We start from the raw sequence: 131,524 nt of genomic DNA, 5'->3' as shown, positions 1-131,524 counted from the left end.
GTGGCAATGAATTCCACAAATCCACCACCTTCTGACTAAAGAAATTTCTCCTCATCTCTTTCCTAAAGGGACGTCCTTTTATTCTGAGGCTATGACCTCTTTGAACTGAATGTCTCCTGCTGGCATTAACCTGGCCAGATGATGAGGCATGATCATTCCTCAAACCATTCGTGATTCATTAGCCTTCATTGGTAGTGGATTCTGCTAATCTTGCATCCAAGGGAACCCTTCATAATCCTCCTGGTGATCTCTTAGAAAAAATTGTATCAAATTAGTGAAAAATGATTTCCTCTGCTTAAAGCGGTGCTGACTATTCCTGACCAACCTCAGAGCTTTTCATATCCAATTTCACACTTCACTCTTATCCATTCTTTCTTGTCTCCTGAAGGATATTGCTCAATGATCTGACTACAGTTGCTTCCTGCTTCTGATCCACTAACCCTATCAGATGAACATCATACGATGGTGGTGTGACACAATGCTATCAATGCAATATCTTTTATCATTTGAACAGGAGAGTCTAGTTCCAGGATTTTTTAAGTGATTCCTGAGGTAATCAGAAAGATATTTTATTTATTTGTTTATTTATTGACAGAGGTTATTTCTACTCTGATAGCCATAGCTCCATTTGAAAACAGGACTATCGAATTAGGATGGGAATTCATTGGATTATATAAATTGCTGGGAATTTGCTTTGAAAAATTCAGTGAGAGTAACAGAGCTCAATTTAATGGAATATATCTGCCAACAGCTTCTCAGGTGTCGGAAGAAACTGCAGATGCTGGTTTACACCGAAGATAGACACAAAATACAGGAGTAACTCAGCTGGACAGGCAGCTTCTCTGGATAGAAGGAATGGGTGATGTTTTGGGTTGAGATCCTTCTTCAGATGTGTGCATGTGTACAGCCAAGCAAAGAAGAATATGGAAGTTGTCACCCGGTTTCTTGGTTCTTCATTTTACTTCAGCATAACAGTAAATGAAAATGCTGGAAATCTGAAATAAAAGCATGAAATGCAAAAAAAGCTGATTAAAATTGCTGGTTTGAATAAGGGATTTTGACCCAAAATTGAAATCTTTTCACGTTTATTGCCTGACCTGCTAAGAGATTCCAGAATTGTATTTATTTATTTCCCCAAGACAGTACTGCACTAAAAGATTCAGCATGTAAATACACTTTGTAGCATGAAGTTGAAATACTTGTCCACTCAACACGTCTGGGATATGTGGGGCACAGTGGTGCAGCTGTTGGAGCTACTGAGACCTGGGTTCAATCCTGACCTTGGGTACTATCCGTATGGAGTTTGCACATTTTCCCTGTAACCGCATGGTTTCCTGCGTGTGTTTGAGTTTCCTCCCACATTCCAAAGACGTGCGCATTTGTAAGTCAATTGGCTCTTAATGTGCAGAGAATGGATGAGAAAGTGGAATAACATAGAGTTAGTATGAACAGGTTCTACAGGACTTCGTGGGCCTTAAGGCCTGTTTACCGGTTGTATCTCTAAACTAAACTAAAGGCTGATGTGCCAAGGTGTGTGCACAATAAAACTCCAGTAGTCCACTATCCAACTATTTGGAAACACCAATGGTTTAGCACCTGGGTCAGCAGGTAATGTTGGTTGTGTCCCCCTGTTCACTCAGTAGCATCCTGGTTCTATTAGCTTCTGCCACAGTTCCCACATTGCCTGTCCATTCACTGTGATACATACTCTCACTCTTCATGGTTCTGGTCTCCACACTCCCCTGCACTTGGGGCCCCAGTTCCTACAATCCTTTAACCTAGTTTTGTTGGCCATATTCCCTTGTACTTTATCTGGTTCTCAAACTCTTTAGTTTAACCGAGATATTACTGTATAATCATCTTTCTAAAAAATACGTTAAAGTGTGTTGAAGTACTAATAAAATAACGTTCGGTTATCCAGAAAATTCGGTACCAGTAAAGTCTCAAGAATGCTAGATTGACAGTTTTTTTACGGCAATTTTCTTCAGGTGTGATAAATGATTATAAATGCTAAACAAGCTCCCAGACTAGGCAGCTTAATTTTATGTATAAAGTTCAGAGGTTAATTGATATTAAAAGTTTTCAAACGTTTAAAAAAATACTTTGTTTGTTTAAACTCCCTCATTTTTCTTCCCTAATCTTAATCTCTGCACATTTTAAATCAAATTTAAAATTCATAATACTCCTCCATGCTTTAGACTCCACATATTTCAGTGATGGCTCTTTGAATTGAACGGTTGAAAAGTCTCACTGCTTTCTGTTCACACAAATAATACCGACTCTCCATAGGGGTGAATCAGGCACCTAATACCTGGGGCTGTCACAGTGGCGCAGTGGTAGAGTTGCTGCCTTACAGCGAATGCAGCGCCAGAGACCTGGGTTCGATCCCGACTACGGGTATGGAGTATGTACGTTCTCCCCGTGACCGCGTGGGTTTTCTCCGAGATCTTCGGTTTCCTCACACACTCCAAAGACGTACAGGTTTATAGGTTAATTGGCTTGGTGTAAATGTTTTAATTAATTAATTAATTAAATTAAATTGTCCCTAGTGGGTGTAGGATGGTGTTAATGTGCAGGGATCGCTGGTCGGCGCGGACCCGGTGGGCCAAAGGGCCTGTTTCCGCGCTATATCACTAAACTATACTAATGATAGTCAATAATCCAACATAACAATATACATAATGATTGTACATAATTAAGAATTACAACTCCAGATTCTCGTCTATCCCCATTACCTTTCACACTTTGCTTAATACGAATCCAGGTCTGCCTTAAAACTGTTAAAAGACCCCGCTTTCACCCCACTTTGACAAAGGGAGTTTTAAATTCTCGCAACTACTATGAGAAAAGAAATTCACCTTAAAAATGGGCAACCCCTTTTTTTTTTTACAGCAATCCTAGCTCTAGATTCTCTGACATGAGAAAACAATAAGACTATAAGACATAGGAGCAGAATTAGGCTATTCAGCCCATCGAGTCTGCTCTGCCATACGATCATGGCTGATCTACTTTTCCTATCAACCCATTCTCCTGCCTTCTCCCTGTAACCTTTGACACCCTTACTAATCAAGAATCTATCAACCTGTGCTTTAAAAATAGCCAATGACGGCCTCCACAGCCATCTGTGGCAATGAATGCCACAGATTCACCAGCCTCTGGCTCAAGAAATGCCTCCTCATCGCCACTCTAAAGGCATGTCTTTTTACTCTCCTCATCTATGTTGAATTGGCCTTCGAGATTGTACATGTTCAATCAAGTCACCTCGCATTCTTCTAAACTTCAGCATCAAGACAGGCTCTCCAGAGAAACACTAACAGTATTTCTCCAACTTTTCCTCACAAGATAATCTGTCCCTTCCAGATATAGGTCCAGTAAACCTTCTCTGAATTGCTGTCAACACACTTGCATCCTTCTTTAAATAAAAAGTGTACACACTTCTGCATGTTTTTTTCTCTAGCAATGCCCTTATTAATTGAAGCATAATCCCATTACTGATGTTTTCCTTTAGTTCCCTTGGCAGTAAACAAATAGTCTATTGTTAATTAATAACAGCATGCTAGGCTTTTATGAATCATGCACTAGAACACCCAGGTCTTTCAATATCCCAGACCTTTAGATAACATAGGTTTTCATTTTATTTTCTGTCAAAATGGATAATTTCACATTTTCCCACATTATACTCTATTTGCCAGATCTTTGCCCTTCCACTAAACCTATCAATATTTCTATCTAGCCTCCAACATCCTTCTCAAACTTACTATCCTACCTATCTTGTTTGGTCAGTATTCATATCGTTGGGTCACAATCTCAGTTGAGCTTAGATTATTGTCACATGTACCGAGAGGTACAGTGAAAAGCTTTGACAATAAGTCATCCAGTTCAATAATGTAAATTAATAAAAGTTGAAGCTCGAACATTGATCCATCCCTCTGGCATCCGACTTGTTTCATCTTGTCAACCAGAAAAATACCCAATTATGGTTTTTGTTTTTGTTTCCCATTAGCCAACTAATCTTCCACAGCTTGAACTTTTATTTTCTGAATAAACCTTTGTGGTGGCACCTTACCAATGCTTTCCTGATATCTATATTTAGTACATTCAGAGGTTCTCTTCTCTCCATAGCATATGTTATCAACAACTCCAATAAACTGGCCAAACATTTTTGTTCCATTTATAAGATCACGCTGGCTGTATTTTATAGCCCTGCTAATAATAGCTTCAAACATATTTTCCAATGCAGATGCTTTGCCAACCGACCTGTCTTTTCCTGCTCTCTGTCTCCCTCTCTTTTTGAACAAGTATTACATTTGCTATTTTTCTGATCTTTTGGAACTTCCCTGAATCTAGAGGAATTCTGGAAAAATAAAACCAGTCCATAACCTACCTCTTAATAGTCTAGGACACAATCTATTTGGACACAATTTGTCGGCTTGCAGCTGCAAGAATTTGCTCGGTGTCAGTTCCCAGGAGGTTGTAGTTTTCCTGAGATCTTTCCCTCCCTTCCATTTCCTGATTTACAGCTATTTAAGAAATGGTGCTCATCTCCACTGTTGCAAATTACCTGCTTCACACATATGCTGTGTCCTTGCTTTTCATTATGAATCCCCCATACTCTCTTTCTATAAGAACCATGCTCATATTGACAACATTTTTTAAAATACTTGTAGAAATTGTCACTGCTTTTATATTTTAGTTCAGTTCAGTTTATTGTCACATGTACTGAGGTACAGGGGAAAGCATTTAGTTGCGTACTATCCAGACAGCAGAAAGAAATACATAATTACAATCAAGCCATTTACAGTGTATAGAAACACGAAAAGGGAATAATGTGTAGTGCAAGGTAAAGCCAGCAAAGTCCAAACAAGGATATTCTGAGGGTCACCATTGAGGTAGTTGGTAGATTAGCGTTACTCTCTGGTTGAGGTAGAATGTATGAATGTTATGCATTCAGTTACCTGATAGCAGCTGGGAAGAAACTGTCCTTGAATCTGGAGGTGAGAGTTTTCATACTTCTCTACCTTTTGCCTGATGGGAGAGGGGAGAAGAGGGAGTGGTCATGGTGAGACATTGTTGATTTTGCTACTGGCCTTGCCGAGGTCCAATTGGAGTCAATGAAAGGGAGGTTGGTTTGTGTGATGGTCTGGGCTGCGTCCATAATTCACTGCAATTTCTTGGCTGCACCAAGCTGTGATGCATTCTGATAAAATGCTTTCTGTTCTGGTCAGCTTTGGTTATTCTGGGCATTGTTGCCTTTTTGGCAGGTGTCAGTCAGTATAGTAAACATTGGCACCTCTATCTTCAGTGATGGCTCTCAACATCCAGGATTGTACTTGCTGGGTATTTATTTACAGGCAGAATCATGTGAAAACCATTGACATGCAGTGAACAAGGTTATTCTTTTAACCACAGTTTATTTACCCTGGGAGAAAGGATGTAATTCATCCCAGTCAAGAGGTAAGAAGAAATAACATCACCTAAATTGGTCCTCCCTCGACACTAACAGCGCCACATCCACATCTCTGCCCTATTAACTACATGTATTTTACCTTCTCATTAAAAACAGCCAAGTTAGTAATGCAGTAAGTAGCCAGTTGTATTTGAAAATATTGAGGGAACAAGAATTTGCAGAATAAAAGGACATACCTTTAGAATGGAGATGAAGGGGGATTTCTTTAGCCAGAGGGTGGCGAATCTGTGGAATTCATTGCCACAGATGGCTGTGGAAGCCTTGTTATTTTTAAAGCGGAGATTAATAGCTTCTTGATTAGTAAGGGCATCAAAGGTTAAGGTGAATGGGGTTGAGAGGGAAAAAAAGATCGACCATGATTCCTTGATGGAGCAGGCGATAGGCCAAATGGCCTAATTCTGCCCCAGTGCCTGGAATGCATTGCCAGAGGTGGTGAAGGCAGGTATGATAGTGGGGTTTAAGAGGTTTTTAAATAGGCACATGGAAGTGCAGGGAGGGGAGGAATATGGACCGTTTTATCGTTATCACAAATAATATATTAGATATTATTTAATATTTATTCAATAGTATTCTCTTGGTTTTACTAAAAAACATTATCTATTACATCTGACAGGTTGAATCATAAGATTATAAGTGATTGGAGCAGAATTAGGCCATTCGGACCATCATGTCTACTCTGCCTATCAATCATGGCTGATCTATCTCTCCCTCCTAACCCCATTCTCCTGCCTTCTCCCCATAACCTCTGACACCCATACTTGTCAAGAATCTATCTATCTCTGCCTTAAATACATCCACTGACTTGGCCTCCACAGCCTTCTGTGGAAAAGAATGCCACAGATTCACCACCCTTTAGTAATGATTCAACAAGATAAGTTATAAGACAATAACTGCAGATGCTGGTACAAATCGAAGGTATTTATTCAGAAAATGCTGGAGTAACTCAGCAGGTCAGGCAGCATCTCGGGAGAGAAGGAATGGGTGACGTTTCGGGTCGAGACCCTTCTACAGTCTGAAGAAGGGTCTCGACCCGAAACGTCACCCATTCCTTCTCTCCCGAGATGCTGCCTGACCTGCTGAGTTAATCCAGCATTTTCTGAATAAATACCTTCAACAAGATAAGTTCCTCACCATAAATAAAGTTAGATTCTAGATCAATGATATTTTCCACTGTCAAGCTTTAAAATGTACTCATTGTGCCTACACATTAATTAATCAAATGTAGCTAACAGATAAGAAAGAGGTTGTAGGTATTTGACAGTATTAAACAACATTAACACAGAAAATGCTGAAAACATTCAGCAGGTCAGACTGTTCTGTGGAAATATGAACAGAGTTAATGTATCAGGTCAAAGACTTGATCAGAGCACATTTGTGAGACATCTAATATCAATGAAATGCAGTTTGTGACCTAGAACTTTTTAAGTCTGCCAACATTTATATGCATGTAAATTATACGAACTTGGTTTAAAAGTCATTCATTGAATATGGAGTTCACATTGCATTTGCCGTAAGTGCTCTGTGTATAATTAGACACCAGAGGGCACTCTCTAATAACTTTTTATTTTAATAAATTCATGCAGAATAAGTTGTGCACATTAAGTAAATTTTGGTAAAAATGGGAATATCTATATCTTTTGCATAATGTAATCCAATTACCTACAACATTTGGCACATATTCAGAATAAATTAATTATTTAGATTCAGATTTATACATTCATGTCATTTCTTTTTGTATGAATTTCAGCCTGTGACCTAGAGAGGGAGAAATGTAATCTAAAAACATGGATAAGCAAGCCTGATGTGTTTTACATGATCTCTGCTGGTTGCCTTGGTAATCAAAGATGCCGGTAAATTATATACGGATGTAAAAACAAGCTGATAAAGGCCAATGTGGCAGATCAATATGAGAAAGGCTGACTATATGTGCAATACAACCATAACTATATTAGTAAGAAATGTACATGCCCACGCCAGTAAGAAATTCATCTCTGCACAGTGATATGGTCGTTAGAGTCAATGTCCCAACGGTTTAGATGAAGGCTTTTGTAAAATTGAACCAAAAAACCAAGAAGCACTCCCGCCATCTCTGGCAATAAACCAATGTGTAATTGTTACAATAATCTGGTTGCCAATTTCCAGGTTTCAGTGAAAGATGGATTCAGGAAAAAAGATGTGCAATGCAGTCACATGGCTCACTCTTCCCCAATTCAGTAAGGATTTAACTGTCAGAGCTTTGGGAAGGGGATTCATATTAGTCTGAGTAAAGCCTGTTTCTCAATCTTAAATTTCCTGTCTGAACATTCAATGGGAGTCTGCAGAAGGACTTGGACAGGTTTGGGAGGGTGAGCAAAAAAAAAGGCAAATGGAATACAGTGCAGCAAAGTGTGCAGTCATGCACTTTCATGAAAGCATAGACTATTTTCTAAATGGGAAATTCAGAAATCATAGTTATAAAGGGACTTGGGAGTGCTGGTGCAGGATTCCCAAAAGGTTAATTTGCAGGTTGAGATGGCAGTAGAAAGGGCAAATGCAATGTTAGCATTCATTTTGAGAGTACTAGAATACAAAAGCAAGGATGTAAGGCGGAGGCTTTATAAGATGCTGGTCACGTCACATTTGGAGTATTGTGAGCAGTTTTGGGCCCCATATCTGAGGAACAATGTGCTGGCATTGGAGAGAGTCCAGAGGCGATTTGTGGGAATGATCCCAGGAAAGATTGGGTTAACATATGAGGAGCGTCTGTACTCACCGGAGTTTAGAAGGATGTGAGGGGGGATCTCATTGAAACCTCCGAATAAAGGCCTGGATATAGTGGATGCAGAAAGGGTGTTTCCACTAGTGGGAGGGTCTGGAAGCAGAGGGCATAGCTTCGGAATAAAAGGATATACCTTTAGAATGGAGAAGAGGAAGAGTTTGAATTTCATTAGCCAGACGATGGTGAATCAGTGGAATTCATTGCCACAGACGGCTATGGAGGCCAAGACATTGGATATTTTTTAAGCGGAGATTGATAGGTTCTTGATTAGTGTGTCAAAGGTTATGGGGAGAAGACCGGAGAATGGGGTTGAGAGGAAGAAACCGATCAGCCATGATTGAATGGTGGAGCAGACTCGATGAGCCGAATGGCCTAATTCTATGTCTTATAATATCCACCACCTTGTCGTGAAAAAAGTCCATGATGCAATCTGTCTTAGCAAAGTGTCTAACATACCACCATTCTTGGAGAAGTACTTGGGGTTAAGAGAATAGTTGTTTCACATAAAGCTGGGAGTGTTTCTTATCCATGTTCAGGCTTCACACTCCACCCATTCTTCCTCTGTTTTCTTTGCTTTATGATGCTGGAAAAAACGTTACAAAACCCATCTAGTCCGGACAAAAGAATTCTGCACAACCTCGTCAAATCACCCTCTCCTCCCATCCCAGTTATTTCCAAACATCTCAAAAGACGTTAACGCTTTACACAGGTCATCGTTAACTGTTCGCAAGATAGACACAAAATGCTGGAGTAACTTAGCGGGACAGGCAGCCGCTCTGGAGAGAAGGAATGGGTGACATTTCATGACGAGACCGTTCTTCTTCAGAGATGCTGCCTGTCCCGTTGAGTTACCTCCAGCTTTTCGCGTCTATCTTCGGTTTAAAGCAGCATCTGCAGTTCCTTCCTACACAAGACAAGACAAGGCAAGTGAACCGGTGGCAGCGGTTGCTTCTCTCCTGAGTCTTATTTAGTTTTATCATTTATCGGGACTATTTTTTAACCTTTTATCGTGCAAGGAAATCTTCGTGCTATCAGCCGAGACCAATTTTGTGATTTTCGTCGGAAATTTACTGCTCTTTAGCTGTTTTTTACAATTAAAGCATGGAATAGTCTTCACCCTACTATAGTTACTCATCCAGAAGCAACTAAATTTAAGGTAGCTCTTCTTCTCCAAGAAGCCCTTCTTGCTTAATTCGATACTCCACCACCTCCAGTTTAAATTCCATTTGGTATATTTTGGAGCACCAAGAACCAAGAACTGTTCGCAAGAGGTCGATGGCAAAACAATACAATACATCTTTATTTTCATTATACAGGGGTACAACAAGATTGGGAATGCACCTTCCATACGATGCAATAAATCAATTAGCTAATCAGTATTAATTTAAACAACCCAACAAAACAAATTAGAACAGTTTTAAAACAGAATAAAGTGCAAGTAGATCTGTGCCGGTTCACTGTGCGATGTGACCATCCGGCTCAGCAGGACCGGTTCATAGCAGCTATGGCCCTGGGAATGAAGCTGTTCCTGAGTCTGGAGGTGCGGGCGTAGAAGGCCTTGTAGCGTCTGCCCGATGGTAGAAGTTCGAACAGACTGTTGCAGGGGTGTGAAGAGTCTTTGTGGATGCTGGTGGCTTTTCTGAGGCATCGTGTGTTGTAGATGCCCTTAAACGTAAGCAAACAAGATGCTTGGTAAATCTGAAATCCTTTTGAACAAGTGGTGATCGTCTCCTCGAAAACCTCGTGTCAACGAGATAATTTTGAACAACCCCGCGAGGAAGAAGGGGAGTGCGGCGAGCTTTGGACAGAGAGTGGCTTCCCAGACCCGTAGGCTGGCGACACTAGGAGGCGCCAGTCACCACAAAGTGGTGGGAAGCTCCACTCCACTGATGGCGAGACGGTGGCCTGTGGAGTAGAGTGACATTTCCACCTGTTGCAAAAGTTGCCAAGCCCCACCTTATAACAGGATTGTTCAGTTAAAACCAGTCCACGACGCATTCATTTTTCTCTATTAAATGAAATGCTTTTCTGAAAAAAAAGATTATAATGCAGCCTGAGCAATTCATCAGTAAGAGAGACTGTACAGTAATAAATTGGCACTGGAGACAGACACAAAGTGCTGGAGTAACTCAGCGGGTCAGGCAGCATCTCTGGAGAGAAGGCATAGGTTACATTTCGAGTCAAGTCCCTTCTTCAGACTGTCCCGCTGAGTTACTCCAGCATCTTGTGTCTACCTTCGGTGTAAACCAGCATCTGTAGTTCCTTCCGACACAATATATTGGCACTGTTTGGGGGGAATAGGGATTATATTTTGCAGGCAGGTAACATCTCTGGAGGGAAGAAATGGGTGACGTTTTGGGTCGAGACTCTTCTTCAGACTGAGAGTCAGGGGAGAGGGGAGTTTAGACTAGACTCGTCTCCCTCTCCACTGACTCTCAGTCTGAAGAAGGATCTCGACCCAAAACATCACCCTTTCCTTCTCTCCAGAGATGCTGCCTGCCCCGCTGAGTTACTCCAGCATTGCGTGTCTATCTTTGGTGTAAACCAGCATCTGCAGTTCCTTCCTACACATTATATTTTGCTGGACTGAATCAGATTTCTCTGAATAGCTCCCTATGGCACCGGGAAAGGCCCGCTGTGGTTTAAAAATTGCGGCAGACGGTGCGTTTGTGGCTGGTGTGTCCTTAAACAAGAGCAGACCGTGTTGAGAGAGTGGCGTGGTCTTCAGGGCGGCGTCTGTGGAAAAAGAAAGCCCTTCCTTAAAGCCAGTTTATCAATCAGTGCGGAAAGTCGGCACAGCAGGAGGGTGGGATGGGAAGGAGGGGGGCAGGGGGTGGGGAGGCGAGCAGTTTCCGAATCTGCTTCATCCTTTACAGGCAGGAAATCTTCCAGCACGTCGAACTGTTTCTGAGACTGAAATCAAAGCAGAAATGGTGACATTTGCAAACAGATCAGATGAACCGCTCAAACCTCTGTCAAACATTTAACTGTGGGATAGGAAACGCTTAGCATCTGATAGTTGCTCTAATGTTGTGCTGCTGTGGCTTTGTGAGCCCTCCCCCACCTGTTCTCAATGCTGGGGCGTGTTGCTGAGCGCTCGGACGGGTCAGTCTTCACGGTGCTTTGCCACATTGCACACGTTCGCACAAGGTCACAAGTTACAGGAGTAGAATTAGGCCATTCAGCCCCTCGAGTCTACTCCATCATTCAACCATGGCTGATCTCTGCCACCTCATCCCATTTTCATGCCTTCTCCCCGTAACCCTTGACACCCGTTCTAATCAAGAATTTGTCTACCTCTGCCTCAACAATATCAACTGACTTGGCCTCCACACCCCTCTGTGGCAATGAGTTCCACAGATTAACTGCCTTCCTGACTAAAGAAGTTCCTCCTCACCTCCTTTCTAAAAGAATGCCCTTTAATTCTGAGGCTATGACCTCTGGTCCTCGACTCTCCCACCAGTGGAAACATCCTCTCCAGATCCACTCTGTCCATGCCTTTCATTGTGCCTTTCACACCTGAGGCATCGCCCATGTACTTGGGCTGCTGACTGAGTTAAAGAAATCCAAGCACGACCGATTCTGGGTCCCTATTCTCCCGACCATATAAATGATTTTGGAAAAAAACACTTTAAACGTTCAGAAAAGTACACCTGCATTTCAACTTGTGGTAAAGATTAACCTGTCATCAAGAGGAAGTCAAGAATCAAGTGTTTAATTGTCACATGTACAGAAATGGAACAATTAAAGATCTTGCAGCAACACAATATGTTTGTAAACACCATACTCAATAGAAAACATAATGAATAAAAAATGATTCAATTAAATATATATAGCGCAAAACAAAGCCCTAAGTCCCTAGTGCACCCAAGACAGTTTGTAGTTCAGAGTTTAGTTAGAGTTGATAGTGTTCAATAGGCTGATGTTTATTGGGAAGAAGCTGCCATGAACCTGGAGGTCATAATGGAAAGTGAGACACAAGAGGCTACAGCTGGTGGAATTTAGAGTCATGGTGTGATGTCTCATCCCAAAACATTGAGCACCCTCTGCCTCCACAGATGCATAAATCCTGACCCACTGAGTTGGGGGTTTTTTTCAGCAGTTTGGTTTTCTTTTTGCAGGGAGAGAGAGAGACCAGCAGAGATGGAGTCCAGCAGGGTTGGATACCAGCAGATGGGAACACTTGCAGAGATGGACAATAGCAGAGATGGAGTCCAGTCGAGATAGCAGCGAGCCGAGGTGGACACTAGCAGAGATCTACATCAACAGAAATAGACACCAGAAGTGAATATAGCAAGGGTGCACACTAGGGGACGTGGGCACCAATGGAGGGGGCACCAGCAGAGATGGACATCAGATGATGTGGACACCAGCACATATGGGCACCAGCTGAGATGGACAATAGCAGAGAAGGACACCAGCAGAGTTCAACACTAAAAGAGAACACCATCGGAGTTGGGCACCATCAGAGTTGGGCACCGTCAGAGTTGGGCACCGTCAGAGTTGGGCACCGTCAGAGTTGGGCACCGTCAGAGTTGGGCACCGTCAGAGTTGGGCAACGTCAGAGTTGGGCAACGTCAGAGTTGGGCAACGTCAGAGTTGGGCAACGTCAGAGTTGGGCACCGTCAGAGTTGGGCACCGTCAGAGTTGGACACCGTCAGAGTTGGGCACCGTCAGAGTTGGGCACCGTCAGAGTTGGGCACCGTCAGAGTTGGGCACCGTCAGAGTTGGGCACCGTCAGAGTTGGACACCTTCAGAGTTGGACACCTTCAGAGTTGGACACCGTCAGAGTTGGGCAATGTCAGAGTTGGGCAATGTCAGAGTTGGGCAACATCAGAGTTGGGCACCAAAGCACTAAGCTCTCTTTTGTCATGTTTAGAGATTACAGAATGACCCAGACCACGTGTGCAATCAGATTACTTTGACACTGTGAGATGGTGGAGACTCGTTGTATTGACCCTGAAACATGAATTGGTTCGTGTGTGCTGTTAGCTTTCTGTCCTTCCAGTGCTTATACCGTGGATGTTCCTTTACTTCAGCACATTGCACGGTGCCAGAACCAATGGTACATATATTAGGGGTCAGTATAAGATTCTAAACTTCCCCCCCTGGGGGCCCTTGTCAGAGAAACTGCCCCCATAGACTCAGTATCCTAATGGCACTGCTCCCTGTCAGCCAGCAGTGATGATGCCGTCTACACTGTACTACAGTAAGGCGTCACAACTGACCACTGGTTTGGAAGCCTGGTGCCACCTTTATCAAACAGTGAAGTGATACATGTGGGAATTATGGTTTTTATAGTACTGAGCCAAATGAGAGGGAAATCGGGAATGCAAAAGAAGAGTGTCGCAGATAAGGTAAAGGGGAATCGAAAGGTATTCTCCATGTATATTAAAAGCAAAAGACAAACAAAGGAGAGAATAGCTCCGCTTAAGGATCAACAGGGTTGTCTATGTGTGGAGCCACAGGAGATGTGTGAGATCTTAAATATTTCTTGCCAATACTTACGGTGGAGAATGTTATGGAAGCTGGGGAAGTCGGGAGTTAAAATATTCAAGGATACCTTGAAATACAACCATATTATGAAAGTAGAGTGGTGGTGTCCTTAAAACCCATAACAGTGGATAAATCCCCAGGGCAATACCATGTGTGTCCAAGGACATTATGGGAGGCTCACGAAGAAATTGCTGAGAACCTTGCAGAAATATTTGTATCATCTTTAGCCTTGAGTGAGGAACCAGAAGACAGGAGGTTTGCTAACGCTGTGCCTTTATTTAAGAAGGGCTGCACAGCCAAGCTGGTAAGTGGTGGGAAAGTTACTGGAGGGGGTTTTGAACAACAAGATCTACTTTCATTTGGAAAGGCATAGCCTTTGCAGGTGGGAAATTATATCTTGTGAGTTTTATTTAGTTATTTGAAGATGTGATCAAGTGGACTGACAAGGATAGGACAGTAGATGTCTACATGAACTGTAGTAAGGCCTTTGATCAGGTCCTGTGTGGTAGGCTAGTCTGGAAGGTGAGATATCATGGGATCCAGGGTGAGCTGGCCACTTGGCTTGGTGGAAGTAGTCAGAGGGTGGTATTGGAGGGTTATCCTTCATGTTGGAGGCCTGGGGCCAGCAGTGTGCCACGGAGGTCCACTGTTGTTTGTCATCTATATTAATGATTTGGATGTGAATGTAGGTGGCATGGGTAGTAAGTTTATTGGATGGCTTCAATATTGGTGTTTTAGTGGACAGTGTCGGTTGCTTAAGATTACAACAGGATTTTGGAAAAGCTGAGAAAGCGAGTCAGGAAGTGGCAGATGAAATTTAACTAAAAATGCGAGGTGTTGCATTTTGGCAAGTTAAACCAGGATTGACCTACAAAGTATGTGGCAGGATCCTGGGAGAGTGCCGTTGAAGAGAGAGCTACCTAGAGGTACATAACATTGTTCCCTAAAAGTGGGCACACAGGTAGATAGGTTGGTGACGTTACAGTTGCATGACTGTCTTCATCAGTCAGTACAGGACGGGATTTATTCACAAAATGCTGGAGTAACTCAGCAGGTCAGGCAGCATCTCGGGAGAGAAGGAATGGGTGACGTTTCGGGTCGAGACCCTTCTTCAGACTGATGTCGGGGGTGGGACAAAGGAAGGATATAGGTGGAGACAGGAAGATAGAGGGAGATCTGGGACGGGAGTTGGTTACAGCTGGTGAAATCATATCGGAGTTTGTGTGCAGCTCTCATCACCAACCTCTAGGGAAGATGTCATTTAGTTCAGATTAGAGATACACCGCGGAAACAGGCCCTTCGGCCCATCCTCGCACATTAGCACTATCCTACACAACAGGGACAATTTTACATTTACCAAGCCAATTAGCCTACATACCTGCACGTCTTTGGTCTTTGGGAGGAACCCGAAGATCCCGGAGAAAACCCACGCAGGTCACGGGGAGAACGTACAAACCCCGTACAGACAGCACCCGTTGTCGGGATTGAACCCGGGTCTCCGGCGCTGCAGTCGCTGTCAGGCAGCAACACTACCGCTGCGCCCGCATGACCGCCCTTAAGCTGGACAAAGTGCAGAAACGATCCATAAGGATGTTGCCAGGATTGGAGGGCTTAAGTCATAAGGAGAGACTGGATGGGTTGTGACAATGGGTTGTTTCCCCTTCTTCAGACTGATAGATGCTGTAGTCTAAACTAAATCATAAACTAAACTCAACGAAATCTTGATCAAAAACACTCTTCATGAGTTTGAAGAAGGGTCCTGACCCGAAACGTCCTCCCATCCGTTATCTCCAGAGATGCTGCCTGACCCGCTGAGTTACTCCAGCACTTTGTGTCTATCTTTGGTATGAAACAGCACCTGCAGTTCTTTGTGTCTACATTTGTTCCCCTTATTGCAATCAGGAACCTCGGTTAACATAACCCTTGAAACAACGCAAGGAGGTGATCTGGAGACTCAAGATGCTGCGATCTTGATGAAATGAGTCTGAAGGAGGATCCTCGCCCTAAATGTCCTCTGTTCATTCCCCTCCACTGATGCTGCCCGACCCACTGGGACCCTCCAGCACTTTGTGTTTTGTTGCCCTAACTAGTTGCACCCTCTCCCTACTTGCAACGTCTCATTTCTGGTTATTCTCCTTGACTCTGGAATTAATATTTCCTGCCGGTGAGAGCGACACAGCGATTCCAAGTCGTGTCTGGGCAGTTTAATCCCTGCCCGGCTGTGTTCAGCCTTTCATTAGCCAGGGCTAATTGTGTTGGGTGAAGTGTATCGGCGGGGGGAGCCGCAGTTGAGGCGGATCATGCTGCCTGGTTTAGCCGGGAGCCGAGTGGGGCAAGCTGCACTTTGGATGCAGAGGGGCTCCCGAGCAAAAGATCGAGTTTCAGCTCCCTGGAGACTGATGGCGAGCTGAAGGCGGGGTGAGAGTGATGTAACAGGAAGCCGGAGGCTTGGCTGTTAACGATGATGCCCTTGCCCCGATCACTCACTCGCCCTACACTAAACTTAAAGCAGGCAGCCCGGCAAGAGCTGCCCCACTGCGAGAGTGCACAACACAGCGCGCTGGCTGGCTGGCTGGCAGCCTCTGTTCTGGATTACCCCCCCCCCCCCCTTGGTATCCCCTAAACAGATCACCTTCCACGTCCGAGGCAGAGGGACCAACTTGGAAAGAAGCACAGAAATTCTCCGCCCTCTCCCCAACCCAACCCAGTGCTGCTCCAGTTGGTAAGTGCAACACAAACGCACATACACACAAACACACATACACACAAACACACATACACACACACACACACTTGTTTGTTCTGTCACCTAAAACCAGATTTGTCCTGAGATCCAGGATCTCCCACGACAGCCATGTCCTGATATATTATATATACACACACACACACAGTATGTTAACTGATCTTCCGCAGCGGAATTAGCATCTGTAAAAATAACCGCAGTGGCCAGTGTTAGCAAAGTGAGTCGCGGTTCATAACTCGTCCCCCCCGACTTGCTAGCACGCTGTTTCCTCGCGTTTGGCGTTTGACTTTGTAGCGGACTTGATTGTACCATTTGTCTGTTTTCTGCAGAATGTGAAGCAAACGGGTTTCTGTGCGTCTGTGCATTTCTTTCTTTTGCGTTTGTGAAAGGAAACAAGGGTTGACTGTCGAAAGCGGTCGGGATTGTAACATACCTTTCTATTTTAGACCCCAGACCGTATTCTCCTGGCGGAATAGGGACTTGAGCGACCTAGATAGAGCAAACAGTAACGGATTCCCACCCCGTCCGTCCTCTGTTCAACAAAACAGCACGCTGCAGGAACGCTAAACACATCCCTTCCCCAAAACAAATAGGCTCTTCCTGCATAGAACAATTTAATCTGATCTGAGGATGCACCCAAAATTACAATATCTGTACACATCCATGCAAGTATTTGTTTATTTTAGGGGATACTGCACGAGTAATAGCAATAATGTGCCACTTTCACTTTTATGTAAATATTGGCGCAGATATAATGCCATTGGCTTTGCAATCTGTCCAAGTTTGAAGTATTAACAGGCATGAACGAAGTGTTTAACTAATTTGTACGCTGCCAACGGTGTATCATTTAAAAAAAACACAGCGTGAAACACCCACTATACATCTCTTGGGTCGGAACTTAGACGTTCCTCATCGCCGTGCATACAGAATAGGAGATGCCTAGAAAGAGACCGGGGCAGGATTCATTGCTTAAGAATAACATTCAGAAAATGCCGGAGTAATTTCACAATTATTCAATACTTTTGTTTGGCAATCAGACTGGAACTCGTGTTTACTTTAATTTATTGTGCTTGTAATCATCCTCATCCTAATAGTAACGCTTGGAGTAATGCTTACATGGGAGCTTACTTTTCTTGTTGCATGACTGGAGTAAACGGAATATTAATGCAATTATATATTTTTTTAAAACAACACTGGTTGAATATAATGGCAATTCTCACAATTAGAGCCGGTGGTTTTTACAGAGAGAATTGGGGGTGACTGCAGAACGCACTCTACAAAGCATTGGTGAAGAACTTGAAATGGTTTAGCAATAGAAACAAATGTTGACTTGTTTCAGTTGCGATAAATCTGCACCAGCTTTGGTCCGGATAACTATTTAACTCTTCACCGTCATTTAAGCGTTCCCAGTTGCGTTGCAGTACAAGCTGCGTCCTCGAGGGGGAAGCCACGAGGTTTGTTTCATGAAAACACCCCAGATAATGTTTGCTGCCCTTCGTTAACATGTGAAGAAGTAGCTCTCGGCAGGAAAATAATATACCTGTTTATTGTTGTAATATTCGCTTTGTAGCTTTGAATTGGCGACACACCATCTCTGTGAGTGATGATTTTAATCTATTTTTTGAATTACTTGAACTTTTCAAGTAAATATATAACTTTATTATGGTATCTTCTGAGTACTGTTTACATTCCTATTGTACCGCCGCAAGTAAGAATCTAATTGTTCCGTTTCGGGACCGATGATAATAAAAGACTTCAATACAGCAGGTCTTAGTGAGAGTTCACAACTAATACACTGATTGCAAAATGCTGTTATAATATAAGGATAAATGTAAATAAATCAATTTCTATTAAGAAGAAAGGGTAAGAAGTATATATCGCGTGATATGTCTTTCAGTCATGGCTCGTGTAATGGCATTAATTATAATTAGGTTTTACAATCTGCAAAACTCGATGCACAAACTTGTTGAGCAAGGCTCAGGAGTGTTAGTGTAAAAGATATTACCAAGCACAAAAATAGCTTTCATTTGCATAATGCCATTGCTGAAACAGAATATTTCCAGGAACTTCATGGAAATATAATTTGAAAGCAAATGATTGCCAAGCCTAAAACCAAGATTGCTGGGGTTGTTTAGCGTGAGGAAGACTATCAAAGTATTCAGCGGGCTAGAAAACCAGCTACAGAAATGGGCAGAGAAATGACAGATAAAGTTTAATCCAAACAAGTGTGAGGAGTTGCAATTTGGGAGGTCAAATGAAAGGGGGAAAATATATATAATTAATGGCGTGACCCTTAACAGTGTTGATGTATAGAAAGATCTTGGGGTCTAAGTCCATAACTCCATGAATGTGGCAACACAAGTAGATAGAGTGATAAAGAAGTCGTATGATATGCTTGCTTTTGGGCATTGATTGTAAGAGTCAGGAAATCGCGATGCAGCTTTGTAGGACTTTGGTTGGGCTGCATTTGGAATATTGCTGCAGTTCTGTTCACCCCATTACAGGAAGGATGTGGAGGAATTGGAAAAGTTGCAGAGGAGGTTAACTAGGATGGTACATGGATTAGAGGGGCATTAACTACAGGGAGAAGTTGGGCAGACATAGATTATTTTCTCTGGAATGGGAAGGGTACTGCTGACAAAATATATAATTGGGAGGCACAGTTAAGGTCGACTGTCAGAACCTTTTGTCCCAGGATGGAAAAATCAAATATTATCACAAATAATGATATGACTTTAAGTTGAGAGGAGGAAAGTTTCAAGGAGATGCGCAGGGTGTGTTTGATTACACAGAGGAGGCAATAGTCTGGAACATGCTGCTTGGAGTGGTGGCTGAGGTAGATACAAATAATGGCATTGAAGAGATCTTTACAAAGGGATATAGATATGAAGGGAAAGGATGGCTATGGATTATGTGCAGGCAAACAAGAGTTGGTCTTGGTATCATTTATTCACAAAATGCTGGAGTAACTCAGCAGGTCAGGCAGCATCTCGGGAGAGAAGGAATGGGTGACGTTTCGGGTCGAGACCCTTCTTCATTACTCCAGCATTTTGTGAACCCATTCCTTCTCTCCCGAGATGCTGCCTGACCTGCTGAGTTACTCCAGCATTTTGTGAATAAATTGATTTGTACCAGCATCTGCAGTTATTTTCTTATACTATGGTCTTGGTATCATGTTCGGCACAGACATTGTGGGCAGAAGTGCCAGTTCTTGTGCTGCGATATTCTATTTTCTATAAAATTAGACAAGATAACAAGGCAATTTATTTGAAGAGCTGGACTTTAATCTCTCAAAAGATGAGTCATTTGAGGGAGTTAATAGCAGAACATTATGCTTCAACATGGTGGGATAGAGGGGATGAAGATATGAGTGGGGAAGAGGGAAATTAGAGGGAGGGTAGGTTGTATTGCCTGGGGAAAGGGTGTTAGAGGAGATGAGGAAGTCAAGTGTTTTAACTATGGTGATCACATTTTAAATTGTTTGTCTAGGTCAGTAGGAGTGGCGGGGGGGGGGGGGGTGGGGGGGGGGGGGGGGGGTTGTGGAGAGGCACTTGCTGAGGGACCTGGATCCTGTATATGTTAGGATGCGGGGTTAATGAGTGTGGAGGATGGGTGCAAGAAGGCACGTGCATAGAGCCATTTACATGACAGATTAGATAATCAGAATTTTTTCCCCCAGGGTCGAAATGTCAGAGAATTGAGGGCATAGCCTGAAGACGGCAGGGAAGAGAAAAGACATTCTGGCCTTCCATCACAGTGAGGGACTGGAGGAGACTCACTGTGATGGATGTTTCTTTTGTTTGGTGTTGGTTATGATTGTATGTGTTATTGCATTTTTATTGATTATTCTTATTGGTCTTATTGTTGAACTGCAGGTAATGTTTCATTTCACTACACATTTATGTGTATGTGACAAATAAACGACTATTGACTATTGACTAGGTAGGGCAGGCATGGGCAAAGTTTAAAGGTGATGTGTGGAGAAAGTGATTTTTTACACAGAGAGTGGTGGGTGCTTTGAACACGATGCCGGGAGTGGTGTTGGAGGCAGTTGTGATAGTGGCATTTAAGAGACGTTTGGATAGACGCATGGATATGGAGGGATATGGACCGTGAGCAGGCAAGAGATTGGTTTATCTTGGCATCATGTTTGGGATGGACATTATGGGCACTGTTCTGTGTAGGAAGGAACTGCAGATGCTGGCTTAAACCAAAGATAGACACAGAAATCTGGAGTAACTCAGCGGGACAGGCAGCATTTCTGGGGAGAAAGAATGGGTGATGTTTCGGGTCGGGACCCTTCTTCAGATTGTTCTATGTTCTATAGCTCAGTTCTATGTTCTACACTGTTTTATGTTCTATAAGTCAGAGGATAAGATTTTCCGAAAAGTGTGTGAGAAGAGAAACACAGAGGAACCACCATTTATCCTTTTGATTGCTTATTCAGCCCAGTAGTTGTAAGGGTAACAGAGCATGAGGAGGTTAAGTGAAGTTGCTGTCTTGTTCAAGAACGCGAGGAAGAACGTAGTAGAGGCAGTAATTGGCACAAAATGAAATCTCACAACTGAAGGTCACTGTTGAATGCAGGCTGAGACTTGCTGTGAATTTGGCTCCCGGCAATGGGTGTGCATCAAGCTTCCTGCAAGTCAGGCATGAACCAGGAGCGGAGGTGAATGGGGTTGGGACTGGGTTAGCATTGTCCCGTGGCACTGAGGTGGAGCTGCGCTGGTTCATTATTATCAGGTAGGGTAAAACAAATGTGACCATTGATTATACTGCTCGCTTTCACAGTCCCTTGTGAACCACAAGCCAGAAACAAAATAATAAGTGTAACATCGCACTACATGTTCCACCCAGCCTCGGCTGAACTTGATAGCAGAATCCTGCTATTGCTTGTTGGGTCCTGATTGTAATAGCTGGGCGTATTGGGTTCTTGGGAATTTATGCCTATTAGTGCGTAGGTGTTCTCCACCTGCTCTGAGTTCCTCCCACACGCTTAAGACGTACAGGTTTGTGGATTAATTGGCTTCGGTAAAATGATAAATTGTACCCAGAGTGTGTGTAGGATAGAGTTAGTGTGCGGGGATCATTAGTTGGCACGAACTCAGTTGGGCCGAAGGGCCCGTTTCCGCACTGTATCTCTAAACCACAATTTCTCACCCGTATGAATTTGATCTGATGAAGGAAGAATTTTTGCTGCCATTAAATAAATATTCAAAATATCAAAACAAACAATTGATAATCATTTGGAAGATGAAGTCAGATTGATTCTTTGAGGTTTAATTATTCACCAGAAGCTGATTTCCTGGTTTTATGTTAGACTAGACCAAGTGGACCGTTGGGCCCCCTCCTCCACCTAACCCCCCTCCACCTAACCCCCCTCCACCTAACCCCCCTCCACCTACCCCCCCTCCACCTACCCCCCCTCCACCTACCCCCCCCTCCACCTACCCCCCCTCCACCTACCCCCCCTCCACCTACCCCCCCTCCACCTACCCCCCCCTCCACCTACCCCCCCCTCCACCTACCCCCCCCTCCACCTACCCCCTTCCACCTACCCCCCTCCACCTACCCCCCTCCACCTACCCCCCTCCACCTACCCCCCTCCACCTACCCCCCCTCCACCTACCCCCCCTCCACCTCCCCCCCGCCACCTCCCCCCCTCCACCTCCCCCCCTCCACCCCCCCTCCACCTCCCCCTTCCCCACTCCCCTCCCCTCTTCCCCTCCCCCTTCCTCTCCCCATTCCCCTCCCTCCTTCCTCTTCCCCCTCCAGCCCCTCAACCCCCCTTATCCCCCCTCCCCCACTCCCCTCTCTCCCTCCCCCTCCCTCCCTAGGAGATAAATTTAAACTTTAAAATGTGAATAACTTTAAAAATATAACACCGATTTCAATGAAACTTCTTCCATTCGCACCAAATGGACGAAGGTGAGTAAGGTGGGCCTAAAATTGTTGCAATATTCTGTACCGTTTAGGCTGTAGTTCAGGAACAAACAAACAAACAAGAGGTTTAGTATATAGATGTGCGAGTTTAAACCTCTGGTTTTGAACTTTTGCTACGTTTTATTCTAAAGCCTCAGTCTGCTGTGAATCACAACATTCTTGTGGCTGTTGTAAGCCTTGGGTCATGCCTTAGACATTCCTTTGTGTTCAGTAGAATCACTTGTCTATGTAAGTGATGGAATAGACTCCCTTTGCCAAATATCTAATTATAGCTAAGCACAAGGGTGAAACAATACTATGGTCACATGATATGAAGCGGATATGTGTGCTATCTGCACCTGTAAAGAACGTCTTCTAATCTTTTCAGTACTGGATTTAGGCAAAAAATATCCCGTGAGAAGGCACAAATTGTTAAAATTATTTATATTTTAGAAACTGCTTGCAATAGCTAATCGAATAATTGGACTAATTTCAACTGTAAATAAGAGATGTGCACCTTGAGGCTGCTCTGACATTTAATAAGGTTGTGGCTGATCCAAATTTCTTCAAGTGCACTCCCCCAAAACCTCTCTCCCCAAAACCCTTGATTTTCTTACTGAATTAAAGTCTACATCACCTTAAAATATTATCAGGGACACAGCTTGCAAATATATCTAGGGCAATGAATTCAAAAGACTCGGATCTTTCGAGATTATTTATTTATTTTTTATTTTTTCAATTTGAAATAGTTTCCCCTTATTCTGAGACTCTGCCCACTGGTCCTAGTGTGTCCCATGAGAATGAACATCGTCCCAGCATTTAATCGGCACGGTGGCGCAGCGGTAGAGTTGCTGCCTTTCAATGCCGGAGACCCGGGTTCAATCCTGACTGTAGGCGCTTGTCTGTACGGAGTTTGTACGTTCTCCCCGTGACCTGCGTGGGTTTTCTCCGAGATCTTCGGTTTCCTCCCACACTCCAAAGGCGTACAGGTTTGCAGATTAATTGGCTTGGTATAAGTGCAAATGTTCCCTACTGTGCATAGGATAGAGCTAATGTGCGGAGATCACTGGTCGGTGTGGACTCAGTGTGCCGAAGGGCCTGTTGCTGCACTGTATCTCTAAAAGAAACCTGTAACACTCCTATATGTTTCATTAAGATCACATCTCATTTTAATAATCTTCAATGTGTATATATCCAATCAATTAACCTGCCCTCATTACACCCAGATACATCCACGTTAACCTTTTCCAAACTGACTCCAATCGTGATAGATCTCTCCTGAAATAAGGGAATTAAAACTGTTTGAGTACTATGCATGTACGGTTGTAGTAAGACTTCCCTATTTTTATGGTGCAGCCCCCGTACAATAAAACCATAATTGAAACCGTCTTCACATTTGCTTGCTGCATCTGTACTCACATTTCATGCTTCGTATGTGAGGACTTAAATCTCATTAAGCTGCAGCTTTCTGAGGTCTCTTACCATTTCAATAATGATCGTCTTTTATCATTCTTGCTTCCAAAGTCAACAACTTCACAATTTCCCAAATTATACTCCAGCCTTTTACGTGCTCACTTAGCCAATCAATACCTCTCTCTAAATCATTCATGCTCATGTCCATAAGTTATAGGAGCAGAATTAGGACATTCGGCCCATCTAATCTACTCCGCCATTCAGTCATGCTTCCCGCTCAACCCCATTCACTGAGGAACCTTCTCCCCATAACCCCAGAATCTGTCAACCTGCACCTTAAAAATACCCAATGACTTTGCCTCCAAAGCCGTCTGTGACAATGACTTCCACAGATTCACCACCCTCTGACTAAACAAATTCCTCCACATCTCCTTTCTAAAGGTATGTCCTTTTATTGAGTCTATGGCCCCTGGTCATAGACTCTCCCACTGGTGATAACATCCTCTTCACATCCACTCTATCCAAGCCTTACACTATTTGGTAAGTTTCAATGAGGTCCCCCCTGGGATAGACCACCAGGGGCGCTGTACAATGGCTGCCTCGCCAACGGTCTGCCTTCGTTTTTTGTGTTTTTAGTTTGTTGTAATAGGTATGTTTTAGTTTATCTTTAGTTTTGTATTTGTGGGCGGTGGGGGAAACTTTTCTCATCTCTTTCCTCGACGGAGATGCGATTTTTTTCCGTGTCATATTTCCGTCTGCACTGCGGCCTAACATCGTGGAGTTGGCGGCCTCTTGTTTGGGACTTTAGAGCTCCAAAACCGCGGAGCCTGTGGATTTTAACATCTTGGAGCGGGCGATCCCTGTGCCAGGTGTCGGCCGCTGATGCTCCAACCTGCGGGAGCTGCGGACTTTAAAATCGCGGAGCTTACGGTCCGTGGTTAGGGACCGACCGGGGACTCCAGGCCACAGGAGTTTCGACCTCGGGAGCTTAGACCGCCCCAATGTGGGAGCTCGTTCGCCGGCTGTGGATGGTTCGACTCACCCGACCGCGGGAGGAAAGAAGATAAGACTTTATTGCCTTCCATCACAGGGGGGAATGTGAAGGAGCTACTGTGATGGATATTTATGTCCATTTTTTATGTAGTCGTGTGTCTTGTTGCTTTTTTGGTATGACTATGGCAAACCAAATTCCTCATATGTTGCAAAACATACTTGGCTAATAAATTACGATCGTGATTATGATCCTTCTAAACTCCAGCGAGAAATTGTTTGTACTCACAGACTCTTCTTTCGTGTCCATCGTCTATCTATGTTTCAAATGTCCGGCCAGGCTCCTGCACACTGGACAGCCTTCTCGTTTGCCACTGTTAGATCTTCCAGGCAGCATTGTTCACCATAGCAGAAGCGTCCATGTCGCGGGGCTGGCAACTGGAAGTGCCCTGAGCTAATTCTGCTTCCACCATCATCTATTGTATCTATCCGCAGACTGTCGTCTCACTTATTTTGGGTTTCTTTCTTTAAATTATGAATCTAGGTTGCAAACGGCCACTGTCCAAGCTCAGAATACCCTGTATACTGCATTTCCTTGCAGTATTAAAGAAAGTAATTTGATTCATCAAGTCTACTTTGACTTTCAGAGAATTCCCATCAATCCCTTCCCTTCACTTATTTTCCTGTAACCTATTCCTTCTAACATGGCCATTTCGATTCAACTAGAACCAGGTCGGACTAACTCATTTTATTTGACAGCAGAGCAAATGAGTGAGAAAGATTGCTGGGTTAACAAGAGTGATTGTAACACAACTAAATTCCCCACATGTCAGATAAATCATGTGAAACAAGAGAATGTGACCAGATATTTGTTCGCTCGGTATCTGGTATATCTGAAATTCCAACCATTTATCTGCCCTTCGGCACTCCAGAATGAAATAAGGTTTTCTTGCAGGTGAGGAATGTTGAATACTTCTCTACTAGTTAACACCATTTAGATGGACTCCCAGTGAAGTGGAAAATGCCACTAAAGACCCAAATTCACAGTTGGAATCAAGTTTGAGATGTTTTTCATACAAGAAGGTGGTGGAATAAGGAGGTCGGTGAGGCAGAAACTATAACAACATTTAAAGGATAGGTACATGGAAAGGAAAGGTTTAGAGGGATGTAGGCCAAATGCGGGCAGGTGGGACTCGTGTAGATGTGGCACATTGGTCAGCATGGGCAAGCTGGGCCGAAGGGCCTGTTTCCATGATGTATGAGTCTACGAATCTATTGGAATACGTAGGATGAATACTTGGCTTTCCAGCCAAATTTGAGGGCTCCCACAAGTAAAGCCTGATGTTGTCTTGTGAATTGATATGACGTAATGTGGTTACTCAACTAATGTGGTTACCGTAGTTGGTTACTCAACAGAAACACTTAAACAGGGATGCTTGAAATGTAAACAGATTTACAACTGCGGCCCTTGGGACTGAAGAAGTTGGACATTGAGAGGCCACAGGAATGTCACGACAGCTGCTGGGAATGAGCTCCAAGCCAAACCAATTCGGGAGGTCTTGAGGAATGTCTGATCCAATTCACGTTCCTAAACATCTGCAATAACTAGCAACGTCCACACAATTTAAGTCAATGGCCTTTCAATGTTGACGGTTCAAGTCTCCTGAGCAATCCCGTGCCTACAAACATGTTAATTTGAACACCCCTTAGTTTCCGCACAACACTTATGAATATCTCAACAATATTTTTCTCACTGCAGCAACGGTGTTACAGTTCTGAAACCTGATAATGTTGCAAATTTTACTTTGTTCCCATTTGGTTTAAATGATGCTCAAAAGTTTGCATTCGGGGATCTGGGCAGCTGCTCCAAGCCTCTGACTTGCTTGGGATGGAGATGCTTGTCATCTTTTGTGTGAAGTGATGAAACCACAACAGATTTCTCCACAGCTTAAAACTTTGTCTTTATCCCATCTGCGCAGAATTATATCAGAGCAGAAAACCTTTTAGTGCTTTTAGAAAGTAAATCTTGGAAAGCACTATCTTACTTATTTACTGCATCATATAGAAAGCACAGCATGGAAAGAAGATAATTTTGTTCACGCACATCTGCCCTGTTTAGTTAATCCAATTAATAATCTTTGTTCCTTTCATATGTTTGTATTCATCCATTTCTCCTTAATCGCAAGTTATTGGAATTGAAAAAATGTACAAAATGTATATACACGTATAAAACCTATGAGAAAGTGCATGCTGATATCTTAAATATTTGGAAAAGGACACAGTGGAAATCTGATGGATATTGTAGGTAACAGCATAATAATTTACATGCAGGCATTTTTATTTTGTGTGCTGAGAGCAGAGATCCTGCAGCTGCCACTTGCAACATTGCCCACTCTGTGTTGTTAAGAAGCCTTCTTTGTGACACGGATGTTGGATACAGCCATCAACCCAGCCACATGTTCTTCAATGTAATTTTAAATCCATTTCCACCTCCCCCCTTTTTGCTTTACTCTGGTTTGATATGCATCACCCAATATTTGCTAACATGCGATGAGTCAGCTCTCCAAGGTGAATTTTGGTGAAAATGCCAACATGATAGGGGACTGTGCCAAAAGACAAAATTTGGGTTTTTAGCTCTGGTTTATAAATTACATGCACGGCATTTTAAAAAAAAAAAGAGCATGGTATGCATTTTATCCTGCAATACGCTTCATGAATTATTCATTAAGCATATAACAGTACTGTACAGAAGATGCCTTTCAGCCTACTATGACTGTGCCGAACTTGATGCCAAGATGAACTAATCTCATCTGCCGGCACATGATCCATTCCCTCCTAATCAAAAAGCCGTGTAAACGGCACTATCATATCTGCCTCCAACCCCACCCTAGGCAGCGAGTTCCAGGAACCCACCACCCTCTGTGTTTAAAGCAAAAACCTTTTGCCCGCACATCACCTTTAAACTAAATCCCTCTCACCTCAAAGCTATGCCCTCTATTCTTTGGCATTACCGCCCTGGGAAAAATATAGTATTTCCGACACTACCTGTGCCTCTTATAATTGTATATCCTTCTAGCCTGAAGCCTTTGTAAATTGACAAGGATTATCATAGGTTAACTTCCAAACATACTTTAAAGCTAAAGCCTCCACATCCTGTACAGCGGCATCGAGAACTGCACACTATTCTCTAAATGTGGCCCGACAAAGGTTTTACTCAACTGCAACTTGTGTTGCCAAACTTTTGTCCTCGCGCCTTGATCAATACGTATACTTTCTTTAAAATACACTCTAATTGTGTTGCCACTTTCAGGGAGCTGTGGACTTTCACCCTGAGAACCCTCCGTACATCAATGCTTGTTAGGATCTCGCCAAGTACAGTATTCTTTCCTCTTGCATTTGACCTTCCAAAGTATAACACGTCACACATGCTCTGATTAAATTTGACATTTCTCTGCCCGTATTTTCATTTAGAAACATAGAAAATAGGTGCAGGAGGAGGCCATTCGGATCTTCGAGCCAGCACCGCCATTCAATGTGATCATGGCTGATCATCCACAATCAGTAACCCGTGTCTGCCTTCTCCCCATACCCCTTGATTCGCTAGCCCTAAGAGCTCTATCTAACTCTCTTTTAAATTCATCCAGTGAATTGTCCTCCACTGCCTTCTGTGGCAGACAATTCCACAAATTCACAACTCTCTGGGTGAAAAAGTTTTTTCTCATCTCAGTTTTAAATGGCCTCCCCTTTTTTCTAAGACTGTGGCCCCTGGTTCTGGAACATTGGGAACATTTTTCCTGCATCTAGCTTGTCCAGTCCTTTTATAATTTTATATGTTTCTATAAGATCCCCTCTCATCCTTTTACATTCCAGTGAATGCAAGACAAGTCTTTCCAATCTTTCCTCACATGACAGTCCTGCCATCCTGTGGATTAACCTCGTGAACCTACGCTGCACTCCCTCAATAGCAAGGATGTCCTTCCTCAAATTAGGAGACCAAAACTGCACACAATACTCCAGATGTGGTCTCACCAGGGCCCTGTACAATTGCAGAAGGACCTCTACTCCTTTTCTCCAATCCTCTCGTTATGAAGGCCTACATCCAGCTTTCTTCACTGCCTGCTGGACTTGCAAGCTTACTTTGATCTGTATCCTGCTGTATCTTTTGTATCAGTATCCTACTGTATCCTTTGACAGCCTTCATCACTAAACGCATCTGCAACAGTTTAAGTTGTCTGCAAACTTACGAATCAGCCCACTCCAGTTTCATCACATATATATATATATATAAGGCCCCAGCATTAATCCTTGCATAACACCAATGGTCACAAATCTCCATTCAGAGAAACACACTTCCACCATTGCCCGTTGCCTTCAATGGCAGACAATGAATAACATGGATAAATGTGAAGATATCCACTTTGGTAGCAAATTCAGAGAGACAGCCGATTTTTAAATGGTGGTAGATGTACAAGAAGATGTGGTGACCTGCTGCACCAGTCTCTGAGGACAAACATGCATCGACAGTGAGGAGTTAAGTAGGCAACTGGTATGTTGACCTTTAATGCAATCAGATTTGAGTACAGGAGCAAGGATGTTTGATTACAAGCATACAGGGAGATCATACATGCTGAGAACATACTTGAAAAAATGTCTGAAGAATGTGCCAGTCTCGGGGCACTCTGGAATCAAAGAAGATTGGGTCATGGCCCTGACTCAGTTCAGTTTCAGTTCAGTTCAGTTTAGTGTCCCATGTACCAAGGTACAGTGAAAAGCTTTAGTTGCTTGTTAACCAGTCAGCAGAAAGACAAAACATGATTACAATCAAGCCATTAACTCTATAGATACATGATAAAGGAATAACGTTTAGTGCAAGGTAAAGCCAGCCAAGTCCAATCAAGGATAGTCCGAGGGTCACCAAGGAATCTTTTGTTCAACCTTTCTTGCTACAATACAGCATGTGACACAAGCAGCTGCAGGAGGCCAAATCTACAGGATCTTGCATGAGGCTCTTCAGTCTATCTGTCTCCTAGGTCATCCATCCTCAGTAACCAAGACGCAGTGTGAAGACCATGCCTGCAATTCCACACATTCAGAGGACGATCTCACTGGGTCATGGGAGGCACAGGATCATGAACAAAGATTTTAGTTGTTGAATTATTTCTTCATGCCGTAGTGTACATTTTTGGAACATTCCTAAACTCGATTTAAGCCGTGAAAAGTCTCCCTAAAGAAACTACAGCTGCTGCAGCCACAGCTGTGATATTAAAGCACAGATACACACAACATGCTGGAGTAACTCAGCGGGTCAGGCAGCATCTCTGGAGAAAATGGATAGGTGACGTTTCGGATCGGGACCATTCTTCAGTCTGTCTGTCCCACTGAGTTACTCCATCATTTTGTGTTTACCTTTGGTATCGACACCAGCAGTTCCTTTTTGTTATATGTTCAATCAGAGATGTCAGCACAGTGGCGCAGCAGTAGAGTTGCTGCCTTACGGCGCCAGAGACCCGGGTTTGATCCTGACTAGCGGGGTGCTGTCTGCACGGAGTTTGTACGTTCTCCCTCTGACAGCGTGGGTTTTCTCTGGGTGCTCTGGTTTCATCCCACATTCCAAAGTCTCACAGGTTTGTAGGTTAATTGGCCTTGGTAAAATTGTAAAATTGTCCCTAGTGTGTAGGATACTGCTCGTGTGCGGAATGATCGCTGGTCGGCATAGACTCGGTGGGTCAAAGGGCTTGTTTCCACGCTGTATCTCTAAAGTCTAAAGTCAGAGCATTGCCTGATTCTGCAATACGATGCAAGTGGCTCTTTCCAGACGGCTGCTGGATATGGGAATAACATCTTGCTGCAGATTAAGCTGGCGCAGAGGAGGTCACTGAAAGTACTTCTTTGATCGCATGCCCCTTTGCCAGTGATGAACAAGTATAGTGTGCGCTCGATACCCCAATAATGCAGGTTGCCATTTACTGCACAGGTATTGCCTTGTGTGAGTGCCTCATGTGAACTCTGTGCAATTAGTCTGCTCTCAGCCAGCGACTTCCAGTCATTTGGCAGCAATCACAGTTCCTGTGTTTGGCGACCATTCTCCATGGCAACTGCTTTGGGCGCACCAAGGCAAGTCGAGGGGTGCCATCTGGCGATCCACTCATAACATTGCTCTTGCCTCAAGTTGAGAACCCTCTGTAGTTGGTAAAATTGGAAACTAAATGAAAAGGAGGAAGAAAGAAAAGGGGAAAGAAAGAATGAAAAGAGGAAGAAACAGTGAAAAAGGGAAGAAAGAGTGAAAAAAAAGGAAGGATGAAAGAGCTTTGATTTATACAGTCCTTTCCATAACATTAGGATAACCCGTGGCGGGGCTATAATGAGAGCAGTGCAGCCATAAGGAACGTTATGACTTTGGTTCCTCAAGCAAAGCTGCTGCTATCTTGACTGCTGTGGAGGATGCGTTAGTTTTTCAGCTGAATGGGTCTCTGGATTCCTAGGAGCATATTGCTGCAGAATTACGTATGAGGGTGTAGTACCAAACATTATCTGTCAGATAGAAAGCTGAGGAGAAGCAGTACGAGAAAGAGGAAAAGACGGAAACAGTATTCACTACTTCGAAAATGAATAGGGAAGTACAGCTACAAGGGGAGAAACAGGAAAAGGATGGACTGTTTACACCAAGTCAAGTTTACTGCCATAAGTACAAGTATGGGGAGGTACATGTGCAGTGAAAAATCTTGTTTACAGCAGCATTGCAGAAACAGAGACACAAACAAACACACAAAATCATACATAAATTATACGTGACATTTCGCCAAGTAAGAAGGCTGTGCAAACAAAAGACATTAGTGCAAAAACATTCATTAAAAATATCCATGGTAGAGCAGGAGGTGGACTGTAGTGTTTCATTGTTGAAGTACAATTAGGGTTGTGCCGTTTGATTTAAGAACCTGATATTTGTCGGAAAGTTTACGTTTCTGAAGCTGATGCTGTGGGACTTCAGGCTTCTGTCGCTCCTGCCCAAAGGTAGCAGTGGAAAATGGGTGTGGCCTGGATGGTGCAGATCCTTGATGATACATGCCTTCTTCTTGAGGCAGCACCTCATGTAGATGCTTTCGATAGAAGGGGGTGGCTATGCCTGTGATGCATGTAAAGTTGAACTAGTTCCCTTGATTCCTGTTTTTGGTGAGGCATTTCCTATCTGAATTTTCCATAAATGTTTCCCAGAAACTGGATGGTGGAAAGTTAACAACCTACAATTGAGGAGACCGCACGCAGATAGGCTTGGAAAGCAACCTGGGCTGCTCGGAGTAGAGAGACCCTGGCTTCAGAAATGTAAAACCAATGACAAAGATTACTTGGAACAATCCTAGATTGACAAATAATTTTGGGTATCACAAACTTAAATACTATGTTGACTTGCTTTGGCAAGCATTGTCTTTAGATGTGGCTATGTGAATTATCCCTTGTTTCACAAACATAAATACTATGTTGACTTGCTTTGGCAAGCATTGTCTTTAGATGTGGCAATGTGAATTATCCCTTGTTTTATATACATTTGACTTTGTTACTTTTACTGTTGTCTTTGGTTGCTTGATATCAAATTGGATTTAGGTGATATTTTACTAATGGCAATCTATTAGCTGCAATCAACAAGCAATTAGAAATTTATAATGAAATTTTACGTTGTATTTCCTTGGACTAAATGGTTTCGGTCATTACACAGATACTTACATTTTCATATCATGCTTTATTTTGTTGAAGTGTCTCATGCAATGTATCTCCAAAAACTGTGACCAATTTTTGAGGAAGGAAAAGTGGAAAATTTAATTACTACAAGATAGCAATTGTTATAGATAATTAATTTGTGTTAATTTATAATGTTAATTTATATTGCGGAAGTCTACTATTGCGTCCTAAATGACGTTTAGGCATTATTCTTTTTGTGACTGATTTTTCATACAATTCTGGATTTTTTTTTTCTATCAATATCGTTGTTCCTGTGGGAATGCGATCCAACATTTAGGCAGCAGAAGTGATCCATATAACTGATCGCACTCATTTAAAATGTCTCCGGTGTCATTTGTGAAATGGATCTAAAATTGGTCCATCTGCTTTCTCCAAAGATTCTCCATGAACTTTCTTATTTTACAGATCCACTGGCTAAGTTTTAAGTTTAAAGTTGATTGCATTCTTTAAGGCTGCATGTGGTTTATATTTTGTAGATAAAGTAAACAAAAGAGAGAACTGCAGATTTTAGCTATAAACCTTTGCTCTATATAAGAACACTTTATTATCGCACTCTGAACGATCACGATAGAATACATAGAACTATGCACATTGCTGAAAGTCACTTCATTTTTTAAGTTTTCAGTGATAATCTGCATTTTTTTTACAGAGTTAATATGAAAGATATCACAAAAGGCTGGAGTAACTCAGCGGGTCAGGCAGCATCTTAGGAGAGAAGGAATAGGTGACGTTTCGGATCGAGACCCTTCTTCAGACTGATGTCAGGGGAGGGGGTGGAACAAAGAAAGGATGTAGTTGGAGACAGGAAGACAGTGGGAGAGCTGGGAAGGGGGAGGAGAAGAGAGGGACAGAGGAGCTATCAATGTTCATACCGCTGGGGTGTAAGCTAACACCTGCGGTGGGACTCACTATGACAATGGAGGAGGCCCATGACAGAAAGGTCAGACTGGGAGTGGGAGGGGGAGTTGAAGTGCTGAGCCACCGGGGGATCAGGTTGGTTAAGGCGGACTGAGCAAAGGTGTTGAGGAAAACGATCGGCGAGCCTGCGTTTGGTCTTGCTGATGTAGAGAAGTTGACATCTGGAACAGCGGATACAATAGATGAGGTTGGAAAAGGTGCAGGTGAACCTCTGCCTCACCTGGAAAGACTGTTTGGGTCCTTGGATGGAGTTGAGGGGGGAGGTAAAGGGACAGGTGTTGCATCTCCAGTGGTTGCAGGGGAAAGTGCCTCGGGAGGGGATGGTTTGGGTGGTAAGGGACGAGTGGACCAGGGAGTTACGGAGGGAATGGTCTCTGCGGAAAGCAGAAAGGGGAGGAGATGGGAAGATGTGACCAGTAGTGGGATCCCGTTGGAGGTGACAGAAATGTTGGAGGATGATTTGTTGGATACGCTGGCTGGTGGGGTGGAAGGTGAGGACAAGGGGGACACTATCCTTGTTACGAAGGGGGGGAGGGTGAGCAAGAGCGGAGCTGCGAGATATAGAGGAGGCCCTAGTGAGAGCCTCATCTATAATGGATGAGGGGAAGCCCCGTTTCCTAAAGAATGAGGACATCTCTGATACCCTAGTGTGAAACACCTCATCCTGGGCGCAGATGCGGCGTAGACGGAGGAATTGGGAGTAGGGGATAGACTTTTTGCAGGAGACAGGATGGGAAGAAGTGCAGTCAAGATAGGTGTGGGAGTCAATGGGTTTGTAGTAGATGTCGGTCACTAGTCTGTCTCCTGTGATGGAGATGGTGAGATCCAGAAACGGTAGGGAGATGTTGGAGATGTTCCAAGTATATTTAAGAGCAGGATGTAAATTAGTGGTGAAAATGTATGAAGTCAGTGAGTTCTGCATGGGTACAAGAGGTAGCACCAATGCAGTCGTCAATGTGAAAGATATACTGATTAAAAACACAAAATGAGGTGCTGAGATAGAGGAGGAGAGAAAGAAGGGAGGAGTGAAAAAGATGGATTTTCAAGTGGCTTTTAGGATTTTATTATGTCCCAAAGCACACTGCAAACGATGAAGACCTTTTGAAGTGGGTTCATTTTGTAATGTAAGAAATGCAACAGACAAATTGTAGACAGTACGGTCTCACAAATATTAATGATAGCCAAATAATCTTTTAAAGTGTAGGAAGGAACCGCAGATGCTGGTTTACACTGAAGATAGACACAAAATGCTGGAGTAACTCAGTAGGTCAGACAGTATCTCGGGAGAGAAGGAATGGGTGATGTTTTGCTGTCGAGACCCTTCTTCAGAATCTTTTAAAGTGATGTTGTTGGAGAGTGAAGTACAAGTCAAGATATCGGAGAAAACTCTCTTGGTGTGGAATTATTTAAGTCTACACCAGCGGACATCCAGACCTTCGTTTATCCTTATCCAAGATGACAGCCTTGCGACAGTTTGGAATCAATGCTCACCAGGTTATACGCTGAAGTGTCAGGCTAGATTATGTATTTTCTCTCAGTGAAACTCCAATTGTTGTTGGCGAGGTTGGGCCACAAAATGTCAGAGTTTATACGTACAAGATTTGATTCTGCGTTCTTTTGTTGAGAATGTGCATCAATAATTGACTTAATTCTTCCAATTTACCAATGTTCTAGTTTCTAGGTTTTGTTCGTAACAGGTTAAGAGGGAAGGTCTTTTACAGCAGTGAAGCTTGCCAGCACCAGCTGCTTTCACCACCCATGCACTAATGCAAACCGTCTGCCCTAACTGAGACAATTTGACATATTGGACTGTTTTACATTACAATCGGCATCTGATTTACAAATGTTACTGTGCATGGGAAATTAATTAGGTCACTTTTACATTACATCAGACTTGTAGAAGCACACCCAGTCTAACAAATCAAATTATCATGTTTATTAACTCCAATCTCTTTCATAAATATTAAATCATTAATTAACATAGATTATCAGAATATTGGTACTTTACAGCATCATTGACCTGCAATGAAATACATGTGTGTTAACTTAAGGAGTGAAATCCATGTTCTAGATTTTCAAACATATAGTCCTGGGCTGTTTGCAAGCAGAGAGGTGCACAGAGACCGATACTAGTTGCATTTTGTGGCACAAGAATGTATCTTGTATGTTTATAAAAATGGTTTCATATTGAAATCATCTGCAGCCAAGCAGCTCAGCAATTCGTTTCATTTGCCATCCAACTTTAAAACACATGTGACCTCGTGGTCATTCTCCAATTGTTGACTCTGACTTTGGAAAATTCAAAGTGCATCACAGATGTGTTTTCTGTGAAGGAATAATCACGTTTAAATGCAGCTTCCTGTAGAGTTGAACAGATTTATTTATTGATTTATTTTTGCATGTGATGATCAAGGTAAGGGGAAAGGACTACTTTTCCGTTTAGCAATTAGGGTCAAGTTGCATTAATCAAAGGCAATTATTGAAAGTGTTCCTAGTGTTTGTCATACAAAGACGTCTGGCCTTTCATCTTGCAAATTCTGGGAGATATTCAATATACAGGCATTACATCCATTGAAATAATGGAAATTTGCCCCTACAGAATGCATCAATCAACACACAAAAAATTGAGATGTGCACTATAACTTGCTAATTTATGCAAACGAAAAATGAAGACAAAATGTAAATCTTGATTTCAATTTTTTGTTCATTTATCGATTTTCCCCACAAGTTCCACAAGTCCTAGTTTTACCACGAAATAAAAGTAAATAAATTAACACAAAATATATTTCGTTCCAACTCACTTTGTGACCCCCACTTTATGGGACTTGGTCCTGCTCCTGTGCAGCAGGGAGACTCCTTTACTGTATAAGCATTCATGTATTCTGTAACTCTGACGGGACTGCAAGGCTCAGATTGCCACAGGTAACGTGCATCCAAGTGAGACCATGCCCTCATTTACACAATTTCAGATAGCTCCAACCAGATTACACCACCAGATACAGATTCCCTCCCTTCCCCTTTCGGCTTTCTGAAGTGAGTGTGACTTTTGTAATTCCCTGGCATACTCTAACCAAGCACTGCCCTTCTCATGGCACTTTTTGAAGGAGATGCAACACCTGTCCTTTCACCTCTTCCCTTCCATCAGCCAGGGAGCCGTACAATCATGCAGGGTAATAATGATTCACATGCACTTTTTTCAACCTTGTGTACTGTGTTCATTATCCACAATGTGATCTCCTCTTCATTGGAATGAACAAAGACCGATTTGAGGATAGGTTGGCGTTCGATTAATCGGGACATCGTTAGGATAAGGGGGAAGTCTTTTAGGACCGAGATGAGAAAGTTTTTTTTCACACAGAGAGTGGTGAATCTGTGGAATTCTCTGCCACAGAAGGTAGTTGAGGCCAGTTCATTGCAATATTTAAGAGGGGGTTAGATGTGGCCCTTGTGGCTAAAGGGATCAGGGGGTATGGAGAGAAGGCAGGTACAGGATACTGAGTTGGATGATCAGCCATGATCATATTGAATGGCGGTGCAGGCTCGAAGGGCCGAATGGCCTACTCCTGCACCTATTTTCTATGTTTCTATGTTTCTAGGATACTGGTTTCCTTCCATTTTAATTCATCATCCCATTGTCACTCTGGCCTATCTATTGCCTCCTATACTATTACAACGAGGCACAAAGCAAGCCTGAGGAACAGTGCGTCATCTAATGGGCATATTGCAGCCTTCCGGACACAACACCAAATTCTTCAACTTTGAGTTCATTGGTCTATGTTTTTGGCTTGGTTTTTCTCCATTAGCACAGTCGGACCTGCCATGCATTTCTTCCATCCTGCTGTAGGCAACAATAACACAGACATAGAAACATATTCACTCTCCATCTACCTCATCTAGTTTAGTTTAGAGATACATCGCAGATACAGGCCCTTCGGCCCACCGAGTCTGCACCGACCAGCGATCCCCGCACATTAACACAAGCCTACACACACAAGAGATCATTTACACTTATATCAAGTATACAAACCCAAGCCAATTAACCTATAAACCTGTACGTCCTTGGAGTGTGGGAGGAAACACTCCAAAGTGTGGGAGAAACCCCACGTGGTCACAGGGAGAAACTACAAACTCCGTACAAGCAGCGCCCGTAGTCGGAATCGAACCCGCATCTCTGGCACTATAAGGCAGCAACTCTACCACTGCGCCACCATGCTGCCCACTTATTGATCCATTTAACTTCGCTACAACATACCATTTATTTTTCCTCTTTCTTTTTCAGTTCTTAAAACTGGTCACTGACCTGAAGCATTAATTGTTTCACGTTCCATAGATGCTGCCTAACCTGCCATGTATTTCTGTTTTAATTGTAATCATTTTTACACAAAGTGCTGGAGTAACTCAGCGGGTCAGGCAGCATCTCTACAGGGAGCACCGAGGGAGAGCAAAAAGAGAAGGTCTCCTAGAACCCCCGATGGAGAGAGGTAGAGAACGTAAATTTCCAAGAAGGCATACTTTGAAGAGATTTCACAGTAGAGCAGTAAAATGGGAGGCACAAGGATTTGCAGATGCTAATCAGGGATCTCACGGACCCATCCACATCCTCCTGAGATGCTGCCTGACCTGCTAAGCTACTCCAGCACGTTGTTCTCTTAGTATAACTGCAGGTGGGTTTGTCAAAACCATCCATGATGAGCATAGCTCTTCCAAATCCACAAAGAACTCTGCAAGCGCACTAAAGTACAAGCAGAAGTGTGCCTTGCAACCCTTTAACCCGCTCTGTTATTGAATAAGATTGTGTCTGACCCCGATTGTAACCTCAACTCTGTATTCTTGTTTACTTGGTTCCTTGGTTCATAATTATATCGCTATCTCTGCCTTAAAATAAATTTTAAAATTCTGCTTCCACCTCTACTTGGGGAAAAGAGATCCAAAGATTCCTAACCCTATGAGATAAAATTGTCTTCCTCTCTGCCTTAATTCAACAACCCCTCATTTTCAAGCAGTGATCAATTTTTATTGAGTCATAGAATCAAACAGCATAGAAACCAACCCTTCAGCTTGCAATGGTTCAATGTTCAATGACACAATGGTTCTGTATGGTCACAGGTACCAAGGTTCGGCAAAATTCCTTTTCAATAGACAATAGACAATAGGTGCAGGAGGAGGCCATTCGGCCCTTCGAGCCAGCCGCGCCATTCAATGTGATCATGGCTGATTTTCATTCATTTCAGCTCAGTAAAAGTATTACTGTACATAAGCACAATCGTAGTTAAGCACAGGTGTATAGGAATATTATACCGAGACAGCATACAAGAGTCGCCATGTTTTGGTGCCATTTTTCAAGGTTGAAATCTGAACGTTGTTTTAAAAGTCGAGTTCTTAATCTGGCCATAAAGGCCCATTGCCCTAGTGGTGTTGCAGGGTCAGCCTGGCCAAGCAAAGTTGTTGGTGTCCTATGTTGAGTACCAATTACGTATCTATACTAATCCTATTTACCAGCACTTCGTCGATACTCTTCTATGCCTTGGTGATTCAAATTCTAGTTCAGATGCTCCTTAGATATGGCACGTGATCTTGCCCTCATCACCTTCTCAGGCAGGGCGTTCCGGATTTCATCCAGCCTCCTGGTGAAAAAAAACTTCCTCAGATCTCCTCTAAACATCTCGCAGCTCACTTTAAACCTGTGCCCTCTGATCGGAGATGCCTCTGCCAGGGGAAAGATTTCTCATCGTTTTGTATGAGCACATGGTATTGGGGGTAGGTAGGGTACTGACATGGATAGAAAATTGGTTGACAGACAGAAAGCAAAGAGTGGGGATAAATGGGTCCCTTTCGGAATGGCAGGCAGTGACCAGTGGGGTACCGCAAGGTTCGGTGCTGGGACCCCAGCTATTTACGATATACATTAATGACTTAGATGAAGGGATTAAAAGCACCATTAGCAAATTTGCAGATGATACTAAGCTGGGGGGGTAGTGTGAATTGTGTGGAAGATGCAATAAGGCTGCAGGGTGACTTGGACAGGTTGTGTGAGTGGGCGGATACATGGCAGATGCAGTTTAATGTAGATAAGTGTGAGGTTATTCACTTTGGAAGTAAGAATAGAAAGGCAGATTATTATTTGAATGGTGTCAAGTTAGGAAGAGGGGATGTTCAACGAGATCTGGGTGTCCTAGTGCATCAGTCACTGAAAGGAAGCATGCAGGTACAGCAGGCAGTGAATAAAGCCAATGGAATGTTGGCCTTCATAACAAGAGGAGTTGAGTATAGGAGCAAAGAGGTCCTTCTACAGTTGTACCGGGCCCTGGTGAGACCGCACCTGGAGTACTGTGTGCAGTTTTGGTCTCCAAATTTGAGGAAGGATATTCTTGCTATTGAGGGCGTGCAGCGTAGGTTCACTAGGTTAATTCCCGGAATGGTGGGACTGTCGTATGTTGAAAGGCTGGAGCAATTAGGCTTGTATACACTGGAATTTAGAAGGATGAGGTGGGATCTTATTGAAACATATAAGATAATTAGGGGATTGGACACATTTGAGGCAGGAAACATGTTCCCAATGTTGGGGGAGTCCAGAACAAGGGGCCACAGTTTAAGAATAAGGGGTAGGCCATTTAGAACGGAGATGAGGAAGAACTTTTTCAGTCAGAGAGTGGTGAAGGTGTGAAATTCTCTGCCTCAGAAGGCAGTGGAGGCCAGTTCGTTGGATGCTTTCAAGAGAGAGCTGGATAGAGCTCTTAAGGATAGCGGAGTCAGGGGGTATGGGGAGAAGGCAGGAACGGGGTACTGATTGAGAGTGATCAGCCATGATCGCATTGAATGGCGGTGCTGGCTCGAAGGGCTGAATGGCCTACTCCTGCACCTATTGTCTATTGTCTATTGTATATCCTTATCAGAAATCCCCTGCACCCCTTTCTTAGCCTCCCCTGCTCAGACTTAGATTATTCAGACTCTCCTCAGAGCTCCAATGATCCATCCCAGGCAACACCTAGGTGAATCTCCTCAACACCCTCTCCAATTAAATCTTGTCTTTCCTACAGTGCGATGACCAGAACTGCACACAATATTCCAACTGTGGCCTAACTAACATTTTTGAAAGTCAACCAAGTTCACAAGTTATAGGAGTAGAATTAGGCCATTCAGCCCATCAAGTCTACTCTGCCATTCAATCATGACTGATCTCTGCCTCCTAATCACATTCTCCTGCCTACTCCCTGTAACCCTTGACACCCGTTCTAATCAACAATATGTCTATCTCTGCCTTAAAAATATCCACTAACGGCCTCCACAGCCCTCTGTGGCAATGAGTTCCACAGATTAACTACCCTCTGACTAAAGAAGTTCCTCCTTACCTCCTTTCTAAAAGAGTGCCCTTTAATTCTGAGGCTCTGACCTCTGGTCTTAGACTCTCCCGCTTGTGGAAACATCCTTTCCACATCCACTCTAAGTAATACCACGATCTCCCTGCTCTTGTTTTCTGTGCCCAGCTGCTGAAGGCAAATATCCTTCATGCCTTCTTCACCATACTGTCTAATTGTGCTTCCAATTTAAGGGATCTTTGACTGTAAAACCATAAGACATAGGAGCAGATTAGGCTATTCAGTCCATCAAGTCTACTCTGCCATTGAATCATGGCTGATCGATATTTTCCCTCTCAGCCCCATTCTCCTACCTTCTCCCCACAACCTTTGACACCCTTCCTAATCAAGAACCTATCAATCTCTGCTTTAAAAATATCCAATGTCTTGGCCTTCATAGCCATCTGTGGCAATGAATTCCACAAATTCACCACCCTCTGGCTAAAGAAATTCCTCCTCATCTCCATTTTGAAGTTACGTCCATTTATTCTGAGGCTGCCCCCTGGGTTCAAGTCTCTCCCATTATTGTAAAAATCCTTTCCATGTCCACTCTATCGAGGTATTTCAGTATCTGGTAGGTTTCAATGAGTATATTAACTTGTATACTATCTTCTCTATCTTCCACACCATTCCCTCTGGCCTTTGCATCCCTGTTATACGTCCTGATTGACTCTCCAAAATGCATCATTTCATGATGCTTGTCAGACTTAAATTCTATTTGTCATTGCTCTGCTCAATGTCTTATCCTCCACAGCTGATCAATATCATTCTGTAATCTAAAAATGCCCTCCTCATTAACAACTAAGCCAATTTTCATGTTGACAGCAGACTTACTAATTATATCTGCTGCATTCATATCTAAGTCATTCACGTGTATAACAAACAGCAAGATTCCCGGTAATGAACCATGTACACCACAGTTACACCACAGCCCTCTCTGTCACCTGCTGTCCCCTCTTACCAGGACAATTTCCAGATGCTCTTTCGAGAGAAAATGTCCACTCAACATCCTCCCTGTCAAGATTACTTACCCTTCGAATCTTTCATCATGAAGCATTACCTCCTGCAACCCCATTCTAGTTTCCAGCTTAATAAATGCTCACTGGACTGCCTCCAATGCACTGACTTACTTCTTTAAATAAGGAGATCAATACCTTAATCTGAATATGGTTCGACCAATGCTCTATCTAATTGAAGCCTCTATTACCTGCCTTGGCTTTGTCCTGCCCCTCCTCTCTTCCAGCTTTCTTCCCCCTTCCCCCCTCCCTCCCCTTCCCCACCTCCCCCTTCCGCCCGTTCCCCACAATCAATCTGAAGAAGTGTCCGGACCCAAAATGTCACCTATCCATGTTCTCCAGCCTGACCAGCTGAGTTACTCCAACACTTTGTGTCTTCTTTTGCAAACCAGCATCTGCAGTTCCTTGTGTCTATGTAACTCTCCTATTTTGCAACGAGAAAAGAACTGCAGTAAAAAAAATGTTTATTTTCATTACAAACTTCATTTTTTCTTGGAAATTGAAGATTTTTTTTGTGATTTTAACTAATATATCCTACTATGATCATGACAGACAGTATATTGGATCCAACTGCTAATGATATACGAGTGAAGTCTCATCCACAAATTGTAGAGTATATCTTTTGCGGTTGCAGCTCCTAGACTGTGGAACAGCATCCCTCTCCCCATCAGAACTGCCCCCTCCATCGACTCCTTTAAGTCCAGGCTCAAAACCTATTTCTACTCCCTAGCATTTGAGGCCCTCTGAGGGGGCGCTGTGAACTGTTTATGTATGTGCTGTTATGTTTGTGTGCCATTGTATGTTCGTTCTTAGTACCTGAACTGATGTACAGCACTTTGGTCAACGTGGGTTGTTTTTAAATGTGCTATACAAATAAAATTGACTTGACTTGACTTGTAGTGAAATAGAGTTTGATATCACGACAAACTGTGTGTAGTAACTTGATGGTGAGGCACATACAATCAAGGAGCCAAGTGGCATGAAATAATGCAAAGGTAGTTTTGCACCATGGAGAAGACTCCTAAGGACCATCAGGGGAATGCTTAAACTTCACTTGTCTATTTGCAGCTATTAAATATTCACTGGCTTGCAGATGTCAGTGGGACCTGTTTCTTTCCCAGCAGCCGTCTGATGTGAAGTGATATTTGCACATATTGCACAATACGAGCTATCCCAGCAATAATTAGATCCCTAGATTATTACAGTGGCCAATGTTGAAAGACTAGAGCGACTAGGTTTGTATACACTGGAATTTAGAAGGATGAGAGGAGATCTTATCGAAACGTATAAGATTATTAAGGGGTTGGACACGTTAGAGGCAGGAAACATGTTCCCAATGTTGGGGGAGTCCAGAACCAGGGGCCACAGTTTAAGAATAAGGGGTAGGCCATTTAGAACAGAGATGAGGAAAAACCTTTTTAGTCAGAGAGTTGTGAATCTGTGGAATTCTCTGCCTCAGAGGGCAGTGGAGGCCAATTCTCTGAATACATTCAAGAGAGAGCTAGATAGAGCTCTTAAGGATAGCGGAGTCAGGGGGTATGGGGAGAAAGCAGGAACGGGGTACTGAGTGAGAATGATCAGCCATGATCACATTGAATGGCGGTGCTGGCTCGAAGGGCCGAATGGCCTACTCCTGCACCTATTATCTATTGTCTATTGTCTTTATATTTTAGTTTTAGTTTTAGAGATACAGTGCAGAAACAGGCCCTTCAGCCCACCGAGTCCGCACCAACCAGCAATCCCTGCACATTAACACTATCCTATACACATTTACACTTATACCAAGACAATTAACCTAAAAACCTGTACGTTTTCGGAGTGTGGGAGGAAACCGAAGATCTTCGAGAAAACTCACGCGGTCATGGGGAGAACGTACAAACTCCGTACCGACAGTACCCTTAGTTGGGATTGAACCCGGGATTGAACCCTTAGTTGGGATTGAAGCACTGTAAGGTAGCAACTCTACTGCTGCGCCACCTTGCCACTCTCAAATATAGGATGCAATATGATGAATGAATAGCCTTTATTGTCATCCAAAAAAAACAAGTCTTTGGGACCAAATTCCATTACCCACAGTCCAACAATAAGAGCAATAAAAATAAGCAATAACACACACAATATTGTATGGACATTTAGGATTCTAATTCTATGGAACATGTACCTTGTGAAACATATGTAGTCTCACAATGTTTGACTCACATTTAGCAAAATTGTGGGTGGAATATCTCATTTGTTTCTGTTGTATTCAACAGTTCAGATGAAAGTTCAGAGGCAAAAGATACAATGAGCTGATACATTGAAGAAAACTAATTAATGTGAATAAGATCTTTTTTACTCAATGGATACAATTACTTTATCAAAATTGGCAAGTAACACATTAATGAATTGGAGTTTCATGAACACTTAATTTGCTTAATAACTAATTAACTGGTGGTTTGAGAATGATCTACATGCTATCAATTCACATAATTGCTCAGACCCTGTTGCAGGTTTGCTGGTAAATAGTCAGGACTATTTTGAAGTACGTCAAAGGTGTAAAGCACTCAATAGACAATAGGCAATAGACAACAGGTGCAGGAGTCAGCCATTCGGGCCTTTGAGCCTTCAAGCCAGCACCGCCATTCACTGTGATCACAGCTGATCATCCACAATCAGTACCCCGTTCCTGCCTTGTCCCATATCCCTTGACTCCGCTATCTTTAAGAGCTCTATCTAACTCCCTCTTGAAAGCATCCAGGGAATCGGCCTCCACTGCCTTCTGAGGCAGAGAATTCCACAGATTCACACATCTCTGGGTGAAAAAGGTTTTCCTCATCTCCGTTCTAAATGGGCTACCCCTTATTCTTAAACTGTGGCCCCTGGTTCTGCACTCCCCCAACATCGGGAACATGTTTCCTGCCTCTACCGTGTCCAATCACTTAATAATCTAAGTTGATTCAATTAGATCCCCTCTCATCCTTCTAAATTCCAGTGTATACAAGCCCAGTCGCTCCATTCTTTCAACATATGACAGTCCAGCCATCCTGGTAATTAACCTCAATAACCTACGCCGCACTCCCTCAATAGCAAGAATGTCCTTCCTCAAATTTGGAGACCAAAACTGCACACAATATTCCAGGTGCGGTCTCAACAGGGCCCTGTACGACTGCAGAAGGCCCTCTTTGCTCCTATACTCAACTCCTCTTGTTATGAAGGCCAACATGCCATTGGCTTTCTTCACTGCCTGCTGTACCTGCATGCTTACTTTCAGTGACTGATGAACAAGGACATTCAGATCTCGTTATACTTCCCCTTTTCCTAACGACACCATTCCAATAATAATCTGCCTTCCTGTTCTTGCTATCCACTCAATGCTCTCTTAAACTGTTCTTTGGAGTAGTTGATCTCAAGCCATCTGAAACCCTTTCCGAGGGGTGACCCATGCTCCTTGAAGCTTCAATTGCATCTGGTAGTGATACTGCTCAAATTAAGCAAAGCCTTAAATGTTAGATTTTCAACAAATGCAACCCAAAGTTACATCGGGAAGTTGTTAGGGTAAAATAAAATAAAATATAGATGTTAAACCAGCTGCTCACACTCTTCTAATTTAAACTGATTGTGTTTTGTACATTGATATTCATTATTTCCAATGGAACAATAATGCTCAGGTTAGAAATGTGATTTCAAAATAGGAAATATACAAAGCTATCATCGCTGAAATATCTTGTTCATCACCTGAGCACATTTATCTCTCTGTTATCAAATCTGAATTATTCTGGCTGCTTCAGTCATTTGGCTGCCATTCCAGTGTGGCATCAAGGAAGTCATAGTCTATGGTTGCAGATGAGATGTTAACCCAATACCCATTTACTTGCATATTGCTAGAAATGATCAAATGGCTCTATTTAGAAGAAGAGCAGGGGGTTACCACAATATTCTCTATCAATCAATATTATTAAATCAGATTAGACTTTATTTTAGATTTTAGAGATACAGTGTGGAAACAGGCCCTTTGGCCCACAGAGTGCATGCCGACCTGCGATCATCCCCTACCCAAGCATTATCCTACACATTATGTATAATTTACAATTTACAGAACCCAATTAACCTACAAACTTGTACATCTTTGGAGTGTGGGAGGAAACTGGAGCACCCAGAGAAAACCCAAGCGATCATAGAGAGAATGTACAAACTCCGTACAGACAGCACCCGTAGTCAGGATTGAACCCGGGTCTCTGGCTCTGTAAGGCAGCAACTCTACCACGGTGCCACTGTGCCGCACGATTATTTGCTGTTTACTGGATTACTGGATTATGCTGTGCACAAATTGACTGCAAAATTTCCTACAATATTGAAATGTGTTCCTTGGCAATTATACAGTTTGGGGTGATGTGAAAAGATGATTTATAACTTCAGGTCTCCCTTTTCCCCATCCATATCCATGACTCTGATATTGCCTTTCCTGCAATTTATTGGTATTCTGCAGCTTCTGCTCCATCTATCTCTGTAAATGCCTCCTTAAGAATCTTTCTAGCTCTTTCGAAATTGGGATATTCTTGAATAATACTTAGAACAGTACAGGAACAGGCCCTGTGGCCCACACTGTCTTCCAAGAACAATGTCAAGTTAATCACCTCTGCCTGCACCTGATCCACATCTCTCAATTTCCTGCATATCCATGTGCTATCTAAAAACCTCTTAAATGCCACTATCATCTGTTTCTGCCACCACCCCTGGCAGCTCATTCCAGGTACCCACCATCGTCTGTAAGACCAAACTTGTTCTGCACATCTCCTTTAAACTTTGCCTGTCTGACCTTAAAGCTGTACCCTCTCGTCTTTCACATTTCCACCCTGGGAACAAAAAGGTTCTGACTGTCTGTCCTCAACCTCCAATGCTCTGGAGGAAAAGTCCAGCCTCTCCTTATGGCTAATACCCTCTAATCTAGGCAACATTCAGGTAAACCTCTCTTGATACCTTGAAATACCATAAATACTTCCACCAAAATGAATGAGATTCACTTCAAGTGAATGAAAGTTGTTAGATTTGTTCAACAGAGAGGAGGGTAAAATGTTTATCATGCAGCAAAATCAATGCAGTCAGCTGTTTTCTGTGATCTTTCTGATCATGCTGTTCCATCAGACTCCATGCGGAGCTCACTGTACAATGATAAATTCCTGTGAGGAAGCTGTACAGAGTTCCTGCACCAGGTTTGACCCAGCACAAAAAAACAACGGCGTTGGAATATCTCTTCTCTGGAGGATGTGAATAGACAATAGACCTTTCTTCAGACTGATAAATCCTTTCCTCTGGCTTCACATTCATGCCTATCTTCTCCTTATCATATAACCATATAACCATATAACAATTACAGCACAGAAACAGGCCCGTTCGGCCCTACCAGTCCACGCCGACCACTTTCTCTGACCTAGTCTCATCTACCTGCTCTCAGACCATAACCCTCCAATCCCCTCCCATCCATATACCAATCCAATTTACTCTTAAATAATTATCGCACAGCCTTTTGCATTCTCGCCTCTAACCTTTGCCCAGCCAACTGCCAATTAAACCCCCCTCACCGGTATCCATCTATGACTTGCCTGCCATTTTCCTACCCCCACCTCTCTTCCAGTGTTGTCCTCCTTACTTCAATCAGTTTGGGGAAGGATCTGACCTAAAATATCATCTGTTCAGGTCCTCCAGATATGCTGCCTGAGCTGTTGAGTTACTCCAGCACGTTGTGTCTTTTCTTGTAAACCAGCATCGCATTCCCTTATGCCCATTTTGACCTAGCACAAAGATAGCTTCTCCGTCTATTTCAACAGGGCAATGAGCACAAGGGAATGTGGTACATATTTATCATTTTGATATGTTAAATTATTTTGTGAGTTTATAAATATTTTAAAGCATATTCAATATTGTTTGTTTTTTAGAGTTGTTGAAAAATATATATTTTGACATTTTAATTTTTGTCATAGATTTTAATTGCAGTTGAGTTTCAAAGACATTCAGTCCATGACAGTTCTGGCTAAGCGAGAGGGAAGTCTTAGTCCACTGTCACACTTCATTTCACCATTATTATGGGTGGGATTTGTCCTAACTCCTCTCAGCCCCCAACCACATAATCCAATCACCATGTGGAAGGAACGCTGTTTAGCCATGCAGGGGCTCAGCCCAATGACTTCTGGTTTTCCACCACATTGTCTGGATTACCTGAGATAACTTTGCCATCTAGATGGAAGTCAACAATGGGCAAGGGAGTTTTTCTCCAAAGATAGACACAAAATGCTGGAGTAACTCAGCGGGTCAGGCAGCATCTCCAGAGAAACTGGCACTGAATTCTGATCTGCAAATCTGCTGAGCACTTATAGTATTGCCTATATTTATTTTGTAATTTGTTTGTCTGCAGTATTTTGCTTTTGTTTTGTCCTTTTTTATAGCGTTTATCTTTTTTTCTTCTTGCAATTCTACTTTGTTATGCAGGCACCTCACATTTTACGCGTGTCTGACTTATGCATTTTTGGTAATAATGCGCTTGTTCATTTAATACCAGAGCTGGATACACGGCTTTGTGTTTTTGGAATAATATGCTCAAATTTACAGCTGGCAGCGTAGTCCATGTATGTTTAATTTACACAATTTGAAATATGTGCTGCTTTTCAAGGAAGTAACTCCCGCGGAAAAAAACGTGAACTGCCTGTACTGAGTTCAAAAGTAACTTTGCATTTTGCATAGATTTATTTTTAATGGCAATGTTAGATTCTCATAAAAAAGTCCATTTGGTTCTAATTTTAATCCAGGGCAGATGATGTATATCAGAGCCATTGTTTTATTTTGTTTAGCATTTAATCACCACTTCAAGAGCAAGAGGGATTTACCCCAACGACGTCAAATAACTCTAAATCATGCATGTGGACACTAGCCTGGTTATCAGCTGTTAGATCCAACAGATGTGGAACTTCTGTGCTTCTGAATGCAACATTTCAAATAAGATAAACAGTACTTGGACGGGATATAAAACATATATATAACGTATCGGTTTAAGTGCTGTTGTATGCACCGTTTTATTCACTATCAGGTCTCCCTTTAGGCAATCTATTGTGGCTAACATTGTAGGGTTGTGCTGAAAAAAGCGTTTATGTTTTGATGCAAAGAAAATGTATTGCACATTTCTTATGAAGGAGGAACCCACAGTGCTCCTCAAATAGATGGAAGGTTATGGGTTTAGAGTTTGGGAAGGAAAGCTTTGAAGTAAGTGTGGAAGTTCAAGTTTTGTTCATATGTTCATAAGTTCATCAGTTATAGAAACAGAATTAGGCCATTTGGCCCATCGTCTACTCCCCCATTCAATCAAGGCTGATCTATCTTTCCCTCTCAACTCCATTCTCCTGCCTTCTCCCCATAACTACTTTCATGTGCCTATATAACAGTGTCTAACGCACTACATATCATATCTGCCTCCACCACCATCCCAGGCAATGCTTTCCAGGCGATCACCACATTCTGTATGAACAAAACTTCCCCCTCACACCTGATAGCTTTGCTTTCTAATGCTGGACTTTTCCATTCTGGGCAAAAAGTTCTAACTGTCTAACCTACCCATATAGAGTCATGGAGTTATATGATGTGGAAACAGGCCCTTTGGCCCAACTTGCCGACACCGACCAACATGTCCCATTGACTCTAGTCCCATCTGCCTGTGTTTGGCCAATATTCTTCTAAACCTGTCTTATCCATTTACATGTCTAATAATTTCTTAAACGTTGCAATAGTCCCTGCCTCATCGATCTCCTCTGGTAGCTCATTCCATACACCCACCACCCTTTGTGTAAAATAATTACCCCCTCAAATTCCTATTAAATCTTTCTCCTTCACCTTAAACCTATGTCCTCTGATGCATCCTTTTACTCTGAGGCTATGGCCTCTGGTCCCAGGCTCTCCCACTGGTAGAAACATCTGCTCCACATTCACTCTAGCCAGGCCTTTCACTATTCTGTTTCAATTAGGTCCCGCCTCAACCATCTAAGTACAAGCCCAGTGCCGTCAAACCCTCATCATATGTTAACCCAATCATTCCTGGGTTTGATGGGTTTATCATGGAGGTATTTGGGGAAACGTTCTAGAGAATTGGAACAAGAGGCATAGAAGATAAAAAAAAAGGTTAAATAAGATAAGGGATAAAGATATTAAACTGAAAGTTTTATGTAATTGAAACAGAATAAATCATAGAGTTCACGGCCATAATCCCATTGCTCACATTGTTGTTCCCATGAACTTACTTAAGCTGAATTCAGAATGGCAAACTTGCTTATTCAGAAGGTTCTGGAATCGAGGATCTTGAACAAAAAAAATGGAGTAACGGGCTGGTCAGTCAGGCCAGCTGACACCCCCAGAAAAAATATTAATTTGTATCATAACCAACTCAGTTGCAGTTTAACAGATAATGTAGCGCAGCGGTAGAGTTGCTGCTTTACAGCGAATGCAGCGCCGGAGACTCAGGTTCGATCCTGACTACGGGTGCTGTACTGTAAGGAGTTTGTACGTTCTCCCCGTGACCTGCGTGGGTTTTCTCCGAGATCTTCGGTTTCCTCCCACACTCCAAAGACGTACAGGTATGTAGGTTAATTGGCTGGGTAAATGTAAAAATTGTCCCTAGTGGGTGTAGGATAGTGTTAATGTATGGGGATCGCTGGGCGGCACGGACTTGGTGGGCCGAAAAGACCTGTTTCCGGCTGTATATATATGATATATGATATATGATATATATGAATGAATAAAACTAAATGGGTTACCTGGTGTCGACCTCAGCATGCAATTTGGACAAGGCAAAGTCTCCCCCCCCCCCCCCACTCATCACCTTTGTACATAGTCCTTATGAACATCTGTGGACAAGGATACCCCTATAAACATGAAGAAAACGTAGGAACAATGCCACTTGCGGGCTCCCCTCCATGTTACGCACCATCCTAGAACATAGAATATAAAACAGTACAGCACAAGAACAGACACTGCAACCCACAATGTCCATGCCGAACTTAATGACAAGACCATCTCTTATCCACGTGCATAATCCATATCCCTCCATTCCCTGCATATCCATATGCCTATCCAAAAGCCACTGGGCAATATACCCCATCGTCCTTTGTTACCGGGCCTTAATACAGTAACCCTACACATTAGCCTTGAAAATACCTTTAGCACTTAGATTGCATCTGGTCAAAATATGTCTCACCAGTATATCTTCTCGGTCAAGTCGGGATGAAAATAAACGCTGGCCATTCCACTAATGCCTGCTTCCTGAGAAATGCATAAGTATAGATTAAAAACCATTGCCAGCTGTTGAAGCCCTGCCCAGGTTTTGCTGGATGACAAAGACTTTAAAGCTGTAGATATTTCTGAATTCATCTTATATCCTGGTATGTTTAAGAATTAGGATGAAATGCATCATTGTAAAAATAACTTAAAACTCCAACAAGTAGAAACATTAAATAAATGCTAAATAATAATAATAATAATAATAATAATATTCATTTATTGTCGTTGCAACGAGTACAACAAAATTAAAAAATAGCAATCCTGACGGTGCGTAAAAACATATATGCAATAAATGCAAAACAAATAAATACAAATATATTAAATACAAAAGTTTTAACAATTTTAACAATTAATAAAGGACTATATAACCCCAGTGAAATCAATGAGCGCAGGGTCCTCTGAGTCTAACCTGCCTCAGGAGCCGTAAGCAAGTTCTCAAGCATGAAGAAGGGTCTCGACCCAAAAAGTCACCTATTCCTTTTCTCCAGAGATACTGTCTGACCCGCTGAGTTGCTCCAGATTTTTGCGTCTATCTCAAGCATGAATGTTGTAGATTCTCAGCATGATTCAACTCCGCATCTGGGCTCCATGGAGAATCTCGCTGTGACGTACAGCCAGGAAATGATACTCCCAGATTGACCTATAAGTTGGGAACTTATTCACTCACACAAGCCTACTTGGAGAAATGCTAAAGCTCCCGTGTGAAGCTGCTAGTATTTAAATACACAATCTAGACCAGTGTATCTGATGATAAGGCGCAGGTATTTTTTTTATGGGACTTTCCCTAAACTAGTCCAACTTTATAAGTTGATCGCTCACTGCACATAATTCAAACATTCTGAAAAATGAGAAAAATGCAAAAGAATTGTGATTTCATTGGTATTTTGATATCTACTTATTTTGAGTAATCGACATAATGTAAAATTCTACTGGAAAATGTGTATAAATGCTAAATAAAGGAATTGTGTTGTCATGAATATTTATTTGATATTTGCTTACTTTGAATAATTGGTTTTGACTTGGGCTGCCGGTGAATGAAACCATGGGAAATGTATGACTTTCCCAGTATTGCTTCTTTACGATCTCTCTAAGGTCTTTCCATATTCTCACCAATCATCAGTTTCCAATTTCCAAGACATCAGCTGTCAACTGCCCAGACTGACATATGAAAATCTTATTTGGATGGGTAAGGCTGAAGTTCTCGTGAGAAAAGTCTACACATTTGACAAGAAGAAAACCTATGAAAGTCTGAATTGCGTAATGAGGAAAATAATCAAACATTATGGGTGGGATGAACACTTCATCATGTAGTTCAGCAGTCGAATAAGTCTGTTCTTTATGGAGTACATTTCACGTTGTTTATTTTATACTTAATGGCTTTGGTAGTTAACACATGTGAATTGTATATTCACAATATGATCTTGGCCTGCTGCAACAGGGAGGAGATTGATACAAAGATCAAGAGTATTTGTCATTTGCACTGGATATGAACCAGAAGAATAAAATTTGTACTTGATGCAAATCAAACACAACAACAACAACAAATATACAATACATGATCTATTATTCCAAGTAAACTAGTCCATGATAGTGCTGAAGTAGGATTGTGATTAGGGCTGTGCAGGGCGATTCAAGAACCTGATGATTAATGGGAAGAGGTTGTTCTTGAAACCTGGAGGTAACAGTTCTCAGGCTCATGTACTCTTTTCCCAATAGTTGCAGCCAGATAAGAGTGTAACCAGGGTGGTGTGTATCCTTGATGACATCAGCTGCCTTCTTGTGGTGGTGTTTCTAGTAGATCCGATGGGTGGTTGGGAGCTCAGTCATTAAGAGATATTAATGTGGGTCATCGGCCCTAGGCCTCCTTCATTGCCAGAGTGAAGACACACACAAAATGGAGGCCAGGTACTTTCCCATGCAACTGCTGGATACATAACTCCTGTCCCTATCCTTCCTGCCTCGTCCTCTTCCAGAGACCCTAGCAGTTCTTCTGGGTGTGACAGAGGTTTACGTGCACCTCCTCTAACCTTATCTATCGCATCCGGTGAACCTGTTGGGGCCTCCTGTACATCAGCGAGGCCAAGCGTAGACTTGGCCTAACTTGTTACTAGCATTCTTCCTTGTTACTGAGAAACTTGTATCTTTTTAAATTGATTCATGACAACTCTAACTCTTGAACAGTAGTTGATTTAGACAGGAATAGATTTATTTATGATAAGTTGTCTTTGTGGCTGCGTGTGAGTCCTGCTGTGTGGTAACGTAGATCCAGATGCAAAGTATTTCACTCAGTACCATATGAAGATTACTGCATAAGATATGAGTGCATAGGTCGCTATTAATCTAAAGACATTGTACAAGACATTGGTGAGACTACATTTGGAGTGTTGTGCTCAGTTTTGGTCACCTTGCTATAGGAGAGATGCTGTTCAGCGGGAAAGAGTGCAGAGATAATTTATGAGGATGTTTCCAGGACTTGAGGGTCTGAGCGAAAGAGCAATGTCTGACAGGCTAAGACTTTACTCCTTGGAGCGAAGGAGGATGAGGGGTAATCTTATAGAGGTGTATGAGGTCATGAGAAGAATAGATAGGGGGAATGCATTGAGTCGTTGCATTGCATTGAGTAGGAGAATCAAGAACCAGAGGACATAGGTTTAAGGTGAGAGAGGAAAGATTCAATAGGAACCTGAGGAGCAACGTTTTCATACAGAAGATAGTGGGTATATGGAATGAGCTGACTGAGGAAGTAGTTGAGGAAGGTACTATAACAATGTTTAAAAGACATTTGGACAGGTATATGAATGGGAAAGGATTAGAGGGATCTGGGCCAACCGTGGCCAGGTAGATGAAGCATCATGGCTGAAATGGGCAAGTTAGGCTGAAGGGCCTGTTTCCATGCTGTATGACATGCTATGACTCAATTATAATTTTTTTAAAATCATTATTTAAATGGATTGAGACCACAAAATGTTGTGATACGGAGGGATCTATGGATCCTGATGCATGAAATCCTAAAAGTACCTGCCTTGCAGATTCAGCAAATAGGAAGGCTGATTTAACGTTGGCCTTTGTTGTAAGATCCAAGGAGTATAACAATGGGGAATTCCTGCTACAGTTTTACAAACCCCTGCTGAGACAGTATTTGGGTTTAGATCCATATTTAAGAATGTACCTGCTTTGTAAGCGGTGCAGGAAGGGTTCACCGAAATGGTTCACCTGGGAATGAAGAGGTTAACATATGAAGACTGGTTGAGAAGGGTGGGCCTGCACTCATACAAGAAAGGGAGAGTATCTTATTGAAAGATGTAGATTCTGAGGTAGACGGACAAGGTGAGGATGTATTTCCTCGGTATCTAAAAATACGAGGCATAGTTTCAGAATAAGGAATTGCCCATTTACAATAGAAATGAAACGGGCCTGGAGAAGATTTACATAGAAACATAGAAACATGGAAAGTAGGTGCAGGAGTAGGCCATTCGGCCCTTTGAGCCAACATCAATATGATCATGGGTGATCATCCATAATCAGTACCCCATTCCTGCTTTCTCCCCATATCCCTTGATTCCATTTAACCCACCATTTCCATCGAACTCTCTCTTGAAAATATCCAGTGAATTGGCCTCCACTGCCTTCTGTGGCAGAGAATTCCACAGATTCACAACTCTCCGGGTGAAAACGTTTTTCCTCATCTGAGCCCTGAATGGACTACCCCTTATTCTTATTTACAAGAATCTTGCCAGGATTCAAGGGCTTGAGCTATAGGGAGAAGTTGAGTAGGCTAGGACTCTATTCCTTGGAGCGCTGGAGGATCTTATAGAGGTGTACAAAATCATGAGAGGAATCGATTGGATAGATGCGCAGAATCTCTTGCCCAGAGTAGGGGAATCAAGAACCAGGGGACGTAGATTTAAGGAGAGGGGGAAAGATTTAATAGGAACGTGAGGGGTAAGTAACCTTTTCACACAAAAGGTGGTGGGTGCATGGAACCAGAGGATGTAGTTGAGGCAGGGACTATCGCAACGTGTAAGTAACATTTAGACAAGTGCATGGATAGGACGGGTTTGGATGGTTATGGGCCAATGCAGGCAGGTTGGACTAGTGTAGATGGGACATGTTGGCCAGTGTGGGTAAGTTGGTCTGAAGGACCTATTTCCAGGCTGTAAGACTCTATGACTCCATGAGGAGTTTATGCCCTCAGTTGGTATCTCAGATAAGATTTTAAATTGGCTCTGATTCCTACCAATGTTGGTGATTGTGCTCTTCATCAAGTGATCCCTTCTCCGTAATGGAACTGTTTATGGTCGTGTGAGTTGCAGCTGTTGTGACTTTCCATGAATCATGGCTTAAAATCTTAATGCCCTATGGCACAGTTGCAAAAGTCTGATGTTCAATAAAGGACACTCCGTGTCATCTGCAAAGATTATAATGTTGTGCAGATGGCACATTCCCTTATTATGACTTGGTACGAGAAATTTGTTTCTGCTGAATAGATTATGCTGATGAAAGATCAACAGATACACCACTGCTTTGCCCTGTGTTTTGATGTGCATGGCATTGCCTGGTTTCTTTATTCTGACATGATTGGCTAGTAGACTCTTTAAATGAATAGTCATGAAAGAATAGGTTGTGACTATTCTTTCGCAGTGTATTGCGGTATATTGCAATGTATTTCAATAGTATATTGATGCTGCTATTCCTTGTTCCTGAACCTGAGCTTTGGGAGATATTGATTAGTTATGAACTATTGTATCTGTGGCTGGTAGTGCATGGTATAGCCAAGCATTCTGTGCTACCTTCTCCATGGAACAATCTAACACATCTAATCAAATATAAACCCTTTTTTCACTTTATCTGTTTTGATGTGTTGGATTGCAATTTTCTTGATGGATACTTTCATCTGTTAGATGACTGTGGGATATCTTTCACTGTGCATGAGCCAAAAAAAACCCCATTTAATCTAAAATACCTTTATTGAGTGTCTAGTGTGAGCATAGGAGCAGATGTAGGCCATGCAATAGATCAAGCCTTACCTCATTGTGAATGCCATTCTGCGTTTTGTTCAGAATGTGAAGTGCTGGAGTAACTCAACAGGCCAGACAGCAACTGTGGAGGGAATTGACAAGTGATGTTTCGGGTCGGGACAATTCTTCCGAGATAAAGTGCCGACCCAAAACATCACCTATCCATTCCCTCCACAGATGCTTCCTGACCCGCTGAGTCACTCCAGCACTTTGTGTGTTGTTTAGGATTCAGGCATCTGCAGTTCCTTGTGTCTGCATTCCGTCCATCTTTGGTATTGTTGCGCCCTTTTACTTCTTATGCATCGAGCAACATCTGTTTAAAAAATATTCATTAACTGTACTTCCACCGCCATTTAGCCAAAGTGTGGTGAATCTTTGCAATTCATTGCCACAGATGGCTGTGGAGGCCAAGTCTCCACTTGGTATTTTTAAAGCAGAGATTGACATGTTCTTGATTAGTAAGGTTGTCAAAGGTTGGAGATGGCAGGAGAATGAGTTTGAGAGGGAAAGATAGATCAGCCGTAATTGAATGGAGTCGACTCAATGGGCTGTGTCCCCTAATTCTGTTCCTATGACATATGAGATTCATGACCTCCCAAGAGAAAAAGTTTACTTCATATTTATCTTAAATGGTGACCGTAGCTCTTAGTTCAATAGCAAGAGGAGACATGAGGGCCCTCATCCCCCTGGAGTGACCTCTCAGGAACTTGCACATTTCAATTGTCTATTCATCTTTTTAAGTTCTGGTGGATACAAACCGAGTTTATCCAACTTTTCCTTATAAAGTCAACCCACTGTCCTGATTTTGGTCCAGTATATCTTTTAATGCATTAACGTCATTCCTTAATAAGGAGACCCATGCTATGCAGAGTGCTCCAGATATGGTCTAGAGAATAGTCCATACTAATGAAGCACAACAGGATTGATGTACAAAGAGTTTGTACTGAAAGTGGAAACACAAGTAAATAAGGAAGGTGCATGGAATGCCTACCTTCAGCAGTTGGAGATGGAGTTTTGGAGTCAGGAAGTCATGTTGCAGCTACATTGGGAAATATTATGTGCAGTTCTTGTCACATTTACCAGAGTGTTGCCTGGATTAGAGTGTATTGACTTTCAAGCGAGGTTGGGCAAACTTGGATTGTGTTCTCTGGTGCGGCAGAGGCTGTGGGGAGACCTGATAGAGGTACATAAAATTATGACAGGGACAGATGGGGTAGACAGTAAGAGCCATTTTCCCAAGGTGGAGGTGTCAAAGACCAGAGGGCATAGGTTTAAGTTGAGTGGGGGAGGTTTTAGTGGAGACATGCAAGGTCAGTCTTTTGCACAAAGAGTGGTGGGTGCCTGGATTGCACTGCCAAAGGTAATGGTGGTGCACTAGCAGCGTTTTAGAGGCATTTGGATAGGCACATGAAAGTGGATAGATGCAGATTATATGCAGGCAAAGAAGGTTAGTTTAACTTGGGATCATGCCCAGCATAGATATTGTGGGCCACAGTGCCTGTTCCAGTGCTGTACTGTTCTGTTCTAGAATGTCTCTACATTGCAATAAGAATAGAAGAGAAATATAAATACAATCTTTCAATATAAGCTCTATTCTGTTGGGGATTTGCAGAGAGTTTTATGGTTCTAACTGATATTCCCTACTGAAAAGATGATATCTGTATATTGAAACTGCTGGTAATGATATTAGAATGTGTTCGGTTTCACTGCCAGTAAATGATAACTTTCTTTTAGCTTTCTTAATTACTTGCTGTACCTACACACAAGCCTTTGGTAACCCATGCAGTAGATCAAACCTCTGCAATCTCTCGCCAAGTAGAAAATACGTTTTTTTAACTATTCTTGCCAAAGTGGACAATTTCATCTTTTCACGCATCACACTTAATTTATCAGATCTTTGCCCAATTGCATGACCTGTCTATATACCCCTTTGTAGACAATAGGGGAAGCAGATGTCTCAGAATAAAAGGATGTACCTTTAGAAAGGTGATGAGGAATTTATTTAGTCAGAGGGAGGTGAATCTGTGGAGTTTGTTGCCACAGATGGCTGTAGAGGCCAAGTCATTTGGTATTTTTAAGGTGCAGATTGACAGATTCGTGATTAGTAAGGGTGTCTTGGGTTATGGGGAGAAGGCAGGAAAATGGGGTTGAGATGGAAAAATACATCAGCCATGATTGAATTGTGGAGTAGACTCAATGGGCTGAATGGCCCAATTCTGCTCCTATGCCTTATGGCCTTCAGGTCTAGTGGAGTAACTCAGTGAGTCAGGCAGCATGACCCACTGAGTTACTCCGGCACTTAGTGCCTTTTTCTATATCCCTTTTGTAATTTTCTCATTTTCATTTTCACAACTTACTTTCCATCTTTGCACAGGTATTTATTTCACAAAATGCTGGAGTAACTCAGCAGATCAGGCAGCATCTCAGGAGAGAAGGAATGGGTGACGTTTCGGGTCAAGACCCTTCTTCAGTCTGAAGAAGGGTCTCAACCCGAAACGTCACCCATTCCTTCTCTCCTGAGATGCTGCCTGATCTGCTGAGTTACTCCAGCATTTTGTGAAAAAAATACCTTCGATTTGTACCAGCATCTGCAGTTATTTTCTTACACTCCCATCTTTGCGCTATCAGTGAATTTATCAACCATACCTTTTGGTTTTGATGACCCAAGTCATCACTGACAGATCCTCCCAGCTTTTGTTGCACGAGCCACATTTCTTGTTTTCTCAATCACAAACAGCTTGGATTGTTTTGGACTGTTTCCCTGTTTCCACAAACAATTTTTTTCCAAGGAGCTATTAAATTAATGAACGTGCAGCACACTTTGGGACTAATTTCTGTTAACAATGTTGCTTGCTTTCTTTCTTTCTCTCGCTCACTGCTGCAAACAATATCTGCATGTTTTCAATTCTGTGTTCCAGCTTAAAAATATTATTGGACATGACAAACATGTTCCTTCTCTCCGTCGGATGTGAATGACTCATTATACAATGGTCTCAGGACGTTCATTACGCCTGCTTGTACTGGCGCTGCTAACATCTTCTCTACCCATTAAGACAAAGTCACAGCACTCAAGCCACTTGTATGTTTGCCCCTTTCCTCTCAGCTATTTTTTTTAATACATTACGTGCTTTAGTCAATTTCTGTAGCATGAAGAATAACTGTTGTTCTCTCACAGGATAAATCAGTTTTATGCTGACCCAAAGGACGTTCACAAACCTTCCTTACTGAATTGGGAAATTCAGCTGTGGGGCCCATGTTCTTCTCTGTTTTCGCCAGTATTGCTTGCAGCTCTGGAGTTTTTAACAAGAGCACTTGAATAAAGAAATTTGCTGTTAAAGATACACTCATTCCAGCTTTTTTTTTTAACCAGTTTTCATTTTATTAACTTTTCCGATCCACTTCACCTTTTATGGACCATGGATACTGAGCTCTGGTAATATCTACTTCCAATAAAGTTGCAGTGCATAAGAACTTAGAACAAGGTTATGTAGGAAGGAATCACAGATGCTGGTTTACATCGATGATAGACACAAAATGCTGGCGTAACTCAGCGGGACAGGCAGCATCTCTGGATAGGAGTGGGTGACGTTTCGGGTCGAGACCCTTCTTCATACCTGAAACATCATCCATAACTCAGCTGCACATCCCGCTGAGTTACTCCAGCATTTTGTGTCTATCTTCAGTGTAAATCAGCATCTGCAGTTCCTATCTCCGCCTAGACATGAAATGTTTGAGTAACTCAGTGGGTCAGGTAGCATCTCTGGAGAAAAGGAAAAGGTGACGTTTTGGGTCGAGTCAGAAGAAGGGTCTCAACCTGAAATGTCACCTATTCAGTTTTTCCTGAGATGCTGCTTGACCCGCTGATTTACTCCAGCGTTTTCTGTCTATCTTTGCTTCCAGCAAGTTCCAGCTTGCTTTACTCAAATTTACCCAGCAAGAAATTCACTTGCATCATCAATACATGTATATGATCATATCATTATCATATACACTTAAATGACAATTACGTCATCATATCTTGCTGTTGTCATTACCATCATGTAATGACCATGTGAAGTTTACAAAATGATCATCAAATACTCCCAAATGCATGATGTGGTGATAGTTTGAAAAATAAGTTCCATCTGAAGGGAGCAGGCATGTGGTGTTTAAAGGGAAATAGTTTAACACTACTTTTTGGTGATTGTGTTGCTGAAGGGGTTGATTGCTTCAGCTTGAGTAAAATGAGGGAGCAGATTTCTGGTCATTATTTTGATGAAGCCACCATTTGATTTCTCCAACTTCAATTAACCCTTGATTTCCCTCTCTCTCTGTCCCTCCCCCATCCTAGTTCTACTATTCGCCTGATTAAATATTACTGATTCTATGCCTCATTGTTACCTTCCCCTCAACTAACAATAAACCATTCTACATTTCTTTATCACCATCTGCTTTGATCTGTCGTTTTCACACCTTACCCTTCCACATCTCTAGACTCCCTCTCTCCTGACTCTCAGTCTGAAGACAGGCCTCGACTCGAAACGTCACCCATTCTTTCTCTCCAGAGATGCTGCCTGCCCCATTGATTTACATTCCAACATTTTGTGTTTACCTATATTTGTCATTCAGAGAACTTATAATCTTTGGAGTTCACTTCCTCAGCTAATCCTCCGGTTCTGTATTGAAGGAGCAGATGCCTACTCCAGCATTGGTTATCAATTCAGAGTGACCCAACCAGACTTGATTGGGTGTCAGAGGTTATGGGGAGAAGGCAGGAGAATGGGATTAGGATGGAGAGAGATTGATCAACCATGATTGAATGGCGGGGTAGACAATGGGCCGAATGGCCTAACTCTGCTCCTATCACTTATGACATGATCTTATGAAAGTATCGCCTATGCATGACCTCCAGAGATGCTGCTTGACCCACTGAGTTACTCCAGCATTTAATGCTTTACTGGGTCATCAATTCACCTGAGATAACTCCTTGATTCAGCAAGGATTTAGGAATGTCACTTTAAGAGATCCAGCCAGTACGCCACAAAGGTTAATTTGAGACTCCTGAAATGACGCAAAGCTTGTTTGCGCATCAGTGTGTACGTGTACAATGCTTTAATGTACACCCACGAAAATATTCTGCTGTGATACTGGATCAAGCTAACAAGGATCCCACGCACAGTCATGATGCTTGAAGAAGCCATAAATTTCTAGATATAAATACCTTTAATATTCCATGAAGCTGTAATCCTCATTTATAACATTTTAGTAATTGCAGGAGTTTAAAAATTGAAATATTATGTCTTTTTTAAAATCAAAGTTTCTCGTGTACTAACTTATTTGTAATCCATCACAGAAGCTGCTTACATTACACTGAAGCTCGTTTATAAATACTTTATAGCTGAAAGTCACATTAATTATTCGTAACGTTTACCCGTTATGTATCATTGAATGTGTCGTTTTTCAGATTTATGTGCTTTTTTTAAAATTCAAACATTTTCTGTCCATGTAACCCTGTTTAGATATTTTTTAAACATTGTAATGATACTTGTTTTAGTTTCTCCTATCCTGTGAAAAAACCTACGACTATCTACCAAATTTATCCATCCCATGATTTTATATACCTCTGCAAACTGTGCAAACACCACAGCCTCTTACATTCCAGGGGAATAAAGCCTCAATCTGTTTTGCCTCCCCTTATAACTCATGCCCTCTAGTCATGGTACTATTCTCATGGATTCTTTCTCCACGCTTTCTAGCTTAACAACATCCTTCTTATAGCTGGACGACCAGAACTGGACACAGCCAGATGAATAAGAGGCCAATGTTTGTTTATTTTAAACTTGGTAATTGTGCTAATTTTGTTTCATCAATCATCAGTATGTCTGAGGCATGCTTGTAAAAGTAAATTCCAATCTTTCAGAGGGTCATCACGACGGCCCAGAAGATCATCGGCTGCTCACTGCCCTCCCTGGAGCACCTGTTCAGCCTACGCTGCCTCAGTAGAGCAGGCAAAATAATAAAAGATCCATCCCACCCCGGTCACCGTCTGTTTGTTCATCTGCCCTCTGGTCGACGTTTCAGGTCGATCAAATCCCGAACAAACAGACTTAAGAACAGTTTTTACCCCAGGGCCATACGAGAACTGAACACTACCTTGCACTAGGCAACACCGTTAAAAAATCGGTCATATAATTGTATTTAATTGTATTTATGTATTTATTTGTTTTTGCATTTATTGCATATATGTTTGTACGCACCGTCAGGATTGGCTATTTTTTAATTTCGTTGTACTCGTTGCAATGACAATAAATGAATATTATTATTATTATTATTATTATTATGGTTAATTAAAATAACTAGGGCTGATTAATCATGCGGATAAGTAGAAGCAATTATATAAAGATTAAGCAGTCAGTAAATAGTCTGCTGTGAAACTTCTTGGCCAATGCATTTTGATGCAATTGTCCCAGACTGGAGTAGATAACTATTGGAAAGTCGATATTATTGGCACAAGGGGTTGAAGGAACATGTTCACTGTTCATGTTCACTGTTCATTGCGATTCATGCATGTTAGTTTTAATCTCAGATTTTAGATGACCTCTCTAGATTATATCTGGTGATGGATTTAGTATCTCTACATGAGTATTATAGATATCTACAAATAACAGAGCAAGCACTGTGTAGAGGATATGCACAAAGTTCGTATTGCATAGAGTCCAGTGCGACATCTTTGGAGCTATGACACACACATGGCAAAGCAAGTACCACTATAAGCTGGAGTAACTCAATGGGACAGACAGCATCTCTGGAGAGAAGGAATGGGTGACGTTTTGGGTCGAGACCCTTCTTCCGACAACCAACAAACTTGCACGTTTGTGGGATATGGGAACAACCGGAGCATCCGGAGGAAACCCACGGGGTAACATGATAAATATGCAAACTTCACACCTTCAGACTGGAGGTCAGCGTTGAATCCAGATCCTCAGAGCTATAAGACATCTGAAATATCAGTTGAAAGTAAAAAGGACAACTGCATTAAAAATAAATTGTTTGTCCTCTCCAATAGACTGCAATGCCATTAAGGTTTGTGAGGGCTAAAACATCTGCCTGAGTTTACATGGTGACCCCAAGATAGGTACGGAGGAGTATGAGAACTTTGCTAATTAAAAGAAGAGGAAAGACAATGGGTCAAGACACCACATTTATTTGCTAATAATCTCATCTCAATGAAGGGTCAGAGATGACTATTCACTCCCATTGAAACCAATGATGGTTGTTTATTTTAGATTTATCTGGGGCCACCATTTCCTTAAAGTGAGGTCGAGACCCTTCTTCAGACCCAAAACGTCACCCATTCCTTCTCTCCGGAGATGCTGCCTATTCCGCTGAGTTACTCCAGCATTTTGTGTCCATCTTTGGTGTATAAGCAGCAGATGCAATTCCCTCCTACACAAGTACCATTCTATATTTTTCTTACAGATAGATTGAACTATGTATGTTTTTAATGAAATGTACAGTTTGTGATTAAAGATTCTAATTCAGATTAATGTGACAGAGGCTATCGGGTAAAGCCATTCATCAGTTTCAGAGATTTAAGCAAACGGTGCCAGTGAAGGTGTACTTACAGCTTTGAGTTCATTAGGCAAAACCTGGCTGAATTGTCGAATACTTTATCAGTGTTATCCATGTAAACAGTTTTGGTCCCAATTCAAATATGGATGACATTAGAACGGAATAATATGAATGCTTGGGATTTTGTATGGCTTATCTGAATCTCCATAATAATAGGGTGGCACAGTGGCGTAAGAGGTAGAGTTCCTGCCTCACAATGCCAGAGACTCGGGTTTGATCCTGACTACAGGTACTGTCTGCGCGGAGTTTGTACATTTTTTTTCTGTGAGTGGGTTTTCTCCGGGTGCTCTGGTTTACTCCCACATCCCAAAGCCATGTAGGTTTGTAGGTTAATTGGCTTCTGGAAATTGCCCCCAGTATGTAGGATGCGAAAGTGGGATAACATTGATAACATAGTGTACAAAGACTCAGTGAGCCGCAGGGCCAGTTTCTACACTGTATTTCCAAACTAAACTAAACAGGCAGCATAAACAAAATTTCATCGGCTTTTAATGGATAATAGTCTTATATTCAAGTTTGTACATAAACAGCTCTGTTTCAGTCTTGCCATATATCATATGAAAATGAATTTACTACTTCAGATTTTGGACTCTTGAATGTGCCTCATTTCTTGATTGAATATTTTGTAATTATGCCAATTAATTCGAGTTTTTCATGCCCATAAAAACTCAGCACTCAGACAGTCCTCTCGTTGTCTCTCTGTGGTAAGTTCCTTTAAGCCCCCAGGGTGCAGTAAAATTGTAAGACGTTCTTTATAGGAACATTTACAATTTTGCAACAATTGGTGGATAGAGCAAATCCTTTTTTTATTGATTGCTTTTATAACTGTCCAAGGAGAAAGAATCCGATGAACCACTAGAGTAATACTAACAAATAGCATTAAGAGGCTCCTTTAATAACTTTTTTTTTTGCAGTTTCAGAATAGCTTGAAAGACCTTGTTGAACTATTTGGTTATTCTGGGGTTTTTCCGAGAAACTTGATTTGCAGATTCAGTATTTACAAACTCTGTGCCAATCTTACTGTGACTTTTGGCACAAGGAGAAGCAGAAAGCACCAGAGGGAAATCATTATGTGGCATTTTGTTTCTGGTCCATTTTTATCATTCGCTATTCTTATGCTGCATTGATGGGTGGGCAATTTAGATTTGCAGTCTCTGCAGATAGCAATCCCCCATTTATCCCTCTCCATCCTGTGGGAAGTGATGAACTTTTCCGTGATGCATCTCGCAATATCCGAGCAGATAAGTGAAGCTGCTCATTGTCTTCACCTCCAACTCTGCTTATAGTTTAGAGATACTGCGCGGAAACAGGCCCACCGAGCCCGTGCCGACCAGCAATACCTGTATACCAAACACTATCCTACACACCAGGGACAATTTACAATTTTTACCAAAGTCCATTGACCTACAAACCTGTACGTCTTTGGAGTGTGGGAGGAAACTGGAGCACCTGCAGAGAGCCCACGTGGTCAGGGCGAGAACGTACAAACTCCATACAGACAGCAGCCCTAGTCAGGAACCCGGGTCTCTGGCGCTGTAAGGGAGCAACTCTACCGCTGCGCCACTGTGATGTGCGTCACGCAAATGGCAGTAAGCTGTTGCATCAACTAACTCAGCTTTATAATTTTAATTTAAAAAAAGACAAAAAGTGCTGCCGTAACTCAGCGGTTCAGGCAGCATCTCTGGAGAACATGGATAGGTGACGTTTTGAGATGGGACCTTTCTTCAGTCTGATTGTAGGGGATGGGAGAGAAAGGTGGAAGAGAGGAGGGGTAGCACAAAGCCTGGCATGTAATACGTTGATACAAGCGAGGGCGGAGGAGGGTGGTTGATAGGCAGATGGTGGACAAAGGCCAGAAATGAAAAGACGGAAGGGGGGAGACAAAAGGATAGAAAAGTTGCAAATTGTGAAGCTAGAGGAAGGAATGTGGGTGGAAGGGGAGGGAGAGAGGGGAGAAATTGGCGTGAGTCCAAGTGGGGAGTCAGTCTACCCCCCGACAGAAGGGGGAGGAGTTGTACAGTTTGATAGCCACAGGGAAGAAGGATCTGTATTGGGCTCCGATTTTATTAAAACAGCATTGATGAATGATATTCAAAACTCTAGAAACAGCTCTGGAGTCTGCAGAGGGAAGCTTGCCCAGTTGGCTGGATCAGTGACAGAGGATTCTCAGTCGAATAGAGGAGTTGCTTGGGATCAGGATAATGTTAGTTGGCTCGTTAGATTAGCCATTGGCAGCTGCTGTTTTAATATACAGGCCAAATCACTTCTGCCTCTGAAGGCTGCGTCATAAGGCAGATACATAACTTTTTATCTATTGGGTGTCATTGTCCAACTGCCTTAATGTCGAAACCAGGAACTACAGATACTAATAAATACACAAAAGGACACAAAGTGCTGGAGTAACTCAGCAGGTCAGGCAGTCTGAAGAAGGGTCTCGACCCAAAACGTCACCTATGCAGACTGTCCTGCTGAGTTACTTCAGCACTTAAGGTCCTTCTACTGTCTCAAGATCAGTAACTTGTCTCCTAACCTGGGAACCGCCTGCAGTGTACAGGAACCATCTCCACGATGGAAAGAATCAAATACTAGAGGGCAAGATGAGAGGGGCAAAGATGAAAGGAGATGTACAGAGCAAGTTTTTTTACACAGAGGGTGGTGAGGGCCTGGAACACACTGCCATGGGTGGTCGTGGAGGCAGATACCATGGTTGCATTTTGGATAGGCACATGGATACACATGGATACACAGGGAATGGAGAGATATGGATTATGTACAAGCTGGTAAGAGTTGATCTTGGCATCATGTTTGGCACAGACATTGTGGGCCGAAGGGCCTGTTCTATGTTTGTTCTAACTGGAAATAATTTTGATTATTGCTTGAAAGTCCACAAACACGATATCTAACATTTTGTTATTTGCATTAGATAGGGAGCAGGGCTAAAAGAATATGAGTAAGGTAAGAGCCACCGGGTCATCAGCAAACCCATGATTGTGATGACAAAGACATATTCTAAATCCCCACAGCCTTCCTCACCTCCTCTGCAGCCAGGTCATCAGATAATGAAGGAGAAAGCAACAACGAAACTCAGGCAAGTGAAGGCAAGGAAAGACAAGTGGAACCCTTCTTCAAAAACTCCCCAGGCAATTAAAACCAGTCTACAGTGGGGCAACTAGTGGAGCCAGAAGTTAAACTGGAAAGGGTGCAGCGGACATTTGCAAGGATGTTACCAGATCTCAAGGGCCAAATCTATGGGGAGAGGTTCAGCAGTCTAGGTCTTTATGCCTTGGAGTGTAGGGAGATGTGGGGTCATCTTATAGAGGTTTATAAGGTCATGATAGGGTAATAGATAGGGTAGACAGACACAAAATGCTGGAGTCACTCAGCAGGTCAGGCAGCATCCCTGGAGAAAAGGAATAGGAGACCTTTCAGGTTGAGACCTTTCATCAAACCAATAGACAGTCTGGTACGGGAACTGTTCTGCCCACAGCCACAAATCACTACAGAGAGTGGTGAAGACGGCACAGCACATCATTGGCAACTGTCTCCCGGCAATTCAGGACATTTTCTACCGGCGGTGCCTGTGGATCATCAAGGACCACAGCCACCCAGCACGCAGGCTGTTCTCCTTGTTACCGTCAGGCAGACGATACAGGAGTATGGCTGCGCGTACCACCAGACTTAAGAACAGTTTCTACCATCAGGCCATCAGGCTTCTGAACTCATAAACACATTTCAAATCATATATGTTGATTATTTTTAATATTGTCTTTTTAACTATTTTTAATATTGTCTTTTTACCTTACTAATGTCATTTTTTATCTTATTTATCCTTGGAATATTACTGCTGAGGTGACCCGTTGTCTTGTCAAATACATTTCATTGTACCGTTGACCCTGTGCCAACCTACATATGACAAATACAAATTATTATTATTATTATAAATGCATGGAGTCTTTTACCCAGAGTAGGAGAATCAAGAATCAGAGGACATATATTTAAATGTACAACATTCCTCCATGGCTGAACAGAAGTTCAGCTTCTGGCTGAAATATTGTAGTCACAAAATAAGAGATTGATCCCCTCAAAGATGAGAGGGAGGTTCTTCCCTCTGCGGGAGGTGAACTCTTTGAAATTCTCCGCACCAGAGGGCTGTGAAGGATCAGTCACGGAGATGACATTTTTCTCAGATATTAAGGGGATCAAGGGATATGGGTTTAGTGAAGAAAAATGTCAATGAAATCAAAGACCAGCTATGATGACATTGAAGGGCAGAATAGGGATGAAAGACTGACTCGCTTCCTTCTTCTTACGTTTTTGTATTATAGTAAAACTGAATTTAGAAGGATGAGAGGGGATCTTATAGAACCATATAAAATTCTTAAGGGATTGGACAAGCTAGATGCAGGAAAAATGTTCCCGATGTTGGGGTAGTCCAGAACCAGGGGTCACAGTAACTCAAATTTCACTGTACCTTAATTGGTACCTGTGACAATAAATTGATCTTGAAATCGTGAAATCTTGATAATAAGGGGTAGGCCATGTATGACTGAGATGAGGAAAAACTTCTTCACCCAGGGAGTTGTGAATCTGTGGAATTCTCTGCCTCAGAAGGCAGTGGAGGCCAATTCACTTGAAGTATTCAAGAGAGAGTTAGATATAGCTCTCAAAGCTTACAGAAGCAAGGGATATGGGGAGAAAGCAGGAACGAGGTACTGATTTTGGATGATCAGCCATGATCATATTGAACGACGCTCCTGGCTCGAAGAGCCAAATGGCCTACTCCTGCACCTATTGTCTATGTTTATAAGTCCTGTAAGACTTGTTGCTAATATCAGTTAGGCTTGCTGTTGCTGCAAGAAGAGGGCAGTGTTCTATGTGTATCTAAAAAAAAACATTACTATTTAACTTATTAACTTAATAATAACATATTATTTATTTATTATGCAGTTCAATTTATTATTGCCATGTGTACAGTGAAGACCTTTTTGCTGCATGCTATCCGGTCAGCACAATGTCTATACATGATTGCAATCAAGCTGTCCACGGTGTGAAAATACTTCTTGGGTTTTAAAAGTAAATTGACATTTTTTTCCGAAATATTGAGATATTTGAAGGAGTATATTAAGATGTGTGCCGTTGGGAGTCAGAGATCCAGGGGTACAGTACAGCACGGCAAACACGTTAAGCGTGGCGGGTGGCCACCGATTTTCCCTTTAACTGAGGATCTGAAACTTGGTCTCCCGAATACTATTTTTAGTTTTTCTCAGTAGAAATTCTGTATGAGAATCTCTTAATCCTCATACTTCTCAGATCTTGTTTCAGAATCCACACCGAGTTTAAATTATAATCAACATCTCCAACGCGGCATAAGAGAGAGAGAGAGAGAGAGAGAGAGAGAGAGAGAGAGAGAGAGAGAGAGGAGAGAGAGGGGAGAGAGAGAGAGGGGAGAGAGAGAGAGAGGGGAGAGAGAGAGAGGGGGGAGAGAGAGAGAGGGGAGAGAGAGAGAGGGGAGAGAGAGAGAGGGAGAGAGAGAGAGGAGAGAGAGAGAGAGAGAGAGAGAGAGAGAGAGAGAGAGAGAGAGAGAGAGAGAGAGAGAGAGAGAGAGAGAGAGAGAGAGAAAAACAACAACAAAAAAAACAACAACAAGAAGAAAAAAAAACATCTGCTGCACTTCTTTAAGAAACCTTGTGAATAATGCCACTTGTTTACGAGCGGACATGCTTGGGGGAAACCTTTGGCCCTCAGTGCATCAATCACGCATTCCGGAGTACACTCTGACATGTTTCTCGTCCTATTTTAAAAGGCACTACCGATCCTCTGTGCTTTAAAAAGATATCTTTAAAAATACTTTCTAAATGAGGGATACCATGTAAAATAAGCACGTGCATTTGTAAATGCTTCAAATGTTCTTCTTTTTGAATGTGCAAAATTATTTGGGCATGCAGCCAAGTTATGTGCATGTATTTAGAATGTAACATGAATAATGAAGTTTGGTGATTTGCTGCTAGGCAGCAAGAGGATGTCAACATTCTGGTGTATGGATCGTAGATTGTAGAGTTCCGGGAGGTGTGGATTATGCAGTAGATTTAATGATATGGATGTCTGGAAGTACTTGAAATTCCTCTATGCACAAAAACAGGTGCATGTGTGCAGAGTGATGAACAATCAGACCACTGTGTTGGATTAATTTTATTCTGTTGCATTACTCAAACTATCAAGCAAAAATAATTTCAAGATAATTAGGACACTTGCTCTTCTGCTAAGTTTGCCCAGAGAGTTGTGGACGTAGTCCAGTCCATCACACAGACCAGTCTCCATCTGCACTTCACACTGCCCCGGAAAAGCAGCCAAAACAATCAAAGCTTTGTCCCACTCCGATCATTCCCTCTTCTCCCTGCTCTCATCTGACAGAAGGTACAGAAGTTTGAAAGCGTTCACCACCAGATTCAGGAACAGTTTCTTCCCCTCTCTTATCAGGCTTCTGAACGGTCCTTCCATTAGCTATGGTACTGTCCGATTCACCTCTACCCCACTGTGGACATTGGACTATGTCTCTTGAACTGACGTGCTATAATACTGAGAACTATATTCTGCACTCTGTATCTTCCCCTTTGCTCTTGTATCTGAGTTTGACTTGATTGCATGGTATTATCTGATCAGCTTGGGATAGCGAGCGAAATGAAGCTTTTCATGTACCTTGAAAGCAAAAGATGTGCATTGGTGTTGTTGAGCAGTCGAGCATTTATGAAATATGCCATGTGAAATTACACCTGAATGGTATATTTTAACAATAGGAAAAGTGCAGATGTCAAAATCTGGACTCCCAAAACATTTAAAATTCTACGTACACTTAGAATTCCATTTCTTACCAACGACTCTCACCACAAACCCAACTCTTTCCCTCTCCCATCAGGATCCCGCTGCATATCATCCCCTCCTGCTAGTCCCTGACTCACCTCTCCATCCCACCTCCTTATACTCGCCATCTTCCCTCTCTGCCCTGATGCAGGGTCTCCAACTTCATTCATTGACCTTCATTCTGGCTCCACAGATGCTGCTTGACCCGCTGAGTTCCCCTAGCAGTTTGCTTTATACATTTGTAAAGTGCGCAGGAATGGGGAAGTAGGAGGGTGGGGCAGAGGGTCTAATGGGACAACTTTAAAATCCAGATTGACTCAGCCACATGGAAATATATTCCATCCTCAGGCATGAATATAGTGAGGACATCTCCGCTGGTGAGTTCATGCTGTTCCATTCATGAGTTCAGACCCAAGCCTGTGTTGCACTTGTGTTAAACGTAATTCAGCTTTTCTCATTTCAGCTTCATATCTTCTACTTTATTATGCTATATATAAATAGTATATTATTGTAATCATAAGTGATAGGAGCAGAATTTGGCCATTCGGCCCATCAAGTCCACTCCACCATTCAATCATAGCTGTTCTATCTCTCCCTCCTAACCCCATTCTCCTGCCTTCTCCCCATTACCCCTGACACCCGTACTAATCAAGAAATCTGCACGTACATATGCACAGTAATGTGCATATAATGCAGGGGATTTGCATCATTTTGCGTAGAAGACGCACATCGTTAATATAACGTGGACTATTCATATGCCAGATTTACGGTTTGAGATGTAAACACATCTGACTGCATGCTTGCAGGTTTTGCGTATAATGTCCCTAAACTGCAACATCTTCGTTCAAATGGATTTTTAGCTTCACACTTGCCTACTCAATTATCCAATAATGACATCCAAACAGCTGTACTAGAATGAACTCTTGCTAGATGTCAAAGGTAATATATTGCACCATGTCTGGGGAATTACTTTAGTTTTTCAGTGTAAATTTTACAGAAGATGAGGGTGACAGTGTTGGGTTGCTGCAGGAGTGGGGTATGGTTGTGGAATATAATCTACAGTTTAAAACGGCAAACTAATAAACTCATTTAGAGTCATAGAGTGATACAGCATGGAAAAAGGCCTTTTGGCCCAACCTGCCCACACCGACCAACATGTCCCATCTACACCAGTCCCACCTGCCTGCATTAGGGCCCATATCCTCCAAACCTGTCCTCCCTCAAAAAATAACATTTATTGAACAAGTTTTTTTATTTGCTGACAGACAAGGATGATCACTGGGAATAATATTTAACCTACTGTCATTTTCAGGTTTAGGTTTAGATATATTCTCGTCAGATGTACAATGCAAAACCTTGTTTTGCATATTATCCACTCTTATCAGGTACTACTATACATAAGTATAATTAAGTCAAACTCAAGTACAATAGGTAGAGCAAAATGAAAGACACAGAGTGCAGAGTATAATTCGCAGCATTGTAGCACTCCAGTTCTGTGGACAAAGTTCAATGTCTGCATTGGGGTCGAGATGAATCAGACAGTACCCTAGTCTATTTTTACATTGGCGTGAAACAGAAATCACTTCAAGCCTCAAGTAGATGTATCTTTAAATAGGCAAGTGCCAGCCGTCTTTCCTGAATTTAAATGAGAATCAACTTTTGGTACTTCGAACAATTAAAGTGGCATTCAGTGTTTAAGTTGCTGAACCCTTTTTGCTGTGTAATGCTAAGTTGGAAAAATAGACTCACTTTGTGATATTAGGAAAATGTAGAATCTCTATGACATACGATACGTGAAATCAAGCAGAAAAAGTGTACAATCCCTATTCTGTGGCGAGTGTTATTTTAATGTATTCCAGTTGTCGTTTGTCACTCAGGCTACATTCTCCTTTCACTTTTACAGGCTGTCATTTTCAAGAGTGAATTACTCAAGACGGTGCCTTCGATGGAAGGAAAACTGGTGTTTCAGATTCTGTTCTTTATTTTGGTTTCAAAGGTGAGTCCTAAAGATATGTGCAGTTAAGTCAATTTGCAGGTGCGATTAAACATAATTTAGCTTTGTTTAGCAATCGTCTACTGCAGTGTACTGTGTATAAATATTGTTAATGTAATTTGCATACAATGCAGCAAATTTGGATCATTTTTGTGTAGAAGACGCACATAATTTTTATAATGCACACTATATGCCAGATTTTCGATTATGGGATGCAAACGCATCTGACTGCATGCTTGCTGGTTTTGTTTATAATGTCCCTAAACTGCAACATCTTTGTTCAAATGGATTTTTAGTTTCACTCTTGAGCTTCAGTCAATTATCTGGTAACTACTTATCCAAATAGCTATATTTGAGTGAACGCATGCTATATGTCACACGTAATATACTGCACCATGTCTGGGGGAATTACTTTAGTTTTTCAGTGTAACCTTTATGCAGGATGAGGGTGACAGTATTGTTGTTGCTGTTGGAGTGGGGTATGGCCTGTAGAAAATAGTCTAGTTTAAACGGCAAAATGATAAACTCATTTCCCGATGCTTCAGAGTATTCTTGTGCAACCTCAAAAAATATAATTTATTGAACAAGTTTTTTGCATTTGGTGACAGACGTGCATGATCACTGGGAGTGTATTTAACCTGCTGTCTGCTCCACAAACCCATGTAAGCTGTGCGTGAGAGCGCGGTTTGTTTTCGACTACTTGCATTACGCAACCAATGTAATAGTCTCATTCACAAAATGCTGGAGTAACTCAGCAGGTCAGGCAGCATCTCAGGAGAGAAGGAGTGGGTAACGTTTCGGGTCGAGACTCTTCTTCAGACTGATGTCAGGGGGGCGGGACAAAGGAAGGATATAGGTGGAGACAGGAAGATAGAGAGAGATCTGGGAAGGGGAGGGGAAGAGAGGGACAGAGGAACTATCTAAATTTGGAGAAGTCGATGTTCATACCACTGGGCTACAAGCTGCCCAGGCGAAATATGAGGTGCTGTTCCTCCAATTTCCGGTGGGCCTCACTATGGCACTGGAGGAGGCCCATGACAGAAAGGTTAGACTGGGAATGGGAGGGGGAGTTGAAGTGTTCGACCACCGGGAGACCAGTTTGGCCAACGCGGACCGAGCGCAGGTGTTGAGCGAAGTGATCGCCGAGCCTGCGCTTGGTTTCGCCAATGTAAATAAGTTGACATCTGGAGCAGCGGATGCAATAGATGAGGTTGCAGGAGGAGCAGGTGAACCTCTGTCTCACCTGGAAAGACTGCTTGGGTCCTTGGATGGAGTTGAGGGGGGAGGTAAAGGGACAGGTGTTGCATCTCGTGCGGTTGCAGGGAAAAGTGCCTGGGGATGGGGTGGTTTGGGTAGGAAGGGACGAGTGGACCAGGAGGGAACGGTCTCTGCAGAACGCAGAGAGGGGAGGGGATGGGAAGATATGGCCAGTGGTGGGGTCCCGTTGTAGGTGATGGAAATCTTGGCGGATGATTTGTTGGGTAATAGTCTCGATGTTGAACGTTTAAATCCACTTGAAAAGTTCAGCTCGATTGAAATCAATAGAATTGAACTTCAAAAGCAGCAAAACAACATGCCGTACAAGGTGTATAAGAAAATAACTGCAGATGCTGGTACAAATCGATTTATTCACAAAATGCTGGAGTAACTCAGCAGGTCAGGCAGCATCTCGGGAGAGAAGGAATGGGTGACGTTTCGGGTCGAGACCCTTCTTCAGACTGATGTCGGGGGTGGGACAAAGGAAGGATATAGGTGGAGACAGGAAGATAGAGGGAGATCTGGGAAGGAGGAGGGGAAGGGAGGGACAGAGGAGCTATCTGAAGTTGGAGAAGTCAACGTTCATACCACCGGGCCGCAAACTGCCCAGGCGAAATATGAGGTGCTGCTCCTCCAATTTCCGGCGGGCCTCACTATGGCACTGGAGGAGGCCCATGACAGAGAGGTCAGACTGGGAATGGGAGGGGGAGTTGAAGTGCTTAAATATACCTGGACTATCTCTGACATCTCCCTCCCGTTTCTGGACCTCACCATCTCCATCACAGGAGAAAAATTAGTGACGGACATTTATTACAAGCCCACCGACTCGCACAGCTATCTGGACTACACTTCTTCCCACCCGGTCCCCTGCAAAAAGTCTATCCCCTACTCCCAATTCCTCCGTCTACGCCGCATCTGTGCCCGGGATGAGGTGTTTCAGACTAGGGCTTCCGAGATGTCCTCGTTTTTCAGAAAACGGGGCTTCCCCTCCTCCATTATAGATGAGGCTCTCACTAGGGTCTCTTCTACATCCCGCAGCTCCGCTCTTGCTCCCCATCCCCCCACTCGCAACAAGGACAGGATCCCCCTCGTTCTCACCTTCCACCCCACCAGCCAGCGGATCCAACATATCATCCACCAACATTTCCGTCACCTACAACAGGACCCCACCACTGGCCATATCTTCCCATCCCCTCCCCTCTCTGCATTCCGCAGAGACCGTTCCCTCCGCAACTCCCTGGTCCACTCGTCCCTTCCTACCCAAACCACCCTAACCCCGGGCACTTTCCCTTGCAACCGCACGAGATGCAACACCTGTCCCTTTACCTCCCCCCTCAACTCCATCAAAGGACCCAAACATTCTTTCCAGGTGAGACAGAGGTTCACCTGCACCTCCTCCAACCTCATCTATTGCATCCGCTGCTCTAGATGTCAACTCATCTATATCGGCGAAACCAAGCGCAGGCTCGGCGATCGCTTCGCTGAACACCTGCGCTCGGTCCGCATTAACGCCACTGATCTCCCGGTGGCCCAGCACTTCAACTCCCCCTCCCATTCCCAGTCTGACCTCTCTGTCATGGGCCTCCTCCAGTGCCATAGTGAGGCCCGCCGGAAATTGGAGGAGCAGCACCTCATATTTCGCCTGGGCAGTTTGCGGCCCGGTGGTATGAACGTCGACTTCTCCAACTTCAGATAGCTCCTCTGTCCCTCCCTTCCCCTCCTCCTTCCCAGATCTCCCTCTATCTTCCTGTCTCCACCTATATCCTTCCTTTGTCCCGCCCCCCCGACATCAGTCTGAAGAAGGGTCTCGACCCGAAACGTCACCCATTCCTTCTCTCCCGAGATGCTGCCTGACCTGCTGGGTTACTCCAGCATTTTGTGAATAAATGCCGTACAAGGTGCGTGTATTGGTATATTGAGTGTTTTGCATCGCCGATTATGAACACATGTCCCAGTCTTGTATGTCTCTGATATTGTGTTTGTTTTATAGCAGCTGTTTGCAGCCGCCCAGACAGACAACAGTACAAGGAATGTGACAGTGCAAGAATACAGTGGACTTGGCATCACCAGGGGAAATATAATGGCTGCACAATATGATTGCTACCAAAAGATCATGAAGATATCCATGTACAGCAGAAATGGTAAATTAATGATTGACTGCTGATCGATTCCTCTCACGATTTTGTGCACCACTAGAGGATCGCCCCCTCATCCTCCTGTGCTCCCAGGAATAGAGTCCCAGACTGCTCAACCTCTCCCTGCAGCTCAGAGCCTTGGGTCCTGGCGGCATCCACATAGATCTTCTCTGTACCGTTTCCAATGCGGTTGTGTCACTGATTGCTTTTATAACGTAGAACATCGACCACTAAATGTTATTCCCTTTATCAGGTAGTTGTACACAGTGGATGGCTTGACTGCAATCATGTCTAGTCCTCCGCTGACTGGATAGCACGCAACATAAAAAGCTTTTCACTGTACCTATAATACTAAACTAAACTAAACTAGAACAGCACAGAAACAGGCTCTTCAACCCACAATGTTTGTGCCAGAAATTATGCCATGTTAAACTGATCTCATCTGCCTGTACATGATTCATATCCCTCTAGTCCTTGCAGTTATAATTTCATGAGTTCAAGGAGCGGAATTAGGCCATTTGGCCCATCAAATCTACTCTGCCATACAATCATGACTGATCTATCTTTCCCTCTCAACCCCATTCTCCTGCCTTCTGCCCATAGCCATATCCATGTGCCTATCTAAAAAGTGTCTTAAACACCACGATCATATCTGCGTCCACCACCACCCCTGGCAATGCATTCCAGGTCTGTGTAAAAAACTTGCTCCACACATCTCCATTAAACCTTCCCCCTCACAGCTTCTAGCTGTGCTCTCTAGTGTTGGACATTTCCATCCTGGGAAAAAGGTTCTGACTGTCTACCCTATCTATATAGAGTCATAAAATCATACGACTGGAAACAGATCCTTCGGCCAAATTTCCCCACCCGACCAACATGTCCCATCTACACTAGTCCCACCTGCCTGCATTTGGCCCATATCCCTCTAAACCTGTCCCATCCATGTACCTGTCTAATTGTTTTCTTAAACGTTGCAGTACTCCCTGCATCAACTACCTCCTCTGGCAGCTTGTTCCATACACCCACCACCCTTAATGTGAAATAGTTACCCCTAAAATTCCTATTACATCTTTCCCCCTTCACCTGAAACCTATCTCCTCTGATTCTCGATTCCCCTACTCTGAGCAAGAGACTCTGTGCGTCTACCCGATCTATTCCTCTCATGATTTTATACCCCTCTATTAGATCACCTCTCATCCTCCTCCCCTTCAAGGAATAAAGTCCCAGCCTGCTCAACCTCTCCCTATAGCTCAGACCCTTGAGTCCTGGCAACATCCATGTAAATCTTCTCTGACCTCTTTCCAAGTTGACAACATCTTTCCTGTAACATGTCGCCCAGAATTGAACACAATACTCTAAATGCGGGCTCACCAATGTCGTATACAACTGCAACATGACCTCCCATCTCGTAATCTCATCATAATTATCTCTCAATAATCAAGCCAACTTTCCAGGGAAAATAATCCAAGTTTATCTAACCTTTCTTTGTACCTGAAACCCTGACAGAATTCGGGTAAACCACCTCTGCACCCTCTCCAACACCCCCAGATCCTTCCTACAATGGGTGACCAGAACTGCATGCAAAACTCCCAACATTTTATAGAGCCGCATCATGATCTTTTAGAGCTGTGTCATGTTCACGTTTCTGCCCAATTAATGCAACAGACATTCTCAATGTTAAAGCAACAGGAGTCATTTATTAACATCACGGCAGCCAAATGGTCTGTTGGCTTCATGCTCAAAATTTGAGGGATCTGCAACGATCTAGGAGTTGAGAGGAGATACCGTTAAAGGCTATTTCTGTTGTGCTACTCGCAAGGATATGAAGTACACAGCCATCTTTTGTAACTTGTTTGTAAGGCTGCATGAATCAGATCCAGGGAACAGGTATGAGGCAAGCTCGGGAAATGCTTTGGACACAGAATGGGAGAGGTGTAAGAGCAAATCGTGTGAAAAGCAAATCTTTTAACCATTTTTATCCATTGGTAAAACAATCAATCAGTCTGGGCTCATTATGAGCACCCAATCGTGCATCAAATTAGGTTAATGTGTTCAGAACACTGAGTGTTCAAGAGTCAAGAGAAGAGTGTTTTACCGTCATATGTCATGAAACAGAACAAGAGTCAAGAGTCAAAAGTGATTTATTGTCATGTGTCCCAGATAGAACAATGTAATTCTTGCTTGCAGCAGCACAGCACGTATAATACTCGGCAGATAACATAATAAATGACAAAAAGAAGTTCAATAAATAAAAACAACAATGTGGTGCAAAAATGAATCCAAAGCCTAAAGTCAAGGCAATTTATAGTTCAGTTTAGTTGGAGTCTGTAGTGTTCAATACACTGATATTTGGTGGGAATATGCTGTTTCTGAGGAATTTTAAATTAATTGATGTTAAAGAATGGAGGAAACAGAACTTTTAGGTTGAAACTGCCACAACTTTTCTTAATATTTTCTGCAGAAAGAATGCAGTAAGTGAACAGTTGTGCACAAAATCATTCTCTGCCTCTAATGGGGGGTGTGCTTGCCATGCTTAGCAAGAGAGTGGAGCACTCTCAGCATCTTCATTGTGACTGGAAATAGCTTTGGCACCATTTGCAATCATATCATATCATATATATACAGCCGGATCTCTTTTGTTTTTGGTAAGCAGCCATTAAAACATCAACTGGCTTGCGGTTGCCACTGAATGAAGTTCCGGCTCTTATTTCAGATATATTTAATTTCCTTGGAGGTCGGTGCCTATCTCTGCCTAGTTAAACTGGAACCTAAAATAATTATACCAAATGTGCATTACTCAGCTCCCTGTACCGTTGTTTCCGAAGGCTGGAAAAGGTGATCTAATGTGGAAGAAAGTGCTGTCGAGTCATGGATTCAACTCTGCAGAGCCTCCTTTGTAAATAATTGCTGGTTCAAATGCTGAAAGTATCATGACAGCATTTATGCTCTGCTTACGTTGATAACTAGCAGTCGAGCTGATGATGATGATACTTGATGATGCACACAAAGAACACAAAAGAATCCCCACAAGGGCTCTAACAGAGTTGCAAAAAGGTTTTGGTGTGAACTCTTCACCACCACGAAGATTTATGTTCTTTTTAAACACTAAGATCAATTTATTCTTTCAAATATTAATTAAATATTTACTTATTACTTTTAAGAGTGTATTTCCTTTTATTATGCAGTATTTACTTGTGTTTTGTTGACATTAATGATATTCATTACAGTTGTTGTAAGGAGTGCGGTGAATATTTGCGCTGGGACAAAGGTTATTATTTTCTTTTGTGCTGTGGAGTTTGGGAAACAATTGTCTGATGAGATGCAGGTGCTCTCAGTCTCATTCCAGGTGCTCTCAGTCTCATTCCAGCTTTGCAGGTCTGTTTTTCCTTTTGGATCGGGGAAAGTAGCACTTTGCCCTCAGAAATCTAAAACTGATTTTGAAATTTATTTCATTTAGAATTCCTGTGGTTGGCAAGAAGATTGTGATTAAGCAGATTATATGTAATTGCTGGGAGCTTGAATAAGGAGATTGATATGATTCTACATTACCATAGTATGATGTATCTTCCGAAAATACAGGAATTGCACTTCAATGTGGCAATGTTAACGTTATTGAATAATGCAATGCAGAAGAGACAGTTTGAGATATTGTATATGTGGCCACTATTTTAAAGTTATCCAATTATTCTCACTTGTTTTTTTTCCCTAAATTAATATATCTTATTCCACAAAGTATTTATCTGATTCCCACCATGCTTTTCCATGAGGATGCTCTGGATTGTAGCAATTTGCAGAGTAAAATCAATTCCCCTTGTGTTCAAAGCAGCTATTTTGCAACTAACTGTAAATGTTTCTTGAGATTACTAATCTCCCTGACAACAGATATAGTTCCTCCTTATTTACTTTTATGAATGACAATAGACAATAGGTGCAGGAGGAGGCCATTCGGCCCTTCGAGCCAGCACCACAATCCAATGTGATCATGGCTGATCATTCTCAATCAGTACCCCGTTCCTGCCTTCTCCCCATACCCCCTGACTCCGCTGTCCTTAAGAGCTCTATCCAGCTCTCTCTTGAATGCATTCAGAGAATTGGCCTCCACTGCCTTCTGAGGCAGAGAATTCCACAGATTCACAACTCTCTGACTGAAAAAGTTTTTCCTCATCTCAGTTCTAAACATGAGTGAACATTGTATGCAATTGGATTCTTGTTTGGAGAGGCAGAAAAGACCTGACCCACGATGTCATGATAATTCTTTACCATTATGCCATCCCAGCAGGTTATATGTTGTGAGGTCCCACAAAAACTGGCCCTGATCTTTGTTGTAAGGGAAGCTAGACATGTACATGGAGGAGAAATGAATGGCTTTGTTAACAAGAGTAATGAGTAAAGAGAAAGAATGCAAGTTCAGGAGTAGGCCACCTGAGCCCTTTTGCATTCATTCAATACAACTATGGTTGATCCGACCAAGATCTCAACTCCCATTCAATGCCAGTTCCAGAATACAGGGGATTTACTGGGTAGAAGTTCTGATGTGTCTCACTTTTACTTGACTGCCCCCCTTATCCTGTTACCATGTTTCTCATTCAAGGCTTGACAACATCTATGCCGTCATGCATCCATTAGATCTTGCACGATTCAATAATATCACCCCTCATTCTTCCAAACTGCAGAGAATCAAATATAACTTTTTCACTTTGTTTGTGAAGGCCAAGCATCTCATCCTAGGAATCAACCCAGTGATCCCCTTTAGGACTGATTCCACTGCCAGTATATCCTTTGTAGTACGATTATATCATATTCCAGATGTGCCCTCAGCAGTATCCTGTACAATTATCCATTTCTAACCTCCAGCCCTTTTGTAATAAATAAGAATATAGAGCTGAGGCTCTTTAAGGTGCTGGTCAGGCCGCATTTGGAGTATTGTGAGCAAATCTGGGCCCCATTTCTGAGGAAGGATGTGCTGGCTCTGGAGAGGGTCCAGAGGAGGTTTACAAGAATGATTCCAGGAATGAGTGGGTTAGCATCTGATGAAGGTTTAGACAGCATTGGGCCTCTACTCACTGGAGTTTAGAAGGTTAAGGGGGGGGCTCATTGAAACTTACAGAATAATGAAAGGCATAGATAGAGTGGATGTGGAAAGGATGTTTCCACTGGTGGGAGAGTGTAGGACCAGAGGTAATCGCCTCAGAACTAAAGGGCGCTCTTTTAGAAAGGAGGTGAGGAGGAACCTCTTTAGTCAGAGGGAATCTGTGGAACTCATTGCCACAGAGGGCTGTGGAGTCCAAGTCAGTGGATATTTTTAAGGCAGAGATAGACAAATTCTTGATTAGAACGGGTGTCAAGGGTTATGAGGAGAAGGCAGGAAAATAGGATTAGAAGGCAGAGATCAGCCCAATTGAATGGTGGAGTGGACTCAATGGGCCAAATGGCCTAATTCTACTCCTATAACTTGTGAACTTGGGAATATACTATTTTCTGTTCTAACTACATAGGAACCTTTTTGTTTTCCATGCACAATAATACTTAGATCCCTTGTAATCCACTCATTTACAGTCTCTCTCCTTTGAGATATCATTCTGACTTTTATTCCTCTTATTGAAGTGTAGGACCTCATACTCTCTCCACGTTACATTCCACTGTCCAGGATTTTGCCCAGACACTCAACCTACTTCTCTATCTGGTTGCGGAGGACAAGTATCCTGATCGCACCATGCCCTCACGCCTATTTTGTGGTCATCAGCAAAGCAAGAGAAGAGTGGGCTGGATCATAAAAACCAACACTGATCCATTCAGCTGAATTGTGTGTTACTGTGCTGTAGGAGTGCCTGTAGCAATTCGATGTGAAATAAGTGATATCATTTAGACACGAGGAACAGCGGATGCTGCAATATTGAGCAAGAAAATGCTGGGATAACTCAGCATGTCAAGCAGCACATCCGGAGAACATGGATGGATGAATTTTCAGGTTGGGTCCCTTCTTGAGACTGATGGAAATAGCGAGCAGGGGGAGCAATGAAAGTGAGGTGGGGGCAGGACAAGGCCAAGCAAGTGATAGGTGAATACAGATGATGGGAGTCAATTGCCAAATGAGTGGCCAAAGGCCAGAGATGAAAGGGAGACACAAGGCTGTGAGACAAGGAGTGAAGGGGGGTGAATTGTGAGGCCCAGGTGAGGGTTGAAGGTGGAAGGGGACGGGGAACAGTAGGGGAAAGGGCTGCAGGATAGTGAGGGAAATGGATGTTTGGTGTACCATTTCATGAATGGGAATGTTTTGTATAAAAGAAAATGTAATTCCACTAGTCACTGTGCAAAGGCTGTGAAAAGGTTGCAGTTAATAATTGTGTGGGTTGGAAACAAGAGTATTTACTAGACATGTCATACATACTTCCTCTTTATCAGCTACCGGCCCCATATGTAATGGGACGTGGGACGGGTGGCTATGCTGGGAAGATACTCCTTCTGGGACAGTGACTGTGCAACAATGCCCCGACTATTTTAACGACTTTGATCCAGCAGGTATGAATACCCATTGAACTAACATTCCTCGCTGAAGTAATCGCTGTACTAACATTTGGCAAAGTTCAGGCTAAGATTGTCATTTTAGATTTTACTTTAGACTTTAGAGATACATCGCAAAAAAAAAAACCTTCAGCCCACAGAGTCCGCACCGACCAGTGATCACCCTGTACACTAGCATTATCCTACACACTAGGGACCGTACGTCTTTGGAGTGTGGGAGGAAACCAGAGCACCCGGAGAAAACCCACGCAGTCACAGGGAGAACGTACAAACCTTGTACAGACAGCACGCGTAGTCAGGGTCAATCCCTGGTGCTGTAAAGCAGTAACTCTACCACTGTGCCACTGTGCCGCCCACCTGAAACACAATCGCATCAGAAATAAACCAAATGTTATCTCCATCTTAAATGTATCTTCACATGCTGTGTAACCCTCCATTAGTTTTGCATAATCTCATCGGCAGCTGTGCCACATATTTCCTTTCATAATTTCTCCTTCATGTGTGACAAGCATGAACAGAGGAAGTTCAGAGCTGCAATGTGTTGGCCCTGAATTAAATACATTAAAAAAAATTGGCAAATGGATCCCAGGAAGGCTGTTTCTTTTGCTCTACCGCCAGGTTAGTTCAGAGCTGCAAGTTGAAAGAAGCAGCTTCTGAGTCCATTTATTGAACAAAAGGAGGAATTGCCTCGTCTGGCTAGAGAAACGGCATAAAATATTGTGAAATTGTAGGATCTCTGTGCATTGCAAGACTCACTATTTATTACCACAAACACTACCCTTCACACCGCCCACAATTCAAATGCTGTCAGATTGGGATGTGTGGGTTTTGTCCCTTGAGCATTCATCAGACTTAAAAGATTTATTCAAGGACAGAATGGATCATATTTATTTTCTTTATTCACATGAGTGATTGGATTTCATTTTGATCAATTGTCAGAATGCTTACAGTATTTAACAACATTTCAGTTATGGCAAGAAGTATATTATTGGAATTGCAATCCAAGGATGAACTCATTCTTTGTGCAGCACATTTGTAAACCAGCCCTACTGATTTCACTCCACAGTTAATGCATCTCCAACAGAAACATCAATACAACTCAGAATCTTAAGCAAGCATGAGACAAGGTCTCAGTAATCCAGAGCTAAGCAAAATATTGCGTTATTGGGCTTAACTAAAGCTACACAGTCATGTTATCCCATTTTATGTTAAAAGCTCTGTTCGAGTTTGACAATAATTTGAGCACGAGAACAGCACCAAAAATTTGCTTATGACTGAAATTTATTGTAATTGTATTATTAATGTCAACTTTTACCAGTAAATGTCAGGTGCCAGTAAGAAATCACCTTTATTGGAAATTCACCTTTCCAATTGTGTTCCTAAATTTTTAAAAAATGTACACTTAACAGAGTGAAGACTTTCAATGTAAATCCAATATAGACACTCCCCGACTTATACAAACGGCTACTTACATAAACTTGCATTTACGTAAACAATTCTGTACTCAGTCCCTAGTGCCTTCAAAGCAGTTTATAATTTCCACAACACTTTACTCAAGTACAGAACTCGTTTATATTGGAAACAAGCCAGCAATGGCGGTGTTGCCTACCCAGAAAATCGCCCCCCACAGAAAGTGCCCCGACGATGAGTCGGAACTAAAGCCGGCAATGGCGGTGGTGCTTACCCAGAAGGCCACGCAGCACAGAAAGTGCCCCAATGGCAAGAGTCAGTGATTCCGACTTACATGAAACGTGACTTACGTGAGGTTTCATGGGACCTTATGTGTGATGGGGAGTGCCTGTTCCATAAATTAGTTGATTAAAAAGTTAAACTATGAAAAAAAAGCCTACATAACAATTATCACAATACTTAAAAAGGAATATTTAAAAAATGATTTTGATATATTTCAGCCTGAGGACTATATAAACATACTTTAACAAACATTGTTTATTATTTGATACCTGATGGAAACTGAGGATATCGTATTTTCTCTTTCCATTAACAATGTACAGCTTGAGAAATTCAATCTGTGGCTTCAGGCCATTTTTGGATGATTAGTAAATGCTGCTCATTGTCAGTAGATACTTGTGACTGGAAAGAAGAAAATAGTAATGTAATTAGTATGTAATGTAAATAGTTGCAGCAAACACCACATTCAACGTTACTTTTTTGCATATCTTTCATTCATTGTTCTTTATCTCTCCACATCACCGTCCATATCTCTCGTTTCCCTTATCCCTAACCAGTCTGAAGCAGGGTCTTGACCCGGAACATCGCCCATTCCTTCTCTCCAGAGATGCTGCCTGTCCCGCTGAGTTACTCCAGCTTTTTGTGTCTATTTTTGCTTTAAACCAGCATCTTCTTACACATTATAGTTAAACCTGTAAAGTGTGCCTTCGCTTGCTGGCTTGCTTGCTGATGGAGGTCACTTTTAACCTTCCATTCTGATAAAACTGCTATTTCAATTTAGTGTAAGTCTGCAGAAAGTTTTGGTCTGATACTTATATGGTTGGGAGATATTTATTCTGACTGTTTCTCAAATAGAGAAAGCAATAAAGATTTGCGATGAAACTGGGAAATGGTTTCGACACCCAGAGAGCAACAGAACCTGGACAAATTACACACAGTGTAATGCACACACAAATGAAAAGCTCAAGGTAGAATTTCTGGTTATGATTCATTGCATACATAATAAAATAAGTTAAAAATAAGTACATAGCAATCAACCTTTTTTTGTGTTTACTCAAAACAGACTGCATTGAATGTATTGTACCTGGCAGTGATTGGGCATGGATTATCAATAATTTCTCTGCTGATTTCTCTCAGCATCTTCTTTTACTTCAAGTAAGTATTTCACAGTTCATTTTACTGACAGAATAGACGTTAAGTGGATTTTCTTTGAGGTTGAACTTAGAACAAGTGCAGTGTCATGCACTGGAATGGTAGATTAAGTAACCAAACATAAAGACTCATGATGTGATATTGAAACTAATCAAATACATAACTGATATCTTTATGAAACATGAACTCCAATATATGCCACTTTCCTATTTTAATATTATTTAAGTAGCAAGCCAAATATGGAGTGCAGTATGTATTTTGCTTATACTCAGTGCAGAAGGTGACTGTTCAGCGGGCTGTTCCCAGAGGAGCAAACTAATCAGTTTATAAAGTCATAAGTGATAGGAGGAGATTTAAGCCATTCGGCCCATCAAGTTCACTCCGTCATCCAATCATGGCTGATCTATCTCTCCCTCCTAACCCCATTCTCCTGACTTCTCCCCATAACCATTGTAGAAACAAGGGAGTGCAGCTGCTGATTTGCAAAGAGAGAAAGGACTGAAGCAGTCTGAAGAAGGGCCCTGACTAGGAAAATCACCCAAACATGTTCTTCAGGGAGTCTGCCTGACCCCGCTGAGTTACTCCAGCATTTTGTGTCTTTTTTTTCATCAATTCCGTTCCCTCTCTTATTTCCCTGTAACCCAGCTATTTATTTTCTACACACATGGCCATTAACTCGATTCCTGTTGCCGTTTACCTGTATTCGGGCTAATTTACAGGAGCCAACTAACCTACTAAGTTGAAGATGGACAGAAAATGCTGGAGTAACTCAGCGGAACAGGCAGCATCTCTGGAGAAAAGGAAAGGGTGACGTTTTGGGTCGAGACCCTTCTTCCGACTGATAACCTACTAACTTGCGTGTGGGATATGGGAACAACTGGAGCATCCTGAGGAAACCCACGCGGTAACATGAAAAATATGCAAACTTCATATGTTCAGACTGGAGGTCAGGGTTGAATCCAGGTCCTCAGATCTGTAAGACATCTGATTTATCAGTTGAAAATAAAAAGGACAACTGCATTAAAAATAAATTGTGAGTTTGTCCTCTCCAATAGAATGCAACGCCATTAAGGTTTGTAAGGGCAAAAACATCTGCCTGACTTTACTTGGTGACCCCACGATAGATACGGAGGAGTATGAGAACTTTGCTAATTAAAAGAAGAGGGAAGACAATGGGTCAAGACACCACATTTATTTGCTAATAATCTCATCTCAGTGAAGGGTCAGAGATTACTATTCACTCCCATTGAAAACAATGATGGTTGTTTACTTTAGATTTATCTGGGGCCACCATTTCCTTAAAGTAGACTTAGAGAGGAAATGTAGCAGCATGTAATTTATAAAAGTCCAATGGTCATCTTTAGACACTGATTTGTTTCCTGACATTTGTGGCTGTGTAGAAAGGAAAAAGTGTTTTTAGAGAATGATTCAAATTATTTTTTGCTCCAGTATTTTGAAGGACAGAGGGATTTTTAGGTACGATCCCCATCACCAGGCAAAACAATTTGTTTTAATTCTTTCAGGAAGTGGGTGTCATTAGCAAAGTGAACGTTTATAACGTTGTTAACTGAAGCTGAGAAAGTGATAGTAAGACAGTTTCTTGAACTGTGTAGAAAGGAATTGCAAATGAGGGTTTAAACTGACGATAGATATACAAAGCTGGAGTAAGTCAACGGGTCAGGCAGCATCTCTGGAGGAAAGGAATAGGTGCCGCTTCGGGTCAAGACCCTTCTTCAGACCATTGAACTATTGCAATTAGCTTATTGTTCAGTAGTGAACTTTGATATTTATACCCAGCATAATGACCATATGTTTTACATGTTGGGACGGTGTGCAGCTTGGAAGGTAACTTGCAGGTGATGGTTTTCCCATTTACCTTCTGCCCTTGTGCTGGAGGTCACAGGGTTGGAAGTTGCCGTCAGGAAACCACTGGTGAATTGCAATTGCACATTTACAGATGAGATGACACACAGAGTAGGCAAGGTACACCCTGCTGCTGGAGGGAGTAAATAGCCATGATGGGCTGATTGGGTGCCAATCCTGAATGGTGTGGTTCTGTCCAGAATGGTGCTGAGCTTCTTGTGTGCAATGTTGGAGTGTACTCCATTTTATAAGTAGAGAGTGTTCTGTTGTACACATGGCCAATGGCTTTGTGAGGGTGAGTAACTTGGTTCAGTTATACTTGGCCTTTCACTCATATGTCTGGGCAGATGCCAGTGTTAGAACAACTTAGCTTGATCTAAAGATAGTTCTGGAGCACAACTCTTCAACACCACAGCTGGAATATTATCAAGTCTCATTGCTCTCAGCCATTTTCTTATATCAAGCGTAGTGAATCAAAATGGCTGAAACTGTCTTCTGTTGTAACGCGAAGCGTAGGAGTGGGCAGCAGTGGATTACTTGCTTAGTATATCTGGCTGAAGATAGTTACAGGTTCTTCAGCCTGGTGGTCTGCACTCATGTGCTGGAGTCTGTCTGCTAATGTTAAGAATGGTTTTTTTAAGGAGCTTTCTTTACCCGTTAATCGCGTAATAATCCAGTGCCATTCCTGGAAGAATGAAGCCGAGATCCCGTGCAATTCAAAGAAACAAAGAAGTGCAGATTCTGGTTAATACATAAAAGGGCACAAAGTGCCAGAGGAACTCAGTGGGCCAAGCAGCATCTCTGGAGCACCTGGTAGGGGAGATTTCGGGTCCAATCTGAAGAAAGGTCTCGAACTGAAATGTCACCTATCCATGCTCTCCAGACATGCTACCTGGCCTGCTGAGATGCACCAGCACTATGTCCTGTGTTATTTGGCTCTTTTTGTCTTCGTGTGTTGTTTTTATTGTTTAATGTGGAAATGGTCCTGTGCAATAGCTTGACCGTCTTGATACCTTATTTAGATCTGTTTCACGCAATTGCAAAAAAAGATATTTTATATTTCTTCCTGAAGACAACACTAAAGCTGTAAATGGAGAGAATGATGAATTGCTGTTTTTCAACCAGCGCCAAAATGATAAACCAAATATTGGCCCATTGGCACATGGGTGGCGCAGCGGTAGAGTTGCTACCGTACAGCGCCAGAGACCCAGGTTCGATCCTGACTATGGGTGCTGTCTGTACGGAGTTTGTATGTTCTCCCTGTGACCGCGTGATTTTTCTCCGGGTGCTCCGATTTCCTTTCACACTTCAAAGACCTACAGGTTTGTAGGTTAATTGGCTTCGGTAAAATTGTCCTTAATGTGTAGGATAATGTTAGTGTACAGGGCAATTGCTGGTCTCGGTGGGCCAAAGGGCTTGTTTCCATGCTTTATCACTAAAGTCTAAAGTATGGCCTCCATCCATGTCATAAATATTCTATTGTTTTATGAATCAGGGTTACCTCCCTGACTTGATACTAATGGTAGAAAATGTGATATACCCTGTCAAAAATTTACAGACCATTGAATTAGAATCACATTGTTGGTGTTGGCAGGCGGTACTCTATTAGCTTCCAAATCTCTTCTGAATTTAATTTACTGTGGTCTCTCAAAGGTGTCCAAAGCAAATGTATCTACAATACATAAATTGGTGGCAGAGAATAGGTAGTTTTATCCAGCGGTATGAATATTGACTTCTCTAACTTCAAGTGACACTTTCTTTCCCTCTCTCTCCATCCCTCCCCCATCCCAGTTCTCCGATTAGTCTGACTGTCCTCGTTTACATTTTATCTCTGTTTGCTTTGTTGCTACCTCTCCTAGCTAACAGTGACCTATTCTACATTTTCATTGATCTCCACCCCCCCTTGTCTCCTTTTCACACCTTGCACTCCCTTATCTCTGTATCTCCCTCTCTCTGACTCAGTCTGAAGAAGGGTCTCAGCCCAAAACGTCATACATTCTTTCTGCCCAGAGATGCTGCCTGTCCCACTGAGTTACTCCAGCATTTTGTGCCTACGGTTTAAACCAGCATCTGCAGTTGCTTCCTACACAGGTAGTTTTATCCCTTGTGTTGATCATCTCACCGTCTATTTTGGCGGCCATGAACAAGGCTGCACCAGTCTTTGTCAGTAATGTTGCCACATGGACACTATTGGGTCATGGAGTTTCAAGTTCCTCAAGCAGAGTATAATAGAGTCATGGAGACATACAGTACGGAAACAGGCCCTTCGGTCCAACTTGTGCATGCCAACCAAGATACTCCATCTACACTAGCCCCACCTGCCCGTGTTTGTTCCCTATCCCTCTAAACATTTTCTATCCATGAACCTGTCCAAATGTTTTAAATGTTGTTGGCGTAGCTGCCTCAACTACTTCCTCTGGCAGCTCGTTCCATCTACCCACCACCCTCTGTGAAAAAGTTTCCCGCCGACTTCCTATTAAATCTCTTCTCTCACCTTAAAGCTATGTCCTCTGGTTCTTGATTTCCCTCAATTGCCATTGCTTCTCCTAGTAGTTTTCTCAGTAGGAGTACGTACTGTAGTGAAGTACTTACTGAAGCTTGGCGCAGCCAACGTGAAGTCTCTGTGGGGGAGGACCGCTGTGTGAGGTCCTCCTGCTGCTCGACATTGAGGGGCAGAGTCCGATGGGGACACACCTAAAACAAAGGAAGGGATATCACCCCTGCCCCGGGTGGCAAGAGTGTTTACTTTAAAGATAGATGTGAATACCACTGAGAATTACACCATTGAATGTTTGGACACAGAGAATGCATGAAGAGGTCTTGCACAGTTTTTGCTTTGCATATATGTTTTATTCTGAATAAAGTTTACTTTTGAAATTAAAAAAATCTCGGCCATGACACAGCATGGACAAATACCGGGGGAGGGCAGAAGGTAGTTATCAGAAGGGAACTTCTTTGCCCATCTTTGACTTGATGCCAGGAAGATTGCTGCAATGAATATGAAAACAAGATAAGAAAGCATCAGAAACAACAAGATATTATCATAGTTAAAGCATGGTGCTTTTTTGTAGAATTGCAAATGGAAGTTTGATGCTTTTTTATGTCAAAATCCATAGGCAGAAATATAGGTGCTGTACATAGGCACAAAATGCTGGAGTAACTCAGCGGGACAGGCAGCATCTCTGGGGGAGAAGAAATGGGTGACGTTTTGGTTCAAGACTCTTCTTCGTCACCCATTCCTTCTCTCCAGAGATGCTGTCTGTCCCGCTGAGTTACTCCAGCATTTTGTGTCTATCTTCGATTTAAACCAGCATCTGTAGTTCTTTCCTACGCAATATAGTAGCGTGTCATATATGAGCAAGGCATTGCTAGGACGTCAAAATGAGTGATCTTAATAATAACATTCATAGAACAAAGGGAATAGATGAATTAATCCATTTGCTTTCATTTTTCTTTCGTAGGAGTTTAAGTTGCCAGAGGATAACACTTCACAAAAATCTATTTTTCTCATTCATTTGTAACTCCATTGTCACCGTCATCTGGCTAACCGTCGTGGCAAATGATCAGAAATTAGTTGAAAGAAATCCGGTAAGTTTATCAGATATAAATGCAGTAAACTACAGAAATTAATTTGATACCTGAACGAAAGCAAAAGCTGGCTTTACAAATTGTGATGTTTGCAGCTTCAAAATATGGTCATGTGCTTCACACTTCACTGAAGTGTATTTATTATTGTAATGTAGGAAATGCTAATTTGCACGCAGCGAGATCCCTCAAATAAGTAACTGATGAACTGTTTTTAATGATAACAATTGAACGATAAATGGATTAGAGGGGATTACTTGTCAGTAGAGGTTGAACAAACTTGATATGTTTTTTAAATTTTTTTAAAATTATTTTATTGAGCTTCACAAAAATACAAATGAGAATTCATTTTACAATTATGCACAGTATAAGGGGAAGAAAAGAAAGAAATAACCGAACCCCCCCCCCCCCCCCCCCCCCAAAATAAACAAAAAAGATTATGTGGTTTGATTAACAGTTTTGATAGTAAGGTAAGTTGTACCATATCACATTACAATTACACTGGATGCCAAACACTGCCATATATGGCCACAAACAGAAAATACATTGTAACGCGCCATATCAGCCAATAGTCCCTGAAACTGCCCTTCTTGCCATAAAATCTATATGTGGTTGTCATATTTTTAAAAAGTCCTGATTCTTACATCTTATGTTGTAATAGATTTTATTTAATGGGATATGTTTTTTTTAACAGAGACAGTTCCTGGAATGGCTTCCATAGTTGGGTGGGGGCAGATATGATAGTGGAAATTAAGAGGCTTTTAGATAGGCAAATAAATATGTATGTTATGGAAGGATGTGGATTACGTGCAGACAGAGGAGATTAGTTTAACCAGGCATCATGTTAAGCACAGCCATTGTGGACCAAAGGACCTGTTTCTGTGCTGTACCGTTCTATGTTCTAAACATCGCATTATCCAGGAAATAAGGGAAGAGTCCAGCTTAGTTTAAATTGGTTTGGAGATACAGTGTGGAAACAGGCCCTTCGACCAATCATCACCCCTACAAAAGTCCTACACTACACACTAGCGGAAATTTACCAAAGTCAATTAACCAAGATTCAAGATTCGATAGCTTTATTTGTCATCCAAAAAACGAAATTCAGTCACCCACAGTCCAACAATAAAAGCATTAAAATAGGCAGATTACACAATAAAGCATTAAAATAGGCAAATTACACAACCACAAAAACACACCAAAAAAGAAACATCCATCACAGTGAGTCTCCTCCAGTCCTCTCCTCACTGTGATGGAAGGCCACAATGTATTTTCCCTTCCCCTGCCGTCTTCTCCCGTGGTCAGGTTGTTGTGGTTGCAGGCCGCGCCGGACGGTCCGCAGCGGGCCGACCCAAGCCCCGCGATCCGGGGCGGGGCATGCTTCAGAGATGCAGCATGGAAGCTGTTAAAAATGAAGATAGACACAAAAAGCTGAACTAACTCAGCAGGTCGGACAACAACACTGGAAAGTTGAATATGTGACATTTCGGGTCGAGATCCTTCTTTAGGCTGAGAGTCAGGGGAATTGGAAACGAGAGAAACATCCAAAAAATGTTGATTTGGTAATTGAATGAAAACACAAGGATATTAATTTAATATTAAATTGAATTTAATTTTAAGAGCGGCACTGTGGCATAGTTGGTAGAGCCACAGCCTCACAGCTCTAGAGACCCAGGTTTGATCCTGATCTCAGGTGCCATTGTGTGAGTTTGCAAGTTCTCTCTGTGACCGCGTGGGCTTCCTCCGATTTCCTCCCACATCTCAAAGACGTACAGTTTTGCAGCTTAATTGGCCTATGTAAAATTGCCCCTAATGTGCCGTGTGAGCTGATGCTAAAGTGGGATAACATAGAACTAGTGTGAATTAGGTTACTGTGTCTGCATATCTTATCAGCAAAGAGTGAAATCATACAGTGCAGGAAAAGACCTTTCAGCACCTTTAAGTTTCATTGGATCTTTGAAAGGACATTATAATTAGTCTCTCTCACTTGCACACTCACTTATTCCTACATTCTTTTCCCTTTCAAGTACATATTTGTTACCATGACAACCAATCATGTTAAACAACTTTAAAAAATAACATAGTTGTTAACTTCTGTTTGGAGGTCAAAGCAACAAGCTATGTTTAATTGCAATATCCTAGGGCACCTTTAAGACTCAATGCAAGTGACTTTGAAACTCCCAGTAGGTTATGGAAAATATTATTCAATGTTCGTGAAACAAACTAAGAAAATAAAGGCAGTAAAAGTGGGTTCTTGTTACGAGGAGACAGAGGGATGGCCTTGAAAGTCGGCTTTGAAATAGTAGAGTGAAGAAGTAGAGAAGATAGACACAAAAAGCTGGAGTTACTCAGCGGGACAGGCAGCATCTCTGAAGAGAAGGAATGGGTGAAGTTTTGGGTCGAGACCCTTCTTCAGACTCGACCGGAAACGTCACTCATTCCTCTCCAGAGATGCTGTCTGTCCCGCTGAGTAACTCCAGCTTTTTGTGCCTATCTTTGGTTTAAACCACCATCTGCAGTTCCTTTTTACACAAATAAGTATGGAAGATCTGTCCACTTGTTGGGGAAACCAAAATTAAAGGCCAAGGTAAAAATTACAACATTTAAAAGATGTTTATAAGGACAGGTACATAGATAGGAAAGGTTTAGAGGGCCAAATGTGGGCAAATGGGACCGTTGTAGATAGGCATCTTGATTAACATGGGAGATTGGGCCGAAGGGCCTGTTTTGATGCTGTACAACTCTACGAATCTATAAATTGACAGAGTAATACATGGAGTCACAAATGTATCTACTAGTATATTTAGGAGACCCTTCCTTAGATGGAGCGTGGAGAGAATACAAAATTGTGAGATAAATTGTATTCACGTATTTAAGGGGCAGAAATTTATCACATGAGGATAAGAAAAGAAAGATACGACGAAGGCTGAAGAGTCCTGTAGAATATAAATATTGGTGTAGCCAAGATGGACCAGAAAATTTGTTAATGTACTCATTGAATTTTGCTTATTGAAACAGCGGCCCACATCCTTTTACATTGATATATTCCAGATTAATACAACATATGGGGAAACCGTTCAACTCTTCTCTGGTTAATTTGTTTTCTTTGGATTGCAAATTACATATTTAAAAAAATGCACGACACTTATAAATCTGTGGTACACATTTACTTTCATAATGTACGTAGACGTGCACAATTGTACGCAGGTGCAGTACAGTTCAAGAGAATGGAATAAGCAAAATGCTAGAGTCAATGAGAACAAGGGAGAATTGGACCTGTATATTATTTACATCGGTAACTTTGGAAATCAGAATGATTCAAGGCCGAACGTTTGGTGAAATGCTCAGTATAGTGACAAGAACATTGAGTCACTAGAACACATAGTTCTGGCTAAGGATAAATAACTGTCAGTTGAGCTATGTTTCACTGACTTCGAGTTCAGTGAACTTGAGTGTTTTTGAGCAAATATTGAGGTGAAATGTTTGCCTCAACAGCCAGCAAATGGAATGGCCAATAGTTCTAGTTGAATATACTAACTGAACTGGTAAGAAGTGTCCTGTGTGGATGATGAACTATTGGGACATTATGCCACAATTTTCAAAGTTACCAACATGGATATTACAGATTTTAATTAAAATATTCATATAAAACCAGATACAAACCCATCTGTTCTTATCCTACACATTTTGTTCTTATCCTTAATCAGTTCCATATACATCACTTATACATTGGTTCACTTGCACCTCCTCCAACCTCATCTACTGTATCCACTGTTCCAGGTGAGGACTCCTGCATATCGGCAAGACCAAGCGCAGGCTCGGCGATCGTTTCGCTGAACACCTCCGCTCAGTCCGCCTAAACCTACCTGATCTCCCAGTGGCTCAACACTTTAACTTCCCATTCCCATGCTGACCTTTCTGTCCTGGGCCTCCTCCATTGTCAGAGTGAGACCCAGCGTAAATTGGGGGAACAGCACCTCATATTTCTCTTGGGCGGTATGAACATTGACTTCTCTACAAGAAGTGTCCTGTGGACTTCTCTACAAGTAGCCCTCACTTTCCCTCTCTCTCCATCAACTCCCCCTTCCCAATTCTCCGACCAGTCTTACTGTCTCCGACTACATTTTATCTCTGTACCGCCCACTCCCCTGACATCAGTCTGAAGAAGGGTCTCGACCCGAAACGTCACCCATTCCTTCTCTCCAGAGATGTGGCCTGTCCCGCTGAATTACTCCAGCATTTTGTGTCTATCTTCGATTTAAACCAGCATCTGCATTTCTTTCCTACACACCATATTCATTGATGGTACAGATCATGGAATAGTTAGATGAATCAGGTCGAAGTGACAGTCAAGTGAAGACAGGAGCAGGCAACACAGATTGAGATTCTAAATGCCTCTGAAATTCTTGTTGAGAATGCAATCAAGAAGTTCAAAACAAAATGCAATTGCAAATGGATTGAAAAGGTTACCGTGTAAAAATACATACAGAGAGAATGAAAACACGATTTTTTTTTAAACAAAAATTATGGAAGATGATTGCACCAATGTAGACAGCGAAGAAGATGCAAAATGACATCAATCCCAGATGACACTTTAAAAAAACTTTGAAATCAGATAAACGAGGGAAAAACCAAGCTCTGGGCCTCACGCATGGGAGGAAAACCAACATATAACAAAACAATCTCACAACCAACAGATCAAATCAAAACTTTGCAGTCCAACACATCATATTAGGGATTTGTAAACGACAATGAAATAGAGAGGGAAGGCTGTCGGCTAGCCAAGTGGAATATGTGGTGCTGCTCTAGATTGTATTTGGCCTCACCATGACAATGCAGGTGGCAGAGAACAGGTAGGTTGGTGTGGGATTGGGAAGAGAAGTTGAAATGCCATACACCCAGAAGCTCAGGGTGGCCATTTCAGATAGAGTGCTGATGCCCTGAAAATTCACTGCCTGGCCTGCACATGGTCTTGCTGGCATGGAATGGGCCACCTCGCGAGTGCTGAATGCAGTAGAGTGGGTTTGAGGAAGTGCATGTGAATAGTTGCCTCACCTGAAATAGCTAGCTGTTCATGTCCCTGGATGGTGGTGAGGGAGGAGGTGTAGGAACAAACGTCGTACCCCCTACAGTTGCAATGGAAATAAATGATACACCGTTTTACTAAATTGGGTCAGGTAATTATATTGCCCTCGAGTCAATGCCAGTAACATAGGTTTTTCTAAGACGATCAGAGTAATAAGGTAATCGCAGATGGGTTAAATCTATAAATCTATCTCTTTAGTCAGAGGTTGGGAAATCTGTGGAATTCATTGCCACAGAGGGCTCTGGAGGCCAGGTCAATTGATATTTTTTTAGGGCAAGGATTGACATTCTTCATTTGTAAGGCTGTTAAGGGTTGTGGGGAGAAGGCAGGAGAATGGGGTTGAGAGGGGAAGGTAGATCAGTCATGGTTGAATGATGGAATATACTTGATGGGCCGAATGACCAAATTCTGCTCCTAAAACTTATGAAGTTATGATCTTATAAATAGTATTGTTATGTAAGTTATGAGTATATGAAACCATTTTATGTATGTGTACTTAGTATGCTCACAAATGTGTAGCTCTTAGAGAGTGCAATAAAAATGATGCATAGTTTAATAGTTCTCCACATCTCATTGTGATTTATTGCATACCAGGCACTTCACATGTTTGGATCGAGGACTCACAAACACATTACAAAAGTTCAAGACAAACTGTTTTAGAAACATAGAAACATAGAAAATAGGTGCAGGAGGAGGCCATTCAGCCCTTTGAACCAGCACCGCCATTCATTGTGATCATGGCTGATTGTCCCCAATCAATACCCCGTGCCTGCCTTCTCCCCATATCCCTTGATTCCACTAGCCCCTAGAGCTCTATCTAACTCTCTCTTAAATCCATCCAGTGATTTGGCTTCCACTGCCCTCTGTGGCAGAGAATTCCACAAATTCACAACTCTCTGGGTGAAAAAGGTTTTTCTCACCTCAGTTTTAAATGGCCTCCCCTTTATTCTAAGACTGTGGCCCCTGGTTCTGGACTCGCCCAACATTAGTAACATGTTTGCTGCATCTAGCTTGTCCAGTCCTTTTATAATTTTATATGTTTCTATAAGATCCCCTCTCATCCTTCTAAACTACAGTGAATACAAGCCTAGTCTTTTCAATCTTTCCTCATATGTCAGTCCCGCCATCCCAGGGATCAATCTCGTGAACCTACGCTGCACTGCCTCAATTACAAGGATGTCCTTCCTCAAATTAGGAGACCAAAACTGGACACAATACTCCAGATGCGGTCTTACCAGGGCCCTATACAACTGCAGAAGAACCTCTTTATTCCTACACTGAAATCCTCTTGTTATGAAGGCCAACATTCCATTCGCTTTCTTCACTGCCTGCTGTACCTGCACGCCAACTTTCAGTGACTGGTGTACAAGGACACCCATGTCTCGCTGGACCTCCCCCTTACCTAACCTAACTCTATTGAGATAATAATCTGCCTTCTGGAACCAAAGTGGATAACCTCACATTTATCTATATTATACTGCATCTGCCCACTCACTCAACCTGTGCAGGTCACCCTGCAACTTCCTAACATCCTCTTCACAGTTTACACTGCCACCCAGCTTTGTGTCATCTGCAAACTTGCTAGTGTTGCTTCTAATTCCGTCTTCCAAATCATTAATATATATGGTAAACAGTTGTGGCACTCCACTCGCCACTGCCTGCCATTCTGAAAAGGACCCGTTTACTCCTACTCTTTGCTTCCTGTCTGCCAACCAATTTTCTATCCATGTCAACACCCTACCCCCAATACCATGTGCTCTAATTTTAGTCACCAATCTCCCGTGCGGGACCTTATCAAAGGCTTTCTGAAAGTCTAGATACACTACATCCACTGGCTCCCCTTCATCTATTTTACTTATCACTTTCTTGAAAAGTGGGATAACATTAGCTATCCTCCAATCCACAGGAACTGATCCTGAATCTATTGAACATTGGAAAATGATTACCAATGCGTCCACTATTTCTAGAGCCACCTCCCTGAGGACCTTGGGATACAGACCATCAGGCCCAGGGGATTTATCATCCTTCAGTCCTATTAGTCTACCCAATATTATTTCTCGCCTAATGCAAATTTCTTTCAGTTCCTCTACCCCCCTTGATCCTCTGTCCTCCAGTACATCTGGGAGATTGTTTGTGTCTTCCTTAGTGAAGACAGATCCGAAGTACCTGTTCAACTCTTCTGCCATTTCCCTGTTACCCATAATAATTTCACCCGTGTCTGCCTTCAAGGGACCCACATATGACTTTGCTACTCTTTTTCTCTTAACACATCTAAAGAAGCTTTTACTGTCCTTCTTTATATTCTTGGCCAGCTTCCCCTCGTACTTCATCTTCCCAGCCCGCATTGCCCGTTTTGTTACCTTCTGTTGTCCTATGAAAGTTTCCCAATCCTCTGGGTTCCGGCTACTCTTTGCTGTGTTATACATCTTTTAGTTTTATTCCATCTCTAACTTCCCTTGTCAGCCACGGTTGCCTCGTACTCCCCTTAGAATCTCTCTTCCTTTTTGGAATGAAATGATCCTGCGTCTTCTGGATTATGCCCAGAAATTCCTGCCATTGCTGTTCCACCGTCCATCCTGCTAGGATCCCTTTCCAGTCTACCTTGGCCAGCTCCTCTCTCATGCCTTCATAGTCCCCTTTGTTCAACTGCAACACTGACACTTCCGATTGAACCTTCTCCTTCTCAAATTGCAGATTAAAACTAATCATATTAGTTTTTTGACTTGCACTTACAGAGTTAATGCTGAATCAGCAGACTTGGCTCTGCAAAAGGCAACGAAGGAAGGGCAACAGATTCAAATTAGATCATTCTTGTTTGAACAGAGAAAACATGCTTTCAAAATGTTTTTGTGGTGTTACTACTGTTTGACGCATATTTGCTCTCAAAAATCATCGCTAAATGTTTTGTTATACCATGGGAGATTAAATTTCATGAGAAAGTGATCTTTCAGATCTTTGGAGTGGGCCAGGTTTTTCTTGACACTGGTTCTTTGCTGTTTAATGGGCTGAAAATGCTACATAATCTCAGAATAATTATATATTCGATGTACTTTTTATACTATTAAAAAAATCCTTTGAGGTAAACATATGTATATAACTCACTGTTTTTCCAATGAAAGATTATGTAAAGGAGAAAAACCCACGATACTAAAATGCCTTTGTGTCCATATCTTCTATTCATGCTTATTTTCTCTCAACCATCATAAAAATTGTTCCCAAGTGTTGCTCAGCTGCATTGAAATACAGAGGGAATTTGCCTGCTGTCTGCTTTAGGTCCGCCTCTTTGCTTAAATTGAGCGGCCCACCTAATTACAGAATATTTTCCAGTGTAATTAACCATGACCCACTGCTTCACATTACATAATCAATAAGAAAGAACTTGCTTGAATAGCACCGGCTGTGACCCACCCCCTGAATAAAATGCTCTGCTGCAAATGTAGACTATATTTAGTACTAGAATAAATCTGACTTTGGTGCTCAAAGTTCCCATGGTTTCAGCTTGTGCCTTGTGTGATGCCCAATGAACACACAGTCTCACTGTAAGTCTTCTCCCTTGTTCCTTGCAGGTCAGCTGTAAAGTGTTACAAATCATCCATTTGTACTTATTGGGCTGCAATTATTTCTGGATGTTATGTGAGGGCATTTACCTTCACACGCTGATTGTTGTTGCTGTATTCGCTGAGAAACAACATTTGCTATGGTATTATCTTCTTGGATGGGGTATGTACTTTCCAAAGCTCAATATCGCCAGTTACCTAACCCGTGAAATGGGTAAAGTAACAGCCTGTTACTTAAACATGTATTTGCAATACATTAATACTTATGCAATACTTACCCAGATTTTACATTGAGTGTAAGTACTATCAGGAGAAAGCTTGCCATTTTCAAAATCATGATTTTTAACTGAAATTGGATACTCAGCACTAACAATACGATTGTAAAAAAATTATGAAATTGATTTGTTTCAAATTGCTATGGAGATATGCTTTTCCATTCAGCTGTTAATTCTCTTCAAAATCATAATGCTGTGTTCAGATAATACAGCCTTATCTGAAATAATGGTGTATTTCAGACATAATTGTTTCTCTGCAGGAGAATGGTGTCTGATGTGTAGAGTACAACATGAATGAGATACAGTGTAAATAATGACCAGTACAGTCAGTGGGAGACCATTGATGAGCAGGACACTTTTCCCACTGATTCCACAAGTTCTTCTCCCCAAAACCGGTTACCCTTCTTGTTATCCTCCTGGTTTTCTACTTCTGGTAACCCTTCCCAATATTGATTCTTCCTTCAACTCTTTGTAAAAAGTTTAGTTGTAGAGTTAAAGTTCACATCTTCAATCTGGACTTTCATTTAGTTTAGATTAGTTTAGTTTAGTTTAGTTTGGAGATACAGCAGGGAAGCAGGCCCTTTTTCCCACCGAGTCCACACCGACCAGTGATCGCCGTACACTAGCACTATCCTAACACACCAGGGACAATTTACAATTTTTACCGAAGCCAGTGAGCCTACAAACCTGTACGTCTTTGGAGTGTGGGAGGAAACCGGAGCATCCGGGGAAAACATACGCGGTCACGGGGAGAACGTTCAAACTCCGTACCAAGAGCACCCATAGTCAGGATTGAACCCAAGTCCCTGGCGCTGTAAGGCAGCAACTCAACCGCTGTGCCTCCGCGTCATCCAAGTTACGTGACATGGACTATCATAGACCTTGATAGACAAGTCATACCAAAAAGGTGTCGAGCAAAAAACTTTGCAAAATGCAAAGCACTGGTCCAGTTGCTGCCTGGCTATTTTTTTTAAATGGCATTTAGTGTGCCATTTGTAGGAGAGTGATTAGCATCCTAGCAAAGTTCAGAAACAAAACAAAACATGCAAATTCTTGTAATCTAAATTTTTTAAAAACAAACTAACCTTTTCAGACCAATAACCTGTGAGATTATGAACTGAAACATTGAGTATTTCTTTCTCCACGTGCTGACTGGCCTGCTGAGTATTTCCAGCACTTTTTACTTTAATCCTGGAAGTCTTTAACTTTACGTTGCCCCATTATTGGAAAGCTCAGCAAAGTTCAAGGGTGGGTGGAAGGGACTAGTTGGGATGTGGTAACCTGAAGGGAGAGCAGCCCAGACTGGCTTGGGAAGAAGCACTTCTAGGACTGGTGAGAAAGAGACTTTGTCACCAGTGCCTTTGCTCTGTCTGTTGGCAGCTGATGTCCACTGTACATCTCACGCAGGTCAAACTTCACACATTACTCAGCATTCTCTTTCAACAGGTTATTGACAACATAAGGATTTTGATTTTATGGAGGACTAATTTAAGCCGTCTAGTGGTATAGCATTGTAATGGCCAAATATTTCCTACCATTTATGTAGCTTTGCAAAATCTTGCATTTAAAATCTTGAATTTAGAAGGATGAGAGGGGATCTTATAGAAACAATAGAATTCTTAAGGGGTTGGGCAAGCTAGATGCAGAAAAATGGTCCCAATATTGGAGGAGTCCAGAACCAGGTGCACCAGTTTAATAATAAGGGGTAGGCCATTTAGGATTGAGATGAGTAAAAACTTTTTCACCCAGAGAGTTGTGAATCTGTGGAATTCCCTGCCACAGAAGGCAATGAAGGCCAATTCACTGGATATATTCAAGAGATAGTTAGATATAGCTCTTAGAGCTAATGGAATCAGTGGGTATGGGGAGAAAGCAGGAACGGGGTACTGATTTCGGATGATCAACCATGATCACATACCATCAACCATATACACTGAAATTTAGGATGAGAGGGGATCTTATTGAAACATATAAGATTATTAAGGGGTTGGACACGTTAGAGGCAGGAAACATGTTCCCAATGTTGGGGGAGTCCAGAACCAGGGGCCACAGTTTAAGAATAAGGGGTAGGCCATTTAGAACAGAGATGAGGAAAAACTTTTTCAGTCAGAGAGTTGTAAATCTGTGGAATTCTCTGCCTCAGAACGCAGTGGAGGCCAATTCTCTGAATGCTTTCAAGAGAGAACTCGATAGAGCTCTTAAGGATAGCGGAGTCAGGGGGTATGGGGAGAAGGCAAGAACGGGGTACTGATTGAGAATGATCAGCCATGATCACATTGAATGGTGGTGCTGGCTCGAAGGGCCGAATGGCCTACTCCTGCACCTATTGTCTATTGTCTATCATATTGAATGGTGGTGCTGGCTCAAAGGGCCTAATGGCCTAGTCCTGCACCTATTTTCTATGTTTCTAATCTATGCATCTGGTGGTTGATGCCAAAGGCAACATAAACCAGGGTTTTTGTGGCCACCAGTTTGCATGTCTGAGGTTGTCTGCTGCACCAGGAATCAAACACACCCAATTTTTTTCCTATAGATATCCTTGCAACATTTCAAGGAAATGGGTCATTATGGATACAATGACAGTTTCTATGGAGACATGGTCATTGTATCCAGTTATGTTCCTGAAGACTAATGCATTAGACAGTGCTCTATTAACTTTACATTACACAAAGGAAACTACAAGGCTGCCTTTTGCATCCCCTACACAGCGGTATCAGTGAAAACAATCTATGTCAAACAGCTATGTTTCGCAATCCATTGATCACTTAGGCTAATTAATGCTCTATTTTGCAGGGTTTCCACTCATTCCTACCATAATACACGCAGTAGGAAGAAGCGTATATTACAATGATAAGTAAGTGATTTACTTATGTGTGTGTGTGTGTGTGTGTATTTTTTTTGTTTAATGAAAAAATGTATTTTATCAGAAAAATCTACTTACTATTTAAATTGAATTTCTTCCAAACAGCTGCTGGATTAATTCTGACACTCATCTGCTGTTTATCGTTCATGGTCCTATCTGTGCTGCCCTATTGGTAAGTTTGAATATCAAGTAAGTTCATGGTATTTATACATGTCTACCAAAAGGAAGAGACAACATGAAATATCTGTTATGCTAATACCTTCGAGACCCGGGTTTGATCCTGACTTTGGGTACTGTCCATGTGAGGTTTGCCTATTCTCCCTGTGACGATGTGGGTTTCCTCCCACTTCTCAAAGACATGCGGGTTTTGAAGGTTAATTGGCCTCGGTAAGTTGCCCCTAATATGTATGGAATGGATAACATAGAACTGGTATGAATGGTTGATCGATGGTCAGAATGGGCCATAAGGCCTGCTTCCATGGCCTATCTGTAAACTAAACTAAACGAGGGTCAGCGTAGAACATCGTTGGAGAAGTTGGTGGGCTGAATGCACGGAGTGTTTTGCCCAGGGTGGGGAGGTCAAGAATCAGATGAGTTGAGGTGGGAGGGGAATTTGGTGGGAACCTGGCGAGAGACCTTTTTCACTCAGTTGGTGGTAGATCTGTGGAACGAGCTGCCAGTGGAGATGTTTGGGGCAGATAGTGTAGCAGCCTTTGGGGGACATTTTGACAGGTACATGGATAGGAGGGGTTGGAGGGATGTGGGCCAAATGTGGGCAGGTAGGAGTGGCTTGGATGGGGCATCTCGGTCGGCATGGACGGTTTGGGCTGAATGGCCTGTTTCTGTGCTGTGTTAGTGTGAATTTTCTGTGCTTCCGTGAATTTTCTAGTTAAATATTGACAAATGAGAATGACGGTGCTCTTTTTGTCAAAACTGAGCACCTATGAGCCAGAGCTAAAGTACACTGAGGATGCTGTTTCCAATTTTAGAGTTTAGAGATACAGCACAGAAACAGGCCCTTTCAGCCCACTGGGTCCACGCAAACCAGCGATCCCTGCATATTAACACTATCCTATACCCACTAGGGACAATTTTGTTTTACATTTACCAAGCCAATTAATCTACAAACCTGTACGTCTTTGTACCATAAACAATTGCTTTTGTTTATGGTACAAGATGCACAATAATGTTTAATTATAGTTATGAACACCCCTGCTCATTAAATGTGTGACTCACGTTTAACTTATTTTAAACTGAAGGCCCTGGTGGCTCACTTGCTAGATATCACATGGATATGGTTTTGGGGAGGAGGCAGGAGAATGGTGTTGAGAGGGAAAAATAAATCAGCCATGATTGAATGGCGGAGTAAACACGATGGGCTGCATGACGTCATTCTGCTCCTATATGTGGGGGGGGGGGGGGGGGATGTGGATTATGTGCAAGCAGATAAGGTCGAGCCAGGCATCATGTTCGAAACAGACATTGTGAGCCAAAGGGCCTCTTTCTCTGCCGTACCGGTCTATGTACTTACATCTGAAGAATCCTAACAATCACTTTAATTTCTGTAGGTTAACATGTTTTTCTTGCTAAACATTGTCCGTGTCCTTGTAACCAAGTTAAAAGTCACGCACCGAACGGAATCAAACCTGTACATGAAAGCAGTGAGAGCAACCCTGATATTAATTCCGTTGCTTGGGATCCAGTTTGTTCTGGTCCCATGGAAGCCGGAAGGCCGAATAGCTGATGAAGTCTACGACTATATGATGCATATTTTAATGCATTATCAGGTATGGAACTTTTTTAAGCATAATATACTTTTTTTTTTAGCGTGCCACATACTTAAAGTCAAAGAATTAATATATTTCCAGAGAAATAATTAATCTCCCAGAGGAACTAGGCAACATTTTAGCCTGATGCAAAGTTCTCTCGGGGGTAATTGTAAGCTCGGCCAAGAGAACCAAACACGTAATCAGTCTGAAGAAGGGTCCCGATCTGAAACGTGCCTTTCCTTACAATACAATACAAACTTTATTGTCATTGTGCAGTGTACAAGTACAGAGACAACATATCCATACATATCCTTCGCAAATGCTGCCTGACCAGCTGAGTTACTCCAATATTTTGTGTTCTTCAATAGTCAATAGTCATTTATTTGTCACATACACGTAAATGTGCAGTGAAATGAAAAATTACCCGCAGTTCAACAATAAGTCCAATAAGAATAATCAATAAAAATGCAATAACACATACAATCACAAACCAACACCAAACAAAAAGAAACATCCATCACAGTGAGTCTCCTCCAGTCCCCTCCTCACTGTGATGGAAGTCTTCACAACATAGTAGGGAAGAAGGCAGTGGAGGCCAGTTCTCTGCATGCATACAAGAGAGAGCTAGATAGAGCTCTTGAGGATAGCGGAGTCAGGGGGTATGGGGAGAAGGCAGGAACAGGGTACTGATTGAGAATGATCAGCCATGATCACATTGAATGGTGGTGCTGGCTCGAAGGGCCGAATGGCCTACTCCTGCAACTATTGTCTATTGTAGCAGCTACTGTTAACGTCAGAGGTACCATATTTTAGAAACAGAGTGTAATGGCTATCCTTGTCATTCTGCATGTTTACAACATCTGATGGAATAAAAAAATGGAGGTGACAACTTTCACTTTATAATATTGCTGTTTGGTGAGAGAACGGACAGGTCCCACATTTAAAGATTTGCAAGAAAAATACAGGGCATTGGTCAGTGACTATTGCATTTCCTAAAGAGCATCAATGAATAAATGTCAATTAATTGTCATCATTTTTAGCAATCTATCCGTTGTGAAGATTTCGAGCCATATGTTTTCATCATGGAACACAAAGTGCTGGAGGAGTAAATCAGGGGATCAGGCAGCATCTCAGAGATCTCCGTTCCTAAACCTACCTAATCTCCCGGTTGCTAAACACTTAAACTCCCCCTCCCATTCCCACACTGACCTTTCTGTCCTGGGCCTCCTCCACTGTCAGAGTGAGGCCCAGCACAAATTGGAGGAACAGCACCTCATATTGCGCTTGGGCAGCTTACACCCCAGCAGTATGAACATTGACTTCTCCACTTCAAGTAACCCTTGCTTTCCCTCTCTCTCCATCCCTCCCCCTTTCTAGTTGTCTGACTGTCCCCCTGATTAAATTGTATCTTGGCATACTTCGGTGTCCCCTTCTCCTCGCTAACAATGCTTTATTCTACATCTTCCTTGAGCCTCACCCCCTTTGTCTCAATTTCACTCCTTACCCTTCCTTATCTCTGAGTCTTCCTCTCTCCTGACTCACAGTCAGAAGAAGGGTTTCGACCCGAAATGTCACCCATTCCTTCTATCCAGAGATGCTGCCTGTCACGCTGAGTTACTCCATTTGTGTGTCCATCTTCGGTGTAAACCAGCATCTGCAGCTCCTTCCTACACATGTCTGTCTCAGAGATACTGCCTGATCCGCTGAATTACTCCAGCATTTTGTACCCTTTTATGTAAACCAGGAACTACAGTTCCTTGTTTCTATATTTCTCATCGTCATGAGGTGCTGAAGGTTTCTAATCATTGTTAAACCGTGCTTGTGCTAACACAAGGCTGATTCTGTGCAAAATTGTCTTTAGTTGCCAATGGAGGTCATTTGAAATTCGCACCCAATTTAAGAAAACCATCCTTCATGTTGATAGGGTGCAAACAATTTAATAAAGTATTAAACAGCAACATCCTGTGAAGCACTTGTTCTGATTGAGTTTACTTGAAATGGTGTTAATCTGTAATTCTTTCTTTTATTTGTTTAGTTTATTGGTGACAGTTTACTCTGTATCTTTTATGTTGGTTAAAATTCTACTGAATATCATTCAGTATACATGGCATTTCTCAGAGAACCAACTACTATGCCTTGAATGCAAGCCACCATCTAATTGCATACGTAATCGCCATTTCTTTCGACGTTAGACCAGTCACTATGCTTCCTTGTGGTCTTGCTTGTGAACGCTTCCGGCCACCTAGTCCGATGACCTTTAATAATGAGCCCAGCCTGTTGTATCCAGTTCAGTTCAGTCTGAAGACGGGTCTCGACCAGAAACGTCACCCATTCCTTCTCTCCCGAGATGCTGCCTGACCTGCTGAGTTACTCCAGCATTTTGTGAATAAATCTGTTGTATCCAACATTCATTCAATGCAAATGCCAGGGAGTCTATTGAAACATATACTTCCCTCATTTGCAACTGCTTTCCATTCACTATGCTGGTGAGTAAATTCTCTCCCACCTATCCCATATACTACGGAAATATGCCTGGGATTAACCATATCCTCTTTTCACAAGTTCACAAGTTATAGTAGTAGAATCAGGCCTTTTGGCCCATCGAGTCTACTCCACTATTCAATCATGGCTGATCACTGGCTCCTATGTCGATAGATTTTCCACCTCAAAATCAATCCACTATCTGTCACCAACTCTACCCATCCCTCCCCTCCCTGACTCCATCAGCCAATCGACTCCTCCCCATCTGGATCTTCCTATCGCTTGCCAGCTCTTGTCCAACCCGCCCCCCTCTGCTCTCTATGCAGGTTATCTCCCCTCTATCCCTTCAGTCCAGATCAAAGGTCCAGATGAAACGTCGACTGTTCATTTTCCTCCACTATTGCCGACTGACACACCGAGTTCCTCCAGCAGTTTGTTTTTTTCTCTTTTCCACCTTGCCAATCTGCACAGATCCTGCAAAGCATTGTTGGTGTATGAACACAATGTCGAGCTATGTCATTAAGCCTGTTTAATTACTACTTGACAATGAAATATATTTTGCTCATATTACGATTCTTTTTTCTTTCCTCAGGGTTTATTGGTGGCAACAATATTCTGCTTCTTCAATGGAGAGGTAATATATTTTCATGTAATCTGCTCTTTTAAATATAATTTTTCACAAGTTAATTGAGGCAAGGCCTTTGGGCCTATCAAGTCACAGGTCATAAGGGAGTTGCAGAGGAGTTACCCTGACAATTAAAACAGAAGAGAGTTAGATAGAGCTCTAGGGGCTAGTGGAATTAAGGGATATGGGGAGAAGGCAGGCACAAGTTACTGATTGCAGATGATCAGCCATGATCACAATGAATGGTGGTGCTGGCTCGAAGGGCCAAATGGCCTCCTCCTGCACCAATTTTCTATGTTTTTATGTTTCTACATCTTAACATATTCTAATAATTCAATTTTTTTTAGATAAAAGTTTTAAAATAGATAGCATCCTCCTTACAAACTTCAGAAATAATCCATTTGATATTATTTCAAAAACGGGCTAAGTGAGTTTATGGGGTTAAAAGGAATATATAGGGTTCAATATTCTTTGGTGAATGTCCTGTATGTTATCTAACCTCTTTGTTATCACACAAAAGTACATATATATATTTTTTATACCTTGCTTAATTATGATGAATCTAGGTGGTTTTGAATGCAGATTATAAATTCTAAATGATACACCAAACAATATTTGTTTTTTTTCCATAAAACATTTCAAACCCAAAGTTTGATGTTTTGTACGTGAACTGAATATAAAGTTCATTTTAATGAAATCAGAGCTTTAATTTTTTACTATTAGACAAACATAAATAAATAATGAAATATACTAACAGAGATTTAACGGAGATAAATAAGTCTTCAGTTACCAGGATTAAATGCATATAATCATTGGAATTATATTGTATGACTGTGTATGACTAGTAGCTAATATTTATGTCTTCAGCAAAGGTGAATTAATTCCCTATTTGCCATGATGAAATGATTCCTAATATTAGGGAAACAATTTTGAAATACCGCTATTTAGTTTTGTTTAGAATTTAAAAATACATGTTTGAATCAGTCCCTTCGACCCACTGAATCCATGCCTACTCTCCATCACCTGTTCACACTAGCTCCATGTTATCCCACTTTCTCTTCACTCCTTGCACAATAGGGGCAATTTTGCAGAGGCCAATTAACCTACTAACCCACACGTCTTTGGGATCTGGGAGGAGGGCGGCACGGTAGCGCAGCGGTAGAGTTGCTGCTTTACAGCGAATACAGCGCCGGAGACTCAGGTTCGATCCTGACTACGGGTGCTGTACTGTAAGGAGTTTGTACGTTCCCCCCGTGACCTGCGTGGGTTTTCTCCGAGATCTTCGGTTTCCTCCCACACTCCAAAGACGTACAGGTATGTAGGTTAATTGGCTGGGTAAATGTAAAAATTGTCCCTAGTGGGTGTAGGATAGTGTTAATGTACGGGGATCGTTGGGCGGCACGGACTTGGAGGGCCGAAAAGGCCTGTTTCCGGCTGTATATATATGATATGATATGATATGAAACCCGTGCAATCACTGGGAGAAGGTGTAAACTCCATACAGTCAGCACCCAAGTTCCAGCACAGGATTGAACTTGTGTCCCTGTTGCTGTGAGGCAGCAGCTCTACCAGCTGTGCCACTGTGCTGCACGGTTGTTTGTGGTCAGAATTAAACTGGTGTGTTCTGATCTGAAATAAATAGTTCAGTCAACGTCCACTGGATCTATTCCATAGAAATTGTGACTGAGGAGGGCAGAGCAGGTTAATTTACACAAATGATGGATCTTTCGTTCTTCTTGCGATAGGTTCAAGGTATTTTAAGACGCCACTGGAACCAGTACAACATTCAATTCGGGAACAGTCTGACCCATTCAGAAGGCCTGCGCTCTACCTCTTACACTGGGACTTCTATCACGGAAGTACACGGGAGCCTGTATAATCATGATCCCAGCAGCGAATATGCAAATGGAAAGAATTTTCATGACATTGAAATAATTGGCGTGAAAGCAGGAGAAATACATACCTAAAGAGAATCAAAAGTGCCTGCCAGCGATGAGGATTTCAGTGACCATAAACTTTCCCCTTTCATTTTATTGGAAGAGCTAGTTCAGTCTTTAGTAAAGGTTATTTTCGTCCTCAACCATCATCTTATTACCACCCGATTGTTCGTTGCACAATTGATAAAATAAATACTAGAATTGTTATACTAGGCTCGTGGCACTGTTCAAAAGAAGTCCCGTCCATTGAAATGAGAGACTTGTAAATATTCTTCTATTTCTGGTCTTCATACCAACAGCCGATATTATCTCACAAAACCGTTGGGCGGTGAAGGTAGGTGCAATAGTACATTCTAATTTCACAGAAGGATGGTCTTTGTCATCGGATAAGTAATATCCTGATTACTGTACAATCATTCACTTGTGCCAACGTTATTATACACCTGATCGATTCCAATCGCCGTCTTTGGTGTAACTTCAACTGGTGAAGAGTAAGATCTTCTTAACATTCCCTCAGGGTTTAGGCGCACTGCCCTAATGATATACTAGTTTTATGTTTTCTATATTTTATATTAAAACAGGCTCTTATAATTATCATATAAGGAAACACTTATGTCATAACTATCTTGCAGTATTGAATTTTTGAATTTCTTAATGCTGGAAAATAGAATAGTATTCAATTCTTATAACTTTTTTTTTTTCTCTGTAAATGTGATTTGTGAAATTTCTATGTATTTATTGCTTGGTGAGTAAAAGCTGTAATAAAATGTGCAAAGTGTTCTTTTCACATTTTGCTCTTTCCAGGTAGTGTGATTGTATTTCCTCTTTGACATGTGCATTGTGTGTTTGAGGTTATGTACCAAAAATGGAAGAAACTTTTGCCTTCCACGTGCCAAGTATCTCACAGACTCCAACATGACTTGGAATCTATACTGAATGTGCCACTTCAATTCGTTTGTAGTTGGAAGGAGAGGAAAATCTTTGCCAATGTCTCTGTGGAAAATGTGGGCTGTGACGTCCCCAAGGTTGGTTCTAATTAGATATGTATCAAAATACTCTCTTTAGATATTCTTTTATATTTATAAAACAAACCCATACAAAACACAACAGCGTATGGCAACCAAAGCCAGGATTTGTTCACCAAATCGTACAATATTGCAGCACAGATTAGGTCGTCGGTCCATTGAGCGTGTATTAATTGTTCAATACCACTCATTTGCTGATTACTCTCACTTACATTTTCTTAAGGATTCGCCGACTCTATCAATGATCCCATCCCTTTCATCATTACCTCTTATCAGAAGTTACTTCAAGAAACCAAACATCACGAGGAAAAGATTTTAAGTGGGAAAGGGAAACCAGGCAAATGTAAGATTAAAAAAAGGTATATAGTTATATTGAGGAAACAGATCTTTCATGATACTAGAGGAGAGGTTTTTTTAAGCGGTTTATAATAAAATGTCAACGGAATATTGAAAATGCAAATTTCATATTTAGTGGTAACAAATAGTTCTGATTAATAAGTGGTACAATTGTCATCATCTGACCTGTTTGACAGGTGCCACCCAGAGGAACCAGTGCACTAGATTTCATTAGATTTCTCCACCATTGTACAATGGTTGCAACATAAACATATTCTTATGGGGGAAATTGTTCTGGGGAAGGACTTAAAGAGATGAAAGTGAACAGTTTGTAACTCCAAGTTTTCAATTTAAAGTGTGTACTGTTACGAATATCATTAAAATACAGCTTTCATCCAAACCAAAGTGAATCTTTTCTCCTCAACCTATTATCTGCTGTATGAATGTCATGGCTTATTTTGTTTAGGCTGTTTTGGTTTCCATGTTTATCAATGCCTTCTCTGAAATGAATGTGGCCACGGCTGCTGAATGTTTTACTTTGTCACAAAGGGAATCATTTGTTAAGTTTGTGTGATAATGTATATGAGGGTCAAAGACAATAAAAGAGTGCTTTCAGCATAACAAACTAAACAATGTGTTTGTGTATCTAAATGTGATGCCAGATCTGTGTTCCCATAGGGTGCTGTGACCATTACATTTTGAAAGGATTATATAAAGTTTTAAAACACTTGGAAAATTTAAAATAAAGTTATTCATTTACTTTGTGTGGGTGTGTGTTTCATTTTCTTGGATTGCAAAGCGATCCTTCAAAGCCAAACTTTGCAGCAAACAAGAGGTACGGGTTCTCCCAGCCCGACTTATGTACAGCCTGAATGTACGATTGAACATTCAGAAGAACAGCGCTATGAATTTACTGTGTAGGAAGGAACTGGAGATAGACAATAGACAATAGGTGCAGGAGGAGGCCATTCGGCCCTTCGAGCCAGCACCGCCATTCAATGTGATCATGGTTGATCATTCTCAATCAGTACCCCGTTCCTGCCTTCTCCCCATACCCCCTGACTCCGCTATCCTTAAGAGCTCTATCCAGATGCTAGTTTAAACCGAAGATAGGCACAAAATGCAGCATCTCTGGATAGAAGGAATGGTGACGTTTTGGGTCGAGACCCTTCTTCGGATCTGAAGAAGGGTCTCGACCCGAAAGGACAACCATTCCTTCTATCCAGAGATGCTGCCTGTTCCGCGGAGTTACTCCAGCATCACGGTGAATTTACTGACTGCTGTTTGTGTGGGAATTCATCAGCAGCATAACCAGCAGTCAGTTAAAACGAACGGAATCCTGCTGTACCTTGTGGGACAAACTACGTTTTTAGATTATACTCTAGGCTCTTGTTTAGTTTGGGGAGAAGGTGCAAACTCCACAGCTCAGGTCAGGATGAAAGCCGGCTATCTGGATATGTGAGATAGAAGCTCTCTCTACCTACCATACCGCCCTATTACACTGAGCCTTTAGAGCAACATGCTTTCAATTTTCTTCTTGGAAAAATATTAATAATCTTTTCCTCTGACGCAGTCCAATGATGGAAGGGTCTTCAATCTGCTTTGAGTAGTGATGCAATTGTTGCAACAATCCTGACCTTTTGTGACATTGGCACTTACACTCAGCATTTGCACTAGCAATTTTGCCATGTTCAAACTGAGCAACCAAAGCTACTTTGAGCCACGAACAAAAACACCGCCAAGATGACAGAGCAGATGGCAGAGTCTTTGTAACCTAATCATTGAGTCACATAGCACAGAAACAAGCCCTTCGACTCAACTTGTGCACACCGACCAACATGCCCCATCTATACTAGTCCCACCTGCTCATGGTTGGCGCATATCTTTCTAAACCTTTCATGTCCATGTACTTGTCCAAATTTTTTTATTTTAATGTTGTTATAGTATCTGCCTTCTTGCAGAGTTTCTTGCCCAAAGTAGGTGAATCAACGACCAGAGGACAGTGGTTTAAGGTGAAGGGGAAAAGTTTTAATAGGAATGTGAGGGGTAACTTTTTCAAACAAAGGGTGGTGGGTGTATAGAATGAGCTGCCAGAAGAGGTAGTTGAGGCAGGGACTATCCCAATGTTTAAGAAACAGTCAGACAGGTACATGGATTGGAGAGGTTTGGAGGAATATGGTCCAAATGCAGGCAGATGGGACTAGTGAAGCTGGGACATGTTGGCCGGTGTGGGCAAATTGGGCCAAAAGGCCAGTTTCCACACTGTATCACTCTATGACTCCAAGAAAGGATGGCAACATGTTTCCAAGGCACTCATGAGAAAGGCTTTGAGGTGAAGGTGGTTATAATTCTCGCCTAGTTGCCCTGCCTTTCATGGCGATAGAGGTAATTGTTTGGGGCAGGTTATGCAGAAGTCTCGGCAAGCTACTGCAATGGGCTAAAGGATGATACACATCCAACCCACTGTAGGTCATGAGTGAGGGGAATTATGATGGAGGACTGGGTACGAACTACGTGGAAGATGTTGCCCTGGTTGGTGATGAGCGCTTGAATATTGGAGTAACACAAATCTACATGAGGAAAAGCAATATGGATCCTTCTTTCATGTCCATCATCTATGTTTCAAATGTTCAGCCAGGCTCGTGCACAGTGGACGGCCTTCTCGTTTGCCACCGCTAGATCTTCCAGGCAGCATTGTTCACCAAGAGGTGGACATCGTAAAAGGTGTGGCATGGCTTGTACAGCTGTTCCACATTCACATTCTGTGTCTGCCGCATCTGCATAGCCCCATTTGCTCATATTGGTCTTGCATCGGCCCATCCCTGTACGAAGCCTATTGAGGGACTTCCAGATCTTCCAGTCACACCTGTGACCGGGTGGTAGCTGTTCCTTGGTTGGGATTGGCAGCTTTTCGTGGTGGTGGTTTTCACTGCGTTTCTTTACCCACAAGGCTAGTCTGGTCGCTGGAGGAGACGTGGCTGGACTGTGTGAAGGAAGCTCTTCCTCGACTTCAGGCGGTTTGGGGCTGGGTGATGGTAGTGACAGGGATGGCGGGTGTCCCCAACCACATTCAGTTCTGCGGATTCCTGCTGGAACAATACTGGCCATGACATGCAAGCTATCCACATCTGTTGGTTCTCATGTGGCCTTTCAATAACTAGCTTCATTCCAGGGATCTTAGGTTGATGCTGTTGCTGGCCCCATAGCAGAAGCGTCCACATCGCGGGGCTGGAAACTGAGCTAATTCTGCAACCACCATCATCTATTGTATCTAATATGGAGTTAGGAAGTGAGTCTTACCTGGTTTCTGACCTTGTGATCTTTGTGGCACAATATTTAATTCACGATCACAGATCATTATAAACATTGCACCTGCCTGGAGGTCAAGCTCCAAGGAAACAGTTTGAAACATCTCTGCTAAATTGTGCCTTGGCAGCAAACTGAATTCAAAGAAAGATGATTGTTCATTGGGAGCATTGCAAATGCACATAAATTGCTTGTGTACTCCTTTGTAGATCACACAAAACATTTTAAAGCTGCAGACTCCTTTGCAGTTCTGTAGAAAACCTGAAAACATCACAATGGATTGGATGGAATCCAGGAATATGCATACCAGTTAAAAAAATGTGACAGAGATATTACATTCAAGTTTAGCAGTCAGTTCTTTTACAAGATCGAGGTGTAGCTGGTGATGGGCTGAGCAAAGAAAGACTACTTTGGATGCCAAAAAGGGCTCCATATATTCCTCAACCTTTAACTAACAGCCCCCTTTCAAAGTGCAACTAAAAGGAACTGCAGATGCCAGTTCATACCAAAGATATGTTGAGGTGGATAGAAAATTGGTTGGCGGACAGGAAGCAAAGAGTAGGAATAAACGGGTCCTTTTCGGAATGGCAGGCAGTGACTAGTGGGGTACCGCAAGGCTCAGTGCTGGGACATCAGTTATTTACAGTGTATATTAATGATTTGGACGAGGGAATTGAATGCAACATCTCTAAGTTTGCGGATGACACGAAGCTGGGTGGCAGTGTTAGCTGCGAGGAGTATGCTAGGAGGCTGCAGAGTGGCTTGGATAGATTAGGCGAGTGGGCAAATGCATGGCAGATGCAATATAATGTGGATAAATGTGAGGTTATCCACTTTGGCGGCAAGAACAGGAAAGCAGAGTATTACCTGAATGGTGACCGATTGGGAGAAGGGGAGATGCAACGTGACCTGGGTGTCATGGTGCACCAGTCATTGAAAGCAAGCATGCAGGTGCAGCAGGCAGTGAGGAAAGCGAATGGTATGTTGGCATTCATAGCAAGAGGATTTGAGTTTAGGAGCAGGGAGGTTCTGCTGCAGTTGTACAGGGCCTTGGTGAGACCGCACCTGGAGTACTGTGTGCAGTTTTGGTCTCCTAACCTGAGGAAAGACGTTCTTGCCTTAGAGGGAGTACAGAGAAGGTTCACCAGATTGATCCCTGGGATGGCGGGACTTACATATGAGGAAAGACTAGATAGACTGGGCTTGTAGTCGCTGGAATTTAGAAGACTGAGGGGGGATCTTATAGAAACATATAAAATTCTTAAGGGGTTGGAGAGGCTAGATGCGGGAAGATGGGGGAGTCCAGAACCAGGGGTCACAGCTTAAGGATAAGGGGGAAGTCTTTTAGGACCGAGATGAGAAAACATTTTTTCACACAGAGAGTGGTGAGTCTGTGGAATTCTCTGCCACAGAAGGTAGTTGAGGCCAGTTCATTGGCTATATTTAAGAGGGAGTTAGATGTGGCCCTTTTTGCTAAAGGGATCAGGGGGTATGGAGAGAAGGCAGGTACAGGCTACTGAGCTGGATGATCAGCCATGATCATATTGAATGGCGGTGCAGGCTCGAAGGGCCGAATGGCCTACTCCTGCACCTATTTTCTATGTTTCTATGTTTCTATAGACACAAAATCGAGTTTCATTCTACCTTAATTGGTACACGTGACAATAAAATACCTTTGAACCGTTGAAAATGCTGGTGTAACCCAGTGGGTCAGGCAGCATCTCTTGGAGAAAATGGATAGGTGACGTTTCGGGTTGAGACTCTTCTTCAGACTGATTGTAGGCGGGGAGCAGGGGGGAAAAATATGGAATTGAAGCATAAAACAGGATGAATGGGGGCCTGAAACAGATGACCTCAGGCAAGGAATTTCCCTGATAGACTGACTGTTGGCTAGAAACAGGTGTGAGCCCAGGAGGGATTCATAGTTGTGAGTTGTGGAACTAGTTAACCACCTTTTAGTGGAGAAAGACTTTTAGTGAAGTCCTCTTTCAAAACAAGTTTCCACCCTACGCATACACCATATCTTTACATCAATACGTATCATGCTTATCTATCTGAAAATGGAACAATGAATTTCTCTCTGGCAGCACAGTTGAAATACACTATACGCTGTGTAAGTCCATTTTATATATGATTATCCATGATGTAATAATCAATGTTATGTAGATGTTATGCAGTGGGATATCTATTACATTACATGGAACCCTAAACCTTGCCTCTTTCACATCAGTAACCTATCTGCAATTTCTCTATATAAACAAGACATGCTCTTCACAGTGTGTCCATGTAGACACTCCAAAGTGTATGTATTGACTATATCTCCACGAAACTAAAACTATACATTTTCTCACTCTTGTAGGAGAAAAATGTGCTGTTTTCAACTTTTTAATGTCTGATGTCTTGCTCCTGTGTTGCTATGGCTGTTTTATATCTCCACCACAAGCCCATATATCTCTAAGGGGTTTGTGATGATTTAGAAGGTATAAAAAGGTATGGGCATGCCTCCCACTACTCAGCAGTTCTAATGCTCTGGCACTCATCACTGAGCCTGGGATGTGAAAGTTATAAACTGTCTGCAAATAACCAGGGCTGGAGAGGCTGACAGGGATACCAGTCCGATCGGAAAATAGGCAAACAGGCCAGTGAGTGCTGGCAACTAGAGCCATGACAGTTGCCCTTAAATACAGTAATTCCTAAAAATAAATCTGAACCATTATTATGTCAAAACATCAGTGCAACATTACCAACATTTATCGGCTGTTCAAGCAATAATTCACTACATTCTTGCCATCTGCACCAGTTGTGTTCATTGTGCCTCTGCAAACTCAATTTTATAAAAAAATATGTGATGTCTAAATTTGCATTTTTGCAACACCGTGATTATATTTCACCCAGTGTTCACCTTATATAATTTAATCTTTGCGGAGTGCATGTGCCCTGTAGCAGTGACCCTGATGCTTTCCAATCCTCTCTGCACTCAGTGCTCAGCATTATGAACACCAACGTATAATGAAAATGAAAAATAAGATACATGGATCAAGATACCTATATTTAACAAATGTCCATGATTTAAGCTCACAAACTTCCTTTGCCATCGACTGAAATAACTCTAGCTATAATTGCATGCATTATACAAGCAGTGCTGCAGTTGACGTTGCATTGCAAAATATTCCTGAACTCAGGGTATTTTCACTGCCTAATTTTAGCAACCTAGGATTAGAGTGAGCTCAAAGCTTTATTAGAATATTTATTCCAAGCACTGTTCATTTTTTTCAGAACTGTTAGAAATTACTTGGACTTCATTTAGCGCTATATTTAACTGTATAACAGCATGATTAGCTGTCACAGACCTGATGTCAAAACAGTGGCCCTAGCAACATTAAGATGATGGCAGTTCAATGAAATTTGTTTCCTAATGAGGAACCGGTGTTAGCAGAAAAATACTTCTTCATTGAGAGCCCAGCAAAGCCCTGAAGGGAATATAAATTATTTCTATGCTTTAAAATTGTGTAAACCAGTTTTTTCAATAGAGACAAACAACAGATATCTCTGGATCGTTCTGAAATCCCTGGATTTCAATCCGAACCTTTGGAATTATTATCTACTGATGGCTTTAATTAATATATTTAAGATATATTCAATGATTCAAATATATTTATTTAGCATTCATTTTGAGAGGACCAGAATATAAAAGCAGGGATGTGATACTGAGGCTTTATAAGGCACTGGTCGGACCACATTTGGGGTATCATGAGCAGTTTTGGGCCCCATATCTGAGGAGGGATGTGTTGGCTTTGGAGAGGGTCCAGAGGAGCTTTACGAGAATGATCCTGGGGATGATTGGGTTAACGTATGATGAGCGTTTTGTGGCTCTGGGCCTGTACTCACTGGAGTTTAGAAGGATGAGGGGGGATCTCATTGAAATTTACCGAATAATGAAAAGCCTGGATAGAGTGGATGTAGAGAGAATGTTTCCAGTAGTGGGAGAGTCTAGGACCAGAGAACACAACCTCAGAATAAAACCATGTATCTTCAGAAAGGAGACAATGAGGAATTTCTTTATCCAGAGGGTGGTGAATCTGTGCAATTCGTTGCCACAGTTGGCTGTGGAGGCCAAGTCTAGGGGTATCTTATCGCAAAGATTGAGAGGTACTTGATTGGTAAGAGTGTCAAAGGTTATGGGGCAGTATGAGAAGGCAGGAAAATGGGGTTGAGAGGGAAAGATAGATCAGGCATGATTGAATGGTGGAGTGGACCCGATGGGCCGAATGGCCTGATTCTGCTCATATGACTTATGAATTTATGAGGACCAAGATAGATCCACCTTTGGACTAAAAGAGAATCAAGGATTATTAGGAGCAGGCAAGAAGGTGAATTGCAATTAATATTCGATCAGCTTTCATTTTAATGAGTTGAGGAACAGATGCACGGAGCCATTTGGCCGACTCTTACTTTTACAATACAATACAATACAATACAATACAATATATCTTTATTGTCATTGTACCCAGGGGTACAACGAGATTGGGAATGCGCCTCCCATACGATGCACTAATTTAGGTAATTTAGACAGCAGCAACCCAACGAAACGAACAGTTGTAACAGTTTTGGACAGGGTAAAGTGCAAGTTGATCTATGCGTTGTGGCCATCCGGCTCAGCAGGACCGGTTCATAGCAGCTATGGCCCTGGGGATGAAGCTGTTCCTGAGTCTGGAGGTGCGGGCATAGAAGGCCTTGTATCGTCTGCCCGATGGAAGGAGTTCGAACAGACTGTTGCAGGGGTGTGAAGAGTCTTTGTGGATGCTGGTGGCTTTCCTGAGGCATCGTGTGTTGTAGATGCCCTCCAAGTCTGGTAGCTGTGTTCCGATGGCCCTCTGAGCTCTATGGACTACCCGCTGTAGAGCTTTCCTTTCTGCCTCCGTGCAGCTGAGGTACCACACAGGGATTCCATGCGTTAGGATGCTCTCTATGGTGCAGCGGTAGAAGGTCGTCAGCAGCTGTTGGGGTAGACCAGACTTTTTCAGTGTTCTTAAGTAGAACAGTCTTTGTTGTGCCTTCTTGACCAGCGCAGCAGTGTTATTGGACCATGTTAGGTCCTCCGAAATGTGAGTGCCCAGAAACTTGAAGCTGGACACTCTCTCCACACTGACCCCATTGATAGAGATCGGGGCATATTCCCCGTTATGTGACCTACGGAAGTTGATGATCAGCTCCTTGGTCTTGGTGGTATTTAGGGACAGGTTGTTATCCGAGCACCAGTCCGCCAGGTTCTGCACCTCCGCTCTATAGTTTGTTTCATCCCCGTTGGTGATCAGCCCGATCACCGTTGTGTCATCTGCAAACTTGACAATGGTGTTGGTGTCGAATGCAGGAACACAGTCGTGTGTGAAGAGGGAGTAGAGCATGGGGCTCAGAACACAGCCCTGTGGTGTGCCGGTACTCAGGGTGATAGTGGAGGACAGGTGCGGGCCCATTCTCACTGCCTGCGGTCGTTCCAGCAGGAAGTCCAGGATCCAGTCACATAATGACGAGCTAAGGCCTAGCTGGTGGAGTTTGGTGATGAGCTTGGTGGGGATGACCGTGTTGAAGGCGGAGCTATAGTCTATGAATAGCATCCTCACGTACGTGCCCTGTCTCTCTAGGTGAGTCAGGACAGTGTGAAGAGCCAGAGAGATGGCGTCCTCTGTAGATCTATTTGCCCTGTATGCAAATTGATGTGGGTCCAGTGAGTCAGGGATGCTGGATTTGATGTGTGAGAGGACTAGCCTCTCAAAGCACTTCATGACAATCGGCGTTAGGGCAACCGGGCGGTAGTCGTTCAGGTTGGAGATCTTTGCTTTTTTCGGCACCGGAACTATGATAGCCGACTTCAGGCACTTGGGGACCGTAGCCAGAGATAATGACAGGTTAAAGATCCTGGTGAATACCTCAGCCAGCTGTTCAGCACAGTCCTTCAGTACCCTTCCTTGAACACCATCCGGTCCTGCAGCCTTGCGTGGGTTGACCCTTTGCAGAGCGCGTTGTACCTCCTGTGTGCTCAGTTGCAAGACCTGTCCCACCGCCTCGGCTGGGGTTCTTTCACTCAAGGTGGTTTTGCCAGTTTCAAAGCGGGCAAAGAAGGTGTTAAGCTCGTTGGTCAATGCCATATCGCTGTGGGGGCAGGCAGGGCTGCTCTTGTAGCCAGTGATGTCCCTGACACCCTGCCACATGCTTCTGGTGTCCGTGGTGTTGAAGTGGTCTTCCACCCGTTGCCTATGGGTGTCTTTGGCCCTTTTAATACCTTTGCTTAGGTGTGATCTGGCAACACTGTATGCTGAAGTGTCACCAGATTTAAAGGCATTAAAGGTTGATATCATTGAAACAAAACGCCTCTGGGTAAATGGTGATCCAGGGAACATTTAAACTTACACAGCTATGAGAAGTTGTAACACTGGCTTGATAACTTATCCGATTTTATTGTCCACCAGAGTAAGAGGGAAATATTGTTCGATAGGATGTAAAATTGCAGTTCCACCCAAATCCATGTGCTTCCTGCCCTGTGAATTAAGTTCAAGACACCCCATGCAACTTATCTTTTAATTTTGACAGTGTAACGGTAAGCACTTCACAAGCGATGACAATTAGTCTGCTTTATCTTCAACTTGCTGAGCCCGTCTGCTGGAACTGCCAGTTTGTCTAAATAAATGAGAGCATTAATATGTGAAGCAGAGCACAGCGTTTCCTATGGCTATCACATCACAGGTGTTGCATCTGCTATACGTTATCCTGCTGCAGGAACACAGCAGCCATTCACTGGAAATACTAGGCATTCATTTAAGGCTTCACTTCAGTGCTGGGATATGAATGTCTGCTTCCCAATGTGCTTTAGCTGATTCAGTGCAAGTGCACAAATCAACGTGGTGAAGGTAGGTACCACCACTACAGTTGAATTGCTTTCCAGTAACATTCCAATAAAATCACAGACAACAGAATTCATACTGAAATCAAGCAATGACCCTTTATATAGGCCTGTTAGTATCTATATACTAAGGGGCCTGTCCCAGTTAGGCGTATTATTAGACGACTGCCGGCGACTGTCATAGTCGTAGTAGGTCGCCGAAAAACCGGCGACTGGACCCCCCCACGACAATGTCTACGACAAGCTACAACAACCTACCACCTAGTCGACGTCAAGCTACGGCAAGCTACCGACAACCGGCGACCCAATCATCGCGACTTAGGACGTCCACCTGCGACTGCGCCCTCGACAACCTACGACCACGCAGGCGACAACCTCCAACAACTGAAGTCAACCTATGTTTACCCGTGACAAGCTACGACCTGTCGGCGACAACTGAAGACAATTCACGTCATTTTGGCCTCCTGTTTTGACGCCGGTACCTGTCGCCGGTTGACGTAGGTTGACGTAGGTAGTCGCCAATGGAATTCAACGGTCATCACTGGCGACAACCTACGTCACCTGGCGACAATCTATGACAGTGCCTACATCAGGAGACGTCAAGGTATGATCAGTGGTGTCAAACCAACAGTCGCCAATTTTTTTTAACATTTCAAAATCCAGCGGCGAGCAGAAAAACACTACGACTCTTTGGAGACTACTCACGACCACACAGGTGACTGTGTGGCAACGGCCTAGTCACCTGTAGTCGCCTAAAAATCGCCTAAGTGAGATAGGGGTTTAAAACTCTCATTTGTTTGTCTGTTTGTTCCTGAACTACGGCCAAAACGGTACACGATAGCGCAACAATTTTAGACCCACCTTACTCACTGTCATCTCTTTGGTGCTAATGGAAGAAGTTTCATTGAAATCAATGTTATATTTTTAAAGTTATTCACATTTTAACATTTGAATCTATCTCCTAGGGAGGGAGCGGGAGGGAGGGAGGGGGAGGGAGGGAGCGAGGGAGGGAGGGGGAGGGGGGAGGGAGGGGGGAGGAGGAGGGACGATAAGGGGAGTTGAGGGGATGGAATGGGGGGAGGGAGGGTGGAGGGAAGGGAGGAGGGGGAAGGGGGAGGGAGGGTGGAGGGGGAGGGAGGGGGGTGGGGGAGGGAGAGGGAGGAGAGAGGGAGGGGGAGGGGGGAGGGAGGAGGGGGAAGGGGGAGGAAAGGGAGGAGGGGGAGGGGGAGGAGGGGGGAGGGAGGAGGGGGAAGGGGGAGGAAAGGGAGGAGGGGGGAGGGAGGGTGGAGGGGGAGGGGGAGGGAGGGGGTGGGGGAGGGAGAGGGAGGAGAGAGGGAGGGGAGGGGGGAGGGAGGGGGGAGTGGGGGAGGAGAGGGTGCTGCATTAATGCAGGAGAGCAGGTGGGCCCAATGGGTCAACTTGGACTAGTAAATCCTAAAACTTAAAATTAGTAATGAACAATTATTAAACAAACATGACAAGATTCATTAAAGTTTGAAAACGTAAAACCAGACTCATTTGCATATGAACATTTGAAAGTATTCTCTGATATCTGTGATTTTGTGTGGAGAAATTAACTGAAATCTGTTCAATTATTGGAGCAAAACATGTAATCTTCTTGCCTCTCTTAGACTTCCTGCACAAACCTATCTTGTAAGGTTCTGGTTTGTTGACAAGTGTTGTGGAGAGATTTTGGATGGGCATTAAAAGTTATTTTACTCTTTCATGATGATTACCACTATAATAAAAACACCACCATCAACTTTGAATCATTTTAACTGGCAACATTTTACATTGTTGGGTTAGGAACAATTGATGTCTATATACAGGTCATGTTCTTTCCAAGTTCTTTCTTCAGAACAAAGCCAGTCTTCTAATATACTAACATTTGTTGTCATACAACAGAATGCAACACAACACAACCTCTACCTAAAATATAACTATGGATAATTGCTTAATTTCCTGCTCAATTATCCATGTAACAGCTGGAAGGTGTTACATGGATACACCATGTAATGGTGTACAATACATCGAGAACATCATACTCGGAATCAGCTTTGACAGATTATCAGTGGTTTCCTGAGAATTCCAACTTTCCAATGCTGGCCATTTGATGTAGCGTAATTTTGGATTTCATTAAACATCCCCCCCCAGAAACATCCAGGTTTCAGATTTTAAATTTTGATCAAGATTTAAAAAGTATGTCAGATGATTGCAAGGAAATGTCAAAGAACAGAGGACCTAGAGCATAGAACAGCACAGTAAGGAAACAGGCCATGTGCCCGCCATGCCTGTGCCATTCTACAGTAATCCAATCTGTCTGCACAATCTGTCTTCACAATATACAATAGACAATAGGTGCAGGAGTAGGCCATTCAGCCCTTCGAGCCAGCACCACATTCAATGTGATCATGGCTGATCATTCTCAATCAGTACCCTGTTCCTGCCTTCTCCCCATACCCCCTGACTCCGCTATCCTTAAGAGCTCTATCCAGCTCTCTCTTGAATGCATTCAGAGATTTGGCCTCCACTGCCTTCTGAGGCAGTGAATTCCACAGATTTACAACTCTCTGACTGAAAAAGTTTTTCCTCATCTCCGTTCTAAATGGCCTACCCCTTATTCTTAAACTGTGGCCCCTGGTTCTGGACTTCCTGTCTGAATGCCTATTAAACATTGCTATCGTATCCGCTTCTAACACCTCCTGTGGCAGTGCGTTCCAGGCATCTTCCACGCTCTGAGTGAAAAAAGACATTGCCTCGTCTGTCTCCTTTAAACGTTCCCCCTCTCATCTTCAAGCTATGACTCCTAATGTTAGATATTTTCACCCTGAGAAAGAAAAAAGTATTTGACCATCTACCCTATCTGTGCCTCCTCTAATTATATAAACTTCTATCAGGTCTCACCTCAGCCTCTGAGGCTGTCCAAGTTTGTTCAATCCCTTCTTATAGCTAATACTCTATGATCTCTAAACATCTTCTGTACCCTCTTCAAATCCTCTAGATCCTGCCTATAGCATGGCATCCAGAAATGCACAGAATACTCCAATGTGGTCCAACAAAAGTTTTATACAGCAGCAACATGACTTCCCAACTGAATGCCCTGACCAATGAAGGTAAAAATGATGTGTACCTCCTTTATCATCCTAAAGCAGGGTATCACCTGTGTTGCCACTTTTAATGGAGCTATGGACTTGCACCCTGAGATCCCTCTGTACATCAATATTCCTAAGGATCCTGCCATTTGCTATATGCTCTCTATTGCATTTTATCTCTCAAAATATATCCCCTCACAATCTGGTGGATTAAACTCCATCGGCCCTTTCTCGGTCCATATCTCAAATTGATCTAGATCTTTACTTTTGATAACTTTTCTTGGTGTTCATGGCTCCACTAATTTTCATGTCATCTGCAGACATAAAAAGATCATCTGTATTTTCATCCAAACTGTTAATATGCCTGACAAAGTAAAGAGGTCCTAACACTGATCCTTGTGGATCACCACTGGTCACAGACCCAAAACATTACCTGTCCATTCCATCCCCAGATGCTGCCTGACACTTTGTGCACCTCTGGCACTTTGTGTTTTCCTCTACCACAACTTTGTCTTATATGACAAAGCCAATTTTTGATCGAACTAACCATGGATTGCATGCAGTTTAATCTTTGGGAGTAGGCAATCATGAGGAACCTTGTGAAATCTTTACTCAAGTTCAGGCTGACAACATCCACTGCCTAACCCTGGTCATTTCCTCAAAAAACTCAATCAAGTTTGTGATACAGGACCTCCACTGCAAAAAGCCATGCTAACTGTTCCTAAGTCCATAGTTTTAGTTTGGAGATACCGCATGGAATCAGGCCCTTCGCCCTCTGAGTCCATGCAGACCATTTCCCCATTCCCACTAGTTTTAAGCTATTCCATTTTCTCATGAACTCCCAACACACATGGGGCAATTTTAACAGAAGCCAAATAACCTACAAACCTATGAACTTTGACAAATGTGAGTAAATCCTGATTCTCAAAATCCTCTCCAATAATTTCCCTACTACCAATGTTAGGCAACTGTTTGTGAGAAAATAACTGAATGGCTTAGATCTACATTCACATCTTTCTCCAGATCTTAATCTGTCTACTGCCAAACTAGTCTGAGAGCTCAGTTTGTCAATAAAATCGACCTCCTTCTTCCTTCCCACTAATCCTAAATTTCAGACCACCAAATTGCCATTTAGGCTACCATGTGATCTGATGAAGTTTGTGGTTCCCTTTCATCCGTGATTGTTATTCTTCTCATTAAATCTTCCTACATCAACACTCTCCTCATAACTAACAACCCTGAGACTTCTGTCCTTGCAGAACTATTTCCCCAGTTTCCTGCCCCATTTTCCTTCCCCTGCTGTACTTGCACGTGCTCTCTTCCCATAAATCTGTGCTTAACTTTCCAGAAATTCCACATTTCCTCCAAACAGACACAGTACTAAAGCGACATTATCAATGGGGTGGCACGGTGGCGCAGCAGTGAAGCTACTGCCTCACAGCGCAGAGACCCGGGTTTGAACCCGACTACGGGTGCTGTCTGTGCGGAGTTTGTACGTTCTCCACGTGACCCTGTGGGTTTTCTCCGGGAGCTCTGGTTTCCACCCACATTCCAAAGATGTACAGGTTTGTAGGTTAATTGGCTTCTGTAAATTGTCCCTAGAGTGTAGGAACGGTGCGGATTCGGTGGGCCGAAGGGCCTGTTTCCACGCTGTATCTCTAAACTAAACTAAACTAAACTAAACTAATCAATAATGACATTCCATCTATCTCTGACAATTAAAATGTACCCCTCTTCGTTCCTCTTGCCCAATCTTTAGCCTTCCACAGAGTTGGCCACATCCTCTTCCCCACTCTCCTCCATCATTATCCAACAGAGTGCATCTTTCAGCTGCCTTCATTCCTATCCATTGAATACTACAAGCACCGCTCCTGAAGTATTTCAAGGATCTATCTTTGTTCCCCTTCCATTATACATCTACATGCGTTCTCTTCGCAGCATTATCTTTAAAGATCACATTTGTTCTCAATTATCCAGCGTTCACTCTGCCCTGTATTACCTCTGTACAGCTTCTCTTGCATCTTCCACTGTTTCTGAGCAAATATTGTCCACGAATAAATATTGCAAAAATGAAAGGCATTGACTTTGTTTTCATTGTAACTCATCCCTGACCACCATTTTCATCATTTTCACATTTCTTCATACTACCTCATGTCCTTTTCAATCCCACGTTGAGTTTCACACATCACATTTACCTCAAGCTACTTCAATACTCATAAATAGACACAGAATGCTGGAGTAACTCAGCGGGACAGGCAGCATCTCTGGAAAGAAGGAATGGGAAGAGAAGAGAAGAAATCACCACTCATAACATCACCTGATTCCAACACTGTGCCAACTTGCAACCAACGCTCTCTACACTGGCTTCTCTCAATCCATCCTATATTGGACTTGATTGCAAGGATAATTACTTATTTCTTATAATGCAGAAAGAGACCATAGAACATGCAACAGTACAGCACAAGAATAGACCTATCAGCCCACGACTTCTGTAGCAAATTTGATGCCAAGTTAATCTCCTCCGTCTGCATGTGACACTGTTAAAGCTCGCCCGCGCTCTGCGAAAATAAACACCGTCAGACACTGATGCTCATAGTAAAGGCACAACTTTATTACGCTAGCAGGAGTGGGAGAGTCACTGCAAGTATGGTCACAATATAATTGAGTGGGACCGCGAGGAGCTGCAAGTGTGTGACCATACTCGCAGTGACTCTCCCCCTCCTGCTAGCGGAATAAAGTTGTGTCTTTACTATGAGCATCAGTGTCTGACGGTGTTTATTATTCCAGAGCGTGGGCGAGCTTTAACAACACCATACATCCCATTGAGTCCAAAGTTGGCTCTCAGAGACTCCATCAGCCTCATTTCCCATATCTTCCTGCCACCTATCTTCTCCTCTCCAGTTCACCTGCCACCCACCCATTTAGACCCAAACTACTCTATGGCAGTGAATGTAACGCTGTTGTCTCATGGGTCAAAGGATCCGGGTTCAATCAGTGCTCGCTCTGCGGAGATTTCACACTCTTCGTGTGACCCCCATGGGTTACTCCTGGATGTTTTGGTTTCCTGCCACATCCCAAAGAAATGCGCCTAGGTTCATTGAAGGCCAAATGCCGCCACTGATGAAGGTGGGTGGTAGGTGAACTAGAGGAGCTGAGAACTATGTGAGAGAAAATAGGTGGCAGGAAGATATGGGAAATGATTCTATAAATATGTGTATTTGTGAGTATGTGTATATATACACAGACTGAGCTTTTTTTCCGCTCTCATTTATTATATTATACCAGACTCCTGAAGGGAATGGGAGTTCGAGGGCAGGCCTTCCGGCAAGCCATCAGGTCGCTGTCAGAGGCTGCCGAACGAAGCAGCAACTGGCTGTGGCTGAAGAGGAAGGATTCCAACTGGGCTGCAAAATGACCAACAAGAGGGGTAAAAATGGAGGGGAGCGCACCTGGGACGCCAGGTATCGCTGTTGGGCCCTCTGGAGGTGTCGTGGGCCTATCAACGAAACACCAAGAAAAGAGGGTGCCCACCTGATGGCCCCAATGAAGTTTTTACCCCTACCCCCACTCAAGATATTAAGAAGGTGCCAATTATAGTAGGGATTGTAATATCAAGTCCTATAAGCTCAATAGTGTACTATGTTTACATATTCTGTTGTGGTGCTGCAAGTAGGGATTTCATTGTTCCGTCTGCGACATATGACAATAAAACACTCTCTCCCTCTCTTGATATTCAGGCATTTTTATTGTCATAAGCACAGGAATAGTGAGGTACAGGTTCAATGAAAAACATGATCGCTGCAACAGTGCAGGCACATAGACTCAGACGAACACACACACACACACGCGTGCACACACACACACACACACACACACATAAATGATGCATAAATTGTCCAATGCAGTAAAAAGAAAAAGACAGTTAAAAAAATAAAGGCAGAAAGGAGTTAATTGAAACGAGAGGGCACATAATTGAAGTATGTAAGATTTTGAGTATTTTTTTCATCGTGGGTGAATAGGTTGTGGGGGAATTCAGAAAAATGTCAAATAGTTTCAGAATAAGGGATTGCCTATTTAAGATGCTGACGAGGAAGAACGTTTTTTCATTGGGTATTTTTAAAGTGGAGATTGACAGATTCTTGATTAGTAAGGGTGTCAAGGGTTATGTGGAGAAGGCAGGAGAATGGGGTTGAGAGGGAAAGATAGATCAGCTATGAATGGCGGTGTAAACATATGGGCCAAATGGCCTAATTCTGGAATTCTGGTCGTGACTTACGAACATGAATGTTTTCTCGCAGTGGTCAGGAATTTTCTGTCTTTGCGAGCTGTGGGGGAATATACTCATTGAATATATTCAATGCCAAGAATTTTTTTTTTGGATGAGAATATACAAAGCATAATTAGTTGTAAAAATAGATGGTATCGTAGCCAGTGTCGAAGGTTAACGAGATTTATATTTGGGGATCTTGATCAGCTGAGCAAGTAAGCCGAGGAATGGCTAATGCATTTTAATTCAGATAAATGTGAGGTGTTAGATTTTGCATAGTCAGACCAGAAAATAAATGCATAAGTAATATCATACTTTTTAAAAGTGGGACATGGCAGCAATTTTATCTATGTGACTGTAATGTGCAATTTTATCTATGTTACAGGTGAGTTGCTAACTTGTTTTACAATGGTGACTTTAATGGAATTAATAGTGGGGAGCTATGTGAAGTGCTGACAGTTGTTTTGAACTATGGTCCAAACTGCTAAGAATACGTGCTTAACTTTTAGTTTAGCATTTTTTAGTTTAGAGATACAGCATGGAAACAGGCCCTGAAACAGCCAGCGCAGAATAGTGGTCCCCGCACACTAACACTATCCTACATACACTAGGGACAATTTACAATTTTACAAAGCCAAGTAGCCTAGAAACCTGTACGTCTTTGGTGTGTGGGAGGAAACTGGAGCTCCTGGAGAATACCCACGCAGGTCATTTATTTGTCTTCTCAGGTGAATGCACTCTTTCAAAAAAGAACAGAGGAATTGCCTGTGGTGCTCAAGCCGATAAATACCTCCTGCTCAACAGAGACAAAACTGATCTTCTGATGCTTACAGGAGCTTGCTGTGTGCAAGGTTTCCTGTCTTACTATGGAGATCACACTGCAAAGATCAGTTGCCAAGCTACAAAAAGCCGACAAATCCCATATGGAGCCCCCTTTTTATTGAATTAAGTTAACAATCACTCTTATTAACCCAATTTAAAAAAAGAGGAATTATTTTCCATTGACTGTAAACATTTGTTTTTACAAGTTTTGTCATCTTTCATGTCAGCAAGTCAAAAGTGCAAGGTTTGATAATATCAAGAACGTGATGAGAAGGTGACATTTATCCTCTTTTTTGCCTGCTAAAAATATATCACACTAATACACACCCGATACTCAAAAACTTTCCGGTGTCAGTTAATTATTGCTGGCCAAATCAGCATGTAATTTCTGCATATTAACTTTTTGCAAATGGGTCCAATTTCTTGACATTGATTTTTCTCTTGTATTAGTTTAACTTTCAATGGTGAAAACAAAACTCAAAAGAAGCTGAACATATTCCTATAATAGCTGTACTTATTGTAATGGGGCTATGTACGACATAATGGAAAGCAAACAAACTCAATATAACGTGCCTATTTTCTTTATTTAAAAAACATTTTCTTTTTTAAAAGAAGCTGTTTATCAATACTACTAACTAGCATTCCGGGAAGACCATACATTGATATCCATTGAAAATAATTGGGGAAATAAAGCTTCACACAATCTGTAATGTCCTGAGGTTGATCTTTGGGTATACTATTACCAGGGGTCAACCGGAAATCAATTTATGACTGTTGTTATCGTGTATTAGCCAAAAGATTATTATTTCACTCTCCTGTGCATCATTCTGACTCCATGAAACTGTATAGATTTTTCTTAAAACTGGATGTCACATTTAAGGTATAAAGAATGTTCAAGTCAGTAGATCAATAGGGCAGCTTGCAGTGCAGCAATAGAGTTGCTGCCTTACAGCATCAGAGACCCCAGTTCGATCCTAACTATAGTGCTGTCTGTACGGAGTTTGTACATTCTCCCGCAGAATGTACAAACTCCCGCAGTAACTCAGCAGGTCAGTCTGAAGAAGTGTCTCGACCCGAAACGTCGCCCATTCTTTCTCTCCTGAGATGCTGCCTGACCTGCTGAGTTACTCCAGCATTTTGTGAATAAATACCTTCGATTTGTACCAGCATCTGCAGTTATTTTCTTACACTTCTTGTACATTCTCCCTATGACCCCATGGGTTTTCTCTGGGTGCTATAGTTTCCTTCCACACTCCAAAGACGTACAGGTTCGTAGGTTTAATGGCTTCGGTTAAAATTGTAAATTGTCCCTAGTGTATTAGTGCTGGAGTATGGGGTGATGGCTGGCCAGTGTGGACTCGGTGGGCTGACGAGCCTCTTCCTGTGCTGTATCACTAAAACATATAACAGCTTGAAACAAATTCTTAAACTCTTTCTAGATTTGATAGGAATGATTTGAGGACAGTTTACATTTACTATATTCTTATAGAAATATAGAAACATAGAAAATAGATGCAGCAGTAAGCCATTCGGCCCTTAGAGCCAGCACCACCATGCAATATGATCATGGCTGATTATCCAAAATCAGTGCCCCCTTCCTGCTTTCTCCCCATATCCCTTGATTCCCCATTCCTTCTCTCCCGAGATGCTGCCTGACCTGCTGAGTTACTCCAGCATTTTGTGAATAAATACCTTCGATTTGTACCAGCATCTGCAGTTATTTTCTTATAGCACTAAGAGCTACTGTGTATCTAACTCCATTAGCACTCAGAGCTACATCTAATTTATATGGCAGTTTTCACAATCCAGACAAGCCACCAGCTCTAATTTAAAAAAAATCTAATCACTGGTTTTCTGCACAAGGAATTTGCAGGTATTTCCACCCGAAGCCTAATAATACACACTTTATATTAATGACAATCACAGATGGTCATACAAGAATGTTTTGCGCCCCACCCTCCCTCCCCCCCCTTCCAAAACTCCACCTCACCATTAGCTTATTTGTGTTTACGGAAATTAAAAAGCATTGTATCAAATCCCTTGAGTCAAAATATGTCAGCCTCCAATGTAATAGAACTGGTGCACAACAAATCCAATGCAGTAAATGTTAATGACTTGGTGTACAGATTTTGGAGAACGATGCAAAGTACCTTTTGCTGCATTTCCCAATGGGTCTGTTGCCCTCTACACCACTGAAGGTGAACTACATTGCAACCTATCACCATTATTTACATCAGATTGATCGTTCAACAGTATAACTGGATGCCCTGAATTGTCTCTAAAAGTACTGATTCCCTTTCTGTTTTCAATCTCAATGATCTGAGGTCAGGCTGCTCCCACAAGATGTGTTGAGTTTGACAAAACAGACTGATTATGAAAAGTTTGGGCTGGTACAGGTA

At 42.5% G+C, this 131,524-nt stretch overlaps 1 protein-coding gene across 2 annotated transcripts; it reads left to right on the top strand.

The window, feature by feature from the left end:
• Nucleotides 1-16,196: 16,196 nt before the first annotated feature.
• On the top strand, nt 16,197-111,467 carry calcrlb (calcitonin receptor-like b). Of its 2 annotated transcripts, none has more exons than XM_078404077.1 (13): nt 16,197-16,443; nt 72,497-72,589; nt 75,837-75,984; nt 82,381-82,497; nt 85,045-85,157; nt 85,253-85,344; nt 90,666-90,792; nt 99,439-99,592; nt 102,498-102,558; nt 102,673-102,739; nt 104,136-104,354; nt 107,410-107,451; nt 109,188-111,467. In XM_078404077.1, the coding sequence occupies exons 2-13, from the start codon at nt 72,539-72,541 to the stop codon at nt 109,407-109,409; spliced, it is 1,413 nt and encodes a 470-aa protein (XP_078260203.1). In that variant the 5' UTR covers nt 16,197-16,443; nt 72,497-72,538; the 3' UTR covers nt 109,410-111,467. The 2 variants fall into 2 exon arrangements, with proteins under 2 accessions (XP_078260203.1, XP_078260202.1); XM_078404076.1 differs by having other exon boundaries at nt 75,834-75,984.
• Nucleotides 111,468-131,524: the final 20,057 nt, after the last annotated feature.

Source organism: Rhinoraja longicauda, chromosome 8 (genome assembly GCF_053455715.1).
Source record: "Rhinoraja longicauda isolate Sanriku21f chromosome 8, sRhiLon1.1, whole genome shotgun sequence".
Lineage (NCBI taxonomy): Eukaryota > Metazoa > Chordata > Chondrichthyes > Rajiformes > Arhynchobatidae > Rhinoraja > Rhinoraja longicauda.
The sequence above is the reverse complement of the archived record's forward strand: the minus strand, read 5'-3'. Positions and strand labels throughout refer to the sequence as shown.

Coding starts and splice junctions, on each gene's coding strand:
- calcrlb (XM_078404076.1), top strand. CDS start 72,539: ATGGAAGGAAAACTGGTGTTTCAGATTCTGTTCTTTATTTTGGTTTCA. Junction 72,590..75,833: donor TCTTTATTTTGGTTTCAAAG/GTGAGTCCTAAA, acceptor TTTGTTTTATAG/CAGCTGTTTGCAGCCGCCCA. Junction 85,158..85,252: donor ACACAAATGAAAAGCTCAAG/GTAGAATTTCTG, acceptor TACTCAAAACAG/ACTGCATTGAATGTATTGTA.